This window comes from Ziziphus jujuba, chromosome 4 (assembly GCF_031755915.1).
Source record: "Ziziphus jujuba cultivar Dongzao chromosome 4, ASM3175591v1".
Classification (NCBI taxonomy): Eukaryota; Viridiplantae; Streptophyta; class Magnoliopsida; order Rosales; family Rhamnaceae; genus Ziziphus; species Ziziphus jujuba.
The window spans coordinates 7,442,674-7,552,758 of NC_083382.1; the positions used below are offsets into that span (position 1 = coordinate 7,442,674).

At 32.9% G+C, this 110,085-nt stretch overlaps 8 protein-coding genes, 4 long non-coding RNA genes, 1 other non-coding gene and 1 pseudogene across 28 annotated transcripts; 11 read left to right on the forward strand and 3 right to left on the reverse strand.

Annotated features, from left to right (window-relative positions):
- The first annotated feature begins 22,974 nt into the window (after window positions 1-22,974).
- LOC132803439 (putative disease resistance RPP13-like protein 1) lies at window positions 22,975-28,888 on the forward strand. 2 transcript variants are annotated; one of them, XM_060816462.1, is made up of 4 exons: window positions 22,975-26,626; window positions 27,162-27,298; window positions 28,244-28,480; window positions 28,552-28,888. In XM_060816462.1, the coding sequence occupies exon 1, from the start codon at window positions 23,137-23,139 to the stop codon at window positions 26,587-26,589; it is 3,453 nt and encodes a 1,150-aa protein (XP_060672445.1). In that variant the 5' UTR covers window positions 22,975-23,136; the 3' UTR covers window positions 26,590-26,626; window positions 27,162-27,298; window positions 28,244-28,480; window positions 28,552-28,888. The 2 variants fall into 2 exon arrangements, with proteins under 2 accessions (XP_060672445.1, XP_060672444.1); XM_060816461.1 differs by having other exon boundaries at window positions 28,567-28,888.
- Window positions 28,889-34,437: 5,549 nt separating this feature from the next.
- On the forward strand, window positions 34,438-36,190 carry LOC132803514 (putative disease resistance RPP13-like protein 1). Its single transcript, XM_060816711.1, has 2 exons — window positions 34,438-34,515; window positions 34,563-36,190. The coding sequence occupies exons 1-2, from the start codon at window positions 34,438-34,440 to the stop codon at window positions 35,436-35,438; spliced, it is 954 nt and encodes a 317-aa protein (XP_060672694.1). The 3' UTR covers window positions 35,439-36,190.
- Window positions 34,595-37,448, forward strand: LOC132803440 (disease resistance protein RUN1-like). The gene is made up of 3 exons (XM_060816465.1): window positions 34,595-34,731; window positions 36,007-36,043; window positions 36,393-37,448. The coding sequence occupies exons 2-3, from the start codon at window positions 36,028-36,030 to the stop codon at window positions 37,235-37,237; spliced, it is 861 nt and encodes a 286-aa protein (XP_060672448.1). The 5' UTR covers window positions 34,595-34,731; window positions 36,007-36,027; the 3' UTR covers window positions 37,238-37,448.
- A 1,635-nt stretch (window positions 37,449-39,083) lies between these two features.
- On the forward strand, window positions 39,084-40,643 carry LOC132803441 (uncharacterized). The gene is made up of 3 exons (XR_009638682.1): window positions 39,084-39,312; window positions 39,944-40,181; window positions 40,273-40,643. It is a non-coding gene; the product is annotated as an uncharacterized LOC132803441 (long non-coding RNA).
- Window positions 40,644-41,707: 1,064 nt separating this feature from the next.
- On the reverse strand, window positions 41,708-45,145 carry LOC132799256 (persulfide dioxygenase ETHE1 homolog, mitochondrial-like). 2 transcript variants are annotated; one of them, XM_060816463.1, is made up of 9 exons: window positions 44,756-45,139; window positions 44,181-44,309; window positions 43,887-43,994; window positions 43,072-43,206; window positions 42,858-42,899; window positions 42,674-42,733; window positions 42,495-42,548; window positions 41,933-41,957; window positions 41,708-41,824 (listed from the first exon to the last, which is right to left on the reverse strand). In XM_060816463.1, exons 1-9 carry the CDS (start codon window positions 45,020-45,022, stop codon window positions 41,718-41,720), a joined length of 927 nt encoding a protein of 308 aa, XP_060672446.1. In that variant the 5' UTR covers window positions 45,023-45,139; the 3' UTR covers window positions 41,708-41,717. The 2 variants fall into 2 exon arrangements, with proteins under 2 accessions (XP_060672446.1, XP_060672447.1); XM_060816464.1 differs by lacking the exon at window positions 42,858-42,899 and having other exon boundaries at window positions 44,756-45,145.
- A 1,005-nt stretch (window positions 45,146-46,150) lies between these two features.
- LOC132803473 (uncharacterized) lies at window positions 46,151-47,028 on the forward strand. 2 transcript variants are annotated; one of them, XR_009638746.1, is made up of 3 exons: window positions 46,212-46,395; window positions 46,479-46,600; window positions 46,730-47,028. It is a non-coding gene; the product is annotated as an uncharacterized LOC132803473 (long non-coding RNA). The 2 variants fall into 2 exon arrangements; XR_009638745.1 differs by having other exon boundaries at window positions 46,151-46,395; window positions 46,479-47,028.
- Window positions 47,029-54,040: 7,012 nt separating this feature from the next.
- On the forward strand, window positions 54,041-59,238 carry LOC132803499 (putative disease resistance protein At3g14460). The gene is made up of 4 exons (XM_060816678.1): window positions 54,041-54,532; window positions 55,732-57,647; window positions 58,149-58,288; window positions 58,390-59,238. Exons 1-2 carry the CDS (start codon window positions 54,235-54,237, stop codon window positions 57,177-57,179), a joined length of 1,746 nt encoding a protein of 581 aa, XP_060672661.1. The 5' UTR covers window positions 54,041-54,234; the 3' UTR covers window positions 57,180-57,647; window positions 58,149-58,288; window positions 58,390-59,238.
- A 3,391-nt stretch (window positions 59,239-62,629) lies between these two features.
- Window positions 62,630-63,847, forward strand: LOC132803500 (uncharacterized). Its single transcript, XR_009638794.1, has 3 exons — window positions 62,630-62,655; window positions 62,768-62,890; window positions 63,694-63,847. It is a non-coding gene; the product is annotated as an uncharacterized LOC132803500 (long non-coding RNA).
- Window positions 63,848-65,151: 1,304 nt separating this feature from the next.
- Window positions 65,152-68,615, reverse strand: LOC107416104 (persulfide dioxygenase ETHE1 homolog, mitochondrial-like; annotated as a pseudogene).
- Window positions 68,616-69,508: 893 nt separating this feature from the next.
- On the forward strand, window positions 69,509-72,568 carry LOC125421977 (uncharacterized). Of its 2 annotated transcripts, none has more exons than XR_009638795.1 (4): window positions 69,509-69,767; window positions 69,851-70,416; window positions 72,186-72,252; window positions 72,375-72,568. It is a non-coding gene; the product is annotated as an uncharacterized LOC125421977 (transcript). The 2 variants fall into 2 exon arrangements; XR_009638796.1 differs by having other exon boundaries at window positions 69,510-69,767; window positions 72,198-72,252; window positions 72,375-72,567.
- A 6,135-nt stretch (window positions 72,569-78,703) lies between these two features.
- LOC132803498 (putative disease resistance RPP13-like protein 1) lies at window positions 78,704-84,656 on the forward strand. 6 transcript variants are annotated; one of them, XM_060816677.1, is made up of 7 exons: window positions 79,013-79,151; window positions 79,589-82,289; window positions 82,791-82,926; window positions 83,028-83,061; window positions 83,174-83,296; window positions 83,906-84,143; window positions 84,235-84,656. In XM_060816677.1, the coding sequence occupies exons 1-2, from the start codon at window positions 79,071-79,073 to the stop codon at window positions 82,250-82,252; spliced, it is 2,745 nt and encodes a 914-aa protein (XP_060672660.1). In that variant the 5' UTR covers window positions 79,013-79,070; the 3' UTR covers window positions 82,253-82,289; window positions 82,791-82,926; window positions 83,028-83,061; window positions 83,174-83,296; window positions 83,906-84,143; window positions 84,235-84,656. The 6 variants fall into 6 exon arrangements, with proteins under 6 accessions (XP_060672657.1, XP_060672655.1, XP_060672656.1 ...); XM_060816672.1 differs by having other exon boundaries at window positions 78,705-82,289; XM_060816673.1 differs by having other exon boundaries at window positions 78,705-82,289; window positions 83,918-84,143.
- Window positions 84,657-84,827: 171 nt separating this feature from the next.
- Window positions 84,828-99,918, reverse strand: LOC107416115 (persulfide dioxygenase ETHE1 homolog, mitochondrial). Of its 5 annotated transcripts, XM_060816679.1 has the most exons (10): window positions 99,473-99,898; window positions 98,898-99,026; window positions 98,604-98,711; window positions 97,793-97,927; window positions 97,572-97,613; window positions 97,388-97,447; window positions 97,211-97,264; window positions 85,822-85,846; window positions 85,597-85,713; window positions 84,828-85,324 (listed from the first exon to the last, which is right to left on the reverse strand). In XM_060816679.1, exons 1-9 carry the CDS (start codon window positions 99,737-99,739, stop codon window positions 85,607-85,609), a joined length of 927 nt encoding a protein of 308 aa, XP_060672662.1. In that variant the 5' UTR covers window positions 99,740-99,898; the 3' UTR covers window positions 84,828-85,324; window positions 85,597-85,606. The 5 variants fall into 5 exon arrangements, with proteins under 5 accessions (XP_060672662.1, XP_060672665.1, XP_060672663.1 ...); XM_060816682.1 differs by lacking the exon at window positions 97,572-97,613 and having other exon boundaries at window positions 99,473-99,900; XM_060816680.1 differs by lacking the exons at window positions 84,828-85,324; window positions 85,597-85,713; window positions 85,822-85,846 and adding exons at window positions 96,167-96,522; window positions 96,631-96,655 and having other exon boundaries at window positions 99,473-99,897.
- LOC132803497 (putative disease resistance RPP13-like protein 1) lies at window positions 89,521-95,073 on the forward strand. Of its 2 annotated transcripts, none has more exons than XM_060816671.1 (5): window positions 89,521-92,977; window positions 93,479-93,630; window positions 93,732-93,765; window positions 93,878-94,001; window positions 94,942-95,073. In XM_060816671.1, the coding sequence occupies exon 1, from the start codon at window positions 89,536-89,538 to the stop codon at window positions 92,938-92,940; it is 3,405 nt and encodes a 1,134-aa protein (XP_060672654.1). In that variant the 5' UTR covers window positions 89,521-89,535; the 3' UTR covers window positions 92,941-92,977; window positions 93,479-93,630; window positions 93,732-93,765; window positions 93,878-94,001; window positions 94,942-95,073. The 2 variants fall into 2 exon arrangements, with proteins under 2 accessions (XP_060672654.1, XP_060672653.1); XM_060816670.1 differs by lacking the exon at window positions 94,942-95,073 and adding an exon at window positions 94,614-94,752.
- Window positions 99,919-100,854: 936 nt separating the features above from the next.
- On the forward strand, window positions 100,855-103,991 carry LOC132803457 (uncharacterized). Of its 2 annotated transcripts, none has more exons than XR_009638723.1 (4): window positions 100,855-101,079; window positions 101,163-101,728; window positions 103,550-103,616; window positions 103,740-103,991. It is a non-coding gene; the product is annotated as an uncharacterized LOC132803457 (long non-coding RNA). The 2 variants fall into 2 exon arrangements; XR_009638724.1 differs by having other exon boundaries at window positions 100,856-101,079; window positions 103,562-103,616.
- Window positions 103,992-110,085: the final 6,094 nt, after the last annotated feature.

Below are 110,085 nucleotides of genomic sequence, written 5' to 3' on the forward strand. Positions count from 1 at the left end.
TGAGAGTTGCTTATATTGATGTTTTAGCGACTTAATACATTTTTAGCGACTCATATTAAGAGTCGCCTATTATATACTTTTCGCGACTCAAAATATATTAGCGACTCATATTAAGAGTCGCCTATAATCACGTTTTAGCGACTCAAAATACATTTTAGCGACTAGTATAAAGGGTCGCCTATATTCTAGTTTTAGCGACTCAAAATATATTTTAGCGACTCATATTAAGAGTCGCCTATAATTACGTTTTAGCGACTCAAAATACATTTTAGCGACTAATATAAAGGGTCGCCTATATTCTAGTTTTAGCGACTCAAAATATATTTTAGCGACTCATATTAAGAGTCGCCTTATATTCTTGTCTTAGTGACTCTTATATGTTTTAGCGACGCATTATAAAAGTCTCCTTATATTAATTTTTAGCGACGCAGAGTAATTTTAGCGACTTATCTTTAATGTCGCTTATATTCGGTTTTTAAAGGTTTTAGCGACACCGAATTTAATTTAGCGACACATATTGAGAGTAGCATTATATTTATTTTTGAAGCGACGCATAACCCATTTTAGCGACGCATAATGAATTGTGGCGACCCATTTTATCAATTAGCTTGTAGTGACGTGTTTTTTAGTGACTCCTTTAGATAATGTCGCTAGAAAATTATTAGTGACGTTTTCGCGTTGAGTCGCTAAATGTTTTAGTCGCTAATAGTGCTACTCATTATTATGATCGCTTATTTAGCGACACATTCCTCTTTTAGCGACTCATTGTTGAGGTCTTTAGATAAGATCGTTAAAATTGATATTAGCGGCTTTCTCCTCGTATGTTAGGCGACATGGTTGTTTGTTTATTAGTCGCACCTTCATTTGTTTTTTTTGTGTAATTTTACTTTTTTTCAATTTTATAAAATGTGATTAAAATAGTAAAAATAATTAAAATACAAAGAACTAAAACTAGCCAAAATAATTAGAATACAAAATTTTAAATAAATATATTTTTATAACAAATTAATTATCAAATAATTTGTAAACTATTGTAATTTTTCATAATAAATTTAATATTAATTAAATGAATGCATACTCATTGAGATGGAAGTTGACGTCCTTTTGTTGATGATATTATACTCTCATTCTGCATATGGAAAAATTTTAAAAGTTATTAGCATTTATGCAAAATAAATTAATAAAATATTAATAATTATTAAATTTGTAATTTAGTATAGATGAAAATTGAAAGAAGATTATCTTCTTACGATTTGGAGAGGCACATTTATCCTAATTAAATGTGGAAAACAGATAAAGAAGCTGATCAAAAAATAATATTTAATGAATTATAAATGTCATAAATATTACTTAAAACATAAGTACGTTAATAAATATACGTACCAAATTATTTAGAAGATATTGTTTATCCATATCCCCTCGCAGTCATTACGAACATAGCCACTTTCACATTCATCCTCATTATTATTTTCATCAACACTTAGCAATTGTATGGCAAATGGATTTTAAGCAATATTTAATGAATTATAAATGTCATAAATATTATTTAAAACATACATACGCTAATAAATATACGTACCAAATTATTTAGAAGATATTGTTTATCCATATCCCCTCGCAGTCATTACGAACATAGCCACTCTCACATTCATCCTCATTATCATTTTCATCAACACTTGGCAGTTGTATGGCAAATGGATTTTGAGCCATCGTAGTATCGCCAAGAACATCTTCTTCAACCAATTCTTCTTCAACAAAAGTACAATGTCGTGGTGGAGTTAGAACAATAGACCATCTCGAATAAAGTTGATCTTCAACATAAAATATTTGTTGAACGTGGGAAGCCATGATGAATGGGTAAGATTTATATCCAATTTTATTAAAGTTAACACATGTAAACCCCATTTCATCAACTTTCATACCACTGCTGTCAACCCAATCATACTTGAACATTGGAATTTGAAACATAGTGTAATCGACATCCCAAATTTCTCTTATGATCCCATAGTATGTCATCTCAGCTAAAATTAGGTTATTATCCTTAGCACTAGCAAAATGCTCACTTTTGGCAATAACTTTGACACCACTATTCTGGGTGACCCATTTATTATCCATATTTAAAGTGTTGAACCGAACCCCTCTAATGACATATCCTTCATGTTTGGTTACCACCCATTGCGGACCATGGGCTATCCATCTTAATGTTTCAGAAACTGTGTGATTAGGTTGACTTCGCTTTTATTCAATCTAGTCAATGGAAAAAAATATGAAAAGTTAAAGCTAAAAGAATGATATTATATTGAATATTTAATTTGCCCATACCTTATCATTCAATCTAGTCAATTGAAAAAAATATGAAAAGTACAAGCTAAAACAATGATATTATATTGAATATATTTAACTTTCTCATACCTTATCACGTAACCAGTACATAAATGTACGTTTGTGTTCGTCTTGAAACCATTTTGCTTTTTTTCCTCGATGTTTTTTGCTTGACTTCAAGACATCAAAATGAATACTAAAACAAATAAAAGTTTTTGTAATTAATAAAAATATCCAAAATATCAACTTATTTATGCATATTAATATATTCAAAATATCAACTAAATTATACATGTTGATATATATATATATATTATATACGAACCTGACATACGGTTCCACTTCTGGAACATTCGAAAGTACGCATCTATGGACTTGCTCCCAACTTTTTTGATCAATTGATTGATTTTTTCCACCTTTAATGGGCGCACCAACATCATCCTTATCATTTAACTTTTGATATCTACTGATGGGGTTTCCAACTGCATCTAAGCCTTTTTGAAATTCACTACAAAACTTAATCACTTCTTCACATATGTAACTCTTGGCAATACAACCTTCTGGTTGATTTTTATTTCGAACATAACCTTTCAATACTTTCATGTATCTCTCAAACGGGTACATGCACCTGAAATGTATTGGTCCACACAATCTGACCTCTCGAGCCAAATGTATGGTTAGATGAACCATTACATCAAAAAACGATGGTGGAAAGAATTTCTCTAGAAGGCACAAAGTTGTAACAAGATCAGTTTGAATTATGTCCAATTCACCAACAATGATAGATTTCTTGCAAATTGCATTGAAAAAAAAACAAAGTCTTGCAATTGCATGTCTCAAATGTTTAGGAAGGATTGCACGAATTGCAAGAGGCAAGAGTTGTTGCATCAATGTATGACAATCATGAGATTTCAATCCTACCATCTTTAAGTCCTCCATAGAAACAAGATTCCTAAAGTTTGAAGAATAACCATCTGGAACCTTTAAGTCCGCTAAACACTTACAAAACAATTTCTTCTTTTGCTTTGATAATGTATAGCAGGCCGGTGGTAGGAAAGTTCGATTTCCTTGCCGCTTAGGGGCCAAGTCTTCCCGCAAACCAATTTCTTGTAAATCTAACCGAGCATTAACTCCATCCTTCGTCTTACCAGGAATATTGAGCAATGTACCATATATGCTCTCACGAACATTTTTCTTAATATGCATGACATCTAAATTATGTCGCACATGAAGAAATTTTCAATATTCCAATTCAAAGAAAATGGACTTCTTCTTTCAACATTCTTTAGAATCAACAATCCTTTTCCTCTTGTTTGAGGTATCAAAACACATTACATTAAACTTAGCTAAGATTTCTTCTCCAGTCAATGGTTTTGGAGGCACTCCAAATTCTTGAAATCCATTGAAAGCCTTTTTTTGCCTTCTGTAGCAATGATTTGGAGGAAGAAATCTTCTATGCCCTGTAAAACTCATTTTTTTTTTCCATGCGTTAGCCTTGTAGCAAAAGTATTTTCACTGCAAATTGGACAAGCATAATATCCCTTCACTGCATGACCGGATAAGTTACCATAAGCTGGGAAATCATTTATTGTCCATAGCAACACTGCCTTTAAAGTGAATTTCTCTTGACGATAAGCATCGAAGACCATAGCACCCTCATTCCACAACCGCTGCAGGTCTTCAACTAATGGTTCCATATATATATATATATATATATATCAATTTGATTGTCGGGTTGCTTCGGTCCAGAAATTAGAAGACTTAGCATCATAAATTTCTGCTTCATACACAACCATGGAGGAAGATTATACACAACTGTCATCACAGGCCAACAACTATACATACTACTTAACATTATATGTGGATTAACTCCGTCGGCCGCGATCCCAAGTCTTAAATTCCTATCTTCGGATGCAAAGTTTGGCCATAAACGATCAACCAACTTCCAAGATGGAGAATCTGTAGGGTGTTGCATTTCCCCTGTCTTAACCTTTCTCCCATTGGCATGCCATGTCAAATTCTTAGCCGTTGCAACACTATGAAACATCTTTGAAAACGAGGAATAATAGGAAAGTACCACAAAACTTTATTTGGAATATTGCTAGCAACTCCATTCTTATCAATTTTCCATCTAGCAGATCCACATTTAGGACATTCATTAAGGTCCACATGTTCCTTCCTAAACAAAATACAACTTTTAGGACATGCATGAATCTTGGTGTACTGCATTCCCAAAGCACTCAAAGTCTTCTTAACATTGTACATGAATGTTGGAAACACATTGTCATTTGGCAACATCTCGGATAACAATTGCAACAGTACATCAAAGCTCTTATCAGAATATCCATATCTTGCCTTTAAGTAGTACAATTTTACCAAGGCCGAAAACTTGGTAAATTTGGTACAACCAGGGTACAAAGGTTTCTCCGCATCCTCCAATAACATAGCAAATTCATTAGGATCATTTTCAAAATTTTCGAATGCAGCACGGGTCATTTCTAAGTTATTAAAAGCCACATCTTCCTTACTACCATTATCATTTTCATTATATACTACATTAATATCCTCAACATGAGAAGATGGTCCAATGCTGTCAGCACATGACTCACCATGCCAAATCCATCGCCGATAGTTGACATCAAACCCATTCCAATATATATGGCCTTTAATATCCCTAATATTATGGATTTTCATATTCCCACATTGCATGCAAGGATACTGTATGACATTACAATCATTGGCATTCTCCAAGGCATATTTCAAAAATTCATTCACCCCCTTAGCAAAATCGCTTGAGGTTCTATCTTTTGTTATCCACGATTTATCCATTTCCCTACCGATCTAAGCATAACAATGTCAAACAATATCACAAACAAATTACCGATAAAAGCAAGATTATGAAGAAAACTCAGCCGACATCGACAAAAGCAAGATTAAGAAAACCCAATGAACCTAATAATGAACAAATAAATAAATAAAAAATTACCCAACCCACCACATGTCACCGCTAATCATAAAGAAAAAAGACACTCACTGAAACCATGGAGATGAAGAAAGAAGAAGCCAAGCTAACCATGAGTAGACACCGAGGAATCCAGCTTCCAGATAACAACGCAGGCAAATGGAAACTTCAACCCGAAATATCCAACTCTTCAAGTCTCTCTAAGATTGCTTCATATTCTAACATCTATTAGGTAGTGTACTAACATCTATTTTGCGAAAAGAAATGGTATTCAAATACCCATGTAAAATTTTACAATGCGCCAAACTTTTTCTGAAAAAGGTAAAAAAAAGGCGACTCATTGAAAACAATGAGTCGCTAAAGGTTAATCCTTAGAGTCGCCTTTTCAATTTAGTTAATTCCTTGAAATGTTTTTTTTTTCCAAGTACAGTTTATTTTCTGTTATGCCCCCAACATTTTAATAACAGGCGACGTAGATACATTTAATAGAGTCGCCTTATCCGCTAGAATTTAAAATTTATTTTTAAGATTTCATTAATTTTTTTTGAAATTTCATCTATGATTATTATCATGTAGCATTCCACTGAACATCAATTCCATAGATCTAAAAACAAAAACCAGTTTTATCAATGGTTTTTTCAATTATTCACATATATTTGTATACATGAAACACAAAAACACATCTCTAGACTAAATTTGAGATAGGGTATACAAATTGTAAATTGATCTAATGCAACAAGGACCTATAGACCAATTGCTTGATGTAAGCATATTCAATTAGATGAACTTTCAGATTTTTGGGTATCAATGATAGCTTATTTGAATTTAAATTTTATGATAGACGAATTTTTTTTTTTTCATATTGAAATAACAAGCGACACATTAAATGAAACATGAGTCACCATATGATTGTTTTTTACACATAACAAGCGACGCACAGAGCTTGTTTTGAGTCGCCTGTACCCTTTTTTATTTTTTTATCTTTATATTTATTTTTTGGTTTACGTCATCAATCTACCTTTAATTCAACTTCAAATAATAAGTGAAAATATTAGAGTAAAATAATTGAGATTTTCTTATTTTAATTTTTTGTAAGACAATAGGCGATGCACAAGGAACATTTATGTGTTGCCTGTTCGACAAAATTTGTATTTTAATATTATTTTATTTCATTCTTACTTTATTACAAGTACAAATAACCAGTGAAAATATTAGAGTAACATAAGTGATATTTTTTTTTTGACAACAGGCGATGCACAATGGCCCATTATGCGTTGCCTGTTCCAAAATTTTTTTATTTCAAATTGTTTTTTTTCACTCTTATGTTGTTTTTCACTCTTTCTTTCTTACACGTACAAATAACCAGTGAAAATATTAGAGTAACATAAAAGATATATTTTTTTTTTGACAACAGGCGACGCACAATGTCACCTTATGCGTCGCCTGTTCCCCAAAAATTTCTTTTTAAATTAATTGTTTTTAATTCTTATTTTTTCTCACTCTTACTTTATTGCAAGTACAAATAATCAGTGAAAATATTAAAGTAACATAAGTGATATTATTATTATTTTTTTTCACTAGCACACATAGTCCTCTTTACTTGAAACTTGTTGCATGTTGATGTCCTCCTCAACTTCACCATGTAAGAATGCTATATTCACATCTAACTTTTCAAACTCAAAACCATGCTAAGCCACAATACCAAGCAAAGATCTAATTGAACTATGTTGAAAGTACAAGTAACCAGTGAAAATATTGGAGTACAATAAGTGAGATTTTTTTTTTTTGGTAAGACAACCGGCGACGCATAAAGAACATTTTTGCATCGTCGGTTCCCCAAAATTTGTATTGTAATTTTAATTTTTTTCATTTTTACTTTATTGCAAGTACAAATAACCAGTGAAAATATTAGAATAACATAATAATATTAGAGTAACAAAAGTGATATATATATATATATATATATATATATATTTTTTTTTACAACAGGCGACGCACAATGGCCCTTTATGCGTAGCCTGTTCCAAAAATTGTTATTTCAATTTTTTTTTCTCTCTTATGTTTTTTTTTTTCACTCTTTCTTTATTGCACGTACAAATAACCAGTAAAAATATTAGAGTAACATATATTTTTTTGACAACAGGCGACGCACAATGTCAACTTATGCGTCGCTTGTTCCCCAAAAATTTCTTTTTAAATTAATTTTTTATTTCACTCTTATTTTTTCTCACTCTTGCTTTATTGCAAGTACAAATAACCAGTGAAAATATTAGAGTAACATAAGTGATATTATTTTTCTTTTTTTGACAACAGGTGACGCACAATGTCACCTTGTGCGTCACCTGTTCCACAAAAATTTCTTTTTAAATTAATTTTTTTTCACTTTTTTTTTTCTCACTCTTGCTTTATTGCAAGTACAAATAATTAGTAAAAATATTAGAGTAACATAAGTAATTTTTTTTTTTTTTTGTAAGACAACAGGCGACGCACAATTTCAATTTATGAGTTGCATGTTCCCCAAAATTTGTATTTTAATTTTTTTTTTCATTCTTACTTTATTACAAGTAAAAATAACTAGTGAAAATATTAGAGTAACATAAGTGATATTAATTTTTTTTTTCACCAGTACACATAGACCTCTTTACTCGAAACTTGGTGCATGTTGATGTCCTCCTCAACTTCACCATGTAAGAATGCTATATTCACATCTAACTTTTCAAACTCAAAATCATGCTAAGTCACAATACCAAGCAAAGATCTAATTGAACTATGTTGAAAGTACAAGTAACCAGTGAAAATATTGGAGTAAAATAAGTGAGGTTTCTTTTTTTTTGTTGTTTTTTTTGGTAAGACAATAGGTGACACATAAAGAACATTTATGCGTCGCCTGTTCCAAAACTTTTTATTTGAAATTTTTTTTTTCTCTCTTATGTTTTTTTTTTCACTTTTTCTTTATTGCACGTATAAATAACCAGTGAAAATATTAGAGTAGCATAAATGATATATTTTTTTTACAACAGGCGACGCACAAAGTCACCTTGTGCATCGGCTGTTCCACAAAAATTTCTTTTTAAATTATTTTTTTTCACTCTTATTTTTTCTCGCTTTTACTTTATTGCAAGTATAAATAACCAGTGAAAATATTAGAGTAACATAAGTGATTTATTTTTTTTTTTTTACAATAGGTGATACACAATGTCACCTTGTGCGTCTCCTGTTCAACAAAAAATTTTATTAAATTATTTTTTTTCACTCTTATTTTTTCTCACTCTTGCTTTATGGCAAGTACAAATAACAGTGAAAATATTAGAGTGACATAAGTGATATTATATATATATATATATATTTATTTTACAATAGGCGACGCACAATGTCACCTTGTGCGTTGCCTGTTCCACAAAAATTTCTTTTTAAATTATTTTTTTTTCACTCTTATTTTTTCTCACTCTTGCTTTATTGCAAGTACAAATAACCAGTGAAAATATTAGAGTAACATAAGTGATTTTTTTTTTTTTTGACAATAGGCGATGCACAATGTCACCTTGTGCGTCACCTGTTCCACAAAATTTTTTTCAAACTAACTTTTTTTTTCACTCTTATTTTTTCTCACTCTAATTTTATTGCAAGTTAAAATAACCACTTGAAATATTGGAGTAACATATCTGAGATTGTTTGATTTTATATTTTTTTCGTCATACATAATAGGCGACGCACAAGTTTTTGTTATAGGTCGCCTATTCCATTCTTATTTTTTTTGTTTTTTTTTTGTTCCAAAAAGAAATATTTTTTAATTAAATAGATTTGGGTGATGCATAAATACTTTTATGAGTTGCCCGTTGTTATTTTTTGTTTTAATTCATTTTTTCCATTTTTTGTGAAGTTAAATATCTATTTTGCACCTAAAAAAATTTTAAATAACCCAATAATCATGAAATATTAAAAAATAAATTGGCATGTTTTTCTATGGGCTTTATGTTCAACATTAACCCCAAGTACAATAAGTTGAGTGTTGGAAGCAATATATGAAATATCAAAAGATTTTGAAGGATCTCTCTCTCATTAGCCTTTCTGTTTCTTTGAAGGGTGTGTTTGTGGGTTTCTTTCCTAAATTGCATTTTTCCATCTTCCTCTCCTTCTTCTTCTTACTGGTGTTTGGGTTGGAAGCACTTCACCCTTTGCCATTGCCGTCGTCTGTGTCGTGGGCTTCCAGTGAATGTCGCCATCGCCGTCACCGTTGTCGGGTTGGGTGATTGTTGGGCTTCGCCGTCCCGGGCTGGGTGGCTGGGTTGCTGCCGTGCGTCACCGTCGTCGGGACTGGTTTGCTGGGTTACTGCTGTGCATCACCGTCACCGTCACCGTCGCTGTCGCCGTCGCCGTCGCTGCTGTGGTGGCTGGAAGTTCCCCTTCATTGCTAGTGTATGTGTTGTGTTGCTTCAACAATTTTTCTGTTTGCTGGTTTTTGTTTTGTTTTGTTTTTGTTTTGTTTTGTTTTTTTTTTTGTTTTTTGTTTTTTCTGTTTTTCGTTACTTTATTCTGTTGGGGTTTTGTTTTGTCAAAATTATGTGTTGTCTTCGATAGTCGGTTAGCTAAATAATTTTTGTTTTGAAAAATATCTATATTGATTGAGTGGGATTTGATTGTACGTAATGTAAAATTATATGCCAATTGTTGTATTATGTGTTTACATGTTTAAATTCAAGATATAGACGTTATAAATTGTGTAGTAATCAACGGGTCTCCTGTTGCGTGTGATAAAACGATGTCGTTTTTGCGTCTCACAATCCATTAGCCATTTAGATGCGTTTTGTGGTTGAAAATGTTAAAAAGATATTATTGACTGCATCAATTGGTAACTAAATTACTTGAATTTATCGTTTATTATTGTTAGTAATGGTATATTGATTATACACACTATGTTCATATTGTTGGTAATATTAATTTGTGTTAATGTTTTTTTTTTTAACGAAGAATTATGGATCCTTTTAATGAACATGCCATCTCGGATAAGGATGGCGCTAGATCACCATCCAGTGATATGGAAAGACTGACTACGTCATCCCCAAGGTGTAGAAAATGAGGGGCTACAACGATGAAAAGCTTTTGGAAGGTTTTGGGGGGAAGCAAAAGATTGGAATCTCAATATAATGAGGTTGGAGTTGCTATTAACAATGAGGCCGTTTGAATGAACAATTTGGAGGGCTCATTGGTTAGGAGCACAATACCCATTAATATACCTAATTGGAGAGGTGTGCCACATGGGTTAAAAGATAACCTATAGGTCAATATAAAGGTACGTAGTACATTATTGTTAAATCTCGTTTATTCAGAGTCATACTTAATTGATTATTGGTTTATAATTTATTTTTTGCATTTGTAATTTGAATGCATTTTACTTGCATTTTTAACTTACTGCATTTACTTGTCAATCAATGTTACTAAATACATATATTTTAATTTTGCAGCAATATACGGGTAAAGATGATAGTTTTAGGAAGGTCACTTTAAAAGATTGCTATGACAAATGAAGGAAATTCAAGACTTACTTATATAAACATTTTATTCAACCTTATATTGACACACCCGAAGTGTTCAAGCATCTACCCTCAATGTATGAATTCATAAGCCAAGAGGTGTGGGATGATTTTGTACAACAAAGGTCATCGGATAAATTTAAGGTATAGTTTCATTTAATACACGTTAATGTTGTATTAAATTGCGTTGTCATTATTTATATAAAAATTAAAATTTCTCATGGTTACTTAAATTATGTGGGTTTTCTAATATGTACATGTCTTTATATATTTTGTAGGCATTAAGTCACACATATTCAGAAAAACGGAAATTAAACAAGTATCCACATAGGATGGGTGCAATGGGTTACGCGAGATTAGAAAGAACCATTGTATGCAATTTTATTTTATTTACATTTAACTCTATTAATTTTGTTATTGTTACTCACTTGCATAATTAAAATTAATTTATTTATAACTTTTGAAGCAACTTGAAAGAGGCACCCAAGATTATGTAGATCGAGATGACCTATGGATACAGGCATGTATGGGGAAGGATGGAAAATATGCAAATGAAGAAACTGAACAATTGGCAGAAAAAATTGTGAGAATTGTATTTTTCTTATGAATATTTTTTGCATATATTATTATTTAGTTCATTATTATATAAATTGATATATTTAATCATTTAATAAATATATTGTAGAATGACTTAAAGAAGAAGGCTATAGAAGGAGAAATTCAGCCTTCACCTCCGGTTGATATCCTCACACAAGCTTTGGGCAAAGAGGACTATGGAGATAGGCTTAGGGGTCGAGACAAAGGATACACGATGTCTAACTTTTTCCATACTCCTAAGCAAAGTTCATAAAAGAAGAGTAAGTCGGAGAGAAGTGAAAAAATGGATATGCTGCTCAAAGGCCTTGTTGCGATCGTCAGAAATGCAAGTAGCAGCAGCACTGCCCAAGTTGACGCACTCATATCGGCATGTGGTATTGACATCCTGTCATTTTCTCGTCCAGCCGATGATGTTGCTGCTCAAGAGACTCCTGCAGCAGATGATGTTGCTGCTCCTGGGACCCCAGTCGATGATGTCGCTGCTCATGGGACCCACTCTACATCTAGGGATGATGCTCCTCCGACCTATCCATTACCCATGACATCTGTTGAGGTATTTGGATGAATTTTAATATATATATATAAATATATATATATGTTTAAGCGGATTATTATTATCTGTATAGACCTTGTGGTTGAAGACCCTTACTTACCTCCATGAGATCATGGGATCGAGTCTTTATATTGTCATGTGATCATATATTAATATTTTTTTTAACTTTGCAGGGTGTAAAATGCATGCTTGCACAGGGCAATATCGGCCATATAGTAGCACGTGGCACTTTGGTACCTTCACTGCCAATGGATATGTGCCATGGTGTAAAGCTAGGTGCACAAAATTATAAGGTCACTGTTGATGACGTTATTGACGGATTTTCACCTTTGCCTATTCCGTCATTTGACATTATACGTGTTGGTGATGCTGAAGGTGCTTTTGTTGCATAGCCAAGAGATCTTGTTATTTTGCCATTTGAGAAGGTATTGTTCGATGCAATTATAACTAATAATGAAGTTTTAAATAATTTCATTTTTGTCCTACTTTAAATGTTATTTGTTGATACTTGTAGGGAAGTTCGAACAAGTCACATGTTGAGGATGATGAAGATGATAATGTTGATCCCTTAGTCGTTACCCCACCAATCCGAGAGTTGCTACGTCGGATCAAAGACGTCGAGAGCGATCATTTATGGACATTTAATATAAAAGAAGAGATCTTTGGAGAAGAACAAATGTTGTGCATAGCAAAGAACGACATAAAGGATTTTTGTTACATGCAAGAATTATCTTTCGAGTGCATCTTGTTCTACATAAGGTAACCTAAAATTAGATGTGTGTTTTTAACTAATTCTTCAATTTAATTAATTATAAACACTATAATTACTTATAATCGGATTATGTAGGCATTTATGTGATGGATTGACAAGCTCTTCCGAAGGGAATTATTGCTTTGTTCATCCGGATATTATTGCACCGGTTGGTCATCCAAACCCTCATGCACGGATAATATATATAGTGCATAGATGGCAAGATACAAGAAATAATTAGCTATGGTTCTTTCCTTACTGTGCAAGGTAAAATTGTGTTACTTTATATTGAATTATGTTGTTAACATATTAATTTACAAAATTACACCTCATATTAACTAAAATATTTATTGGTGTTTGTAGGAATCATTGGATGCTATGTGTTGTTGATGTATACAAAGCAGTAGCATGGTTTTATGATTCTTTGAAGACTCATAATAATATAATTAATAAGGATCTAAAATCGTTGCTCGACGAGTAAGTTAACAACTTTAGTTTTTTTAATTAATTGTTCTTATATTGAATATGTACATTTGAAGCTACAATATAATATTATACAATATTTATATTTCTATATAGTTCCTTCGTTGAATGGAACAAAGAGAAGACACCTGAAAAGAAACTTCGATGGCAAAAAACTAAGGTAATTATTATTTATAAAGTGAGTATTATTAGTTGTTAATTAATTTAAATACTTGTATATATTTGTATCTACTATTACACATCATTTACTGTTTGTAAATTTAGACACTGATACAGCCCGGGAATACGGAATGCGGTTACTATCATGATGATAATGTGAGATATCATTAGGAACAATGTTCCTCCCCGGGACTTAAGATCAATGGTAAATTATTATTATTATTAATTTAATGATTTCATCATATTTCTATTATGTAATAATTAATATTTATGATTATTTGTAGATGTATTAACATAAGTTTCTCATGTTCAGTATGAAGATGTCACTTGGTTACAAGCTGATCATGTCAACAACTTTAGAGATGAATGGGCAACAGTGATGATCACAAATATCTAAAACCAATGAATATCTATGCAGGATAGTGTAATAGCTTCTGTTTGTACATACAAAATATAGTTGAACAATTTGTAAAATTTGCACATAAGTTAATATTTGTTTTGCATTAACATTGGTTTTAAACATACCAATTTTACAAGATGAAAGAGAAATAAAATAAATAAAAAATAAACGGCGACGCACAAACAAAATAGTGCGTCGCCTGTTACATATAGGGATGATAACAGGCGACGCACAAGAGAAGTATTGAGTTGCCTGTTATATATAAATGGAAAAAAAAAAAAAAACTGCTCAGTTTTGTCTCTCTAATAGGTTATTTGTTGCTGAAATGAAACTAGATTGATAAAAAGAACAAAAAACCTAATCAAAAAAAAAAAAAAAAAGATAACAGGTGACTCACAATGTAGGTTATGCGTTGCCTGTTATCTATATATGAAAAAATAAAAATAAAAAAAAGCTCAATTTGTCTCACTAATATTTTTAGAGGTTATTTATTGTCTAAATGAAACTAGATTGATAAAAAGAACAAAAAACCTAACCACACAAAAAAAAAAAAAAAAAGATAGCAGGCAACGCACAATGTAGGTTATGCGTTGCCTGTTATCTATATATGAAAAAATAAAAATAAAAAAACAGTTCAGTTTGTCTCACTAATATTTTTAGAGATTATTTATTGTTTACATGAAATTAGATTGATAAAAAGAACAAAAAACCTAACCCAAAAAAAAAACATAAATAATAAAAAAAAAGATAATAGGCGACGTAAAAGGTAAGTTATGCATCGCCTATTATCTATACAAGAAAAAAATAATTTAAAAACACAGCTCAGTTTTGTCTCTCTAATATTTTTAGACAGTATTTGTTGTTGAAATGAAACTAGACTGATAAAAAGAACAAAACAGCTAACAAAAAAAAAAAAGGATAACAGGCGACGCACAAGGTATGTTATGTGTCGCCTGTTATTTATATATGAAAAAAAAAAATCAAGAAAACAGCTCATTTTTGTTTTTCTAATATTTTTAGAGGTTATTTGTTGTTGAAATGAAACTAGATTGATAAAAAAACAAAAAAACTAACCCAAAATAAAAAAATGATGTCAAGCGACGCATAAAGTATGTTATGCGTCGCCCATTATTTATATATGAAAAAAAAATGAATTTACAAAAACAGCTCAGTTTTGTCTCTCTAATATTGGTAGAGGTTATTTGTTGTTGAAATGAAACTAGATTGATAAAAATAATAAAAAACCTAAAACAAAAAGAAAAACATAAATAATAAAAAACAAAAGATAACAGGCGACGTAAAAGGTAAGTTACGGGTCGCTTGTTATCTATATATGAAAAAAAAATAACTTCAAAAACAACTCAGTTTTGTCTCTCTAATATTTTTAGAGGTTATTTGTTGTTGAAATGAAACTAAATTGATAAAAAAACAAAAAAGCTAACCCAAAATAAAAAAATGATATCAGGCGACGCATAAAGTATGCTATGCGTCGCATGTTATTTATATATGAAAAAATAAGAATTTGAAAAAACAACTCAGTTTTGTCTCTCTAATATTGGTAGAGGTTATTTGTTGTTGAAATGAAACTAGATTGATGAAAAGAACAAAAATGCTAACAAAAAAAAAAAAAAAAAGATAATAGGCTACGCACAAGGTAAATTATGCGTCGCCTGTTATCTATATTTGAAAAAATAAAAATAAAAAGCTCAGTTTTGTCTCTCTAATATTTTTAGAGTTTATTTGTTGTTGAAATGAAACTAGATTGATAAAAAGAACAAAATACCTAACCGAAAAAAAATAGTTTAAAAAAAAAAAAGGATAATAGGCGACGCACAATTTAAATTATGCGTCGCCTGCTATCTATATATGAAAAAAAAAAACTTAAAAAAGAGCTCAGTTTTGTCTCTTTGATATATTTAGAGGTTATTTGTTGTTGAAATGAAACTAGATTGATAAAAAGAACAAAAAACCTAAAAAAAATAAAAATAAACAGGCAACGCACAAGGTATTTTATGCGTCGCCTGTTATCTATATGTGAAAAAAAAAAAACTTCAAAAACCATTCAGTTTTGTCTCTCTAATATTTTTAGAGGTTATTTGTTGTTGAAAGGAAACTAGATTGATAAAAAGAACAAAAAAGCTAACAAAAAAACAAAAAAATGATAACAGGCGACGCACAAGGTATGTTATGCATCGCCTGTTATTTATATATGAAAAAAAAAATTCAAGAAAACAGCTCATTTTTGTTTTTCTAATTTTTTTAGAGGTTATTTGTTGTTGAAATGAAACTAGATTGATAAAAAAACAAAAAAGCTAACCCAAAATAAAAAAATGATGTCAGGCGCGCATAAAGTATGTTATGTGTCACCTGTTATTTATATATGAAAAAATAAGAATTTGAAAAAACAGCTCAGTTTTGTCTCTCTAATATTGGTAGAGATTATTTGTTGTTAAAATGAAACTAGATTGATGAAAAAAAAATGCTAAAAAAAAAAAAAAAAGATAACAGGCGACGCACAAGGTAATTTATGGGTTGCCTGTTATCTATATTTGAAAAAATAAAAATAAAAAAAGCTCAGTTTTGTCTCTTTAATATTTTTAAACGTTATTTGTTGTTGAAATGAAATTAGATTGATAAAAAGAACAAAATACCTAACCCAAAAAAAATAGTTTAAAAAAAAAAAGATAATAGGCGACGCACAATTTAAATTATGCATCACCTGTTATCTATATATGAAAAAAAAAACTTAAAAAAAAGAGCTTAGTTTTGTCTCTCGGATATTTTTAGAGGTTATTTGTTGTTGAAATGAAACTGTATTGGTAAAAAGAAGAAAAAAATGTAACCAAAATAAAAAAAATTAAGATAACAGGTGACGCACGAGGTAAGTTATGCATCGCCTGTTATCTACATATGAAAAAAAATATATATATAAAAAGCTATGTTTTGTCTCTCTAATATTTTTATTGGTTATTTGTTGTTGAATTGAAACTAGATTTATAGCAAGAACAAAAAAACCAAAAAAGAGAAGAAGAAAAACAAAATGGAAGATAACAGGTGGTGCAGATTTTAGCTAGTGCGTCGCTTGTTAGCTATATATGTAAATAAAAAAATAAAAAAAATAAACAGCTCTGTTTTTTCGTTCTAATATTTTACTGGTTATTTGTAATTGAAATAAAAAAATACTATTTAAGAGATTTACAATAATAAACTATACAACAAAAAATTATATAATTGAACAACAACCTCGTATAATTAAATTTTATTATTATGTAAACATAAGTTGGTGTGGTTGGTATTCATTTTTCATGAGTAGCATTTAAACGTACAATACAATTCAGATAAAATATACACGCGGTGTTAATGGCGACTCTGGTTAGCGACCCTTAACGGATATGTCGCGAGTTTTTTGTTTTTAGCGACTCTTTAAGGTCGATAATTTTTGGATGCATCGTATATTTATCGAATTTTTACTGACGCGTTAACCTTAGAGTCGTTGTTTTGTTTTTTCAGACGCGTTTGCTTCGTAGCATCGCTAAATGAGTGTCGCCAGATGATAATTTTCGCGTAGTGAAGATTGTAGGACCTTGGAAGAAAATGTCTATACATACATACATTCATGTTGCAATTTATTCTAGTATGCATCTAGTTATTCTCTTTTTCATTTGTCATAGACTTGCATCGATGTTAAATTCCCATTGCGAAGCTTAGAGCTTTGTTTTCCAATTTTAGTACATTTTGCTATCATATTTAAAGTTTTCTGATTTGTCTATCTTTCTTAGCAAAAAGTCATGTATTTGTGGATGTAGGAGAATCATTTTTCTCCTGTGCAACGTGAGACAGAGAAGCTCGACAAAATTGTATCATCTCTGGAGATGCTTAGGGCTGACATAGAGAAGATGCTCATTGAATTTGAATCAAGGTATTTTTTCAGAAAACGTAATATTTTTGGCGTCTATCCCATCAACATAACTTTGAATTTTTTATTTTTTATCGGTGAGTCTAAGTTTTTCTTCCTTGTTATGCTGTAGGATTGATGATGCAGTCAAATCTCTCCTACAGCTTGCAGTACGAGTCACATGTAGGTATCTCATTGTTGGTCCATTAGTGGCTGTAGTAGGTCTCGCAGCATCATGTTTTTACAGGTAGCAGCAGAATGAGAGAGCTGTCATGGTCAAAAACCAGGTTATTAGGAGCTTTTAACTTTAAAGTATGGATAATGATGTACATGGATTAGTTTGACACCTTCCTAACTTTTCATAATCTAAACCTATGGAGAGGATAGACATTGTATTATATTTTGAGGATTATATAATATGCAGTTACATGTCATTTTAGCTACTGTGCATGAACATTTGAATTACGGCATTAAGACAGGGAGGGAAAAAAGAGGAGTGAAGAATGCGTACTTAACAGATGGTTGTTTATAACTGCAAATTTGACTATTAAAATTCCTTTTTTTGACTTTTGGCTTATGTTCATGAAAGAATCTTATCAATTTTCTAATAAAGGTGGCCTTTTTTTCTTCTCTTTCTTTTTTTTTAAAGGAGTTTTTGTTCCAAATTGTAGTTGCATATTATAAAGCACGATGCAAATAGTGGTGGTCATAGTAATATGTCATAGGAGAAATATGAAGAAATTTAAGTGCGTTAGCTGCAGTTGTTTGTTCAACTCGAGGGAATTAATGAACTTTTTCATCAGAATCTGAGTAGGAGAAAAAAGAAATTGTATAGTATGTGCTCGGAAATCGAGAAAATGGTAGCTTTGAGAAATTTTCGAAATTCATACTAAAAATTTTATCACGAAAATGGTAACTTTGAGAAATTTTGGAAATTCATGCTAAATTTTTTTTTTCTTCTCTTTATTCCACTATTGATGAACTATTGAAACGAGAGAACTATAGAAGCCGAATACAATAACTAAAAGGCCATGCGGCCTGTGAAATACCAGGTCTAGGTTGACACCAACCATGTGATCCATTGCAGAACTCTCATCTAAGAGAAACTATTGGGTACCCAAAATCCACCAAAAGTAAAATTTCAAGCGAACTCGAGTGGTAGCTCGGTTGGCAGAGCGCCACAAGGCTGAAGAGCTGGGTTCGAGTATGGGAGAAGGGGGTGCCTCGGGGCATAGCAACAAACAAAAAAAAAAAAAAAAAAAAAAAAAAAAAAAAAAAAAAAAAAAGTTCAACCGCTGCGTAAGAACTCACATAAACTTCATTACAGTGCATCCACATATACCTATTAAAGAAGGAAAAATGACAAACGGTCTAGAATACAGCTAAGACTATCGAATTCTAACATGAAAGTAACAAAATTTATAAACATAAGAAATCTTCAGCTTGTTTGGGAAACTGGATTTTGACATCTTGAACAAGCCCCTAGGTGTTAGTTGCCCTTGTGTAAATCTGTTGGCTTGCATGGACAGAAAGGTAGACTCTAAATTTCTTATACTATATTATTTCTTATTGCACTCGTACAACAGCTCACTGATTCTGTTAGTTTTATGCCATTGAAAAATTGGAGGATGTTTAGCTAATATATTCTATTGTGGGGAAATCATTTCCCATAAATCCATTTTATAAATAGCATGTCATAGAAATCATGACATGCTTATAGTTGTTTGGGAGTAAAGAAAAAAGAAACGAAAACTGCCTCTTCATTATTATAAAAAAATAAAAGTAAAAAATTAACTAGTTACTATTCTACTTTTATTTAACAATACATGATTTATTCAGCATAAACTATTTTATGCTTATTTCTGCACATTCATGAAGGCTGAAGAAGTAATAGATGAAGTGAATTTTTGGGCTGATAAAGCAAGCTATGGACTAATAAAAGAATTCCAGATGTGAGGCTAAAGTCCCAGGAAAATAGAAACCACACATCTCCACTTCACCAAGGGAACAAGACCCTTTTCAAAAACATGAACACCTAAACAACAACCAAGACAATATATATGCATTCTGAAATGGTATCTCTGTATGCGAATAGATAAAATATTCATATTGATATCTATATGTGCATTATATACGCATTAAACTGCTGTTATCCCATCATTCAGGGCGAACTATTTAACTTTACCTTATTTCTATCTTTATTCTCTACGTTCTTGACCTTTTTGTGATGCAGCAGAGGCTAGATTGGAGGGGGGAAAAAAAAAAAAAAAGAAAAGAAAGGGAGTTTTTTGACAGAGTGAGGACATGTTATGAATTATTACTTTGTATTTGCTCAATATAATTGAATTATGCAAGGATTCAAGAAAAACAAGACAATTTAACCTTATTTTTATTATGTTCCATTTGTAGTTCTCTTTCTTTCTCTCATCGAGGACATTTTTTTAGCATTGTAGCACTTTCACTCTGCAGTGACAGCGTGTTTTTTTCTCCTAGCTTAATTACTCCAACAAGCATTGGCTTTTTCGTACTTGCAGAATGAGCTGTCAGCTATCTTAAGATTTGGGGCAGAAGAACTTTAATTTTATAAAGGAAGAGAAAAAGGATAAACCAAGAAAAGACTGTTTTAAGTATGGATATTGGTGAAATTCTTGGAAGAGCAGAGAAAGGTTGAAGAAGAGGAAGCTGAAGGTGAGCAGGGTTGTTTAGTGCTTTTAAGGCAAGTTAATAATACTCTTCTTTTGGTCTCTGCTTTGCTTCTTCCAGTCTCCATCTAAAGACTTCTCTCTCTCTCTCTCTCTCTTTTATTTTTTTTATTTTTTATTTTTATTTTTATGTTTTCTTTCTTCTTCCTTCCTAGGGTTGGGGAAGATATGGTGGTGTGTGGTTTTCTACGTTTTTCCACTGTTTTCCTGTTCTGACATATTTATTTGCTTTCCCAATTTTCCTACATATTTCTTTTGTTAATTATTTGTATATGAATGCCCAGATTGCTAATTTTGGTAGTGCTGAAGATGCATTCAATTTATCTTCAAAAAAAAAAAAAAAAAAAAAGGAAAAATAAGCATGATTTGAGTTTTGCATCAATAGATTCACCAACTAATAAGTTCATACAAAATTTAAACAAAATATTAAATTGAAAAGGAAAATAATAATAAAATGACACTTGTTAAACCCGTTAAACACATCTTTTGTTTACTTAAGCTCTGCTAACTCAATTTGGATTTTTGTCACACAGATTTCTTATTAGTTCTCTTGAGGACTTATATACAAGCTTGCTTAGTTCTCAATCTGATATTACCTCTTAATTCATTATTTACCAATCAAAGGTATAGAATAGAACTAACACTTTTGGAGTGTCCTATTTACCAATAATCACATTATTATTAAAAAGTACTTCTGGTTGTGGAAAGGCTTCTGCATACTCTGCTTGAAAGTTTTGCAAGAAGTTCTAGTTAAATTTTCCAACTAGCTTTTGTCCTTCATTTTAAATAAGAAAAATTCCAAGTAGTTGCAACCAGTTACATGTGACCACCAACAAAGCTTATAGAAAGTTGGGTGCGAAGTGGTTCCTGTTGTACTTTGTGTTTTTTCTTCTTCTGTAACACAAGAAAATGCTGTTACATATGAATTACTGTTGCTCACAATGATTCCAGTTGCGCAAATCCATCAATAACAAAATTAGCCACTAAGATGCACAAGTGTTCAATGCAATTAGCTCTTTTTTAATATTATTTAACATAAAATTATTGTAAAGCACATTTTAGTAGTAGTTTTATTTTATTTTTTGAAAAATTAAAGCAAAAAGCATGTATTTATTTGTTATTATTGTTATTTTCTTATGGAAAAAAAAAAAAAGGAAGCATTTAGAACCAAGTCAACCAACCGCCTTATAAATAAACCGAAACCAACCAAACTGAAACAGATCTGGGCCGACAAGCGTCTGAGTTTGGACCGATTTGCATGAAGATGGGGCTCCATTAACCAAAGAGTTTAGGATCCCATCAACTTTTATGACTAATTTTTTTTTTTTTTTTGTTGGTAATTTTAACATTGATGACATTGATATAAAAAAAATAACAATAATAAGAACAAAACTTTGATAAACATTTAGTCGCATTTTTTGCATGAAGAAAGAAGGGACTTCTTCTTACTCACAACAATCCCGGTAGTGGCAGCAGGTAGCAGCAACACGGATCTCTCTCTTCCTCAAGAGTCTAAGACTCACTCCTCATGTTCCACTTTCCCATTCAACTCTATAAAGATGTGCATAAATTGGGATTGTTTGAAATTAAAAGAAAACTAGAAAAAGTAAAGGAAAAAAAAAAACAGAAAAAGAAAAAAAAAAGAGGGTTATGTATTGTTATAATTTTGGGCTATGTCTGAATGATTTCTTAATGGGCTTTGGGCTTGTATATATATATTTTTTTAACGGTTTGGGTTTTGAGAATTATTTGAGATTTGACCAAATTGACTATGGGCATAGGTTGTGTGTTAAGAGTTGGATGCACACGTAAGGAACAAATACAGTGCGCCTGCATTCTTAGATACGGAGAGAATTACATTGATCTGCATAGTATAGTATGGTAAACGAAAGTATATTGAGAGTTCGAAAAGAAAAGGTTTGATAGTGCTGTGTCCGATAGCTTTTATATTCATTGTATTTTAGGAGATGATCATCGAAAAACATATGTATTGATGGAACAGTAAGAATCGTCTTAAATAAACTGTGGTACTATATAAATTTCAATAAAATTTCTAAAAAATAAATCATCGTTAACAAGAATATACAGATTCTAATTTTAATATTATTAATTTTTTATATTTTATTTACATTAATTTTATTTATTCATATATATTTACATATATATTTTTCCATATATTAAATTAACATGTATATTATATATTATTTACCCCCCAAAATAAAATTTTCCAGTGCCTGATATTCATGTTTTTCGAATGGAGCACAAGTACTAGGTAAGCCACATGTTCTCTGCCAAATTTGCTAAAGTAACGCCTGAAAGAGTCAAATTTTTAGACACTTTTTAATTTTTTGGTAATATCAATTTTCAAACACTTAAATCAATACAAAGTTACAAACCATGGAAAGAATACATAAGGCATGAGCTGGGGCAAAGCGAGTATTAGTCATTTTCTATGAGCTAGGGCACGTGTATTAGTCTTTTTTATTTTGCTAGTTGCCAAAAGCATGGAACTATTATTCATTTTTATGAGCTGGAGCGCACCATGAGTCACATGCGTGCGAATAAGAAATTAAGGAATATAAAATGATTTATAAAATGGAAAAAAAAAAAAAGAAAAAAAAGAAAAAAAAAGAAAAGAAGACAGAAATAACTCTTAAGATCTAACAACCAAACACAAACGCAAACACAGAACACAAACATACACTCTCTCTCTGTTTGCAATCAATCAGATTCATATCTTTCTGCTACTGCGAACTTGGAAGACATACACATACACAAAGTATGGCTCTGGAAGTGGTTGGTGGAGCTCTCCTGTCTGCTTCCCTTCAGCTGCTGTTTGATAGGATGGCTTCAAAGCAGGTGGTTGACTACGTTCGTGAAAAGAATGTGGATTATGGGCTGCTGAACAAGTTGAGGATCAAATTATCGTCCCTTGATAAAGTGTTGGATGATGCTGAGAAGAAGCAAATTTCTGACCCAGCTGTGAGGAAATGGATGAATGAGCTCAAAAACACAATCTACAATACGGAGGACTTGGTGTACGAGATCAACACCGAAGCTTTACGATGCGAGATAGAAGGTAAACCTCCTCATCTACTCAGCTTCTTCTCTACTAGATCCTATGCTAAGCAAATGAACCAAAGGATAGCCAAGATCCTTGACGAACTAGAATATATTGTGCAACAAAAGGATCTGATTGGTTTGAAAGAAGTAGGCCGTGTTGAAAACAAATCTTCACCTAGAGTTTCAATAATAGTACCTCCTTTGGAAGACGAATCTGGTATTTATGGTAGGAATGCTGATAAAGAGGCCATTGTTAATTTGTTGCTATCGGATGCTGATACTGGTAGTAAGATTTCTGTAATTCCCGTTGTGGGCATGGGTGGGCTGGGCAAGACCACCCTTGCTAAGCTCGTTTACAATGATTTCAGAGTAAACAATTTATTTGACATCAAAATGTGGATTACAGTATCTGATGAGTTTGATGTTTTTATGTTGACAAAAACAATTCTCGAAAAGGTCACTTCTCGAACATGCTCTATGAAGGACCAATACGACCTGCAACTTAGGTTGAAGGAGGTTTTGGAAGGCAAAAAGTTTCTCCTGGTTCTTGACGATGTTTGGAATGAGAATTATGACCGCTGGTATGCATTGAAGAGTCCACTTGAATTTGCTGCGTTTGGAAGTAAGATTATTGTGACCACACGTAGCGACAGTATTGGATCAATGATGGGCAATGTTACAAATCATCGTCTTCAAGTAATATCAGATGAAGATAGCTGGAAATTATTTGCAAAACACGTATTCAGTAATAATAATGTGGAGCCAAGTAAATATTCAGATATGGAAGCGATTGGTAAAAGAATTGTTGAAAAATGCCAAGGTCTTCCCTTAGCAATAATTTCACTTGGTGGTCTTTTGCGCTCCAAACTCAATTTCGAGGAGTGGGAAAATATACTAAAGAATGATATATGGGAGTTGATTGATGAAAAGAAGTGTGACATTCTTCCAGCTCTATGGTTGAGCTATTACTATTTGCCTCCGCATCTAAAACGATGCTTCGTTTATTGTTCAATTTTTCCCAAAGATCATGAATTTATGAAAAAAGATTTAATTTTATTGTGGATGGCTGAAGATCTTCTGCAACCACAAAAAAATAAGACTCTAGAAGAAATTGGAGATCAATATTTTCATGATCTAGTGTCAAGGTCATTCTTTCAATGCAATAATTGTTCTTTAACCAATTATTACGGTTATATTTATTATACCATGCATGATCTTGTGAATGATTTGGCTAGTTTTATCTCAAAAGACTTCTGTTTGAGGTTGGATGACAATGACTTCAAAGTTCTTTCAAATAATGTTCGGCATTTATCATGTATGAGATATGAATATAGAATCGAGGATCTACGGGCTTCTTTTGAAAATAAATTATTGCGCACTTTTCTACCAGAGCCATCGTTGGGAGAGTTAAATAAACTGCTCTTTGTAGATTTTGAACGATTGCAGACAATGCAATGCTTAAGAGTGCTTCGCTTGTGTGGCCTTGTAAAATTGCACTACTTGCCCGACTCTATTGGGAATTTAAAGCTTCTAAGGTATTTGGATTTATCTTGGAATGATATTGGAGCAATACCTGATACAATTTGTACTTTGTACAACTTGCAGACCTTAATATTGAGAAGTTGTTCCAAAGTTAGATGTTTGCCTAATTCAATTGGCAATTTAAAAAGTCTAAGGCACTTGGACTTGTCTTCTACTGGTGTTAGACAGTTACCTGAGACGATATGCAATATGCCTGATTTGCATACATTGTCATTGAGGTATTGTGAGAGCCTTAGTCGCTTACCAAACAATATCGCAAGACTGACCAACTTGCGCCACATCAACATTGAGGGGACTGATCTAGAAGAGATGCCACCTCAAATGTCTGCGTTGAAATCTCTTGAAAAAGTAAGTTATTTTACTGTAGGCAAAGATAGTGGATCAAGTATTCAAGAGTTAGAAAAGCTTTCAAATCTGCGTGGTAGTCTTGGCATCAAAAGGCTAGAGAATATTGTGAACGTTGAGGATGTTTCAGTGGCAAATTTGAAGTACCTTACTAGACTGAGTTTGGAGTGGGAAAATGATGTTGATGATTCACATAAAGCAAAAACGATATTAGAAAGACTTGAACCTCAAATAAATGTGGAAGAATTAGCAATTGCAAATTATGGAGGTACAAGCTTTCCCAACTGGGTAGGACGTGATTTGTTTTGTCGATTGGGAAAAATGGAGCTAAAGAATTGTAGAAATTGTTGTTTGTTGCTGCCACTTGGACAGCTTCCCTCTCTCAAAGAGCTGCTCTTGGAAGGGTTTGATATGGTGGAGAGGATAGGGCATGAATTTTACTGTGGCGGTTCTTCTTCTAATTCAATGACTAGGCCATTTAAATCGTTAGAAGTTTTAAAATTTGCAGATATGTCAAGTTGGGAAGAGTGGTTGCCGATGGAAGGTGAGGAAGAAGATGGAGCTTTCCCTAAACTTAGACGGCTTGAATTAAGAAATTGTCCGAAGCTAAGTGCAGCCTACTTGCCTGATTATCTTCCATCCGTAAATACTCTTGGAATCTCGGGATGCAAAAAGCTGCTGGCTTCACTCCAAGGTGATCAACTTCCAACGCTCGAGGTGTTGGAATTAGGTGGATGTCGACAAGTAGAGTCATTTCCGGAAGGGAGATTGCCCTCTAATATCCATACAATCCACATTGCCTTTTGCCGAAAACTGGTCTCACTTTTGGAAGAGGGATGGCCTTCGAATTTAAAATCACTTTCAATTTACGGATGCGATAAGCTATTTAATGTCAATACGCAGTGGAATCTGGGAATGCTTACCTCTCTTACATCTTTAAAATTCGCCTCCCTAGGTGAAGCGCTGGATTCATTTTTGAAGGAAGGGCAACTTCCCACCACCCTCACTTCTCTCATTCTATTTTCTAATTTCAAGCTTAAATCCCTACATAGCAAGGCCTTTCGAAGTCTAACCTCCCTTAAAAAATTGAAAATTTGTATGTGCACTAATCTCCAGTGCTTGCCAGAAGAAGGTATGCCAGCTTCTCTTCAAAAGTTGTCGATCGAGAGTTGTCCTTTGGTAGCTCAACGCTGCCAGAGAGAGATAGGGGAAGATTGGCCCAAGATCGCTCACATCCCTTGTATTCGGATAGCTGACGAAGTTATATTTGATGATATGTTGTAATTATACAGAGATGTCCATCTTCTACAAAATTGTTCAGGTATTTATATATATATATATATATATATATATATATATATATATATATATTTTTTTTTTTTCCTACAATCTCTGACATTATGCTTTGAATTTTACTCCATGTTTGTTTTCATTTTGAGATGAATATTCAATCTCTATCACCTCACTTTAAAAATACCTGTTACTCTTCATTTCCCCTTCCTACGATTACGTACAGTTAATTGATGTGTCTCAACACTAATAAGGAGTAAATGTTAGTAAGATTAATTATAGTATAATTTTTTTTTTCCATTTTTAAACATGATACTGGCTGTTGATAGAGATGTTGATTTACAGTTTTTTACCCTTCTTTCTGGAGTTGATTCTCTAATCTTTTATCAAAAACAAAAGCACTTACATCTAATTTGATTTTGATGTCTGTATATATGTGTAGTAATGATACTTTCTGTGTAAAAATGGTGGGGTTGACCATTTTTGTATCTTTTGCATATTTTTCATTCATATTCTTAAACCTCAGAACAGGGCTACCTTGACGTTTAATTCGTTTAATTTTCCAGAGACAGGGCTACCTTGACGTTTGGGAATTTCATCCTGCAATCTGTTGCTGTGCTTTTCAGAAGTACTTCTTTCCGCATCTTTTTCTTATCTGACTGTCCATTTACAACATGTCCTCTTAACATGGCAAGGAATTGAGGTCAACAATTTAAAATTTCAAGTTCAAAATATTTTCACTTCATGAATTTTATGTTTGAAAGTGTAATAATTTTGAATATAATGCTTTTATTGTCATTGTAGGTGGCTCACATTTTCTGATCTTGAACAGAAGTAGCCACACTTGCTTCTTTCATTTAAAACCTGTTATGTATTATATGATGCAATATTAGTCAATACTGTTTAAGCACAGATCCATTCTTTTTCCCTCTGGCAAAAACTAATGTGCACTAGTTAACTTGTGTAAGGGGTTTCGTCTCCATGTTCTATCTACTGCGGTTGTAGTAGCTAATTCAATATGATGCCAAGCTTCCTGGTACCTACTGCATGCTGCCATGATCTGTTGAATTGTTTCAAACTGCTTCTGAGATTTTGAAACTTCATTTGTGAATCTGAGGCATGCTTAACCTTATGAAAGTAATGTAATGTAGCCAAAATGAGAAAGAAAATGTCCTAGAGATAAGCTGTATACTATGTAGTGCTGCTTAAGATCATAAAACTTTATATTCTAGCGGTCTAACAATAGCTTCATAGCATCTGAAATTCCTCCTAAAGCATGTTCTTTTTCGATAGAAGAGAAATAGTTTTTATAATCTCTTAGCATACTTTAATTATGTCTGCCATCACTTGGATCCCAAAAACCCTTTTCTAAACTCTGAAAACCACAAATAAAACCCAATAAATTGAAAAGATGATTTAGACAGTTCTTATCCTACAATATAGGATTGATCTTCTTCTAGTTTAGCAATTTGTTTCCTTATCTACCTTGATTTGACTATATTTTTGGGCTTTTTGTATGGACGTTCTATGCTATTTTACTTCCTGCATAAATCCTACAAAACAATTATACAGATATTGAATTCATGTATATTTTTGAGCCTAACGTGTTTTTTGTTTTCTTTTCTTCGAAAATACTCGTTCATGGCAGAATATTCTTCAGCTTCCTATTATTCAGGACCAGAACTGTCTGATAAGATGCTACATATATTTAGATCAGCAGATTAGTGACCTTGGTATTTGTGGTTATGTGGGAAATCCATGGAATACCTAAAATCTTAATTGGAGCCTCTATGGGAACAAGTAGAAATCAAATGCATTTGGAAATTGAAAACTGTTTATGTGAAGATGGAAACAAAATGCATTCAAAAATGTCTTCATGTGAAAAGTAAGTAGAATCAAAGTCGTTGTTTTTCATTTATATACAGGGAATTAAAGCGAAATTTTGATTTGTTGCAGACTCTTCCTTTGCAGATTCTTCCTTTGCGTTGGATATCTAGATTGTGCTAAGAGGAAAAAGCTGATCAAATTCCTCTTGCCATTTGGAAAGCTTGGACAAGTTTATATATACCATGTTTGCAAGCAGCCATTCTTTGTTGTATACAGTTGTGTAGTCTGTTGTGCAGAGTAAAGATATTTTTTTTTAATATATCAAAATTATTATTTTTGATATATTTTGACTTTCTAAAATTTTTGTCTACGAATATCGAAATTCAGTTCTATCAACTGTTCATAAATCAAAGGATTGTGAACTTTAATAATATTTTCAAATTAGCAAAGTTCTCTTTTTTGAGCAGATTTTGTATTTATTGTAATTTCAATAATTAATAAGACAGCTCATTTTAGCCTCTTATATTTAAGTTTTATTTTGGAGATTGTAAAAGTGGCTGTGAATTAATAAAAATTTCAAAAATTATCCTCTTTTCATTTCAATTCTTTGGCATTCGTGCATGAATCAACAAATATTTGAAATATTGTTGTCCGTATTTGATTAATCTCGCCGTTTTCGTAAGCTTCTGCTATATCAAACCATTACCTTGAAAAAGAAGTTATAGAATTTACAAAAGTTGCAGCATATACAAGGACAAGTAATACAAACAACCATCCAACACATAATTCCAGACAAGTTAAGCAAGCTGTTGTCAACCAATAAGGTAAGAGCCGTACTTGACCATGTTTAATTTTAGATAGCATCAGCAGGCTTTGCTGATAAATCCTGCAACCCACAAACCATATTCACAGGGACGGCTAGATCAATCATCTTTGGATAAGGAAGGTTCAGATCTCTGAAACAGCCACTTTAACCCAATACAAACTCACCAAATGTAAGAAAGACATATGAAACTGCAGCTTTCTTTTTTAATCTTGGCAATGCTAGATATTTATACTAACTTTCCATGATATAGAAGTTCTCCTGCATAGCAAAATTCTAGATGTCAATGGTGAGGTAAATAAAGGGGAAAAGTGTTGAGAAAAGTTATAACATGAATGCAAAAAAAAAAAAAAAAAAAAAACAACAACAACAACAAACGAACAAACAAGAAGAAGTTAAATTCGATACAATAATTTCCAGCTATGTCTAGCTCTTAACAGCACAAACTTTTTTTTTTTTTTTTTTTTTTGGCCATACAAAATAACACAATCCATCCTTTTCCTTTTCGTGGTTTCCTTTAGCATTTCATTGGTGTTCTTATAACAAAGAGTGTGAACTCAATTATCAATAGTTTTCAAATGATTATCTGAAACATATTTATAAAATAGGTCAGGTAAATGCTTGGCCAGATGCTATTGAATCTAATAGAATACATGGAACTAGCTCAACAAAGGCATCTTTAATTAAAGTCTGTCTACCAAGGATTACAAAATCAACAAATGAGGACAATGGTACAACCATTAGCAGAAATCTAATGAATAAATTGTTTACCAAATGGTAACATCGAAATCATTGAAAGAAATAATAAGACATTCACATGATGGAGGCATATAATTACCTCGTCTCTTGTGAGCCGAGGAATATAGAGCATCTTCTCATCCACAGTGCTAACCCGTAATCAAAGATAGAGATTATGGCATAAGAGTCAGAAACGGACCCAAAAAAGAAGATGGAAAATTTTAAAAAACAAAACAAATGAAAACCAAAAAACAAAGTAAACAATACGAAAGAAACAGTGGATGATTCCATATGGTGAATCCCTTGTACTCATGAGCAGGTATGTTTGTACCAATATTTTCGGTCTAAGCTAATAAAGAAGCAAAAGGAAAAATATCCCATATGGATTAGGAGAAGAAAAATCAATTGGGTTCTAGAAATAAAAGTTTTTCAAATATCTCACATCGAAAAGAAAGAGATTTGTGGATGATTTCTCTTACTATATATTGAAGCCTCATTTGTTCATTGGAGAGACACTTTAACCTCTACTACATCTCTTTACACTAGAATAATTTTCTCATTTTTAATTCAGTTTTTAACATAAAACAAACCTTCTGGCGCTTATTATTTAATTTTCGCTATTTAATTTTATGCTGATCCTTAGATCGCCTATTTTATTGCTTTAATTTTTATTATTATTAGTATCGTTCTGATTTATTTTTCTTAATTGATTAAAATCTTTTAAACATTAAGGCATTAGAACCTTAATGATTATTTGTTCTTTGCAATTAGATATGTTATCTGCAATTAAATATATTTGTCTGATTTTATTTTATTTTTGCAATTATTATTATTATTATTTTATTTATTTCTTTCAATATAGAAAGTGGTGTTGGATTTTTCCACATATCTATGGGGAATTAATATAAAGATTTAGATTTATAACCCGAAAAGAGAATTAGTGATCCAACGAAATGTCTACGGCCAAATGTGTTTAACAGTTTCTTTCTCATGGAAACACAATTTACTACTTCCTAATCTCAAATCCTTGCTTGCGAAGGCACTGACTTGTAGAGTTCATGTGAACTCCCACCCTGCAAGCGGAAAAAATAAATTAAATCAAGCTACCTTATAAATTAATCAAAACTCCTAATTTCAGGAATGAACTAAGAAGTTCATTGGAAGGCCATATCCATAGTCTTTTGTTTCTGAAAAAACTGTCAAGAAATACTGTGAATAGGTTTAAATGACAATTTAAGACACTAACCTGAGAATAAGTTCTTTCACAACCACATATTGGTCAGGCATCCCTCGTAAAGGCCTTCCTTGGTTGGGGCTGATCATGACCATCCCCTGTAACATATGTAACACAACCTAATGTATGGCCTGGAGTAGATAGGAACCTGTAACAAAATTTGCAAATAGATACACCAACATGTATATATATACACATCCACACCCATACCCACTAACACACAAGACAAGCTGTCACTAGTAAAGATTTTTTTTTCCCCTCTTGTACCAGAAATGGAATGCATCAGCATACGATTTGGGATTTATTAAATGCCATAAACTTTAAATTCGAAATTCCTTAAGATTTGAGTGAGAAACACTTGTTTGTTGGGAATTAAAGTAAACACTGTTAGAATAACAAAGCTACCTATAAATTGACTCTAGCTTCACACAAATGGATTTACATGGAACCTTCTTGATATGAAACAAGCCTTGGAAATAAGCCTAAAGTAAGTCATGTTTAAGATTGAAAACCAAGCAGGGGCTGAATAAATAGATGATGATGCACAGTATGAAACATTGTTCAAGATTCAAGAAAGAAACTGGGAACAAGTATGCCAGTTGTCTAACTTTGCCATGCATATGAACAAGCATAGACCATAACTTTTTATTTCTTTACCTAATACTAATATTTCTTAATTTCTTTGATAACTGAAACAAGTTTGTATGCTTTCTCTATAATATAGTTTCCTCCATAACATAAAATAACAATAGAAAAAATCATGCTTCTCTGTTCCACTTTGCATAAAACTAGTTACGTAACTGCAGTCCAACCTCCAAAAGCAGGTGGCCAAAACACATCTTTAATATTTTTATGCAATATTAATATTTTTACGACATAGTTTCAGGAAAAAATATATCTTTAATATTATTTATGCAGGATATATATATATATATATATATCAATATTTTTATAAAGGATCTATTTGACAGTTTCACAAAGTGTATAAGACGAAATTGCTTTAAAAAAAAAAAAAAAGTAGATATGATCATTGTGACACAACCACTATGCACAAGTGTTTATGCAATTAACTCATTTAAAATAACTTTTTTTTTTTGGTCAGTTTAAGAATAATATTATTCTAAAGCACATTTTAGTAGTAGTTTTATTTTTTGAAAAAATTAAAGCAGAAAGCATGTATTTATTAGACCTGGAAAAATCTCATAAAACAGGATAATATGATACAAACCCATATGATAATTAATGGGTTTGAATTGATAATATCGTGTCAGGTCCATATTAGTATCACCCAATAAGATCCAATAAATTAATTGGTTTTACCGATGAAACACAATAAACATGATAAATTTATTAGATCCATTAAAAAGAGGTATTTTGGTAATTGTATATATCTTATAATATTAAAATTACTTTATTTATTGTTAAATAAGTATTAATTTATTCAATTTTAGTTTAATTTTTAAAAAATCTAAAAATAAACAAGAATCTTTGTAATTTTTAAAAAAAATATTATTTTATTATTTAAAATTTAAGTGAAATTTAAATTTTTAAATTTGTATTTATCGTTAATGGGTTAACAGATTGGATGATGGATTACACAATAATTTATCAAATGAATTTGAATTTATCTATTTTCATACGAAAACTTAATAAATTATATTTGGATTAACTTAGTTCTATACTAACACGATATAATATGAGACAAACACAATGTAAGACGATACATTATCAGATTTAATATTTATTTATGGAAAAAAAAAATAGCAAGCATTTAGAAACAGCTGTTTAATAAATAAACCGAAACCAATCAAACAGAAACAGTTCTGGGCCTAGCAGCGTCTGAGTTGTTACCAGTTGTTACCCATTAAGATGGAACTCTATTTGGGTGGGCCCCTTTAACTTTGATGACATTCATTAAAAAGAAACTTTAATAACATTTATTTGCATTTTTTGAATGAAGAAGTGAGGGATTTTTTCTACTTGTACACAAGAATACTCGCAGTGGCACCACCTTTCTCGGTCTCCCAAGCGTCAAGACTCAATTCTTAGTTTCATTTTCCCTTTCAATTACTATTTGTACATGTGAAAATAAATTGGGATTGCTAATTGAGATTGTTTGAAATTAGAAGAGAACTAGAAAATAAAGAATATATATATATATATATATCAAAAAAAAAAAATCCCCTGTCTAATATTACATTTTCAGAATGGGACATTAGCCATCAGGTAAGCCACATGTTCTTTTCCAGCAAAAAAAAAAAAGAAAAAAACAAAAAGGTAAGCCACATGTTCTTTGTCGAATCTGCTAAAGTAACGCTGAACGATTCGACTTTTAGATACCTTTTTACTTTTGTGGTAATAACAATATATTTGAATACTTAAATCAGTACAAACCACGAAAAGAATACATAAAATTTAGGCTGCATCTTCAAAAAATTCTTTAAAAGTATTTTATTATTTGTATTTGAAAAAAATTTATTTCATTTTCACAAATAATTTAATTTTTAAATTGAAAAATTAAACTAAAAAATGGTATTTGATTTTTCAAATATAAAGCGTTAAACTCATTCTTTATATAAAATTTTTAATGGACTTATTTAGTGATAAACAATTTCCTATACACAATATTAATTATAATATCAATTTTTTTTTAAATACTATTTTGTTATAAAGAAAAGAAAAAAAAAGAAAAAAATGTAAAATATAATTGTTTATAAAAAAATGCAAAATAAAAAATAATTATATATAGTATCATTGAAATGGCATAAAAAATCTCACTCACTCTTTATTTTTTCAATTTTTAAAATATTTTTTATTTTAAAAAATTATGTTATTTAAAATAAAGACTGCCATTGGATGCTCTTAATTATTTTTTATGAGATCGGGCACATGTATGTGTCGTTTTCTACTAAAAAAAAAAAAAAGAAAAAAAAAAGAGGTTTTTTGCTCGCCAAAAGCATGGAATTATTATTCACTTTTATGAGCTGGAGCACACAATGAGTAACATGCACGCGAACCAGAAATTAAGGAATAGAAAATGATTTTATAAATTTTTTCTTTTTTTGTTTTTTTTTGAAAAATAGAAGAAGGCAAAGAAATAACTTTAACATCTAGCAACAAAACACAAACACAAAGACAGAAACACTCTTTCTCCGTTTGCAATTGATCAGACTCATATCTTTCTGCTACTTTGAACTTAGAAGACATACATAAATTAAGTATGGCTCTGGAATTAGTTGGTGGAGCTTGCCTGTCTGCTTCACTTCAGCTGCTGTTTGATAGGATGGCTTCAAAGCAGGTGGTTGACTTCTTCCGTGAAAAGAATGTGGAAGATGAGCTAACAAGTTGAAGATCAAGTTATCGGCCATTAATAAAGTGTTGGATGATGCTGAGAAGAAGCAACTCGCTGATCGTGCTGTGAGGAAATGGCTGAACGAGCTCAAACACACGGTCTACAAGACAGAGGACTTGGTGTATGAGATCCACACTGAAGCTTTCCGATGCGAGATCGAAGGTAAGCCTCATCTACTCAGCTTCTTCTCTACTACATATTATGCTAAGCAAATAAACCAAAGGATAGCCAAGATCCTTGACACACTTGAATATATTGTGCAACAAAAGGATCTGATTGGTTTGAAAGAAGTAGGCCGTGTTGAAAACAAATCTTCACCTAGAGTTTCAATAATAGTACCACCTTTGGAAGACGAATCTGGTATCTATGGTAGGAATGCTGATAAAGAGGCCATTGTTAATTTGTTGCTCTCATATGCTGATACTGGTAATAAGATATCTGTAATTCCCATTGTAGGCATGGGTGGGCTGGGCAAGACCACCCTTGCTAAGCTCGCTTACCATGATTTCAGAGTAAACAACTTATATGACATCAAAATGTGGATTACAGTATCTGATGAGTTTGATGTTTTTATGTTGACAAAAACAATTCTTGAAAAGGTCACTTCTCGAACATGCTCTATCGAGTACCAATATGATCTGCAACTTAAGTTGAAAGAGGTTTTGGAAGGCAAAAAGTTTCTCCTGGTTCTTGACGATGTTTGGAATGAGAATTATGACCACTGGTATGCATTAAAGAGTCCACTTGAATTTGCAGTGTTTGGAAGTAAGATTATTGTGACAACACGTAGTGACAGTATTGGATCGATGATGGGCAATGTTCCAAATCATTGTCTTCAAATAATATCCGACGAAGATGGCTGGAAATGATTCGCAAAACACGTATTCAGTAAGAATAATGTGGAGCCAAGTAAATACTCTTCCTTTAGCAATAATTTCACTTGGTGGTCTTTTGCGCTCCAAACACAATTCCAAGGAGTGCGAAAAAATACTCAAGAATCATATATGGGAATTGATTGATGAAAAGAATGTTGAATTAAATTAATATTTGTGGACTTGGCATAATCAATTATTCACTTACAGGGCCTATTTATGTCATTAATGGGACTGGCTTATTTTATTATTTTGTAGTAGGGCCCTTGGTCACACACTCTCTATAAGACTCCAGTTGATCCATTGGACTGAAGGACCAACTCTCTTTATAAGCCCATTGACTTATCCATATTTTTCCTAGTATAATTATATTATCAAATTATTATTATTTTATGTGTGTAAAAATTAATGGATAAGTCTGACTTGCAGAGACTATTTAAAGAGTCTAGGGCAAGCAAACATGATATATCATACAGTATTTGGAAATTAGGGTTTTCAGAAATCTGAGAGTGGTTTGAGAGTAATGTGTCCATAGGCACTACTTTACGTTGTTTCTATTTTGCAGGATTAAAGATTTAATTTATCAATGGCTGCGTTTGGAGGTTAGTAATTTATTATTTATGGAATTTATTATGTATATTTAGATCCATAAAATTTTCTATCAAAGAAGTGTGACATTCTTCCAGCTCTATGGTTGAGCTATTACTATTTGCCTCCGAATCTAAAAAGATGTTTTGCTTATTGCTCAATTTTTCCAAAAGATTTTAGTTTAAAAAAATATATATATAATTTTATTATGGATGGCAGAAGATCGCCTCAAAAAATACAAGACTCTAGAAGAAGTCGGAGATGAGTACTTTAGTGATCTAGTGTCAAGGTCATTCTTTCAATGTGCTGACAATAATTTTATCATGCATGATCTTGTGAATGATTTAGCTAGTTTTGTTTCAGGAGAATTCTGTTTGAGATTGGATGATAATGACTCAAAAGTTGTTTCAAGTAATGCTCGTCAATTATCATGTATGGGATATGACCGTAGAATCAAGAATTTAGAGGCTCTTTTTGAAAATAAGTTATTGCCCACTTGGCTAACAAATGGATTAGAATCATTAGATGTTGAACCGATGCAAATAATGCAATGCCTAAGAGTGCTTTGTTGCATTCCAATCTCGCCGTTGCCCGATTGTATTGGAAATTTAAAGCTTCTAAGGTATTTGGATTTAAGTTGGAGTGGAATTGAAGCAATACCCGATACAGTTTGTACTTTGTACAACTTGCAGACCTTAATATTGAAATATTGTGACAAATTTAGACGTTTGCCTAATTCAATTGGCAATTTAAAAAACCTAAGGTACTTGAACTTGTCTGGAGCCGCTGTTAAACAGTTACCTGAGACGATATGCAATTTGCCTGATCTGCGTACGTTGTCATTGTCATATTGTGGTAGCCTTAGTCGCTTACCAAACAGTATGGCAAGACTGACCAACTTGCGCCACATCAACATTGAGGGGACTTATTTAGAAGAGATGCCACCTCAAATGTCTGCGTTGAAATTTCTTGAAAAACTAAGTTATTTTATCGTAGGCAAAGATAGTGGATCGAGTATTGAAGAGTTAGAAAAGCTTTCAAATTTGCGTGGTAGTCTTGGCATCAAAAGGCTAGAGAATATTGTAAACGTTGAGGATGTTTCAGTGGCAAATGCATTAATGGATAAGAAGTGCCTTACCAGACTGAGTTTGGAGTGGGACAATGATGTTGACGATTCACATAAAGCAAAAAAGCTATTATTTCCTTGAACCTCGAATAAATGTGGAAGAGTTGGCAATTGCAAATTATGGAGGTACAAGCTTTCCCGACTGGGTAGGACGTGATTTGTTCTGTCGTTTGGGAAAAATGAAGCTAAAGAATTGTAGATATTGTTATTTGTTGCCGCCACTTGGACAACTTCCCTCTCTCAAAGAGCTGTGTATGGAAGGGTTTGATATGGTGGAGAGAATAGGGCATGAATTTTACTGCGGTGGTTCTTCTTCTAATTCAATGACTAGGCCATTTAAGTCGTTAGAAGTCTTAACATTTTCAGATATTTCAAGTTGGGGAGAGTGGTTGCTGATGGAAGGGGAGCAAGAAGATGGAGCTTTCCCTAAACTTACACGACTTACATTAAGAAATTGTCCGAAGCTAAGTGTAGCCTGCTTGCCTGATTATTTTCCATCCTTAAACACTCTTGAAATCTTGGGATGCAAAAAGCTGCTGGCTTCACTCCAAGGTGATCAACTTCCAACGCTCGAGGTGTTGGAATTATATGCCTGTCCAGAAGTGGAGTCATTTCCAGAAGGGAGATTGCCCTCCAATATCCATACAATCCACATTTCGTATTTCAACAAACTGGTCTCACTTTTGGAAGAGGGATGGCCTTCGAATTTAAAATCACTTTCAATTTTGGGATGCGATAAGCTATTTACTATCAACATGCAGTGGAATCTGGGGATGCTCACCTCTCTTACATCTTTAAACATCTCCGGGTAAAATGTAGCGCCGGATTCATTCTTGGAGGAAGGGCAACTTCCCATCACCCTCACTTCTCTCGCTCTATTTTATATTGACAATCTTAGATCCCTACATAGCAAGGCCTTTCGAAGTCTAACCTCCCTCAAAAAATTGAAAATTTATAAGTGCACTAATCTCCAGTGCTTGCCAGAAGAAGGTCTGCCTGCTTCTCTTGAACTGTTGTCGATCGAGAGTTGTCCTTTGGTAGCTCAACGCTGCCACAGAGAGATAGGGGAAGATTGGCCCAAGATCGCTCACAGCCCTCGTATCCGGATATTTGACAGAGATGTCCATCTTCGACAAAATTGTTCAGGTATTTATTTATTATTTTCTTTTCTAGAATCTCTGACATTATGCTTTGAATTTTACTCTCTGTTTCTTTTCATTTTTTGATGAATATTCATTCTCTATCACTTCACTTTAAAAATATCTGTTGCTCTTCATTTCCTCTTCCTATGATTATGTACAATTAATTGATGTGCCTCAACATTAATAAGGAGTAAATATCAGTAAGATTAATTATAGTATTTTTATTTATTTTTTTCTCCATTTTAAAACTGCTTCTGGTTGTTGACAGAGATGTTGATTTACAATTTTTAACCCTTCTTTCTGGACTTGATTCTATAATCTTTTTTCAAAAACAAAAGCACTTAAATCTAGTTAGATTTTGATCTCTGTATATATGCGTAGTAATGATGCTTTTTGTGTAAAAATGGTGGGACTGACCTTTTTTGTACCTTTTGCATATTTTTCATTCATATTCTTAAACCTCAGAACAAGGCTACCTTGACGTTTAATTCATTTAATTTTCCAGAGACAGGGCTACCTTGACGCTTGAGAATTTCTTCCTGCAATCTGTTGCTGTGCTTTTCCGAAGTACTTCTTTCCGCATCTTTTGCTTATGTGACTGTCCATTTACAACATGTCTCATTTACAACATGGCAAGAAATTGAGGTCCACAATTTAAAATTTCAATTTCAAAATGTTTTCACTTCGCGAATTTTATATTTGAAAGTGTAATATTTCTGATTATAATGCTCTTATTGTCATTGTAGGTGGCTCACATTTTCTGATAAAGGAAAAAGCCGGGTAAGATTAATTTTTCTCTTCTCTTGTGCTTAAACAAAAGTAGCTACACTTGCTTCTTTCATTTAAAGCCTGTTATGTATTATATGATGCAATATTAATCAATACCGTGCAGATCCATTCTTTATCCCTCTGGCAAACACTAATGTGCACCGGTTAACTCGTGTAAGGGGTTTCATTTCCAAGTTCTATCTAATGCGGTCATAGTAGCTGACTCAATATAATGCCAAGCTTCCAGGTAAGTACTCCATACTGCCTTGATCTCTTTAATTGTTTCAAACTGCTTCTGGGATTTTGAAACTTCATTTTTGAATCTGAGGCATGTTTAACCTTATGAAAGTAATGACATGTAGCCACAATGAGAAGAAAATGTCCTAGAGATATAAGAAAATGTCCTAGAGATATACTATGCAATGCTGCTTAAGATCATAAGACTTTATATTCTAGCCGTCTAACAGTAGCTTCACAGCATGTGAAAGATTTCCTCCAAAAACATCTTCTTTTTGGATGGAAGAGTTAAACAGTTTTTATAATCCGTTAGCATACCTTAATTATGTCTACTATCACTTGGATCTCAAAAACCTTTAACGGTGAATACTACTAGTAAAACCCAATAAATTGAAAAGATGAATTAGACCGCTGTCATCCTACAATTTAGGAATTGATCTTCCTTTACTTTAGCAATTTGTTTCCTTGTCTACCTTGATTTGATTACCTATATTTTTGGGCTTTCTTGTATTGACATTCTACGTTATTTTACTTCGTGTGTAAATCCTACAAAACAATTATACAAATATTGAATTCAAGTATATTTTTCAGCCTAACATGTTTTTTGTTTTCTCTTCTTCAAAAATACTCACTCATGGCAGAATATTCTTCAGCTTCCTATTGTTTAGGATCAGAACTGTCTGACAAGATGCTACATATATTTAGATCGGCAAATTAGTGACCTTGCTATTTGTGATTATGTGGGAAATCCATGGAATACCTCAAATCATAATTGAAGCCTCTATGGGAACAAGTAGAAATCAAACGCATTTGGAAATTGATAACTGTTTATGCGAAGATGGAAACAAAAAGCATTCAAAAAATGTCTTCATGTGAAAAGTAAGTAGAATGAAAATCATTGTATTTCATTTATACACAGGGAAAATTCATGTTTACAACGTAATCAAAGTGAAATTTTGACTTGTTGCAGACACCATTGAAGATTCTTCCTTTGCGTTGGATATCTAGCTTGTGCTAGGAGGAGAAAGCTGATCACATTACTCTTGCCATTTGGAAAGCTTGGACAACTTTCTGTATACTACGTTTGCAAGCAGCCATTCTTTGTTTGTATAGCGTTTTGTAGTCTGTTGTGCAGAGTAAAGACTTCTTTTTGTTAAATCCAGAGTAAAGACCAGCCATGCATGTAGAAGGCTCACCTTTTATAAAATTAATTATGTCCATTATTGGAATGGAATGTATAAAGATAACAAGACCTATTTTCCTTTGGATGAATAAGGAATTGTCAAAGTTGCCTCCATTAAAAATATTAGGCCAACACTATGGCGGTTATATTGTATAACACTTAAATTTAGACCGACAGAAAATGGATCATACAAATTTATTCCCCATTACATATTCTATTCATTTTATCTTCAAAAACCAGAAAAATAATCGTGTTATGATCAGTTTTATATTAATAGATTCTCGAACTAGTAAATTTATAAAAAATTTGGAAAAAAATATTAAATTGAATAGGAAAATTATAGTAAAATGACACTTGCTAACCCCATTAATCACAAAATTTCTTTTTGTTAATTCTGTTCCCCATTTGGAATTTTTTCACACAGATTTCCTTTTAGTTCTAGTGAAGTCTTATAAACAAGCTTGCTTGGTTCTCTATCTCATATTACCTCTTAACTCATTATTTACCAATCCAAGGTATAGAATAGGACTAACTACTTTGGTGTGTCCTAATTTACCAATAATTACATTATTATTAAAAGTATTTCTGCTTGTGGAAGGGCTTGGGAATACTCATTGAAAGTTCTCGCAAGAAGTTCCAGTTATATTTTTCCAACTAGCTTTTTGTCCTTTATTTCATAAAAGAAAAGTTCTAAGTAGTTGCGGCCGGTCATATGTGAGCACCAACCAGGCTTAGAGAAAGTTGGGTGAGAAGTGGTTCCTGTTGTACATTGTGCTCTTTTCTTCTTCTGCTACACAAGAAAATGCTGTTATGAATGAGTATTGCTCGCTACGATTCCAAGATGTGCAAATCCATGTAGCCACCTAATAATAACAAAATGAGCCTTTCAAGTTGTACGGAAGATTCAAGATACTTTCTAAGTCAAATGAAACCAAAACTATCCAAACATGAGAAACCTAAATTCTAGGGAGGAAGGGTAAAAAAAAAAGAAGGGATTTTAGTGTATATATTCATTCTGGTTCTACAACTACAAATAGCTAGATCTTTGACTTCAACCCCACAAGAAGAACTATATAAAAGCAGTGGTACCATCACCTTGAAAAGAAGTTATAGAATTTGCAAAAATAGCAGCCTATACAAGGACAAGCACAAAGAAATATCCAACACATAGTTCCAGACAAGTTGAGCAATCTGTTGTCGACCAATAACATATAAGCCATACCTGACCATGTTCAATTTGAGATAGCCTCAACAGGCTTTGCTGATAAATCCTGCAACCCACAGACCATATTGGCAGGGACAGCTAGATCAATCATCTTTGGATAAGGAAGGTTCAGATCTGTGAAACAGTCATTTTAACTTAATACAAACTCACAGAATACAAGTAAAACATATAAAATTGCAGCTGTCATTTTGAATGTTGGTAATGCTAGATAATTATACTTACTTTCCATGATATATCTAAATGTTTCCTGCATAGCAAAGATTAAAGTTGTCAAAGGTCAGATAGTAATGAAGTGGAAAAGTACCGACATTAGGTATAATATAAACAAAAGCAGAGACAAACCAAAATGATGTCTTACATATAGATTAAAAACATGCAAGATTCAATTCAAGAATTTCAGCTTTATCTAGCTCTTAACAAGCTGTTTTTTTTTTTTTTTAATTTATTTATTTATTTGTCACCCAAATTAACACAATCTATGCGATCCTCTTTCATTTTTTTTCTCTTCTGTTTCATTGGAGTTCTTATAACACCAGCGTGAACTATCAGCAGCTTTCAAATGATTTTTCAAGAAAATATTTATAAATATGTCAAGTAAATGCTTGGTTTGATTCAATTGAATCAAATACAACACAGGGAACTAGCGCGCTATGGCATCTTTAATTGAAGTCTTTCTACCAAGGATTCGGAAATCAATACACTGGTACAATCATTTTCCAGATAGTCACTTTGAAATCTTTCTAAGAAATAATAAGATATTCACATGAGAGGGCAAATAATTTACCTCATCTCTTGTGAGCCGAGGATTATAGAGCATCTCTTCGGCCACAGTGCTAACCTGTAATCAAGGTAGCTTATGGCATAAGAAACAGACCCAAGAAAAAATGGAAATATATATATATATATAAAATAAAAATAAAAAAAATAAAAACAACGCAAAAGAAACAGTGGATAATTCCATACGGTGAATCCCTTGTAATCATGAGCAGGGTAGATTAGTGTATCCTTGGGCAATGTAAAGATCTGGATTTATAACACAAAAAGAGAATTAGTGGTTTCCTGGTGAAATGTCTAAAAGGCCAAATGTATTTAACAGTTTCTTTATCATGGAAACACAATTTCCTACTTCCTAATCTCAAATCCTTGCCTGCGAATGCACTGACTTGTAGAGTTCATGTGAACTCCCACCCTGCAAGCAGATAAAAGAAATTAAATCAAGCTACCTTATAAATTAATCAACACTCCTCATTTCAAGAATGAAATAAGAGGTACATTGGAAGGCCATCTACAGTTTTCTGTTTCTGAAAAAACTGTCAAAAACATTTTGAAGATGTTAAGAATGAGGATTTGACACACTAAACCTGAAAATCAGTTCTTCCACAACCACGTATTAGTAAGGCATCCCCAGTAAAGGCCATCCTTGGTTGGGGCTGATCAGGGCCATCCCCTGTAACATATGTAACACAGCCTAAAGTATGGCCTGGAGTAGATCGAACCTGCAACAAAATTCACTTATAAACACACCTATATGCACATCTATAGACGTGTCCACATCCACACCCACACCCATATCCACTAACACACAACACAAGCTGTCACCAGCAAGGTTCTCTTTGGATCACTGGTTACTGTTGCATCAGAAATGGAATGCATCAGCATACACTTTGGGATTTATTTAATTCTATAAACTTAAATGTGACTTTCCTTAAGATTTGAGTGAAAACACTTTTAGAACAGCAAAGATTTGCTATGCATCAACTCTCGCTTCACACAGATGGATTTACTTGAAACCTTTTTAGCATAAAACAAGCCCAGGAAATAAGCCAAAGAAGTTATGTTCCAGATTCTTAACAACAAATACATAAATAAATAAATAAATCATGTAGATTGAAAACTAAGCAGGCTCAACAAATAGATGATGGACTTTTCTGAAACAGTGCTCAAGATTCAAGAAAGAAACTGGGAACAATTATGGCTATTGCTTCACCATGCATATGAGCAGACATTTTTTTCACAACCTAATAATATTCTTAATTTCTTTAGTAACTGAAACAAGTATGCATGCTTCTGTATAATATAGTTCTCCATAAAATAAAATAACAACAGAAACAACAAGTTTCTCTGTTCCACTTTATAAAAAACTAATTATATAATTAACAAGCAGCTTTGGTCAAACCTCCAAAAACAGGTCACCGAAATATATCTTATCACCAGCTTGAATCAGGAGGTCCGCTTTTGATTTGCTTGCTTCAGAAATGACAGATTTCACAGCTGGAACCTTGGTCTACAATAAACAAATTTACATATAGTGGAATGCATAAAGAAAACAAAAAAGGTAGAATTCCATTTTTGTTTCTACAGCATCAAATAGAAACAAACTCTAATGATAAACTAGCACTTCGGTGAAGATATTCAAAGCAACAAAAGGCAAAATTACTTATCATATTTATGTAGGTAAGTGGTATCAAACCTTTATGAGGCCAGTGCCAGTTATATGGTCAGCATGGACATGCGTGTTCATAGCATAAATTAACTTGAGTCCCAACTCTTTAACAAGCGAAAGGTCTCTCTCCGCTGTCTTGTCAACTGGGTCAATCAACTGCAAATCAAATAAACACATGTAATACGAATGCGTCAAATTTGCGTACGCAGGTCTAAGATTCTTACAGCATATTTTCAGGACAAAAAATTTCCTCAATGACATGAATCCTTATTAAGAAGTTAAGAGCTTCGATAGTGAACAGGACAACGTAAAATTTACATTGTTGAGCCTAAAATAAAATTGCAATAATAATCATAAAAAGTGATCGATGCTCGATGCTAATTCTGAAATGGCACAATCCTATATTTTAAATATGTATAAATTTGCAACTTACTCAGTATTTTTACATCAAAACATAAACAAGCGGGAACCCCAAAAAAAAATAAAAAATAATAATAATAATAAAAATGCGAACTTTCTAAGAGATAAAAAAAACAAAATAAATATCTGAAAGAACATTAATCAACATTAGAGGTAAATTTGACATGGAAAGGAAAGCTAACCAGAGCAGGTTTATCGGGATGAGAGACATCGGCGAGCAAGTAAGTATAGGTGGAGGAATCCTTCTCGAAGAGCTGACGGAAGAGTAGCTTCCCGGAAGGATGAGACGGCGTCGTGTAAGCGCGCGAGACCATTGTTTGGAAGGTGATCAACTTAAAGCGAGATGATGATGGAGAGACTAGGGTCTGCGTGGTGGAGAGATTCAGGAAATGGGAAGGAGATCTCCGAGCAAGAGATAAGCAGCAACGGATGAGATTCATGGCCAGCATTTTTTATTTTTATTTATTTATTTATTTTTTTGGTTTATTATATACTACGTCTCTGATTCAGTGCTCTGTCACTGAGCACTCCAGAACAAAGTGCTTGCGGAGAAAGATAGAGAGAGAGCGATTGGAAATGGAATGGATTCGTTTGTGGGCTGAATAATGGTGATGTTTGTGTTTTGGAAGTTGTGCGCGCAATGACGAAGCGTGTGACTGAAAGCGACAGCGCACTCGTCGGAGTATTTATGCCAAAACAAAAGTTTTTGTTTTTCTTTTTTTAGCTCAAGTGCCAAAACAAAAAGTTGGTAATGCCGTAGAGGCACTAAGAACCTACAAGTGGCACGTTTTCTGTTTTCCTTTTCTTTATTTTCATTGGACAAATAATTCAATATTATTATTATTATTTTATTTATTTATTTTTATCTAGAATTATTTTCTTTTCTTTTCTTTTTTATTTATCAATAATTATTTTAACAAACATTTTTATGCCATAGTCCTGCTTTATTCTTTCAAACTCCAAGGTTTTTGTTTAAAAATATATATATATATATATATATATTAAAGGTAGCCAATATATATTTACCAAATAAGCATACACTTCACAAGTGTGGATGAGCAGCAGAACTCAATATTGATTGAAAGTTAGTGTTGGTGATTGATGGAATAATCTCATATGCTTGGGACTTGTATGATTGAACAATTTAAATATAATGATAATAATAATAAAAAAAAACAATTAAAATATATTCAGCTAAAGAATGAATAGCAAACTTAGGAATTTTTTTTTTTTTTTTTGGTATGATACATAATATCTTTTTATGCAATTGTCAAAAATTGAGTTTACCAAATATGATTTTCAATTCAATGGTTGAGAAATATATGTAAGATATAAATAAAATCTACCACATTATTTTTCTATATATCATGTGTTTTTAGCATTATTATTATTATTTGATAACTATTTTTAAAAATTTATTCAAGGTATTGAATATACCATGTTTGATATCTGTGAACCAACGTTTCTATAATATTTGCTTGTAATATGAGAAATATACTTAAATGAAAAATTTTAACATGTGAAATGAAATTTATATAGTGTAATAAACAAATATCTAAAAAAAAAAAAGCGTAATAAACAAAAGAAAAAATTTCCAATGAAAAAATTAAAAAAAAAATTGGAAATTTAAGTTTGGGCCTAGTATTGTCTAAAGTTGCGACCCATTAAGGCATCAGGAAATGGAGCTCCAAAAACAGCACTGTTGGGGCGCAAAACCCTTGCATTTCGCCTCTTTTGAATGAAGAAAGCGAGGGACTTCTTCTTCCTCGCAACAATCCTCAGAAGCAGCAGCTTTCTCACTCTTCTAAGGCCCACTCCTCAGGTTCCTTTCTCTACCTTCCAAATTCTTGGGTATTATATTGGCACATATATATATGTTTCTGAAGGAGGTAAAAATGCAAACAGATGGAGGACATATCAGAGAGATACTGTTTCAAACCAATTCTGCGATGGAACCCTCAGGTGGAGGACTACTTTGTCAGAGCTTACGGACCTGACCATTTCTCCTGCATTTCCCAAGCTCTCACGTAACTTATTTTAATCACTTACTCTGATACTGGATTCTTTATTTATTTATTTTTTTAAGTGAATCGTTTGGTTACCCTTTCGTGTGGGAGAAAATAGGAGTAATTAACTTTACCTTCTCTGTTTACTAGGCTGCCAAGCATAAATTAGAAGATTAGTTCTTTTGGAGTAGAGATTAATGCTGGAAAAATGCTGTCCTGAATGATGTCTTGTCTATACATACTCGGACAGTGTTAGTCGTTACGCTCTGTATTTGGTAGGAAATGTTTTTTTTTTTTTTGGGGGAAAAAAAAAAAAAAAAAAAGGGTTAACATACACTACCCTACTTTTGTTTGTAGCCAAGGAGAGGAGAATAAAAAAAGTTAAGTTTCTTATTTGGCATCACTTGAGGACATATTGTTCGAAGGTTATTCAGCTGAATTTCTTTCTAAGATGATAGCGTTGTTGTCTAAGCTCGTCCTTCAATTAGGGCTAATTTCATCATCTTCTTCTTCTTCTTCTTCTTCTTCGATTCTCAGTGGTTTTTGCAGGCAGCTTTCTACCAAGCCCAATGGAAATCTGGCTGTTCTTGATAACTTAACCCTAGTAAATTTATTTGCTTTTGGAATTTTTACATATTTTTGAAGAAATTTGAACTCGGAGATTAAAATTTTAGTTTAGTTTAATTTTACCTTAATTTTTATTTTTTGTTAATTGGGTAATAAATAGTTACCAAGCAAGGCAATGTTTGTCTTCCAAACCAAGCAGAGGCGATAACGGCTGCTATTACCGACACTCTAAACGATCGTAAGCCACTTATGCACAAGGTCCACTTCTTGTATTTGTATTTGCCATTGTCATTGTGTTTGTTTTTAATGTGTTAAAACGATTTTACATTGCGTACAGAAAAATTCCTCGTGCCATTAAGCATCGATATGATTAAAAAGGAAAAAGCAAAATTGGAAGTTACCCTAGCAATTCCCATCAAGATCCCCTTGAACCAAAATAACGTCAAGCAAGAAAACTTTATCAATTATCAAATTGAACGTTACCCATTGCATATCTAAGTTCAATTAATTGGGATCTTAACTTACTTATTTCATATCTAAGCTAAATTAATTGGAACATTAAATAAAATACATGTTAGAACTATGTCTATAGTTATTTCAATACAAGAGAATTTAATGTAAGTATATTTTGTAAATATAAGAGGGAATTTTTTTAGGACCCTTTTCTGTGAATGCCCTAGGCATAGGCCACCAAGCGGCCAGGCCTGTCCTGGCTTCACCTTGCTTCAGCTCAAATTCCCCGGGTCCATTATTATGAGGAAATTTGATCTTGAAAGTAAGTTTGTTCGTTATTATTATTTTTTTCTAGAGTTTTTTTTTTTTTTTTTTTTTTTTTTTTTTAACCATGAAAAGTTAGAGATTTAAAAAAGAAGAAAGCAAGTAAGACGGAGATTTTTACTAATTGATTTTACAGATATAATTGTATGTTTTAATCAGAACATGAAAATAGATAGTCGTTTTTTCAATTAATAAAGAAAATAAAAGCCAATTACTACAAACATTAGCATAAACAATTTCTAGTTTTTTAATCATAATTTCTAAATAAAAGTTTTTTAATAATTTTTTTTTTTATCATTTAATGTTTCAAACCCACAACATCTTTATCATAATTGTGAGTGATTTATCAACTAAGTCAATTTTTTTTTTCTCTTTTTAATTCTAAACAAAGTTTGATGATTAAGAGGTAAAGATGCATTAGAGTTAATTGAATAAATTAATTGGTAGGACAAAATATAGATTCTATAATTTAAGGGTGTAAAATGTAATTATGCTAAAATCATTTGATTTTGATATAGATAATAGATGTTATCAATTAAGTGTCTTATAAAAAGTTAAGAACTTCAAGCAAAAAAAATATAAAACGTTAAGAACAATAATTATAAAACTGATTTCTACAGAGAAAACTAAACAAAATTCCATATATATATATATATGTATAAAAATAAAAAAAAGATTGTTAACCAAAAAAAAAAAAAAATTGTTTATATTTATCCAAAAGGTTGGCAGTTTACTTATAAGAAACCACGAATTCGAATTACACGGATACATGAGAATTTTGGATAGTTTTGTAATATTTCTTCCAACTTCCAAGCGGGAATTTCTGAGGTGGCGGCGATGTTGAAGCGCGTGGTTCAGTTAGGGATTAGTTCCGGTAGGGTCGGCTTTGACAATATCCAATCCTTAATTTCATCGTCATCTTCTTCCTATGTCAATGGACTTTACAGGCTGCTTTGTACCAAAGTCAATGTAAATCACGCCGATATTAATAGCTTTGCCCTCCGTAAATCAATTGCTTTTTATGATAATTTACTTATTTTTTGAAGAAACTTATTTGACCGACCCACCCCAAAGCTTAACAACTAGTTTAATTTTAATCTTATTATTATTATTATTGGTTAATTAGGTAATATCTATTTTGAGAGGCAACGGCTATCACGGACATTCTGAATGACCGCAATGTAGCAGTGCATAAGGTCAGCTTTTTGTATTTGTATTTGTGATGTGTTTTGTGGTTTGTATTTGCATTTCGTATTGTGTTTGTGTTTGTATTTCTATTTGTTTGTTGGTTTTCCCTTTTAAGCAATATAGTATATGATTTTGATTTTGAACCTATATGAATCGTACTGGTTATACATATATCCAATAAGTCTCCAAGTATATTGTTTAGGAGTTAGGACTTCATTTTTGGTCATTAATTAACTAATTAATGATAAGATTTTAAATGGTGTGACATATGGCTGACTAGGGATTACTAGCGATTCTGGCTCCCATTGTAGGCAATTAGCAATGCTTACAATTAGAATCGAGGATGGAATGAGTATTATTCTATATATGTATTAGTTTTGATGTTTTGGTATGTTGATGTGACAAGTGTTAAGTGTGTTTGTTGATTGTTTAGGTAAAAATTCATGTTATAATTGGCTGTTACATCAATTAATGGATTTGAAACAAAGAAAACTTAAGATGGTTAAATAGCAACCTTTAGTACCTAATACTACTATAGTATTTACTGTTTTCTGACAAGATCAAATGTTAGACAAATTATCAAAGCTGATTCTCTGATTAGACGTAGGAAAACAAACGCGGAAGATTATAGGACATTGGAAGAAAATGTCTATACATACATTCATGTTGCAATTTATTCTAGTATTCATCTAGTTATTCTCTTTTTCATTTGTCATAGACTTACATCGATGTTAAATTCCCATTGCGAAGCTTAGAGCTTTGTTTTCCAATTTTAGTACATTTTGCTATCATATTTATAGTTTTCTGATTTGTCTATCTTTCTTAGCAAAAGTCATGTGTTTGTGGATGCAGGAGAATCATTTTTCTTCTGTGCAACGTGAGATAGAGAAGCTCGACAAATTTGTATCATTTCTGGATATGCTTAGGGCTGACATAGGGAAGATGCCCATTGAATTTGAATCAAGGTATTTGTTCAGAAAACGAAATATTTTTGGCTTCTATACCACCTACATAACTTTCAAATATATATATATATATTTTATTAGTTAGTCTAATTTTTTCTCCCTTGTTATGTTGTAGGATTGATGATGCAATCAAATCTCTCCTATGGCTTGCAGTAGGAGTCACATGTAGTTGGTCTCCTATGGTATCTCATTGTTGGTCCATTAGTTGCTGTAGTTGGTCTCGTAGTATCATGTTTTTACAGATAGCAGCAGATTGAGAGAGCTGTCATGGTCAAAAACCAAGGTTATTAGGAGTTTTTAACTTTGAAGTATGGATTTGATAATGATGTACATGGATTAGTTTGACACTTTCCTAACTTTTCATAATCTAAACCTATGGAGAGGATTGGCGTTCTATTATATTTTGAGGATTATATAATATGCAGTTATGTATCTCCTTTAAGCAACTGTGCATGAACATTTGTATTACAGGACTAAGATAGAGGGAGGGAGAAAAGAGGAGCGAAGATGCATTCTTAACAATTGGTTGTTTATAACAGCGAACTGGATTGTGCTACTTGAATCTTAAAATATTAAATTTTCTTTTTTTGACTTTTGGCTTATGTTCATGAAAAAATCTTGTCAATTTTCTAATAAAGGGGTATTTTTCTTTTCCTTCCTTTTTTCAATGGTGTTCTTGTTCTAAACTTGTAGTTGCATATTATAAAGCATGATGCAAGTAGTGGTGGTCACAATGATATGCCATGGGAGAAAAATGAAGAAGTTTATGTGCGTTAGCTCCATATGTTTGTTCAACTCGAGGGAATTATGAACTTTTCCTTCAGAATTTGAATAGGAGAAAAAAGAACTTGTATGTGCTTGGAAATCAAGAAAATGTTGGCTTTGAGAAATTTTGGAAATTCAGACTAAAAATTTTATCAAGAAAATGGTAACTTTGTGAAAAAAGAAATGAAATAACTGCCTCTTCTTTATTATGAAAAAAAAAAAAAAAAAAATAAACCAGTTACTATTCTTCTTTTATTTGACCATACATGATTTATTCAGCATAAAATATTATATGCTTATTTCTACACATTCATGAAGGCTGAAGAAGTATTAGATGAAGTATATTTTTGGGCTGATAAAGCAAGCTATGGACAAATAAAAGAATTCCTCCCATCTGGAATTGCAAGAGGAGATGTGAGGCTAAAGTCCCAGGAAAATAGAAACCACACATCTCCACTTCACCAAGGGAACAAGTCCCTTTTCATAAACATGAACACCTAAACAACAACCAAGACTGTACATGTATTCTGAATTGTTATCTGTATGCGAATAGATAAAATATTCATATTCATATGCTATATGTGCATTATTGACGCATTAAACTGCTTTTCTCCCATCATTCAGGGCAAACTATTTATCTTATCTTTATCTTTATTCTGTAGATTCTTGATCTTTGTGGGATCTAGCAGAGGGTAGATTGAAGAAGAAAGAAGCAAAGAAAGGGAGTTTTTTTGACAGAGTGAGGACATGTTTTGAATTATTATTTTGTAATTGTTGAATATAATTGAATTATGCAAGGATTCAAGAAAAAACATGACAATTTAACTTTATTTTTGTTATGTTCCACTTGTAGTTCTCTCTCTCTCTCTCTCTCTTGTCTAGGACATTTTTTAGAACTGTAGCACTTTCACTTTGCAGTGACAGCTGTGTTCTTTTCACCCAGCATAATTACTCTAACAAGCATTTACTTTTTCATCCTTGCTGAATGAGCTATCAGCTATGTTAAAATTTGGGGCAGAAGAACTTTTTCTTAAGTAAGAGAAAAATGATCAAGAAAGCAAGAAAAGACTGTTTTAAGTATGGATATTGATGAAATTCTTGAAAGAGAAGAGAAGATTGAAGAAAAGGAAGATGAAGGAGAGCAGGGGAATGAATTGTTGAGTGCTTTTAAGGCAAGTTAATGATACTTTTCTTTTGGTCACTGCTTTGCTTCTTCCAATCTCCATCTCAGGACTTCCCTGTATATCTTCCCCCCCCCCCCCCCCCCCCCCCCCCCCACCAAGGGTTGGGGAAGATGTGGTGATGTGTGGTTTTCTCTGTTTTTTCCACTGTTTTTCCTGTTGTGACATATTTATTTGCTCTCCACTATATTTATTTTTTATTCATTATTTGTATGTGAATGCCAAGGTTGCTAATTTTGGTAGCAACCAAGATAAATTCAATTTATCTTCAAAAGATAAAAAAGGAAAAATAAGCATGATTTGAGTTTCGCATTAATAGATTCTCCAACTAGTAAGTTTATACAAAATTTAAACGAAACGTTAAATTGAAAAGGAAAACAATAATAAAATGACACTTGCTAAACCCATTGAACACAAAATTTCTTTTGTTTACTTAAGCTCTGCTAACCCAATTTGGATTTTTGTCACACAGATTTCTTATTAGTTCTATTGAGAACTTATATATAAGCTTGCTTGGTTCTCAATCTGATATTACCTCTTAATTCATTATTTACCAATCAAAGGTATAGAATACAACTAACACTTGTGGAGTGTCCTATTTACCAATAATCACATTATTATTAAAAAGTACTTCTGGTTGTGGAAAGGCTTCAGCATACTCTGCTTGAAAGTTTTGCAAGAAGTTCTAGGTAAATTTCCAACTAGCTTTTTGTCCTTCGTTTTAAATAAGAAAAATTCCAAGTAGTTGCAACCGGTTATATGTGACCACCAACCAAGCTTATAGAAAGTTGGGTGCGAAGTGGTTCCTGTTGTACATTGTGTTTTTTCTTCTTCTGTAACACAAGAAAATGCTGTTGTGAATGAGTGTTGCTCACTATGATTCCAAGGTGTGCAAATTCATGTAGCCACCCAGTTAATAACAAAATGAGCCACTAAGATGCACAAATGTTTAGTGCAATTAACTCTTTTTTAATATTATTTAAAAAAAAATTATTGTAAAGCACATTTTAGTAGTTGTTTTATTTTTTTTGAAAAATTAAAGCAAAAAGCATGTATTTATTTGTTATTGTTGTTATTTTTTTATTGGGGAAAAAGGAAAAAGAAAAAGAAAAGAAAGAATTTAGAAGCAACTGCTTAATAAATAAACCGAAACCAACCAAACTGAAACAGATGTGGGCCGACAAGCGTCTGAGTTTTGACTAATTTGCATGAATGGGGCTCCATTAACCAAAGAGTTTAGGATCCCATTAAGTTTTATGACATTTTTTTTTTTGGGTAATTTTAATTTTGATGATATTGATTAAGAAAAAAAAAAGTAATAAAATAAAATGAAACATAGCAAAACTTTGATAAATATTTAGTCGCATGAAGGAAGCTGGGACTTCTTCCTTACAACAATCCTGGTAGTAGCAGCAGGTAGCAGCAACACCATATCTCTCTCTCACTCTCAAGAGTCTAAGACTCACTCCTCAGGTTCCACTTTCCCTTTCAAAGTATATGAAGATGTGCATAAATTGGGATTGTTAATTGAGCTTGTTTGAAATTAAAAAAATAAAAAAATAAAAACAAGTAAAAGGAGAAAAAAAGAAGAAAAGGAAAAGAAAAAGGGTTATGTATATTATATATTATTTACCCCCCAACTTTTTTTTTTTTTTTTCCAGTGTCTAATCTTTATGTTTTCCGAATGGGGCAGTAGCACTAGGTAAGCCACATGTTCTTTGCCAAATTTGCAAAAATAACGCCTGAACGAATAAAATTTTAAGAAACTTTTTTATTTTTTGATAATATCAATTTTCAAAGACTTAAATCAATACGAAGTTACAAACCATGAAAAGAATACATAAGACATGTGCTGAGGCAAAGCGTGTATTAGTCATTTTCTATGAGCTAGGGCACATGTATTAGTCCTTTTTTTCAATTTTATTTTTTTTAAAAAAAGCTTTGCTGATTGCCAAAAGCATGGAATTATTATTCAATTTTATGAGCTGGAGCACACCATGAGTCAATTGCGTGCGAACTCTAAATTAAGGAATAGAAAATGATTTATAAAAAGAAAAAAATAAATAAAAAGGAAAGAGAGAAATAACTTTAAGATCTAACAACCAAACACAAACGCAAACACAAAACACAAACAAAAAAATTCTCTCTCTGTTTGCAATCAATCAGATTCATATCTTTCTACTACTGTGAACTTGGAAGACATACACAAAGTATGGCTCTGGAAGTGGTAGGTGGAGCTTTCCTGTCTGCTTCCCTTCAGCTGCTGTTTGATAGGATGGCTTCAAAGCAGGTGGTTGACTTCGTCCGTGAAAAGAATGTGGATGATGAGCTGCTGAACAAGTTGAAGATCAAGTTATCGTCTATTAATAAAGTGTTGGATGATGCTGAGAAGAAGCAACTCGCTGATCCTGCTGTGAGGAAATGGCTGAATGAGCTCAAACACACGGTCTACAATACAGAGGACTTGGTGTATGAGATCCACACTGAAGCTTTACGATGCGAGATCGAAGGTAAGCCTCATCTACTCAGCTTCTTCTCTACTAGATCTTATGCTAAGCAAATAAACCAAAGGATAGTCAAGATCCTTGACACACTTGAATATATTGTGCAACAAAAGGATCTGATTGGTTTGCAAGAAGTAGGCCGTGTCGAAAACAAATCTTCACCTAGAGTTTCAATAATAGTACCACCTTTGGAAGACGAATCTGGTATCTATGGTAGGAATGCTGATAAAGAGGCCATTGTTAATTGGTTGCTCTCAGATGCTGATACTGGTAATAAGATATCTGTAATTCCCATTGTAGGCATGGGTGGGCTGGGCAAGACCACCCTTGCTAAGCTCGCTTACAATGATTTCAGAGTAAACAACTTATTTGACATCAAAATGTGGATTACAGTATCTGATAAGTTTGATGTTTTTATGTTGACAAAAACAATTCTGGAAAAGGTCACTTCTCGAACATGCTCTATCGAGGACCAATACGACCTGCAACTTAAGTTGAAGGAGGTTTTGGAAGGCCAAAAGTTTCTCTTGGTTCTTGACGATGTTTGGAATGAGAATTATGACCGCTGGTATGCATTGAAGAGTCCACTTGAATTTGCAGCGTGTGGAAGTAAGATTATTGTGACAACACGTATTGAAAGTATTGGATCAATGATGGGCAATGTTCCAAATCATCGTCTTCAAGTAATATCAGATGAAGATGGCTGGAAATTATTTGCAAAACACGTATTCAGTAATAATAATGTGGAGCCAAGTAAATATTCAGATTTGGAGGTGATTGGTAAAAAAATTGTTGAAAAATGCCAAGGTCTTCCTTTAGCAATAATTTCACTTGGTGGTCTTTGCGCTCCAAACTCAATTCCAAGGAGTGGGAAAAAATACTCAAGAATGATATATGGCAATTGATTGATGAAAAGAAGTGTGACATTCTTCCAGCTCTATGGTTGAGCTATTACTATTTGCCTCCAAATCTAAAAAGATGTTTTGCTTATTGCTCAATTTTTCCAAAAGATTTTCTTTTTGAAAAAGAAAAAATAATTTTATTATGGATGGCAGAAGATCTTCTGCAGCCTCAAAAATACAAGACTCTAGAAGAAGTTGGAGATGAGTACTTTAGTGATCTAGTGTCAAGATCATTCTTTCAATGTTGTGACGATAATTTTATCATGCATGATCTTGTGAATGATTTAGCTAGTTTTGTTTCAGGAGAATTCTGTTTGAGATTGGATGATAATGACTCAAAAGTTGTTTCAAGTAATGCTCGCCATTTATCATGTATGGGATATGGCCGTAGCATCAAGAATTTAGAGGCTCCTTTTGAAAATAAGTTATGGCGCACTTTGCTACGAAATGGATTAGAGTCATCAGATTTTGAACCGATGCAAACAATGCAATGCCTAAGAGTGCTTCGTTGCATTCCAATCTCGCCGTTGCCCGATTCTATTGGAAATTTAAAGCTTCTAAGGTATTTGGATTTAAGTTGGAGTAGAATTGAAGCAATACCGGATACAGTTTGTACTTTGTACAACTTGCAGACCTTAAAATTGACATCTTGTCACAATTTTAGATGTTTGCCTAATTCAATTGGCAATTTAAAAAACCTAAGGTACTTGAACTTGTCTCTTACCGCTGTTAAACAGTTACCTGAGACGATATGCAATTTGCCTGATTTGCGTACATTGTCATTGTCATATTGTCGTAGCCTTAGTCGCTTACCAAACAGTATGGCAAGACTGACCAACTTGCGCCACATCGACATTGAGGGGACTTATTTAGAGGAGATGCCACCTCAAATGTCTGCGTTGAAATTTCTTGAAAAACTAAGTTATTTTATCGTAGGCAAAGATAGTGGATCGAGTATTGAAGAGTTAGAAAAGCTTTCAAATTTGCGTGGTAGTCTTGGCATCAGAAGGCTAGAGAATATTGTAAACGTTGAGGATGTTTCAGTGGCAAATGCATTAATGGATAAGAAGTACCTTACCAGACTGAGTTTGGAGTGGGACAATGATGTTGACGATTCACGTGAAGCAAAAAAGCTATTAGAAAGACTTGAACCTCCAATAAATGTGGAAGAGTTGGCAATTGCAAATTATGGAGGTACAAGCTTTCCCGACTGGGTAGGACGTGATTTGTTCTGTCGTTTGGGAAAAATGGAGCTAAAGAATTGTCAAAATTGTTATTTGTTGCCACCACTTGGACAACGTCCCTCTCGCAAACAGCTGTGTGTGGAAGGGTTTGATATGGTGGAGAGAATAGGGCATGAATTTTACTGTGGTGGTTCTTCTTCTAATTCAATGACTAGGCCATTTAAGTCGTTAGAATTCTTAAAATTTTCAGATATGTCAAGTTGGGAAGAGTGGTTGCTGATGGAAGGTGAGCAAGAAGATGGGGATTTCCCTAAACTTAGACGGCTTGTATTACAAAATTGTCCGAAGCTAAGTGCAGCCTACTTGCCTGATTATCTTCCATCCTTAAATACTCTTAGAATCTCGGGATGCAAAAAGCTGCTGGCTTCACTCCAAGGTGATCAACTTCCAACGCTCGAGGTGTTGGAATTATCTTGCTGTCCAGAAGTGGAGTCATTTCCAGAAGGGAGATTGCCCTCCACTATCCATACAATCCGCATTTCCAGAAGGGATGGCCTTCGAATTTAAAATCACTTTCAATTGGGTGCTGCGATAAGCTATTTAATATCAACATGCAGTGGAATCTGGGGATGCTCACCTCTCTTACATCTTTAAGAATCGGCTTTCTAAATGTAGCGCTGGATTCATTCTTGGAGGAAGGGCAACTTCCCATCACCCTCACTTTTCTCACTCTAATTCATATTCCCAATCTTAGATCCCTACATAGCAAGGCCTTTCGAAGTCTAACCTCCCTCAAAAAATTGAAAATTTCCATGTGCACTAAGCTCCAGTGCGTGCCAGAAGAAGGTCTGCCTGCTTCTCTTGAACTGTTGTCGATCGAGAGTTGTCCTTTGGTAGCTCAACGCTGCCAGAGAGAGATAGGGGAAGATTGGCCCAAGATCGCTCACATCCCTCGTATACGGATAGTTGACGAAATTATATTTGATGATATGTTTTAATCATACAAAGATGTCCATCTTCTCCAAAATTGTTCAGGTATTTATTTATTATTTTCTTTTCTAGAATCTCTGACATTATGCTTTGAATTTTACTCTCTGTTTGTTATCATTTTTTGATGAATATTCATTCTCTATCACTTCACTTTAAAAATATCTGTTACTCTTCATTTCCTCTTCCTATGATTATGTACAATTAATTGATGTGCCTCAACATTAATAAGGAGTAAATATCAGTAAGATTAATTATAGTATTTTTATTTATTTTTTTTCTCCATTTTAAAACTGCTTCTGGTTGTTGACAGAGATGTTGATTTACAATTTTTAACCCTTCTTTCTGGACTTGATTCTATAATCTTTTTTCAAAAACAAAAGCACTTAAATCTAGTTAGATTTTGATGTCTGTATATATGCGTAGTAATGATGCTTTTTGTGTAAAATGGTGGGACTGACCTTTTTTGTACCTTTTGCATATTTTTCATTCATATTCTTAAACCTCAGAACAAGGCTACCTTGACGTTTAATTCATTTAATTTTCCAGAGACAGGGCTACATTGACGCTTGAGAATTTCTTCCTGCAATCTGTTGCTGTGCTTTTCCGAAGCACTTCTTTCCGCATCTTTTGCTGATCTGACTGTCCATTTACAACATGTCCCATTTACAACATGGCAAGAAATTGAGGTCCACAATTTAAAATTTCAATTTCAAAATGTTTTCACTTCGCGAATTTTATATTTGAAAGTGTAATATTTCTGTATATAATGCTCTTATTGTCATTGTAGGTGCCTCACATTTTCTGATAAAGGAAATGAAGGATCAATATTGACTTAGAAGATTCTAGAATTAACTAGTATATTTGATATACTTGGTTGGAAGTTGAGCATTGGAATTTGTGAAAAAAATATCTAAAATTGGGGATGAGAGCAAGGACATAGTGGAGAAGTCTAGAAGCTTTGAGAACGCCAAAGCAACCGACTTTGTCAAGTATAAAAGGAAGCTTTGGCTTCCTTGCTTGGTGAGCTACACAAGTGAGCTCCAAGGAGGCTCTCGGTTGGTGTGAATGAAAGAGCTACTCAATTGAGTAGAGTAAGCTCTTAGAAAGAGAGAGCTTTCATGTGTCAATAAATGTTAAGAGTTGTGTTTATGTGTTGAGTCTTAATTATGTGTGAGGGTCCTGCTGCATGTGTATGAGTATTTTATATTATATCAATGTATTTGCTTGTATAAATTATTAGTATAGTAGAATTAATTTATTTTCTCCCCCAACAATTTGGTATCAGAGCGGGGTAAGATTCAATAGGATAATAGTTTAATGGGTTTGGTAAGTTTTGGTGTCTTGCTTGGTATAAAAGAGTGGTATGTAAGAGTTTGTTAGGGATCAAGGCATGAGCATTGGTGACCACAATATTGGAGGAAACGGTCAAAGACCGTATGGTGAACGGTTAGAGACCACAAGTGCTAGAGGATGGTCAAGGACCATAAAGTTGTGAGGCAATCAGGGATCGCGGTGATGCATGGAGGCAGTCTAGGACTGCAGTGGCAAGAGGTGGTCAAGAATCGTTGTTGGTGGAGCTTCGTATGATCGTGCACAATCTGGGATTGTGGAGCTTGCTGTTTGGGACCAAGCTTGTTTGGTGTGTGTGTCAAGACCCGTCCAGAATTCCTTCCCCGGAACCCTAGACAGCCCTGATCCCAGGGAAACCCTACCGGACCCTCCAAAGGAAAATCCGACAGAGCCTCCCCTAAGGGATTTACTTACCACAAATTACCTGCACTGAAAACACACTTCTAAAAACATCCCCTTATTCCTCCCACAAACTACAAACTGATTCCACAAATTCCAGCACTTCTCAAAGCAACAACAGTCCAGTGCATAAATAAAACAGAAGTATTCCAATAGTATACAGAGCTTTAAGAAGTGCTAAACAACAGAAATACAACAAGGCTGAAAAGAAATAATACACTGAAATGAAAGAGTACAAAGAAACTTCTCGAAACACAACAGCAGCGGAAAACTTGGTTCGCTCCGGAAGAACGTCTACCACCACTTGCACCTAAGGGAACGGAATTTAAGAGTGTGAGATGCTAATCATCTCCGTGAGTAACCCGAACTACTGAACACCTTTTAATAATAATAATAAAATAATAATAATTAAGGAGTGGAACAAATACCAACAATTAATAATAAATAATAATAACCTTTGGAAAATAATGATTTCCCTCAAAACTCTCACCAATTGCTCCGTTTGAAATGTTCCCTTTTTAAAACCTTTTCGCAAAACCCAATGTGCATACCTCCCAAAAACCAAGGGATTAAATAATTTAACAACAACAATTAAATAAATACATACCCCAAATATATAATAAAAATATAATAAATTATAATAAATAAATTTTGAACACCTTTGGGGATTAAACCATTATTTGCAATTACACCGACAATTACACCTGACGCACCACACCATATACCGGTGATGCCCTCCGATACCCAGCGTCCCGAGCACCGACTGGCGGGAGGTTAAAGAGAGAAACCTGCAGTGGTCACTTCGGCGTCCCGACAGTACCGACTGCTAAAAACCATCACCCGGCCAAGGAGGGGGGCGGCTGTACGCAACAATAACCTTGCCTGCCCACGGTCCAATGGCAACTCACGGGTGAAGTAATAACCGCACGCTAAACCATATAATAACCGCGTGCTAAACCACGTGTCCATACACCATACACCAGAACACCAATACTGTATGAGTGCGTCTAAAAATAAACATAAACAACCAACCGTACCGTTTTTCCAAAAACCACCGTGGGAAGTATACCAAAATTTCACAAAACACCATCCCACATATTTTATCCAATCACCCGGTACGAAACAGCGATAACAACAAACCACAATTTCTCGAAATACGAAATGCAACCATAAAAATACCGCGGGCATAATTTATAAAATTTAACCAAATATTTTCATAAAATATTTAACCTAATTATGCCCGAGAAATCACATTTGAAACCACGTGAAATTAATACCGAAACATACCTTGCTCATGCATAACAAATAATTTAAATTAAACCGCATTAAAATCATAATTAAACCACACCACATGAGCATAATTAAATACTAAATTAAATACCAATTAAATTTAATTAATTGCCCAAAATAATTTTTGAAGGTGGGTCACTCACCTGGAGAGCGCAAATCAACTAAGATCCTCCTCGGGATCCACTCCACTACTCGCGCGTGCACCTAAACAACCACAGTGCACAAACCAAAAATATTAATATTTTATTCGGGTAATTCCCAAATGGATACCCGGGGAGCGAACACCAAGCGACATCTAAGGGTTACGAGTTATATAACGAATCGAAGCTCGCGTGATGAGGATCACGGATTCGGTCTTACTTTCCGATGATCGTACCCGACGGGGTCGGAATTTTATCGGGAAGCTTTCCGGGTTTCGGCTCCGCAATTCTCCCAAACCGTCGCGAATTGGCGGAAACGGAAGTCGGATTTGGGTTCAGGAGGTCGAACACTGCGGACTGGAGCTGGCCGGAATTTTCGGGTACTCGCCGGTGGCCGTTTGCTGTGAAATTTGGAGGTTTTGCCGGAAATGAGGTGGGCAAGCTTTCTGTCCGGCGCGTGTACAGTAACTCGGCCGGAACAGTGGCAAAATCTGGTGGCCGGCGGTGGCTCACTCTCTCTCTTTCTCTCTCCTCTCTCTCTTTCTCTCTCTTCTCTCTCTTCCCCTAGAATTTTAACAAATAAAAACCCTTGTGTGACACTGTTCATGCCACGTGGACCAATCAGAAGTTGACACGTGGCATTTCACTGTTCACCGACCCAAAAAAAATATTAAAATAATACGGTATCCGGTAAACTTCAAACGTCCATAACTTTTTAACCGGATGTCCATTTTGAGCGTGCCGCTAGTCTGTGAACTCGTATCGACGAGCACTTCACAACCATGCATGAGTCAAAGCTCAATTCCCCATAAACAAAAAGTCAACTTCGGCACCCCTTGGACAGTTTGGACCGCAACTTGTTTCGTCCATAACTTTCAACCCGTAGCTCCGTTTTCGACGTGCTACCAGTCTACGAACTCGTGGCATCGTGCACTTCGCCACGGTACCCTATTCAACTCAAAATTCTCACCGAGTCAAAAAGTCAACTTTTGACCCCTTTGGTCAACGGTCAACAGTCAACATCGGTCAATGTGCACGGATTCCGGTGCGATTTGGGACGGGGTGTTACAGTGTGAGCGGACCACCAAACCACGATGAATGACCTTCAAAAGATAGAAGGTATGTGGAAGCTCAATAGCATAGATTACAATATATGTGGTCGTTGCAGGGATAGAATTTCTGGGAGATCGTTGGAGGCGAGAAGATTATGTCGCTGGTGAATGTCGCTGCTTTGATGAAGTGGAAGATCAAAGCTAGTAAGGCATGTTGGTAATTAAGACTACCATGGAGGAGATAATTTCGAAGCCTACTGGAGATGCCAAGACACCAAAGGAAGAATGTGATAATTTTTCAGCACTCAAGAAGAAAAGAAAGAATGGGAAGTCAATATTGAGGGGGAGAATTGAAGGATCAATATTGACTTAGAAGATTCTAGAATTAACTAGTATATTTGATATACTTGGTTGGAAGTTGAGCATTGGAATTTGTGAAAAAAATATCTAAAATTGGGGATGAGAGCAAAGACATAGTGGAGAAGTCTAGAAGCTTTGAGAACGCCAAAGCAACCGACTTTGTCAAGTATAAAAGGAAGCTTTGGCTTCCTTGCTTGGTGAGCTACACAAGTGAGCTCCAAGGAGGCTCTCGGTTGGTGTGAATGAAAGAGCTACTCAATTGAGTAGAGTAAGCTCTTAGAAAGAGAGAGCTTTCATGTGTCAATAAATGTTAAGAGTTGTGTTTATGTGTTGAGTCTTAATTATGTGTGAGGGTCCTGCTGCATGTGTATGAGTATTTTATATTATATCAATGTATTTGCTTGTATAAATTATTAGTATAGTAGAATTAATTTATTTTCTCCCCCAACAGGAAAAAGCCGGGTAAGATTAATTTTTCTCTTCTCTTGTGCTTAAACAAAAGTAGCTACACTTGCTTCTTTCATTTAAAGCCTGTTATGTATTATATGATGCAATATTAATCAGTACCGTGCAGATCCATTCTTTATCCGTCTGGCAAACACTAATGTGCACCAGTTAACTCGTGTAAGGGGTTTCATTTCCAAGTTCTATCTAATGCGGTCATAGTAGTTGACTCAATATAATGCCAAGCTTCCTGGTAACTACTCCATACTGCCATGATCTCTTTAATTGTTTCAAACTGCTTCTGGGATTTTGAAACTTCATTTTTGAATCTGAGGCATGATTAACCTTATGAAAGTAATGCCATGTAGCCAAAATGAGAAGAAAATGTCCTAGAGATATACTATGCAATGCTGCTTAAGATCATAAGACTTTATATTCTAGCCGTCTAACAATAGCTTCACAGCATGTGAAAGATTTCCTCCAAAAACATGTTCTTTTTGGATAGAAGAGTTAAAAACAGTTTTTATAATCCGTTAGCATACCTTAATTATGTCTACTATCACTTGGATCTCAAAAACCTTTAACTGTGAAAACTACTAATAAAACCCAATAAATTGAAAAGATGAATTAGACGGCTGTCATCCTACAATTTAGGAATTGATCTTCCTTTAGTTTAGCAATTTGTTTCCTTGTCTACCTTGATTTGATTACCTATATTTTTGGGCTTTCTTGTATAGACATTCTACGTTATTTTACTTCCTGTGTAAATCCTTCAAAACAATTATACAGATTGGAGCTTCTATGGGAACAAATAGAAATAAAATGCATGGAATAAAATGGAATACCTAAAATCATAATGGGAGCTTCTATGGGAACAAATAGAAATAAAATGCATTTGGAAATTGATAACTGTTTATGTGAAGATGGAAACAAAAAGCATTTAAAAAATGTCTTCATGTGAAAAGCATGTAGAATGAAAATCATTGTATTTCATTTATACACAGGGCAAATTTGATGTTTACAACGTAATCAAAGTGAAATTTTGACTTGTTGCAGACACCATTGAAGATTCTTCCTTTGCGTTGGATATCTAGATTGTGCTAGGAGGAGAAAGCTGATCACATTACTCTTGCCATTTGGAAAGCTTGGACAAGTTTCTGTATACTATGTTTGGAAGCAGCCATTCTTTGTTTGTATAGCGTTGTGTAGTCTGTTGGGCATAGCAAAGACTTTTTTTTGTTAAATGCAGAGTAAAGACCAGTCATGCATGTAGAAGGCTCACCTTTTATAAAATTAATTATGTCCATTATTGGAATGGAATGTATAAAGAGAACAAGACCGTATTTTCCTTTGGATGAATAAGGAATTGTCAAAGCCTTCATTAAAAATATTAGGCCAACACTATGGCGGTTATATTGTATAACACTTAAATTTAGACCGACAGAAAATGGATCATACAAATTTATTCCCCATTACATATTCTATTCATTTTATCTTCAAAAACCAGAAAAATAATCATGTTATGAGTTTTATATTAATAGATTCTCGAACTAATAAATTTATAATAAAATTGGAAAAATAATATTAAATTCAATCGGAAAATTATAGTAAAATGACACTTGCTAACCCCATTAATCACAAAATTTCTTTTTGTTTATTCTGTTCCCCATTTGGAATTTTTTCACACAGATTTCCTTTTAGTTCTAGTGAAGACTTATAAACAAGCTTGCTTGGTTCTCGATCTCATATTACCTCTTAACTCATTATTTACCAATCCAAGGTATAGAATAGAACTAACTATTTTGGTGTGTCCTAATTTACCAATAATTACATTATTATTAAAAGTATTTCTGGTTGTGGAAGGGCTTGGGAACACTTATTGAAAGTTCTCGCAAGAAGTTCCTGTTATATTTTTCCAACTAGCTTTTTGTCCTTTATTTTATAAAAGAAAAGTTCTAAGTAGTTGCGGCCGGTCATATGTGAGCACCAACCAGGCTTAGAGAAAGTTGGGTGAGAAGTGGTTCCTGTTGTACATTGTGCTCTTTTCTTCTTCTGCTACACAAGAAAATGCTGTTATGAATGAGTGTTGCTCACTACGATTCCAAGGTGTGCAAATCCATGTAGCCACCTAATAATAACAAAATGAGCCTTTCAAGTTGTACGGAAGATTCAAGATACTTTCTAAGTCCAATGAAACCAAAAACTATCCAAACATGAGAAACCTAAATTCCAGGGAGGAAGGGTTTTTTTTTTTTTTTTTAAAAAAAAAAAGAAGAAAAAAAGAAGAAGGGAATTTTAGTGCATATATTCATTCGGGTTCTACAACTACAAATAGCTAGATCTTTAACCCCACGAGAAGAACCATATAAAAGCAGTGGGACTATCACCTTGAAAAGAAGTTATAGAATTTACAAAATTAGCAGCCTATACAAGGACAAGCACAAAGAAATATCCAACACATAGTTCCAGACAAGTTGAGCAATCTGTTGTCGACCAATAACATATAAGCCATACCTGACCATGTTCAATTTGAGATAGCCTCAACAGGCTTTGCTGATAAATCCTGCAACCCACAGACCATATTGGCAGGGACAGCTAGATCAATCATCTTTGGATAAGGAAGGCTCAGATCTGTGAAACAGTCATTTTAACTTAATACAAACTCACAGAATATAAGTAAAACATATAAAATTGCAGCTGTCATTTTGAATGTTGGTAATGCTAGATAATTATACTTACTTTCCATGATATTTCTAAATGTTTCCTGCATAGCAAAGATTAAAGTTGTCAAGGTCAGATGGTAATGAAGTGGAAAAGTACCAACATTAAGTATAACATAAACAAAAACAGAGACAAACCAAAATGATGTCTTACATATAGATTAAAAACATGCAAATTTCAATTGAATTTCAGCTTTATCTAGATCTTAACAAGCTGTTTTAATTTATTTATTTATTTGTCATCCAAATTAACACAATCTATGCGATCCTCTTTCATTTTTTTTCTCTTCTGTTTCATTGGAGTTCTTATAACACCGGCGTGAACTATCAGCAGTTTTCAAAATAAATATGTCAAGTAAATGCTTGGTTTGATTCCATTGAATCTAATACAACACAGGGAACTAGCGTGCTATGGCATCTTTAATTAAAGTCTTTCTACCAAGGATTCGGAAATCAATACAATGGTACAATCATTTTCCAGATAGTAACTTTGAAATCTTTCTAAGAAATAATAAGATATTCACATGATAGGGCAAATAATTTACCTCATCTCTTGTAAGCCGAGGATTATAGAGCATCTCCTCGCCCACAGTGCTAACCTGTAATCAACGTAGCATATGGCATAAGAAACAGACCCAAGAAAAAATGGAAATATATATATATATATATTATATAATAAAAATAAAAAAATAAAAACAATGCAAAAGAAACAGTGGATAATTCCATACAGTGAATCCCTTGTAATCATGAGCAGGGTAGATTAGTGTATCCATGGGCAATGTAAAGATCTGGATTTATAACACAAAAAGAGAATTAGTGGTTTCCTGATGAAATGTCTAAAAGGCCAAATGTATTTAACAGTTTCTTTATCATGGAAACACAATTTCCTACTTCCTAATCTCAAATCCTTGCCTGCGAATGCACTGACTTGTAGAGTTCATGTGAACTCCCACCCTGCAAGCAGATAAAAGAAATTAAATCAAGCTACCTTATAAATTAATCAACACTCCTCATTTCAAGAATGAAATAAGAGGTACATTGGAAGGCCATCTACAGTTTTCTGTTTCTGAAAAAACTGTCAAAAACATTTTGAAGATGTTAAGAATGAGGATTTGACACACTAAACCTGAAAATCAGTTCTTCCACAACCACGTATTAGTAAGGCATCCCCAGTAAAGGCCATCCTTGGTTGGGGCTGATCAGGGCCATCCCCTGTAACATATGTAACACAGCCTAAAGTATGGCCTGGAGTAGATCGAACCTGCAACAAAATGTACTTATAAACACACCTATATGCACATCTATAGACGTGTCCACATCCACACCCACACCCATATCCACTAACACACAACACAAGCTCACCAGCAAGGATCACTGGTTACTATTGCACCAGAAATGGAATGCATCAGCATACACTTTGGGATTTATTTAATTCCATAAACTTTAAATGTGACTTTCCTCGAGATTTGAGTAAAAACACATTTAGAACAGCAAAGATAGCTATGCATCAACTCTCGCTTCACACAGATGGATTTACTTGAAACCTTTTTAACATAAAACAAGCCCAGGAAATAAGCCAAAGAAGTCATGTTCCAGATTCTTAACAACAAATACATAAATAAATAAATAAATCATGTAGATTGAAAACTAAGCAGGCTCAACAAATAGATGATGGACTATTCTGAAACAGTGCTCAAGATTCAAGAAAGAAACTGGGAACAAGTATGGCTACTGCTTCACCATGCATATGAACAGACATTCACCCTAAGATTTTTTCACAACCTAATAATATTCTCAATTTCTTCGGCAAGTGAAACAAGTATGCATGCTTCTGTATAATATGGTTCTCCATAAAATAAAATAACAACAGAAACAACAAGTTTCTCTATTCCGCTTTGTAAAAAACTAACTATATAAGTAACAAGCAGCTTTGGTCAAAGCTCCAAAAACAGGTCACCGAAATATATCTTATCACCAGCTTGAATCAGGAGGTCCGCTTTTGATTTGCTTGCTTCAGAAATGACAGATTTCACAGCTGGAACCTTGGTCTACAATAAACAAATTCACATATCAGTGGAGTGCATAAAGAAAATAAAAAAGGTAAAATTCCATTTTTGTTTCTACAGAATCAAATAGAAACAAACTCTAATGATAAACTAGCACTTCGGTGAAGATATTCAAAGCAACAAAAGACAAAATTACTTATCATATTTATATAGGTAAGTGGCATCAAACCTTTATGAGGCCAGTGCCAGTTATATGGTCAGCATGGACATGCGTGTTCATAGCATAAATTAACTTGAGTCCCAACTCTTTAACAAGAGAAAGGTCTCTCTCCGCTGTCTTGTCAACTGGGTCAATCAACTGCAAATCAAATAAACACATGTAATACGAATGCGTCAAATTTGCGTACGCAGGTCTAAGATTCTTACAGCATATTTTCAGGACAAAAAATTTCCTCAATGACATGAATCCTTATTAAGAAGTTACGAGCTTCGATCGTGAACAGGACAACGTAAAATTTACATTGTTGAGCCTAAAATAAAATTGCAATAATAATCATAAAAAGTGATCGATGCTAGATGCTAATTCTGAAATGGCACAATCCTATATTTTAAATATGTATAAATTTGCAACTTACTCAGTATTTTTACATCAAAACATAAACAAGCGGGAAACCCCAAAAAAAATAAAAAATAATAATAATAATAAAAATGCGAACTTTCTAAGAGGAAAAAAAAGCAAAATAAATATCTGAAAGAACATTAATCAACATTAGAGGTCAATTTGACATGGAAAGGAAAGCTAACCAGAGCAGGTTTATCGGGATGAGAGACATCGGCGAGCAAGTAAGTATAGGTGGAGGAATCCTTCTCGAAGAGCTGACGGAAGAGTAGCTTCCCGGAAGGATGAGACGGCGTCGTGTAAGCGCGCGAGACCATTGTTTGGAAGGTGATCAACTTAAAGCGAGATGATGATGGAGAGACTAGGGTTTGCGTGGTGGAGAGATTCAGGAAATGGGAAGGAGATCTCCGAGCAAGAGATAAGCAGCAGCGGATGAGATTCATGGCCAGCATTTTTTATTTTTATTTATTTATTTATTTATTTGGTTTATTATATACTACGTCTCTGATTCAGTGCTCTCTCACTGAGCACTCCAGAACACAGAGCTTGCGGAGAAAGATAGAGAGAGAGCGATTGGAAATGGAATGGATTCGTTTGTGGGCTGAATAATGGTGATGTTTGTGTTTTGGAAGTTGTGCGCGCCAATGACGAAGCGTGTGACTGAAAGTGACAGCGCAGTCGTCGGAGTATTTATGCCAAAACAAAAAGTTGGTAATGCCGTAGAGGCACTAAGAACCTACAAGTGGCACGTTTTCTGTTTTCCTTTTCTTTATTTTCATTGGACAAATAATTCAATATTATTATTATTATTTTATTTATTTATTTTCATCTATAATTATTTTCTTTTCTTTTCTTTTTTATTTATCAATAATTATTTTAACAAACATTTTTATGCCATAGTCCTGCTTTATTCTTTCAAACTCCAAGGTTTTAGTTTAAAATATATATATATATATATATTACAGGTAGCCAATATATATTTACCAAATAAGCATACACTTCACAAGTGTGGATGAGCAGCAGAATTCAATATTGATTAAAAGTTAGTGTTGGTGATTGATGGAATAATCTCATATGGTTCGAACTTGTATGATTGAACAATTTAAATATAATGATAATAATAATAATAATAAAAAAACAATTTAGATATATTCAGCTAAAGAATGAATAGCAAAATTAGGATTTTTTTTTTTTTTTTGTTGGTCTGATACATAATATCTTTTTATGCAATTGTCAAAAATTGAGTTTACCAAATATGATTTTCAATTCAATGGTTGAGAAATTTATGTAAGATATAAATAAAATCTACCACATTATTTTTCTATATATCATGTGTTTTTAGCATTATTATTATTATTTGATAACTATTTTTAAAAATTTATTCAAGGTATTGAATATACCATGTTTGATATCTGTGAACCAACGTTTCTATAATATTTGCTTGTAATATGAGAAATATACTTAAATGAAAAATTTTAACATGTGAAATGAAATTTATATAGTGTAATAAACAAATATCTAAAAGAAAAAAAGCGTAATAAACAAAAGAAAAAATTTCCAATGAAAAAATTAAAAAAAAAATTGGAAATTTAAGTTTGGGCCTAGTATTGTCTAAAGTTGCGACCCATTAAGGCATCAGGAAATGGAGCTCCAAAAACAGCACTGTTGGGGCGCAAAACCCTTGCATTTCGCCTCTTTTGAATGAAGAAAGCGAGGGACTTCTTCTTCCTCGCAACAATCCTCAGAAGCAGCAGCTTTCTCACTCTTCTAAGGCCCACTCCTCAGGTTCCTTTCTCTACCTTCCAAATTCTTGGGTATTATATTGGCACATATATATATGTTTCTGAAGGAGGTAAAAATGCAAACAGATGGAGGACATATCAGAGAGATACTGTTTCAAACCAATTCTGCGATGGAACCCTCAGGTGGAGGACTACTTTGTCAGAGCTTACGGACCTGACCATTTCTCCTGCATTTCCCAAGCTCTCACGTAACTTATTTTAATCACTTACTCTGATACTGGATTCTTTATTTATTTATTTTTTTAAGTGAATCGTTTGGTTACCCTTTCGTGTGGGAGAAAATAGGAGTAATTAACTTTACCTTCTCTGTTTACTCGGCTGCCAAGCATAAATTAGAAGATTAGTTCTTTTGGAGTAGAGATTAATGCTGCAAAACCGACGCCAATTGCAATTCCCAGAGTTTGCATAACTGTGGTAAGGCAGCTTCAGAACAAGATGGCGTCACAAATAAGTTCAAGGAGAGCTTTCACAGCAGTCCCATTTCAAAGTGTCAGTTTCCAGGGTTAGACTATGTTCTGTTTGTCAGGGGTTCAGGACCACACAAAATTGATTATGGTTATGCTGATGGTATACCTCCTAAGGAGGTAATTGTGAGTCGCAAATGTGCTGAGGCAGTTCTTCGAGGTGCTCAGGTAGTTTTTTTTCCCCTCTTTTTTCTAACCAGTATGTATTTTTGAATTGAAGTTGTAAGTGCTCTTTTTAAAAAATGAATAAATAAGCGAAAAGTAATTGTTGTTTCCTGGGTAATAAGGATATATATATTTTTTTTAATCGTAGAAAATAAAGAGTTTATTTTCTTCATTTTTCCTTTATTCTCTCTCTCCCTCGCTTCTCTCTGTCTTTTTTTTTTTTTTTTTTTTTTTTAATTTTTTTAATTTATGAAATAAGCACTTTAAGAACAAGTCTTATATGTTTCACAAAACGATTTTTCATTTTACAAATTGAAAAATGACAAAAAATACATTTGAGTAACTTTATTTGAAATTTAAAATTTTAAAAAAGTTGAAAACATTATCTAAAATATGAGCAAATTTATAAACATTCAAAACACTTTTTACATGAATTTGAAAAATTTTGAAAACAAATATATAAAAAGATATTGGTATCTCTTATATTTAATATATGTTAGACAAAAATATGGATAATGATTATCATTTTTAAAAAATAAATTTTTTTTACCATATAGATATACATCATATTAATATTTACCAAATATAATTTTATCAATTTCGTAAATTTTTTTTAATATATTACCTAACATGTTTTTAAATTCTAAAAATACAAATTCAAATTTAGCATTTTCATTTTATAAAATTGATTCAAATCAATTGTTTTTTTGAAAACTAACGAACAATAATATGCCCAAAGTTTTTTTTGACCATAAAAAATTGTTTCTGAAACGTCCCTAACTGTTTTTTAAAACTGTTTTTTGAACTACTTATAACTATAAATAATTAATTGGATTTAATGTGAAATTATAGGAAACTCATAATTTTTATGTCTCTAAAAACTTATCTATTTGTATATAGTAATTTTAATAATTCATCAAAAATATAATATTTATTATATAATAAATAATTTTAATATGAGAGAAAAAAAGTTTGGGCCATTGTTTATGTGGGGGCCCAAAGCGGTTAAGCGGGTCCAGGCTTCACCTGCTCGGGGCCATAATTCCGAGGTTGCATTGCTATGAGGAAACTTTGTTGTGAAAGTTTATTTATTTATTTATATTTACAGAAATTGAGCAGAAAGCACGTAATATAGAGTTTATTAATAGCATGTTTTCTTATGGATATGTTATGTTTTAATTATAGTATTAAGTATTAAATAAATAGTAATTTAAAAAAAAATCTAATTTTAATTAATTAGTACAGAAAATAAAAGCCAAAAAGAACACAAATTGTAGCTTATTAGTGTTTTTTTCTTTTTCTTTTTTTGATAAATAAGATAACCAAATGCCATTGCCATTTGCACTGATTTGTTAAAATATAAATAAAAAATAAAATCATCATTAAAAAAAAAAAGTAACATTGTGTTTTTCCCTTTTTTTGGTAAATATATATATATATATATATGTATTTTTTTTTTTTTTCTTGGAAGAGTACTCCATACTCCGTCAGGATCAAGCATAGGAAAAGAAAATAGGTACGGTGTAGAAGTCGTAATAATTTGTATACGCATCTTTTGTTTTTAAAAAATGTATTTTCATATTTTAGATAATTTTTTAATTTTAATCTTTAATCTTTTATTATTATTATTATTATTTTTTGGGGGTCTTAAAAGAGCTATTATTCGAAGGTTATTCAGCTGAATTTCTTTCTAAGATGATAGCGTTGTTGTCTAAGCTCGTCCTTCAATTAGGGCTAATTTCATCTTCTTCTTCTTCTTCTTCGATTCTGAGTGGTTTTTGCAGGCAGCTTTCTACCAAACCCAATGGAAATCTGGCTGTTCTTGATAACTTAATCCTGGTAAATTTATTTGCTTTTGGAATTTTTACATATTTTTGAAGAAATTTGAACTCGGAAATTAAAATTTTAGTTTAGTTTAATTTTACCTTAATTTTATTTTTTGTTAATTGGGTAATAAATAGTTACCAAGCAAGGCAATGTTTGTCTTCCAAACAAAGCAGAGGCGATAACGGCTGCTATTACCGACACTCTAAAAGAGCGTAAACCACTTATGCACAAGGTCCACTTCTTGTATTTGTATTTGCCATTGTCATTGTGTTTGTTTTTAATGTGTTAAAAGCATGTGCATCAATTAGGATTTTACTTCGATAAACATTGTGTACAGAAAAATTTCTCGTGCCATTAATCATCGATATGATTAAAAATAAAAAAGCAAAATTGGAAGTTACCCCTTGCAATTCCCATCAAGATCCCCTTGAACCAAAATAACCTCAAGCAAGAAAACTTTATCAATTATCAAATTGAACTTTACCCATTTCATATCTAAGTTCAATTAATTGGGATCTTAACTTACTTATTTCATATCTAAGCTAAATTAATTGGAATATTAAATAAAATACATGTTAGAACTATGTATATAGTTATTTCAATACGAAAGAATTTAATGTAAGTATATTTTGTAAATATAAGAGGGAATTTTTTTAGGACCCTTTTCTGTGAATGCCCTAGGCATAGGCCACCAAGCGGTCAGGCCTGGCCTGGCTTCACCTTGTTTCAGCTCAAATTCCCCGGGTCCATTATTATGAGGAAATTTGATCTTGAAAGTTTGTTTGTTTGTTATTATTATTTTTTTCTAGAGTTTTTTTTTTTTTTTTAACCATGAAAAGTTAGAGATTCAAAAGAGAAGAAAGCACGTAAGACGGAGATTTTTACTAATTGATTTAACAGATATAATTGTATGTTTTAATCAGAGCATGAAAATAGATAGTCGTTTTTTTCAATTAATAAAGAAAACAAAAGCCAATTACTACAAACATTAGCATAAACAATTTCTAGTTTTTTAATAATAATTTCTAAATAAAAGTTTTTTAATAATTTTTTTTATCATTTAATGTTTCAAACCCACAACATCTTTATCATAATTGTGGGTGATTTATCAACTAAGTCAATTTTTTTTTTCTATTTTTAATTCTAAACAAAGTTTGATGATTAAGAGGTTAAGATGCATTAGAGTTAATTGAATAAATTAATTGGTAGGACAAAATATATATTCTATAATTTAAGGGTGTAAAATCTAATTACGCTAAAATCATTTGATTTTGATATAGATAATAGATGTTATCAATTGTCTTATAAAACGTTAAGAACTTCAAGCAAAAAAAATATAAAACGTTAAGAACAATAATTATAAAACTGATTTCTACAAAGAAAACTAAACAAAATTCCATATATATATATATATATATATATATATATATATATATATATATATATGTATAAAAAAAATAAATAGATTGTTAACCAAAAAAAAAAATGTTTATATTTATCCAGAAGGTTGGCAGTCTACTTATAAGAAACCACGAATTCGAATCACACGGATACATGAGAGTTTTGGATAGTTTTGTAATATTTCTTCCAACTTTCAAGCGGGAATTTCTGAGGTGGCGGCGATGTTGAAGCGCGTGGTTCGGTTAGGGATTAGTTCTGGTAGGGTTGGCTTTAACAATATCCAATCCTTAATTTCATCGTCATCTTCTTCCTATGTCAATGGACTTTAGAGGCTGCTTTGTACCAAAGTCAATGTAAATCACGCCGTTATTAATAGATTTGCCCCCGGTAAATCAATTGCTTTTTACGATAATTTACTTATTTTTTGAAGAAACTTATTTGACCGACCCACCCCAAAGCTTAAGAACTAGTTTAATTTTAATCTTATTATTATTATTATTGGTTAATTAGGTAATATCTAGTTTGAGAGGCAACGGCTATCACGTACATTCTGAACGACCGTAATGTAGCAGTGCATAAGGTCAGCTTTTTGTATTTGTATTTGTAATGTATTTTGTTGTTTGTATTTGCATTTTGTATTGTGTTTGTGTTTGTATTTCTATTTGTTTGTTGGGTTTTTCTTTTAAGCAACATAAAAAAAAAATGTAAAATGGTGTTAAAATAATGAGTGTTTGTATATAGTGTATGATTTTGATATAGAATACGATTTTGATTTTGAATGATATGAATCGTATTGGTTATAGATATATCCAATAAGTCTCCAAGTACATTGTTTAGGAGTTAGGACTTCACTTTTGGTCATTAATTAATTAAGGATACAATTTCAAATAGTATGACGTATGGCTGACTAGGGACTACTAGCGATTCTGGCTCTCATTGTAGGCAATTAGCAATGCCTACAATTAGAATCGAGGATGGAATGAGTATTATTCCATATATGTATTTGCTTTGATGTTTGGCATGTTGATATGACAAGCGTTAAGTTTGTTTGTTGATTGTTTAGGTAAAAATTCATGTTATAATTGGCTCTTACATCAATTAATGGATTTGAAACAAAGAAAACTTAAGAGGGTTAAATGGCAACCTTTAGTACTTAATACTACTATAGTATGTACTGTTTTCTGACAAGATCAAGTGTTACACAAATTATCAAAGCTGATTCTCTGATTAAACGTAGGAAAACAAATGAGGAAGCTTGTAGGACATTGGAAGAAAATGTCCATACATACATTCATGTCGCAATTTATTCTATTATGCTTCTAGTTATTCTCTTTTTCATTTCTCATAGACTTACATCTTAAATTCCCATTGCGAAGCTTAGAGCTTTGTTTTCCAATTTTGGTACATTTTGCTATCATATTTATAGTTTTCTGATTTGCCTATCTTTCTTAGCAGAAGTCATGTATTTGTGGATGTAGGAGAATCATTTTTCTTCTGTGCAACGTGAGACAGATAAGCTCGACAACATTGTATCATCTCTGGAGATGCTTAGGGCTGACCTCTAGAACATGCCCATTGAATTTGAATCAAGTTATTTTTTTCAGAAAACGAAATATTTTTGGCTTCTCTATCAGCTACATAACTGTCAAATATATATATATATATATTTTATTGGTTATTCTAATTTTTTCTTCCTTGTTATGTTGTAGGGTTGATGATGCAATCAAATCTCTCATACGGCTTGCAGTAGGAGTGACATGTAGGTATCTCATCGTTGGTTCATTAGTTGCTGTAGTTGGTCTCGCAGTATCATGTTTTTTACAGGTAGCAGCAGATTGAGAGAGCTGTCATGGTAAAAAATCAAGTTTATAAGGAGTTTTTAACTTTGAAGTATGGATTTGATAATGATATACACGGATTAGTTTGACACTTTCCTAACTTTTCATAATCTAAACCTAACACTTTCCTAACTTTTCATAATCTAAATCTATGGAAAGGATTGGCGTTCTATTATATTTTGAGGATTATATAATATGCAGTTATGTATCTCCTGTAAGCAACTGTGCATGAACATTTGAATTACAGGATTAAGACAGAGGGAGGGAGAAAAGAGGAGTGAAGATGCATACTTAACAATTGGTTGTTTATAACAGCGAACTGGATTGTGCTACTTGAATCTTAAAATATTAAATTTTCTTTTTTTGACTTTTGGCTTATGTTCATGAAAAAATCTTATCAATTTTCTAATAAAGGGGTCTTTTTCTTTTCCTTCCGTTTTTCCAAAGGCGTTCTTGTTCTAAACTTGTAGTTGCATATTATAAAGCATGATGCAAGTAGTGGTGGTCACAATGATATGCCATGGGAGAAAAATGAAGAAATTTATGTGCGTTAGCTCCATATGTTTGTTCAACTCGAGGGAATTATGAACTTTTTCATCAGAATTTGAATAGGAGAAAAAAGAACTTGTATGGAAATCAAGAAAATGTTAGCTTTGAGAAATTTTGGAAATTCAGACTAAAAATTTTATCAAGAAAATGGTAATTTTGTGAAAAAAGAAATGAAATAACTGCCTCTTCTTTATTATGAAAAAAAAAAAAAAAAATTAACCACTTACTATTCTACTTTTATTTGACCATACATGATTTATTCAGCATAAAATATTTTATGCTTATTTCGACACATTCATGAAGGCTGAAGAAGTAATAGATGAAGTGAATTTTTGGGCTGATAAAGCAAGCTATGGACAAATAAAAGAATTCCTCCCATCTGGAATTGCCAGAGGAGATGTGAGGCTAAAGTCCCAGGAAAATAGAAACCACACATCTCCACTTCACCAGGGGAACAAGTCCCTTTTCAAGAACATGAACACCTAAACAACAACCAAGACTGTATATGTGTTCTGAATTGGTATCTGCAGAATAGATATCATATTCATATTTATATCTATATGTGCATTATATACGCATTAAACTGCTTTTCTCCCATCATTCAGGGCAAACTATTTATCTTATCTTTATCTTTATTCTGTAGATTCTTGACCTTTGTGGGATTTAGCAGAGGGTAGATTGGAGAAGAAACAAGCAAAGAAAGGGAGTTTTTTTGACAGAGTGAGGACATGTTTTGAATTATTACTTTGAACTTGGTGAATATAATTGAATTATGCAAGGATTCAAGAAAAAACAAGACAATATAACTTAATTTTTATTATGTTCTACTCGTGGTTCTCTTTCTCTCTCTTATCTAGGACATTTTTGTAGAAATGTAGCACTTTCACTTTGCAGTGACAGCTGTGTTCTTTTCACCTAGCATAATTACTCTAACAAGCATTTGCTTTTTCATACTTGCAGAACCTCAAATCTGGGGCAGAAGAACTTTTTCTTAAGGAAGAGAAAAATGACCAAGAAAGCAAGAAAAGACTGTTTTAAGTATGGATATTGATGAAATTCTTGAAAGAGCAGAGAAGGTTGAAGAAAAGGAAGCTGAAGGAGAGCAGGGGAATGAATTGTTGAGTGCTTTTAAGGCAAGTTAATGATACTTTTGTATGTGAATGCCAAGGTTGCTAATTTTGGTAGTACTGAAGATGAATTCAATTTATCCTCAAAAGAAAAAAAGGGAAAAAAAAGCATGATTTGAGTTTTGCATTAATAGATTCTCCAACTAGTAAGTTTATACAAAATTTAAACGAAACGTTAAATTGAAAAGGAAAATAATAATAAAATGACACTTGCTAAACCCATTAAACACGAAATTTCTTTTGTTTACTTAACATCTGCTAACCCAATTTGGATTTTTGTCACGCAGATTTCCTATTAGTTATACTGAGAACTTATATACAAGCTTGCTTGGTTCTCAATCTGATATTACCTCTTAATTCATTATTTGCCAATCAAAGGTATAGAATAGAACTAACACTTGTGGACTGTCCTATTTACCAATAATCACATTATTATTAAAAAGTACTTCTGCTTGTGGAAAGGCTTCAGCATACTCTGCTTGAAAGTTTTGCAAGAAGTTCTAGTTAAATTTTCCAACTAGCTTTTTGTCCTTCATTTTAAATAAGAAAAATCCCAAGTAGTTGCAACCGGTTATACGTGACCACCAACCAAGCTTATAGAAAGTTGGGTGCGAAGTGGTTCCTGTTGTACATTGTGTTTTTTCTTCTTCTGTAACACAAGAAAATGCTGTTGTGAATGAGTGTTGCTCACTATGATTCCAAGGCGTGTGTTAATAACAAAATGAGCCACTAAGATGCACAAATGTTTAATGCAATTAACTCTTTTTTAATATTATTTAAAATAAAATTATTGTAAAGCACATTTTAGTAGTTGTTTTATTTGTTTGAAAAATTAAAGCAAAAAGCATGTATTTATTTGTTATTGTTGTTATTTTTTTATTGGGGAAAAAAGAAAAAGAAAAAGAAAAGAAAGAATTTAGAAGCAACTGCTTAATAAATAAACCGAAACCAACCAAACTGAAACAGATGTGGGCCGACAAGCGTCTGAGTTTTGACTAATTTGCATGAATGGGGCTCCATTAACCAAAGAGTTTAGGATCCCATTAAGTTTTATGACATTTTTTTTTTTTGGGTAATTTTAATTTTGATGATATTGATTAAGAAAAAAGAAGTAATAAAATAAAATGAAACAGAGCAAAACTTTGATAAACATTTAGTCGCATTTATTGAATGAAGGAAGCTGGGACTTCTTCCTTACAACAATCCTGGTAGTAGCAGCAGGTAGCAGCAACACCATATCTCTCTCTCTCTCTCTCTCAAGAGTCTAAGACTCACTCCTCATGTTCCACTTTCCCTTTCAAACCATGAAAAGAATACATTAAGACACGAGCTGGGGCAAAGCGTGTATTAGTCATTTTCTATGAGCTAGGGCACATGTGTTAGTCCTTTTTTTAATTTTGTTTTTTTTTTTTGTTTTTCTAAAAGTTTTGCTGACTGCCAAAAGCATGGAATTATTATTCAATTTTATGAGCTGGAACACACCATGAGTCAATTGCGTGCGAACTCTAAATTAACGAATAGAAAATGATTTATAAAAAGAAAAAAATAAATAAAAAGGAAGGAGAGAAATAACTTTAAGATCTAACAACCAAACACAAACGCAAACACAAAACACAAACAAAAAAATTCTCTCTCTGTTTGCAATCAATCAGATTCATATCTTTCTACTACTGTGAACTTGGAAGACATACACAAAGTATGGCTCTGGAAGTGGTAGGTGGAGCTTTCCTGTCTGCTTCCCTTCAGCTGCTGTTTGATAGGATGGCTTCAAAGCAGGTGGTTGACTTCGTCCGTGAAAAGAATGTGGATGATGAGCTGCTGCACAAGTTGAAGATCAAGTTATCGTCTATTAATAAAGTGTTGGATGATGCTGAGAAGAAGCAACTCGCTGATCCTGCTGTGAGGAAATGGCTGAATGAGCTCAAACACACGGTCTACAATACAGAGGACTTGGTGTATGAGATCCACACTGAAGCTTTACGATGCGAGATCGAAGGTAAGCCTCATCTACTCAGCTTCTTCTCTACTAGATCTTATGCTAAGCAAATAAACCAAAGGATAGCCAAGATCCTTGACACACTTGAATATATTGTGCAACAAAAGGATCTGATTGGTTTGAAAGAAGTAGGCCGTGTGGAAAACAAATCTTCACCTAGAGTTTCAATAATAGTACCACCTTTGGAAGACGAATCTGGTATCTATGGTAGGAATGCTGATAAAGAGGCCATTGTTAATTGGTTGCTCTCAGATTCTGATACTGGTAATAATATATCTGTAATTCCCATTGTGGGCATGGGTGGGCTGGGCAAGACCACCCTTGCTAAGCTCGCTTACAATGATTTCAGAGTAAACAACTTATTTGACATCAAAATGTGGATTACAGTATCTGATGAGTTTGATGTTTTTATGTTGACAAAAACAATTCTGGAAAAGGTCACTTCTCGAACATGCTCTATCGAGGACCAATACGACCTGCAACTTAAGTTGAAGGAGGTTTTGGAAGGCCAAAAGTTTCTCTTGGTTCTTGACGATGTTTGGAATGAGAATTATGACCGCTGGTATGCATTGAAGAGTCCACTTGAATTTGCAGCGTGTGGAAGTAAGATTATTGTGACAACACGTAGTGAAAGTATTGGATCAATGATGGGCAATGTTCCAAATCATCGTCTTCAAGTAATATCAGATGAAGATGGCTGGAAATTATTTGCAAAACACGTATTCAGTAATAATAATGTGGAGCCAAGTAAATATTCAGATTTGGAGGTGATTGGTAAAAAAATTGTTGAAAAATGCCAAGGTCTTCCTTTAGCAATAATTTCACTTGGTGGTCTTTTGCGCTCCAAACTCAATTCCAAGGAGTGGGAAAAAATACTCAAGAATGATATATGGGAATTGATTGATGAAAAGAAGTGTGACATTCTTCCAGCTCTATGGTTGAGCTATTACTATTTGCCTCCAAATCTAAAAAGATGTTTTGCTTATTGCTCAATTTTTCCAAAAGATTTTGTTTTCGGAAAAGAAATAATAATTTTATTATGGATGGCAGAAGATCTTCTGCAGCCTCAAAAATACAAGACTCTAGAAGAAGTTGGAGATGAGTACTTTAGTGATCTAGTGTCAAGGTCATTCTTTCAATGTGATGACGATAATTTTATCATGCATGATCTTGTGAATGATTTAGCTAGTTTTGTTTCAGGAGAATTCTGTTTGAGATTGGATGATAATGACTCAAAAGTTGTTTCAAGTAATGCTCGCCATTTATCATGTATGGGATATGGCCGTAGAATCAAGAATTTAGAGGCTCTTTTTGAAAATAAGTTATTGCGCACTTGGCTAACAAATGAATTAGAATCATTAGATGTTGAACCGATGCAAACAATGCAATGCCTAAGAGTGCTTCGTTGCATTCCAATCTCGCCGTTGCCCGATTCTATTGGAAATTTAAAGCTTCTAAGGTATTTGGATTTAAGATGGAGTGGAATTGAAGCAATACCCGATACAGTTTGTACTTTGTACAACTTGCAGACCTTAATATTGAGAAATTGTTACCAATTTAGATGTTTGCCTAATTCAATTGGCAATTTAAAAAATCTAAGGTACTTGAACTTGTCTGGAACCGCTGTTAAACAGTTACCCGAGACGATATGCAATTTGCCTGATTTGCGTACATTGTCATTGTCATATTGTCCTAGCCTTAGTCGCTTACCAAACAGTATGGCAAGACTGACCAACTTGCGCCACATCAACATTGAGGAGACTTATTTAGAAGAGATGCCACCTCAAATGTCTGCGTTGAAATTTCTTGAAAAACTAAGTTATTTTATCGTAGGCAAAGATAGTGGATCGAGTATTGAAGAGTTAGAAAAGCTTTCAAATTTGCGTGGTAGTCTTGGCATCAAAAGGCTAGAGAATATTGTAAACGTTGAGGATGTTTCAGTGGCAAATGTATTAATGGATAAGAAGTACCTTACGAGACTGAGTTTGGAGTGGGACAATGATGTTGATGATTCACATAAAGCAAAAAGGTTATTAGAAAGACTTGAACCTCGAATAAATGTGGAAAAGTTGGCAATTGCAAATTATGGAGGTACAAGCTTTCCCGACTGGGTAGGACGTGATTTGTTCTGTCGTTTGGGAAAAATGGAGCTAAAGAATTGTAGATATTGTTATTTGTTGCCGCCACTTGGACAACTTCCCTCTCTCAAAGAGCTGCGTGTGAAAGGGTTTGATATGGTGGAGAGAATAGGGCATGAATTTTACTGCGGTGGTTCTTCTTCTAATTCAATGACTAGGCCATTTAAGTCGTTAGAAGTCTTAACATTTTCAGATATGTCAAGTTGGGAAGAGTGGTTGCTGATGGAAGGTGAGCAAGAAGATGGAGCTTTCCCTAAACTTACACGGCTTGAATTAACAAATTGTCCGAAGCTTGCCTGCTTGCCTGATTATCTTCCATCCTTAAATACTCTTGAAATCTCGGGATGCAAAATGCTGCTGGCTTCACTCCAAGGTGATCAACTTCCAACGCTCGAGTTGTTGGAATTATCTCACTGTCCAGAAGTGGAGTCATTTCCAGAAGGGAGATTGCCCTCCAATATCCATACAATCCGCATTATTTATTGCGCAGAACTGGTCTCACTTTCGGAAGAGGGATGGCCTTCGAATTTAAAATCACTTTCAATTTCGGGATGCGATAAGCTATTTAATATCAACATGCAGTGGAATCTGGGGATGCTCACCTCTCTTACATCTTTAAAAATCAGCCAACAATATGTAGCACCGGATTCATTCTTGGAGGAAGGGCAACTTCCCATCACCCTCACTTTTCTCACTCTACTTGGTATTCCCAATCTTAGATCCCCACATAGCAAGGCCTTTCGAAGTCTAACCTCCCTCAAAAAATTGAAAATTTGTAAGTGCACTAATCTCCAGTGCTTGCCAGAAGAAGGTCTGCCTGCTTCTCTTGAACTGTTGTCGATCGAGAGTTGCCCTTTGGTAGCTCAACGCTGCCAGAGGGAGATAGGGGAAGATTGGCCCAAGATCGCTCACATCCCTTGTATACGGATAGTTGACAGAGTTATATTTGATGATATGTACTAATTATACAGAGATGTCCATCTTCTTCAAAATTGTTCAGGTATTTATTTATTATTTTCTTTTCTAGAATCTCTGACATTATGCTTTGAATTTTACTCTCTGTTTGTTTTCATTTTTTGATGAATATTCATTCTCTATCACTTCACTTTAAAAATATCTGTTACTCTTCATTTCCTCTTCCTATGATTATGTACAATTAATTGATGTGCCTCAACATTAATAAGGAGTAAATATCAGTAAGATTAATTATAGTATTTTTATTTATTTTTTTCTCCATTTTAAAACTGCTTCTGGTTGTTGACAGAGATGTTGATTTACAATTTTTAACCCTTCTTTCTGGACTTGATTCTATGATCTTTTTTCAAAAACAAAAGCACTTAAATCTAGTTAGATTTTGATGTCTGTATATATGCGTAGTAATGATGCTTTTTGTGTAAAAATGGTGGGACTGACCTTTTTTGTACCTTTTGCATATTTTTCATTCATATTCTTAAACCTCAGAACAAGGCTACCTTGACGTTTAATTCATTTAATTTTCCAGAGACAGGGCTACCTTGACGCTTGAGAATTTCTTCCTGCAATCTGTTGCTGTGCTTTTCCGAAGTACTTCTTTCCGCATCTTTTGCTTATCTGACTGTCCATTTACAAAATGTCCTCTAACATGGCAAGAAATTGAGGTCCGCAATTTAAAATTTCAATTTCAAAATGTTTTCACTTCGCGAATTTTATATTTGAAAGTGTAATATTTCTGTATATAATGCTCTTATGGTCATTGTAGGTGGCTCACATTTTCTGATAAAGGAAAAAGCCGGGTAAGATTAATTTTGCTCTTCTCTTGTGCTTAAACAAAAGTAGCTACACTTGCTTCTTTCATTTAAAGCCTGTTATGTATTATATGATGCAATATTAATCAATACCGTGCAGATCCATTCTTTATTCCTCTGGCAAACACTAATGTGCACCAGTTAACTCGTGTAAGGGGTTTCATTTCCAAGTTCTATCTAATGCGGTCATAGTAGCTGACTCAATATATTGCCAAGCTTCCTGGTAACTACATACTGCCATGATCTCTTCAATTGCTTCAAACTGCTTCTGGGATTTTGAAACTTCATTTTTGAATCTGAGGCATGATTAACCTTATGAAAGTAATGCCATGTAGCCAAAATGAGAAGAAAATGTCCTAGAGATATACTATGCAATGCTGCTTAAGATCATAAGACTTTATATTCTAGCCGTCTAACAATAGCTTCACAGCATGTGAAAGATTTCCTCCAAAAACATGTTCTTTTTGGATAGAAGAGTTAAAAACAGTTTTTATAATCCGTTAGCATACCTTAATTATGTCTACTATCACTTGGATCTCAAAAACCTTTAACTGTGAAAACTACTAATAAAACCCAATAAATTGAAAAGATGAATTAGACGGCTGTCATCCTACAATTTAGGAATTGATCTTCCTTTAGTTTAGCAATTTGTTTCCTTGTCTACCTTGATTTGATTACCTATATTTTTGGGCTTTCTTGTATAGACATTCTACGTTATTTTACTTCGTGTGTAAATCCTACAAAACAATTATACAAATATTGAATTCAAGTATATTTTTCAGCCTAACGTTTTTTTTGTTTTCTCTTCTTCAAAAATACTCACTCATGGCAGAATATTCTTCAGCTTGCTATTGTTTAGGATCAGAACTGTCTGACAAGATGCTACATATATTTAGATCGGCAAATTAGTGACCTTGCTATTTGTGGTTATATGGGAAATCCATGGAATACCTCAAATCATGATTGGAGCCTCTATGGGAACAAGTAGAAATCAAACGCATTTGGAAATTGATAACTGTTTATGTGAAGATGGAAACAAAAAGCATTTAAAAAATGTCTTCATGTGAAAAGTGAGTAGAATGAAAATCATTGTATTTCAGTTATACACAGGGAAAATTCATGTTTACAACGTAATCAAAGTGAAATTTTGACTTGTTGCAGACACCATTGAAGATTCTTCCTTTGCGTTGGATATCTAGCTTGTGCTAGGAGGAGAAAGCTGATCACATTACTCTTGCCGTTTCGAAAGCTTGGACAACTTTCTGTATGCCACGTTTGCAAGAAACCATTCTTTGTTTGTATAGCGTTGTGAAGTCTGTTGTGCAGAGTAAAGACTTTTTTTCGTTAAATGCAGAGTAAAGACCAGTCATGCATGTAGAGGGCTCACCTTTTATCAAATTAATTATGTCCATTACTGGAATGGAATGTATAAAGATAGCAAGACTGTATTTTCCTTTGGATGAATAAGGAATTGTCAAAGTTGCCTCCATTAAAAATATTAGGCCAACACTGTGGCGGTTATATTGTATAACACTTAAATATAGACCGACAGAAAATGGATCATACAAATTTATTCCATATTCTATTCATTTTATCTTCAAAAACCAGAAAAATAATCGTGTTATGAGTTTTATATTGATAGAGAAAGTTTTATATTGATAGATTCTCGAACTAGTAAATTTATAAAAATAATTTGGAAAAAAAATATTAAATTGAATAGGAAAATTATAGTAAAATGACACTTGCTAATCCCATTAATCACAAAATTTCTTTTTGTTTATTCTGTTCCCCTTTTGGAATTTTTTCACACATATTTCCTTTTAGTTCTAGTGAAGACTTATAAACAAGCTTGCTTGGTTCTCTATCTCATATTACCTCTTAACTCATTATTTACCAATCCAAGGTATAGAATAGAACTAACTATTTTGGTGTGTCCTAATTTACCAATAATTACATTATTATTAAAAGTATTTCTGGTCGTGGAAGGGTTTCGGAATACTTATTGAAAGTTCTCGCAAGAAGTTCCAGTTATATTTTTCCAACTAGCTTTTTGTCCTTTATTTTATAAAAGAAAAGTTCTAAGTAGTTGCGGCCGGTCATATGTGAGCACCAACCAGGCTTAGAGAAAGTTGGGTGAGAAGTGGTTCCTGTTGTACATTGTGCTCTTTTCTTCTTCTGCTACACAAGAAAATGCTGTTATGAATGAGCATTGCTCACTACGATTCCAAGGTGTGCAAATCCATGTTGCCACCTGATAATAACAAAATGAGCCTTTCATGTTGTACGGAAGATTCAAGATACTTTCTAAGCTAAATTCTGGTTCTACAACTACAAATAACTAGATCTTTAACTTTATCCCACAAGAAGAACTATATAAAAGCAGTGGTTCTATCACCTTGAAAAAGAAGTTATAGAATTTACAAAAATAGCAGTCTGTACAAGGACAAGCACAAAGAAATATCCAACACATAGTTCCAGGCAAGTTGAGCAATCTGTTGTCGACCAATCATATATAAGCCATACCTGAGCATGCTCAATTTGAGATAGCCTCAACAGGCTTTGCTGATAAATCCTGCAACCCACAGACCATATTGGCAGGGACAGCTAGATCAATCATCTTTGGATAAGGAAGGTTCAGATCTGTGAAACAGTCATTTTACCTTATGACAAACTTACAGAACATGAGTAAAACATACAAAATTGCAGCTGTCATTTTGAATGTTGGTAATGCTAGATAATTATACTTACTTTCCATGATATTTCTAAATGTTTCCTGCATAGCAAAGTATCGACATTAGATATAACATAAATGAAAACAGAGAAAAACCAAAATGATGTCTTACATATAGATTAAAAACATGCAAAATTCAATTCAAGAATTTCCGGCTTTATCTAGCTCTTAACAAGCTTTTTTTTTTCCAAAATTTTTTTGTCATCCAAATTAACACAATCTATCCAATCCTTTTTCATTCTTTTCTCTTCTATTTTATTGGAGTCCTTATAACACCAGCCTGAACCATCAACAGTTTTCAAATGATTATTCAAAAAATATTTATATATATGTCAAGTGAATGCTTGGCTTGGTTCCATTGAACAACACAGGGAACCAGCGCATTCTGGCATCCTTAATTAAACCCTTTCTACCAAGGATTCCAAAATCAATGAAATGAGGACAATGGTACAATCATTTACCAGATAGTAACATCGAAATCTTTCGAAGAAATAATTAGATATTCACGTGATAGGGCAAATAATTATCTCATCTCTTGTGAGCCGAGGATTATAGAGCATCTTCTCACCCACAGTGCTTACCTGTAATCAAGGTAGCGTATGGCATAAGAAACAGACCCAAAAAGGAGGGGGGAGAATATATATATATATATATATAAGTAAAAAATAAAAATAAAAACAATACAACAGAAACAGTGGATAATTCCATACAGTGAATCCCTTGCAATCATGAGCAGGGTAGATTAGTGTATCCTTGGACAATGTAAAGACCTGGATAACATAAAATAGGAATTAGTGGCTTCCTGATGAAATGTCTAAACGCCAAATGTATTTAACAGTTTGTTTATCATGGAAACACAATTTTCTACTTCCTAATCTAAAATCCTTGCCTGCGAATGCACTGACTTGTAGAGTTCATCTGAACTCCCGCCCTGCAACCAGATAAAAGAAATTAAATCTTGTTACCTTATAAGTTAATCAAAACTCCTCGTTTCGGGAATGAACTAAGAAGTTCATTGGAAGGCCATCCATAGTCTTCTGTTTCTGAAAAAATTGTCGAGAAATATTGTGAAGAGGTTTAAAGGAGAATTTAAGACACTAAACCTGAAAATCAGTTCTTTCACAACCACATTTTAATAAGGCATCCCTCGTAAAGGCCTTCCTTGGTTGAGGGTGATCACGGCCATCCCCTGTGACATATGTAACACAGCCTAATGAATGACCTGGAGTATATGAAACCTGTAACAAAATTTGCAAATAGATACACCTACATGTACATTTATATATACACATCCACATACATACCCACTAACACACAACACAAGCTGTCACTAGTAAAGATTCCCAACAACCCCACCCCCCCTCCTCCTTTCTTGTACCAGAAATGGAATGCATCATTATACGATTTGGGATTATTAAATGCCATAAACTTTAAATTTGAAATTCCTTACGATTTGAGTGAGAAACACTTGTTTGTTGGGAATTAAAGCTACCTATAAATTGACTCTGGCTTCACATAAATGGATTTACATGGAACCTTCTTGATGTGAAACAAGCCTTGGAAATAAACCTCAAGTAAGTCATGTTTAAGATTGAAAACCAAGCAGGGCCTGAATAGATAGATGATGATGCACTGGTATGAAACATTGCTCAAGATTCGAGAAAGAAACTGGGAACAAGTATGCCAATTGCCTAACTTCGCCATGCATATGAACAAGCATAGACCGTAACTTTTTATTTCTTTACCTAATACTAATATTTCTTATTTTCTTTGATAACTGAAACAAGTTTGTATGCTTTCTGTATAATATAGTTTCCTCCATAACATAAAATAACAATAGAAAAATTCATGCTTCTCTGTTCCACTTTGCATAAAACTAGTTACGTAACTAACAAGGCAACTGCAGTCCAACCTCCAAAAGCAGGTGGCCAAAACACATCTTTAATATTTTTATGCAGGATTAATATTTTTACGACATAGTTTCAGGAAAAATATATCTTTAATATTTTTTATGAAGGATATGTATCCCTTCAATATTTTTATAAAGGATCTATTTGGCAGTTTCACAAAGTATATAGAGGAAATTACTTAAAAAAATAAATAAATAGATATGATCATTTTGACACAACCACTGAGATGCACCAGTGTTTATGCAATTAACTCATTTAAAATAAAATTATTATTTTTTGGTCAGTTTTAGAATAATATTATTGTAAAGCACATTTTAGTAGTACTTTTATTTTTGAAACAAGTAAAGCAGAAAGCATGTATTTATTTGTGGGAAAAAAAAAAAAAAAAGAAAGCCTTTAGAAACAGCTGTTTAATAAATGAACTGAAACCAATCAAACAGAAACACTTCTGGGCCTAGCTGCGTCTGACTTGTTACCCATTAAGATGGAGCTCCATTTGGGTGGGCCCCTTTAACTTTGATGACATTCATTAAAAAGAAACTTTAATGCCACTTATTCGCATTTTTTGAATGAAGAAGTGAGGGACTTTTTCTACTTGTACGCAACAATACTCGCTGTAGCACCATCTTTCTCGGTCTCCCAAGAGTCAAGAATCAATTCTTAGTTCCATTTTCCCTTTCAATTGCTATTTGTACATGTGAAAATAAATTGGGATTGCTAATTGAGATTGTATGAAATTAGAAGAGAACTAGAAAAATAAAGAATATATATATATATATATACATACAAAAAAAAAAAAAAAAATTCCCTGTCTAATATTATATTTTCGGAATGGGACATTACCCATCGGGTAAGCCACATGTTCTTTGTCGAATCTGCTAAAGTAACGCAGAACGATTCGACTTTTAAATACCTTTTTATTTTTGTGGTAATAACAATATATTTGAATACTTAAATCAGAACAAACCATGAAAAGAATACATAAAATATAGGCTGCATCTCCAAAAAAATTCTTTAAAAGTATTTTATTATTTGTATTTGAAAAAAATTTATTTCATTTTCATAAATAATGTAATTTTTAAATTGAAAAATTAAACTAAAAAGTGATATTTGATTCTTAAAATCACTCTTTATATAAAATTTTTAACGAACTTATATAGTGATAAACAATTTCCTATACACAATTATAATTAATTTATTAATTATAATTTTATATTTGAATTTTTTAAAATACTACTTTGTTTTAAGAAAAGAAAAAAAGAAGAAAAAAAATGTAATAAATAATTGTTTATAGCAAAATGCAAAATAAAAAATAATTATATTTAGTATCATTGAAATGGCATAAAAAAATTCACTCTTTATTTTTTTTAATTTTTTAAAATATTTTTTTATTTTAAAAAATTATGTTATTTAAAATAAAGACTGCCATTCGATGCTCTTAATTATTTTTTATGAGATCGGGCAAATGTATGTGTCTTTTTCTACTTAAAAAAACAAAGAAGAGGTTTTTTGCTTGCCAAAAGCATGGAATTATTATCCATTTTTATGAGCTGGAGCACACAATGAGTAACATGCACGAGAACCAGAAATTAAGGAATAGAAAATGATTTTACAAATATATATATATATATATATATATATATTTTAATAATTAAAAAGAAAAAAAAAAAGAAAAAGAAGAAGAAGAAGAAGGCAAATAAATAACTTTTTAAGATCTAGCAACAAAACACAAACACAGAGACAGAAACACTCTTTCTCCGTTTGCAGTTGATCAGACTCACATCTTTCTGCTACTTTGAACCTAGAAGACATACACAAAGTATGGCTCTGGAAGTGGTTGGTGGAGCTTTCCTGTCTGCTTCCCTTCAGGTGCTGTTTGATAGGATGGCTTCAAAGCAGGTGGTTGACTTCGTCCGTGAAAAGAATGTGGATGATGAGCTGCTGAACAAGTTGAAGATCAAGTTATCGTCTATTAATAAAGTGTTGGATGATGCTGAGAAGAAGCAACTCGCTGATCCTGCTGTGAGGAAATGGCTGAATGAGCTCAAACACACGGTCTACAATACAGAGGACTTGGTGTACGAGATCCACACTGAAGCTTTACGATACGAGATCGAAGGTAAGCCTCATCTACTCAGCTTCTTCTCTACTAGATCTTATGCTAAGCAAATTAACCAAAGGATAGCCAAGATCCTTGACGCACTTGAATATATTGTGAAAGATAAGGATCTGATTGGTTTGAAAGAAGTAGGCCGTGTTGACAACAAATCTCCACCTAGAGTTTCAATAATAGTACCACCTTTGGAAGACGAATCTGGTATCCATGGTAGGGATGCTGATAAAGAGGCCATTGTTAATTTGTTGCCCTCAGATGCTGATACTGTTAATAAGATATCTGTAATTCCCATTGTAGGCATGGGTGGGCTGGGCAAGACCACCCTTGCTAAGCTCGCTTACAATGATTTCAGAGTAAACAACTTATTTGACATCAAAATGTGGATTACAGTATCTGATGAGTTTGATGTTTTTATGTTGACAAAAGCAATTCTGGAAAAGGTCACTTCTCGAACATGCTCTATCGAGGACCAATACGACCTGCAACTTAAGTTGAAGGAGGTTTTGGAAGGCCAAAAGTTTCTCTTGGTTCTTGACGATGTTTGGAATGAGAATTATGACCGCTGGTATGCATTGAAGAGTCCACTTGAATTTGCAGCGTGTGGAAGTAAGATTATTGTGACAACACGTAGTGAAAGTATTGGATCAATGATGGGCAATGTTCCAAATCATCGTCTCCAAGTAATATCAGATGAAGATGGCTGGAAATTATTTGCAAAACACGCATTCAGTAATAATAATGTGGAGCCAAGTATATATTCAGATTTGGAAGTGATTGGTAAAAAAATTGTTGAAAAATGCCAAGGTCTTCCTTTAGCAATAATTTCACTTGGTGGTCTTTTGCGCTCCAAACTCAATTCCAAGGAGTGGGAAAAAATACTCAAGAATGATATATGGGAATTGATTGATGAAAAGAAGTGTGACATTCTTCCAGCTCTATGGTTGAGCTATTACTATTTGCCTCCAAATCTAAAAAGATGTTTTGCTTATTGCTCAATTTTTCCAAAAGATCTTCTTTTTGAAAAAGAAATAATAATTTTATTATGGATGGCAGAAGATCTTCTGCAGCCTCAAAAATACAAGACTCTAGAAGAAGTTGGAGATGAGTACTTTAGTGATCTAGTGTCAAGATCATTCTTTCAATGTTGTGACGATAATTTTATCATGCATGATCTTGTGAATGATTTAGCTAGTTTTGTTTCAGGAGAATTCTGTTTGAGATTGGATGATAATGACTCAAAAGTTGTTTCAAGTAATGCTCGCCATTTATCATGTATGGGATATGGCCGTAGCATCAAGAATTTAGAGGCTCCTTTTGAAAATAAGTTATGGCGCACTTTGCTACGAAATGGATTAGAGTCATCAGATTTTGAACCGATGCAAACAATGCAATGCCTAAGAGTGCTTCGTTGCATTCCAATCTCGCCGTTGCCCGATTCTATTGGAAATTTAAAGCTTCTAAGGTATTTGGATTTAAGTTGGAGTAGAATTGAAGCAATACCGGATACAGTTTGTACTTTGTACAACTTGCAGACCTTAAAATTGACATCTTGTCACAATTTTAGATGTTTGCCTAATTCAATTGGCAATTTAAAAAACCTAAGGTACTTGAACTTGTCTCTTACCGCTGTTAAACAGTTACCTGAGACGATATGCAATTTGCCTGATTTGCGTACATTGTCATTGTCATATTGTCGTAGCCTTAGTCGCTTACCAAACAGTATGGCAAGACTGACCAACTTGCGCCACATCGACATTGAGGGGACTTATTTAGAGGAGATGCCACCTCAAATGTCTGCGTTGAAATTTCTTGAAAAACTAAGTTATTTTATCGTAGGCAAAGATAGTGGATCGAGTATTGAAGAGTTAGAAAAGCTTTCAAATTTGCGTGGTAGTCTTGACATCAAAAGGCTAGAGAATATTGTAAACGTTGATGATGTTTCAGTGGCAAATGCATTAATGGATAAGAAGTACCTTACCAGACTGAGTTTGGCGTGGGACAATGATGTTGACGATTCACATAAAGCAAAAAAGGTATTAGAAAGACTTGAACCTCAAATAAATGTGGAAGAGTTGGCAATTGCAAATTATGGAGGTACAAGCTTTCCCGACTGGGTAGGACGTGATTTGTTCTGTCGTTTGGGAAAAATGGAGCTAACGAATTGTAGAAATTGTTATTTGTTGCCACCACTTGGACAACTTCCCTCTCTCAAAGAGCTGTGTGTGGAAGGGTTTGATATGGTGGGGAGAATAGGGCATGAATTTTACTGTGGTGGTTCTTCTTCTAATTCAATGACTAGGCCATTTAAGTCGTTAGAATTCTTAAAATTTTCAGATATGTCAAGTTGGGAAGAGTGGTTGCTGATGGAAGGTGAGCAAGAAGATGGAGCTTTCCCTAAACTTGAAAGGCTTGAATTAAATAATTGTCCGAAGCTAAGTGCAGCCTGCTTGCCTGATTGTCTTCCATCCTTAAATACTCTTGAAATCTCGGGATGCAAAATGCTGCTGGCTTCACTCCAAGATGATCAACTTCCAACGCTCGAGGTGTTGGAATTATCTTGCTGTCCAGAAGTGGAGTCACTTCCAGAAGGGAGATTGCCCTCCACTATCCATACAATCCGCATTTTGTGTTGCGGAAAACTGGTCTCACTTTTGGAAGAGGGGTGGCCTTCGAATTTAAAATCACTTTCAATTTTGGGATGCGATAAGCTATTTACTATCAACATGCAGTGGAATCTGGGGATGCTCACCTCTCTTACATCTGTCACAATCGGCGGGCAAAATGTAGCGCTGGATTCATTTTTGGAGGAAGGGCAACTTCCCATCACCCTCACTTCTCTCACTCTTCGTAATATTCCCAATCTTAGATCCCTATATAGCAAGGCCTTTCGAAGTCTAACCTCCCTCAAAAAATTGAAAATTTGTAAGTGCACTAATCTCCAGTGCTTGCCAGAAGAAGGTCTGCCTGCTTCTCTTGAACTATTGTCGATCGAGAGTTGTCCTTTGGTAGCTCAACGCTGCCAGAGAGAGATAGGGGAAGATTGGCCCAAGATCGCTCACATCCCTTGTATACGGATAGTTGACAGAATTATAATTGATGATATGTGCTAATTATACAGAGATGTCCGTCTTCTCCAAAATTGTTCAGGTATTTATTTATTATTTTCTTTTCTAGAATCTCTGACATTATGCTTTGAATTTTACTCTCTGTTTGTTTTCATTTTTTGATGAATATTCATTCTCTATCACTTCACTTTAAAAATATCTGTTACTCTTCATTTCCTCTTCCTATGATTATGTACAATTAATTGATGTGCCTCAACATTAATAAGGAGTAAATATCAGTAAAATTAATTATAATATTTTTATTTATTTTTTTCTCCATTTTAAAACTGCTTCTGGTTGTTGACAGAGATCTTGATTTACAATTTTTAACCCTTCTTTCTGGGCTTGATTCTATAATCTTTTTTCAAAAACAAAAGCACTTAAATCTAGTTAGATTTTGATGTCTGTATATATGCCTAGTAATGATGCTTTTTGTGTAAAAATGGTGGGACTGGCCTTTTGTGTACCTTTTGCATATTTTTCATTCATATTCTTAAACCTCAGAACAAGGCTACCTTGACGTTTAATTCATTTAATTTTCCAGAGACAGGGCTACCTTGACGCTTGAGAATTTCTTCCTGCAATCTGTTGCTGTGCTTTTCCGAAGTACTTCTTTCCGCATCTTTTGCTTATGTGACTGTTCATTTACAACATGTCCCATTTACAACATGTCCTCTAACATGGCAAGAAATTGAGGTCCACAATTTAAATTTTCAATTTCAAAATGTTTTCACTTCGCGAATTTTATATTTGAAAGTGTAATATTTCTGTATATAATGCTCTTATTGTCATTGTAGGTGCCTCACATTTTCTGATAAAGGAAAAAGCCGGGTAAGATTAATTTTTCACTTCTCTTGTGCTTAAACAAAAGTAGCTACACTTGCTTCTTTCATTTAAAGCCTGTTATGTATTATATGATGCAATATTAATCAATACCGTGCAGATCCATTCTTTATCCCTCTGGCAAACACTAATGTGCACCAGTTAACTCGTGTAAGGGGTTTCATTTCCAAGTTCTATCTAATGCGGTCATAGTAGCTGGACTCAATATAATGCCAAGCTTCCTGGTAACTACTCCATACTGCCATGATCTCTTTAATTGTTTCAAACTGCTTCTGGGATTTTGAAACTTCATTTTTGAATCTGAGGCATGATTAACCTTATGAAAGTAATGCCATGTAGCCAAAATGAGAAGAAAATGTCCTAGAGATATACTGTGCAATCCTGCTTAAGATCATAAGACTTTATATTCTAGCCGTCTAACAATAGCTTCACAGCATGTGAAAGATTTCCTCCAAAAACATGTTCTTTTTGGATAGAAGAATTAAAAACAGTTTTTATAATCCGTTAGCATACCTTAATTATGTCTACTATCACTTGGATCTCAAAAACCTTTAACTATGAAAACTACTAATAAAACCCAATAAATTGAAAAGATGAATTAGACGGCTGTCATCCTGTAATTTAGGAATTGATCTTCCTTTAGTTTAGCAATTTGTTTCCTTGTCTACCTTGATTTGATTACCTATATTTTTGGGCTTTCTTGTATAGACATTCTACGTTATTTTACTTCGTGTGTAAATCCTACAAAACAATTATACAAATATTGAATTCAAGTATATTTTTCAGCCTAACGTTTTTTTTGTTTTCTCTTCTTCCAAAATACTCACTCATGGCAGAATATTCTTCAGCTTCCTACTGCTTAGGATCAGAACTGTCTGACAAGATGCTACATATATTTAGATCGGCAAATTAGTGACCTTGCTATTCGTGGTTATATGGGAAATCCATGGAATACCTCAAATCATAATTGGAGCCTCTATGGGAACAAGTAGAAATCAAACGCATTTGGAAATTGATAACTGTTTATGTGAAGATGGAAACAAAAAGCATTTGAAAAATGTCTTCATGTGAAAAGTAAGTAGAATGAAAATCATTGTATTTCATTTATACACAGGGAAATTCATGTTTACAACTTAATCAAAGTGAAATTTTGACTTGTTGCAGACACCATTGAAGATTCTTCCTTTGCGTTGGATATGTAGCTTGTGCTAGAAGGCGAAAGCTGATCACATTACTCTTGCCATTTGGAAAGCTTGGACAAGTTTCTGTATACTATGTTTGGAAGCAGCCATTCTTTGTTTGTATAGCGTTGTGTAGTCTGTCGGGCATAGCAAAGACTTTTTTTTGTTAAATGCAGAGTAAAGACCAGTCATGCATGTAGAAGGCTCACCTTTTATAAAATTAATTATGTCCATTATTGGAATGGAATGTATAAAGAGAACAAGACCTTATTTTCCTTTGGATGAATAAGGAATTGTCAAAGCCTTCATTAAAAATATTAGGCCAACACTATGGCGGTTATATTGTATAAAACTTAAATTTAGACCGACAGAAAATGGATCATACAAATTTATTCCCCATTACATATTCTATTCATTTTATCTTCAAAAACCAGAAAAATAATCATGTTATGAGTTTTATATTAATAGATTCTCGAACTAGTAAATTTATAAAAAAAATGGAAAAAAATATTAAATTGAATCGGAAAATTATAGTAAAATGACACTTGCTAACCCCATTAATCACAAAATTTCTTTTTGTTTATTCTGTTCCGCATTTGGAATTTTTTCACACAGATTTCCTTTTAGTTCTAGTGAACACTTATAAACAAGCTCGCTTGGTTCTGTATCTCATATTACCTCTTAACTCATTATTTACCAATCCAAGGTATAGAATAGAACTAACTATTTTTGTGTGTCCTAATTTACCAATAATTACATTATTATTAAAAGTGTTTCTGGTTGTGGAAGGGCTTGGAAATACTTATTGAAAGTTCTCGCAAGAAGTTCCAGTTATATTTTTCCAACTAGCTTTTTGTCGTTTATTTTATAAAAGAAAAGTTCTAAGTAGTTGCGGCCGGTCATATGTGAGCACCAACCAGGCTTAGAGAAAGTTGGGTGAGAAGTGGTTCCTGTTGTACATTGTGCTCTTTTCTTCTTCTGCTACACAAGAAAATGCTGTTATGTATGAGTGTTGCTCACTACGATTCGAAGGTGTGCAAATCCATGTAGCCACCTAATAATAACAAAATGAGCCTTTCAAGTTGTACGGAAGATTCAAGATACTTTCTAAGTCCAATGAAACGAAAAACTATCCAAACATGAGAAACCTAAATTCTAGGGAGGAAGGGTTCTTTTTTTTTTTTTTTTTTTTTTTTTAAATGAATAAAAAAGAAAAGGGAATTTTAGTGCATATATTCATTCGGGTTCTACAACTACAAATAGCTAGATCTTTAACTTAACCCCACAAGAAGAACTATATAAAAGCAGTGGTACTAACACCTTGAAAAGAACTTATAGAATTTACAAAAATAGCAGCCTATACACGGACAAGGACAAAGAAATATCCAACACATAGTTCCAGACAAGTTGAGCAGTCTGTTGTCGACCAATAACATATAAGCCATACCTGACCATGTTCAATTTGAGATAGCCTCAACAGGCTTTGCTGATAAATCCTGCAACCCACAGACTATATTGGCAGGGACAGCTAGATCAATCATCTTTGGATAAGGAAGGCTCAGATCTGTGAAACAGTCATTTTAACTTAATACAAACTCACAGAATATAAGTAAAACAAATAAAATTGCAGCTGTCATTTTGAATGTTGGTAATGCTAGATAATTATACTTACTTTCCACGATATTTCTAAATGTTTCCTGTACAGCAAAGATTAAAGTTGTCAAGGTCAGATACTAATGAAGTGGAAAAGTACCGACATTAGGTATAATATAAACAAAAACAGAGACAAACAAAAACAGAGACAAACCAAAATGATGTCTTACATATAGATTAAAAACATGCAAAATTCAATTCAAGAATTTCAGCTTTATCTAGCTCTTAACAAGCTGTTTTTTTTTTTTTTTTTCAATTTATTTATTTATTTGTCATCCAAATTAACACAATCTATGCGATCCTCTTTCATTTTTTTTCTCTTCTGTTTCATTGGAGTTCTTATCACACCAGCGTGAACTATCAGCAGTTTTCAAATGATTTTTCAAAAAAATATTGATAAATATGTCAAGTAAATGCTTGGTTTGATTCCATTGAATCTAATACAACACAGGGAACTAGCACGCCATGGCATCTTTAATTAAAGTCTTTCTACCAAGGATTCGGAAATCAATACAATGGTACAATCATTTTCCAGATAGTAACTTTGAAATCTTTCTAAGAAACAATAAGATATTCACATGATAGGGCAAATAATTTACCTCATCTCTTGTGAGCCGAGGATTATAGAGCATCTCCTCGCCCACAGTGCTAACCTGTAATCAAGGTAGCATATGGCATAAGAAACAGACCCAAGAAAAAATGGAAATATATATATATATAAAATAAAAATTAAAAAAATAAAAACAACGCAAAAGAAACAGTGGATAATTCCATACGGTGAATCCCTTGTAATCATGAGCAGGGTAGATTAGTGTATCCTTGGGCAATGTAAAGATCTGGATTTATAACACAAAAAGAGAATTAGTGGTTTCCTGGTGAAATGTCTAAAAGGCCAAATGTATTTAACAATTTCTTTATCATGGAAACACAATTTCCTACTTCCTAATCTCAAATCCTTGCCTGCGAATGCACTGACTTGTACAGTTCATGTGAACTCCCACCCTGCAAGCAGATAAAAGAAATTAAATCAAGCTACCTTATAAATTAATCAACACTCCTCATTTCAAGAATGAAATAAGAAGTACATTGGAAGACCATCTACAGTTTTCTGTTTCCTGTTTCTGAAAAAACTGTCAAAAACATTTTGAAGATGTTAAGAATGAGGATTTGACACACTAAACCTGAAAATCAGTTCTTCCACAACCACGTATTAGTAAGGCATCCCCAGTAAAGGCCATCCTTGGTTGGGGCTGATCAGGGCCATCCCCTGTAACATATGTAACACAGCCTAAAGTATGGCCTGGAGTAGATCGAACCTGCAACAAAATTTACTTATAAACACACCTATATGCACATCTATAGACGTGTCCACATCCACACCCACACCCATATCCACTAACACACAACACAAGCTCACCAGCAAGGATCACTGGTTACTGTTGCACCAGAAATGGAATGCATCAGCATACACTTCGGGATTTATTTAATTCTATAAATTTAAATGTTACTTTCCTTAAGGTTTGAATAAAAACACTTTTAGAACAGCAAAGATTTGCTATGCATCAACTCTCGCTTCACACAGATGGATTTACTTGAAACCTTTTTAGCATAAAACAAGCCCAGGAAATAAGCCCAAGAAGTCATGTTCCAGATTCTTAACAACAAATACATAAATAAATAAATAAATAAATAAATCATGTAGATTGAAAACTAAGCAGGCTCAACAAATAGATGATGGGCTTTTCTGAAACAGTGCTCAAGATTCAAGAAAGAAACTGGGAACAATTATGGCTATTGCTTCACCATGCATATGAGCAGACATTTTTTTCACAACCTAATAATATTCTCAATTTCTTTAGTAACTGAAACAAGTTTGCATGCTTCTGTATGATATAGTTCTCCATAAAATAAAATAACAACAGAAACAACAAGTTTCTCTGTTCCACTTTGTAATAAACTAATTATATAATTAACAAGCAGCTTTGGTCAAACCTCCAAAAACAGGTCACCGAAATATATCTTATCACCAGCTTGAATCAGGAGGTCCGCTTTTGATTTGCTTGCTTCAGAAATGACAGATTTCACAGCTGGAACCTTGGTCTACAATAAACAAATTTACATATAGTGGAATGCATAAAGAAAATGAAAAAGGTAAAATTCCATTTTTGTTTCTACAGCATCAAATAGAAACAAACTCTAATGATAAACTAGCACTTCGGTGAAGATATTCAAAGCAACAAAAGGCAAAATTACTTATCATATTTATGTAGGTAAGTGGTATCAAACCTTTATGAGGCCAGTGCCAGTTATATGGTCAGCATGGACATGCGTGTTCATAGCATAAATTAACTTGAGTCCCAACTCTTTAACAAGGGAAAGGTCTCTCTCCGCTGTCTTGTCAACTGGGTCAATCAACTGCAAATCAAATAAACACATGTAATACGAATGCATCAAATTTGCGTACGCAGGTCTAAGATTCTTACAGCATATTTTCAGGACAAAAAATTTCCTCAATGACGTGAATCCTTATTAAGAAGTTACGAGCTTCGATCGTGAACAGGACAACGTAAAATTTACATTGTTGAGCCTAAAATAAAATTGCAATAATAATCATAAAAAGTGATCGATGCTCGATGCTAATTCTGAAATGGCACAATCCTACATTTTAAATATGTATAAATTTGCAAGTTACTAAGTATTTTTACATCAAAACATAAACAAGCGGGAAACCCCAAAAAAAATAAAAAATAATAATAATAATAAAAATGCGAACTTTCTAAGAGGAAAAAAAAGCAAAATAAATATCTGAAAGAACATTAATCAACATTAGAGGTCAATTTGACATGGAAAGGAAAGCTAACCAGAGCAGGTTTATCGGGATGAGAGACATCGGCGAGCAAGTAAGTATAGGTGGAGGAATCCTTCTCGAAGAGCTGACGGAAGAGTAGCTTCCCGGAAGGATGAGACGGCGTCGTGTAAGCGCGCGAGACCATTGTTTGGAAGGTGATCAACTTAAAGCGAGATGATGATGGAGAGACTAGGGTTTGCGTGGTGGAGAGATTCAGGAAATGGGAAGGAGATCTCCGAGCAAGAGATAAGCAGCAGCGGATGAGATTCATGGCCAGCATTTTTTATTTTTATTTATTTATTTATTTATTTGGTTTATTATATACTACGTCTCTGATTCAGTGCTCTCTCACTGAGCACTCCAGAACACAGAGCTTGCGGAGAAAGATAGAGAGAGAGCGATTGGAAATGGAATGGATTCGTTTGTGGGCTGAATAATGGTGATGTTTGTGTTTTGGAAGTTGTGCGCGCCAATGACGAAGCGTGTGACTGAAAGTGACAGCGCAGTCGTCGGAGTATTTATGCCAAAACAAAAAGTTGGTAATGCCGTAGAGGCACTAAGAACCTACAAGTGGCACGTTTTCTGTTTTCCTTTTCTTTATTTTCATTGGACAAATAATTCAATATTATTATTATTATTTTATTTATTTATTTTCATCTATAATTATTTTCTTTTCTTTTCTTTTTTATTTATCAATAATTATTTTAACAAACATTTTTATGCCATAGTCCTGCTTTATTCTTTCAAACTCCAAGGTTTTAGTTTAAAATATATATATATATATATATATATTACAGGTAGCCAATATATATTTACCAAATAAGCATACACTTCACAAGTGTGGATGAGCAGCAGAATTCAATATTGATTAAAAGTTAGTGTTGGTGATTGATGGAATAATCTCATATGGTTCGAACTTGTATGATTGAACAATTTAAATATAATGATAATAATAATAATAATAAAAAAACAATTTAGATATATTCAGCTAAAGAATGAATAGCAAAATTAGGATTTTTTTTTTTTTTTTTGTTGGTCTGATACATAATATCTTTTTATGCAATTGTCAAAAATTGAGTTTACCAAATATGATTTTCAATTCAATGGTTGAGAAATTTATGTAAGATATAAATAAAATCTACCACATTATTTTTCTATATATCATGTGTTTTTAGCATTATTATTATTATTTGATAACTATTTTTAAAAATTTATTCAAGGTATTGAATATACCATGTTTGATATCTGTGAACCAACGTTTCTATAATATTTGCTTGTAATATGAGAAATATACTTAAATGAAAAATTTTAACATGTGAAATGAAATTTATATAGTGTAATAAACAAATATCTAAAAAAAAAAAAGCGTAATAAACAAAAGAAAAAATTTCCAATGAAAAAATTAAAAAAAAAAAATTGGAAATTTAAGTTTGGGCCTAGTATTGTCTAAAGTTGCGACCCATTAAGGCATCAGGAAATGGAGCTCCAAAAACAGCACTGTTGGGGCGCAAAACCCTTGCATTTCGCCTCTTTTGAATGAAGAAAGCGAGGGACTTCTTCTTCCTCGCAACAATCCTCAGAAGCAGCAGCTTTCTCACTCTTCTAAGGCCCACTCCTCAGGTTCCTTTCTCTACCTTCCAAATTCTTGGGTATTATATTGGCACATATATATATGTTTCTGAAGGAGGTAAAAATGCAAACAGATGGAGGACATATCAGAGAGATACTGTTTCAAACCAATTCTGCGATGGAACCCTCAGGTGGAGGACTACTTTGTCAGAGCTTACGGACCTGACCATTTCTCCTGCATTTCCCAAGCTCTCACGTAACTTATTTTAATCACTTACTCTGATACTGGATTCTTTATTTATTTATTTTTTTAAGTGAATCGTTTGGTTACCCTTTCGTGTGGGAGAAAATAGGAGTAATTAACTTTACCTTCTCTGTTTACTCGGCTGCCAAGCATAAATTAGAAGATTAGTTCTTTTGGAGTAGAGATTAATGCTGCAAAACCGACGCCAATTGCAATTCCCAGAGTTTGCATAACTGTGGTAAGGCAGCTTCAGAACAAGATGGCGTCACAAATAAGTTCAAGGAGAGCTTTCACAGCAGTCCCATTTCAAAGTGTCAGTTTCCAGGGTTAGACTATGTTCTGTTTGTCAGGGGTTCAGGACCACACAAAATTGATTATGGTTATGCTGATGGTATACCTCCTAAGGAGGTAATTGTGAGTCGCAAATGTGCTGAGGCAGTTCTTCGAGGTGCTCAGGTAGTTTTTTTTCCCCTCTTTTTTCTAACCAGTATGTATTTTTGAATTGAAGTTGTAAGTGCTCTTTTTAAAAAATGAATAAATAAGCGAAAAGTAATTGTTGTTTCCTGGGTAATAAGGATATATATTTTTTTTTAATCGTAGAAAATAAAGAGTTTATTTTCTTCATTTTTCCTTTATTCTCTCTCTCCCTCGCTTCTCTCTGTCTTTTTTTTTTTTTTTTTTTTAATTTTTTTAATTTATGAAATAAGCACTTTAAGAACAAGTCTTATATGTTTCACAAAACGATTTTTCATTTTACAAATTGAAAAATGACAAAAAATACATTTGAGTAACTTTATTTGAAATTTAAAATTTTAAAAAAGTTGAAAACATTATCTAAAATATGAGCAAATTTATAAACATTCAAAACACTTTTTACATGAATTTGAAAAATTTTGAAAACAAATATATAAAAAGATATTGGTATCTCTTATATTTAATATATGTTAGACAAAAATATGGATAATGATTATCATTTTTAAAAAATAAATTTTTTTTACCATATAGATATACATCATATTAATATTTACCAAATATAATTTTATCAATTTCGTAAATTTTTTTTAATATATTACCTAACATGTTTTTAAATTCTAAAAATACAAATTCAAATTTAGCATTTTCATTTTATAAAATTGATTCAAACCAATTGTTTTTTTGAAAACTAACGAACAATAATATGCCCAAAGTTTTTTTTGATCATAAAAATTGTTTCTGAAACGTCCCTAACTGTTTTTTAAAACTGTTTTTTGAATTACTTATAACTATAAATAATTAATTGGATTTAATGTGAAATTATAGGAAACTCGTAATTTTTATGTTTCTAAAAACTTATCAATTTGTATATAGTAATTTTAATAATTCATTAAAAATATAATATTTATTGTATAATAAATAATTTTAATATAAAAGAAAAAATTTTTGGGCCATTGTTTATGTCGGGTCCCAAAGCGGTTAAGCGGGTCCAGGCTTCACCTGCTCGGGCCATAATTCCGAGGCTGCATTGCTATGAGGAAACTTTGATCGTGAAAGTTTATTTATTTATTTATATTTACAGAAATTGATCATGAAGGATTGGAGATGCAAAAGAGCAGAAAGCACGTAATATAGAGTTTATTAATAGCATGTTTTCTTATGGATATGTTATGTTTTAATTATAGTATTAAGTATTAAATAAATAGTAATTTAAAAAAAATCTAATTTTAATTAATTAGTACAGAAAATAAAAGCCAAAAAGAACACAAATAGTAGCTTATTAGTGTTTTTCTTTTTTTTCTTTTTATTTTTTTATTTTTTTATTTTTTTATTTTTTTTTTTTTGATAAATAAGGTAACCAATGGCCATTGCCATTTGCACTGATTTGTTAAAATATAAATAAAAAATAAATCATCATTAAAAAAAAAAGTAACATTGTGTTTTTCCCTTTTTTCGGTAAATATATATATATGTATATTTTTTTTTTTTTTTCCTGGAAGAGTACTCCATACTCCGTCAGGATCAAGCATAGGAAAAGAAAATAGGTACGGTGTAGAAGTCGTATTAATTTGTATACGAATCTTTTGTTTTTAAAAAATGTATTTGCATATTTTAGATAATTTTTTAATTTTAATCTTTAATCTTTTATTATTATTATTATTATTATTTTGGGGTCTTAAAAGAGCTATTATTCGAAGGTTATTCAGCTGAATTTCTTTCTAAGATGATAGCGTTGTTGTCTAAGCTCGTCCTTCAATTAGGGCTAATTTCATCATCTTCTTCTTCTTCTTCTTCGATTCTGAGTGGTTTTTGCAGGCAGCTTTCTACCAAACCCAGTGGAAATCTGGCTGTTCTTGATAACTTAACCCTGGTAAATTTATTTGCTTTTGAAATTTTTACATATTTTTGAAGAAATTTGAACTCGGAGATTAAAATTTTAGTTTACTTTAATTTTACCTTAATTTTTATTTTTTGTTAATTGGGTAATAAATAGTTACCAAGCAAGGCAAGGTTTGTCTTCCAAACAAAGCAGAGGCGATAACGGCTGCTATTACCAACATTCCAAACGATCGTAGACCACCTATGCACAAGGTCCACTTCTTGTATTTGTATTTGCCATTGTCATTGTGTTTGTTTTTAATGTGTTAAAACCATGTGCATCAATAAGGATTTTACTTTGGTAAACATTGTGTACAGAAAAATTCCTCGTGCCATTAAGCATCGATATGATTAAAAAGGAAAAAAGCAAAATTGGAAGTTACCCCTTGCAATTCCCATCAAGATCCCCTTGAACCAAAATAACCTCAAGCAAGAAAACTTTATCAATTATCAAATTGAACTTTACCCATTTCATATCTAAGTTCAATTAATTGGGATCTTAACTTACTTATTTCATATCTAAGCTAAATTAATTGGAATATTAAATAAAATACATGTTAGAACTATGTATATAGTTATTTCAATATGAGAGAATTTAATGTAAGTATATTTTGTAAATATAAGAGGGAATTTTTTTAGGACCCTTTTCTGTGAATGCCCTAGGCATAGGCCACCAAGCGGTCAGGCCTGGCCTGGCTTCACCTTGTTTCAGCTCAAATTCCTCGGGTCCATTATTATGAGGAAATTTGATCTTGAAAGTTTGTTTGTTTGTTATTATTATTTTTTTTCTAGAGGGTTTTTTTTTTTGTTTTTTTTGTTTTCTTTAACCATGAAAAGTCAGGGATTCAAAAGAGAAGAAAGCACAAAAGACAGAGATTTTTACTAATTGATTTAACAGATATAATTATATGTTTTAATCAGAGCATGAAAATTGATAGTCGTTTTTTCAATTAATAAAGAAAAGAAAAGCCAATTACTACAAAAATTAGCATAAACAATTTATGGTTTTTTAATCATAATTTGTAAATAAAAGTTTTTTAATAATTTGTTTATCATTTAATGTTTCAAACCCAGAACATCTTTATCGTAATTGTGAGTGATTTATCAACTAAGTCAATTTTATTTTTTTAATTCTAAACAAAATTTGATGATTAAGAGGTAAAGATGCATTAGAGTTAATTGAATAAATTAATTGGTAGGACAAAATATATATTCTATAATTTAAGGGTGTAAAATGTAATTATGCTAAAATCATTTGATTTTGATATAGATAATAGATGTTATCAATTAAGTGTCTTATAAAACGTTAAGAACTTCAAGCAAAAAAAATATAAAATGTTAAGAACAATAATTATAAAACTGATTTCTACAGAGAAAACTAAACAAAATTCCATATATATATATATATATATATATATATATATATATATGTATAAAAAAAAAAGATGTCAACCAAAAAAAAAAAAAAATTGTTTATATTTATCCAGAAGGTTGGCAGTCTACTTATAAGAAACCACGAATTCGAATCACACGGATACATGAGAGTTTTGGATAGTTTTGTAATATTTCTTCCAACTTTCAAGCGGGAATTTCTGAGGTGGCGGCGATGTTGAAGCGCGTGGTTCGGTTAGGGATTAGTTCCTGTAGGGTCGGCTTTGACAATATCCAATCCTTAATTTCATCGTCATCTTCTTCCTATGTCAATGGACTTTACAGGCTGCTTTGTACCAAAGTCAATGTAAATCACGCCATTATTAATAGCTTTGCTCTCGGTAAATCAATTGCTTTTTACGATAATTTACTTATTTTGAAGAAACTTATTTGACCGACCCACCCCAAAGCTTAACAACTAGTTTAATTTTAATCTTATTATTATTATTATTGGTTAATTAGGTAATATCTAGTTTGAGAGGCAACGGCTATCACGGACATTCTGAACGATCGTAATGCAGCAGTGCATAAGGTCAGCTTTTTGTATTTGTATTTGTGATGTGTTTTGTGGTTTGTATTTGCATTTCGTATTGTGTTTGTGTTTGTATTTCTATTTGTTTGTTGGGTTTGCCTTTTAAGCAATATAGTATATGATTTTGATATAGGATATGATTTTGATTTTGAACCTATATGAATCGTACTGGTTATACATATATCCAATAAGTCTCCAAGTACATTGTTTTTGAGTTAGGATTTCATGTTTGGTCATTAATTAACTAATTAATGATAAGATTTTAAATGGTGTGATATATGGCTGACTGGGATTACTAGCGATTCTTGCTCCCATTGTAGGCAATTAGCAAAGCTTACAATTAGAATCGAGGATGGAATGAGTATTATTCTATATATGTATTAGTTTTGATGTTTTGGTATGTTGATGTGACAAGTGTTAAGTGTGTTTGTTGATTGTTTAGGTAAAAATTCATGTTATAATTGGCTGTTACATCAATTAATGGATTTGAAACAAAGAAAACTTAAGATGGTTAAATAGCAACCTTTAGTACTTAATACTACTATAGTATTTACTGTTTTCTGACAAGATCAAATGTTATACAAATTATCAAAGCTGATTCTCTGATTAAACGTAGGAAAACAAACGCGGAAGATTATAGGACATTGGAAGAAATGTCCATACATACATTCATGTTGTAATTTATTCTAGTATTCATCTAGTTATTCTCTTTTTCATTTGTCATAGACTTACATCGATGTTAAATTCCCATTGCGAAGCTGAGAGCTTTGTTTTCCAATTTTAGTACATTTTGCTATCATATTTATAGTTTTCTGATTTGTCTATCTTTCTTAGCAAAAGTCATGTGTTTGTGGATGCAGGAGAATCATAGAGAAGCTCGACAAATTTGTATCATTTCTGGATATGCTTAGGGCTGACATTGGGAAGATGCCCATTGAATTTGAATCAAGGTATTTGTTCAGAAAACGAAATATTTTTGGCTTCTATACCACCTACATAACTTTCAAATATATATATATATATATATATTTTATTGGTTAGTCTAATTTTGTCTCCCTTGTTATGTTGTAGGATTGATGATGCAATCAAATCTCTCCTACGGCTTGCAGTAGGAGTCACATGTAGGTATCTCATTGTTGGTCCATTAGTTGCTGTAGTTGGTCTCGCAGTATCAAGTTTTTACAGATAGCAGCAGATTGAGAGAGCTGTCATGGTCAAAAACCAAGGTTATTAGGAGTTTTTAACTTTGAAGTATGGATTTGATAATGATGTACATGGATTAGTTTGACACTTTCCTAACTTTTCATAATCTAAACCTAACACTTTCCTAACTTTTCATAATCTAAATCTATGGAGAGGATAGGCGTTGTATTATATTTTAAGGATTATATAATATGCAGTTTTGTATCTCCTTTTAGCAACTGTGCATCAACATTTGATTTACAGTTTTAACACAGAGGGAGGCAAAAAAGAGGAGTGAAGATGCATACTTAACAAATGGTTGTTTATGACAGCGAACTGGATTGTGCTACTTGAATCTTAAAATATTAAATTTTCTTTTTTTCGACTTTTGGCTTATGTTCATGAAAAAATCTTATTAATTTTCTAATAAAGGGGTCTTTTTCTTTTCTTTCTTTCTTTTTTTTTCTTTTTTTTTTATTTTTTTAAAATTTTTTCCAACAGGTGTTTTTTTTTCTAAACTTGCAGTTGCATATTATAGAGCATGATGCAAATAGTAGTGGTCACGGTGACATGTCATGGGAGAAAAATGAAGAAATTTATGTGCGCTAGCTCCATATGTTTGTTCAACTCGAGGGAATTAATGAACTTTTTCATCAGAATTTGAATAGGAGGAAAAAGAACTTGTATGTGCTTGGAAATCAAGAAAATGTTAACTTTCAGAAATTTTGGAAATTCAGACTAAAAATTTTATCAAGAAAATGGTAACTTTGAGAAAAAAGAAATGAAATAACTGCCTCTTCTTTATTACGAAAAAAAAAAAAAAACTAGTTACTATTCTACTTAATTTGACAATACATGATTTATTCAGCATAAAATATTTTATGCTTATTTCTACACATTCATGAAGGCTGAAGAAGTAATAGATGAAGTGAATTTTTGGGCTGATAAAGCAAGCTATGGGCAAATAAAAGAATTCCTACCATCTGGAATTGCAAGAGGAGATGTGAGGCTAAAGGCCCAGGAAAATAGAAACCACACATCTCCACTTCACCAAGGGAACAAGTCCCTTTTCATAAACATGAACACCTAAACAACAACCAAGATTGTATATGTATTCTGAATTGGTATCTGTCTGCGAATAGATAAAATATTCATATTTATATCTATATGTGCATTATATACTCATTAAACTGCTTTTCTCCCATCATTCAGGGCAAACTATTTATCTTATCTTTATCTTTATACTGTATATTCTTGATCTTTGTGGGATCTAGCATAGGGTAGATTGGAGAAAAAAGAAGCAAAGAAAGGGAGTTTTTTTGACAGAGTGAGGACATGTTTTGAATTATTACTTTGAACTTGCTGAATATAATTGAATTATGCAAGGATTCAAGAAAAAACAAGACAATATAACTTAATTTTTATTATGTTCCACTTGTAGTTCTCTTTCTCTCTCTTATCTAGGACATTTTGTAGAAATGTAGCACTTTCACTTTGCAGTGACAGCTGTGTTCTTTTCACCTAGCATAATTACTCTAACAAGCATTTGCTTTTTCATACTTACTGAATGAGCTGTCAGCCATCTTAAAATTTGGGGCAGAAGAACTTTTTATTAAGGAAGAGAAAAATTATCAAGAAAGCAAGAAAAGACTGTTTTAAGTATGGATATTGATGAAATTCTTGAAAGAGCAGAGAAGGTTGAAGAAAAGGAAGCTGAAGGAGAGGAGGGGAATTAATTGTTGAGTGCTTTTAAGGCAAGCTAATGATACTTTTGTTTTGGTCACTGCTTTGCTTCTTCCAATCTCCATCTCAGGACTTCCCTGTATATCATTTTTTTTTTCCCTGGCGTTGGGGAAGATATGGTGATGTGTGGTTTTCTATGTTTTTTCCACTGTTTTTCCTGTTGCGACATATTTATTTGCTCTCCAATTTTACTATACATATTTTTTATTCATTATTTGTATGTGAATGCCAAGGTTGATAATTTTGGTAGTACTGAAGATGAATTCAATTTATCTACAAAAGAGAAAAAAAAAAAGAAAAATAAACATGATTTGAGTTTCGCATTAATAGATTTTCCAACTAGTAAGTTTATACAAAATTAAAACGAAACGTTAAATTGAAAAGGAAAATAATAATAAAATGACACTTGCTAAACCCATTAAACAAGAAATTTCTTTTGTTTACTTAACCTCTGCTAACCCAATTTGGATTTTGTCACACAGATTTCCTATTAGTTATACTGAGAACTTAATACAAGCTTGCTTGGTTCTCGATCTACCAATCAAAGGTATAGAATAGAATAACACTTGTGGAGTGTCCTATTTACCAATAATCACATTATTATTTAAAAGTACTTCTGGTTGTGGAAAGGCTGCAGCATACTCTGCTTGAAAGTTTTGCAAGAAGTTCTAGTTAAATTTTCCAACTAGCTTTTTGTCCTTCATTTTAAATAAGAAAAATTCCAAGTAGTTGCAACCGGTTATATGTGACCACGAACCAAGCTTATAGAAAGTTGGGTGCGAAGTGGTTCCTGTTGTACATTGCGTTTTTCCTTCTTCTGTAACACAAGAAAATGCTGTTGTGAATGAGTGTTGCTAACTATGATTCCAAGGTGTGCAAATTCATGTAGCCACCCAGTTAAAAACAAAATGAGCCACTAAGATGCGCAAGTGTTTAATGCAATTAACTCTTTTTTAATATTATTTAAAATAAAATTATTGTAAAGCACATTTTAGTAGTCGTTTTATTTTTTTGAAAAATTAAAGCAAAAAAAAAAAAAGAAAGAAGAAAGCATTTAGAAGCAACTGCTCAATAAATAAACCGAAAGCAACCAAACTGAAACAGATGTGGGCCGACAAGCGTCTGAGTTTTAACCAAGTTGCATGAATGGGGCTCCATTAACCAGAGAGTTTAGGATCCCATTAAGTTTTATGACTTTTTTTTTTTTTTTTTTGGGGGAATTTTAATTTTGATGACATTGATTTAAAAAAAAAAAAAAAACAGTAATAAAATAAAATGAAACAGAGCAGAACTTTGATAAACATTTAGTCGCATTTATTGAATGAAGAAAGCTGGGACTTCTTCCTCACAACAATCCTGGTAGTAGCAGCAGGTAGCAGCAACATCATCTCTCTCTCTCTCTCTGAAGAGTCTAAGACTCACTCCTCAGGTTCCACTTTCCTTTTCAGACTATATTAAGATGTGCATAAAATGTGATTGTTAATTGAGTTTGTTTGAAATTTAAAAAAAACAAAAAAAAAAAAAAAAAAAAAAAACCTAGAAAAAGTAAAGGAAAAAAGGGAAGAAAAAGAAA

Coding starts and splice junctions, on each gene's coding strand:
- LOC132799256 (XM_060816463.1), bottom strand. CDS start 45,022: ATGCTGGCCATGAATCTCATCCGTTGCTGCTTATCTCTTGCTCGGAGA. Junction 42,900..43,071: donor GTGGAAGAACTGATTTTCAG/GTTTAGTGTGTC, acceptor ATCTGCTTGCAG/GGTGGGAGTTCACATGAACT. Junction 41,825..41,932: donor ATTTAGATATATCATGGAAA/GTAAGTATAATT, acceptor ACTGTTTCACAG/ATCTGAACCTTCCTTATCCA.
- LOC132803439 (XM_060816462.1), top strand. CDS start 23,137: ATGGCTCTGGAAGTGGTTGGTGGAGCTCTCCTGTCTGCTTCCCTTCAG.
- LOC132803514 (XM_060816711.1), top strand. CDS start 34,438: ATGGCTCTGGAATTAGTTGGTGGAGCTTGCCTGTCTGCTTCACTTCAG. Junction 34,516..34,562: donor ATAGGATGGCTTCAAAGCAG/GTGGTTGACTTC, acceptor TGAGCTAACAAG/TTGAAGATCAAGTTATCGGC.
- LOC132803499 (XM_060816678.1), top strand. CDS start 54,235: ATGGCTCTGGAAGTGGTAGGTGGAGCTTTCCTGTCTGCTTCCCTTCAG. Junction 54,533..55,731: donor TTTACGATGCGAGATCGAAG/GTAAGCCTCATC, acceptor GTTTTGTTTCAG/GAGAATTCTGTTTGAGATTG.
- LOC132803497 (XM_060816671.1), top strand. CDS start 89,536: ATGGCTCTGGAAGTGGTTGGTGGAGCTTTCCTGTCTGCTTCCCTTCAG.
- LOC132803498 (XM_060816674.1), top strand. CDS start 78,854: ATGGCTCTGGAAGTGGTAGGTGGAGCTTTCCTGTCTGCTTCCCTTCAG.
- LOC107416115 (XM_060816679.1), bottom strand. CDS start 99,739: ATGCTGGCCATGAATCTCATCCGCTGCTGCTTATCTCTTGCTCGGAGA. Junction 97,448..97,571: donor ACAAGTCAGTGCATTCGCAG/GCAAGGATTTGA, acceptor TTATAAATCCAG/ATCTTTACATTGCCCAAGGA. Junction 85,847..97,210: donor CTCGGCTCACAAGAGATGAG/GTAAATTATTTG, acceptor TTTGCTATGCAG/GAAACATTTAGAAATATCAT.